The following is a 143,460-nucleotide window of genomic DNA, read 5'->3' as shown; positions in this document are numbered from 1 at the left end:
GAGGAACCTGTCCAAGTCTCCACCTCCCCCCTCCCCAGCACATGCTACCACAAAAATACCAGAAAATGCACAAAAGAAGAGAGCCCTCCTGAGGGCAGGAGATGATGCAGCCGCTTCCCTTCAGCCTCCTTGGTTCTTCTGAAGTCTGTGTGCTACCATGGCTGTGATGGTCGGAGCCTGAAGGTGAGCAGCTCCAAGCCCTGGCAGGGGACCACCACGCACTCTGCCCACCAGGACAGGGTCCTGCAAATTGGCTGAACTCAACTGTGGGTTGACCAAGAAGAACATTTTTCTACACAGCTTCTGGAACTTGAAACAGTGCTATATTTGGCTACCGTACAATTAGTATTTCCTCTAACTCACTGCCTCTTTCAGTTCTCTTTCTTTCTTTTCCCTGCAAGATAGATATCTAAAAAATTAATCAAACAGCTAAATTTGAAGTAAGGGAGAAATGCGAGAAGGCAAAAATAACCTTCTGTGCACATGACATGCTGCTGCCTGTGAACCTCAAAACTGATGAGACGTTTCCATTTATAATTTATTAAAAATTTGCTGGATTTTTGTCTTTGGAAAAGGGGAGGGGGAAAAAAAGAGAATCTATTAAACAGGAAAGAAAGAATAGCATGGCTGCATTTAAAAACAAGTTAAACCAGAACGTGTGTCTTGATTTTCAAAGCAGCTCATGAATAATTCAGACTTCTAGGGCCCTCCCCACAGACTTAGGGTCTGTCTTACTTCTTGACTCCTCCACCCTTCCTTCCTCAGAACTGATGCAAAAAGAAAAATGGAGCCAAAAAAAGTGAAAAGAAGAAAACAAAATGAAAAAAAAAAAGAACCTTCTTTGTTTTGAGTAGAATTTTAATCTGTGGCCAAATTTCTGAAACCAGTTCTACTGGAATACCAGACCTGATGGCAAAGGTTTTCACCTGGTGAAAGTAAAAGCAAAATCTGGCACCTTGTACCTTCCTGGAAAGCCACCAATCCATTATTAAAGTTCTTTAGAAGCCAGGACAGCCTGAAATTACATTTCAGAGGGCTGGAACCATGGATATAAAGATTCCTTAGGGAGGATGCTTTCTGACCAGAGCTTCCTGGCACTGCATGGCAAATTAAAGCAGAGGAAGTCCCCATCCTCACAACATCTCCTTAGCCTCAGCCGGAGAAGCACAAATCCAGCTCCATGCTGTGATAGCTCAAAACCACTTTAAATATGAAGGGAGTTGCAGTGCTTATAGCAAAAATCCATGCAAATAGCCCCGAAACAGGGCCTGTGATTGCCCTTTTGCTGCAGTTGATGGAGTAGGGACTTTAAGGCACTGGATAGCTGAAAAAAACAAATGAGAGTTTGATGGAGGAAACTGTCTCATGGCCTTAATTATTAACAGGAGCGAGCCTCAGAGAATTAGTTCCATTATTTACTAATACTCGACTTTGATTTCAGCCTACACAAACATATTGGGTCAATAGAAATACTGAGACAAGCACCGAAGTTAAACGAACAACTTCATTCTGTCAGAATTACTTGGAGCAAGTTATCAAAGTAATCGATGGCATGTAATAACCATAAGACAAGCGGTCAATACATTATAGCAGTCTAAGGCAGGGGATAGTTTTAGCAGAGAGTGATCAATGGCACCCCAGGAGTGCCAAAGCACTTGGTGATGAAGTGATGCCCATCATGAAATCATCAGAGGGCCCTGGTATGGTTCATGTGGGTGCAGCATCACTCTCTGCAAAGGGCACCAAGACAAGCAAGGTTTTCTCTTCCCTATAAAAACTCCAGGATCCTACACATGGGGTTTAAAAAGGAGATCCCATGCCTCCATGGATTGACCGGTGTTGGCACAGCCACCCCGGGGGCTGCGGTCAACCCTGGTCTATCGGAGACCCCCATCCTTCTCTCCATTGGGAAGAAGCCCCTCTCCCTAGTGCAGTGACTGCCACAGTGATACCACATCCTCCCATCAGTGGTTCCTGCATCCGCCAACTCACATTGCAGCATCACTTCCACTCCAGCACATCATTTGTTCCCAAGGAGCCCAATGTGTACTTTTCATCTGATACTCAAAATCACTTGCTTTTAAATACAGCTTGTCATTTTTAGATGACTAAAGTGTCAAAAACATTTGAGATCTAAATGAAATTTTTCCCTTTTCAGGATGAGAAAAACAGATTCCTTCAGCTTTAAGTTTTCCCATCTTTTTGCTTTCAGATTCACCAAAAGCTTTGCTTCTGGTTTATCCTGAAATTGCTACCTCCTGCCTTTTCTTTTTCTTAAATAACCAAAGAAACATGGTTATTCACTCAGCTCTACTGAGCCCTGTCTACCCACACAGCCGGCAAATTCAGGCTGCAGAGATGTGGCACTGACAACATGGACATAAGCCAGGTGTGGGGAGTGGAGTGGATCCCACCACCCACTCTGTCTCAATTTCCAGCTTCAGGCTCTTGAACACAAGCAGCAGTGCCCGTACCCAGGCATTGTTCACCTTGAAATGGAGCAGCTCGTCCTCAGGGTGCAGTGACTGGCAGGTCACTGTCTTTTATTAAATTCCCAACTCTCTCTCCTCCGTGTCCCCCACCGTGACAGGGACACGTGGTAAGATCATTGCTCCACAGACAGATATCTCGGGAACCAGCTTTTATCTCCGGGTGAATGTGTCACAAAAGTGGAGCTAATTAACTGGGGCTCTGTTTTTGAAAAAGGTTAATATTTTATCACATGTCTTCTGTCTTGAGGAATAATTAGCCCTGGCAGTACTAGCTGTGCCATTTCCCAAGGGACTGAGCAAGAGACTGGAGGCTGGAGAGAGACACGTGGTATTGACGGATAGGCAGCGGCTCAACTCTGGGCTAACAGTACATCTAACCAGCGGTCACTTCTCAACACAAACCAACCTGTCACAGAATATTAACAGAAGCAAAATCCTGTTCCTGTACATATTCTGCTTGTCCATTCCATGCCCTCGGGTGGAGGGGATACTTTAAACCAAGGCACTGCGACGCAGCCAAGAGTTTCACGCACTGACACTGGAGCACCAGTCCAAGTCCCTTCTCCCCAGGAAGTGCTGCTATTGCCAGCTCTGAGGCAGTCTCTTCCCTCATTGCTCCAGCACCCCAGTCTGCATAACAAAAGAGAAATCCCAAAGGCCTTCCTAACTCTTCCATCCCCAAAACAAACCTGTTCTTATGGGAGGAACCAACTGCTGAAGCAAATTCCCATAGGGATTGCACAGAAGGTGGTTGCCGCAGTAAGTCCTCATCAAAGGTACATTGCACAACATCTCTCCATGAGGCTGCTAAGAACAGGGCTGGCATACAAGTAGGGTAAATGAAGGAACTGAAAAAGGATGAGGGAAGGGTCATTTCAGATCGACCCAGAACTATTTTGTGCATGCATTTTTCTTGGCAAAATGCAGGGGATGGGTGGGTGGGGAATTTCCAAAATGAAATCAAAACTGTCTCATAGGGAAACAAAGCCAAAATAACTTAGGGGAAAGAAATCTGTCGCTTGGAGAGGGGGGAGAAACTGTTCTCTCCTTTCTTCTCTCTGAAACAGCAACTTTTGGCAAGGAAAATGTAAGCCCACAAAATAAAGGTATTCTCCAGGGAAGGGACAGCTGGGATGGAAGCTGTGCCTGCTCCCAGGTGAGGTCCTCAGATTCTTTCTAGGAGGGTGCCTGTCCCATGCAGATGCTCTTCCTACCCAGTAAGACACTGAGTGGCTGGGAGAAGGGACAACTTGGATAAACAAAACAGAGCAATGAGAAGTTTAGTATAATACCATGATGTCTGCTGCAACGGTCCAGTCACACCCACTGCCAGCAGCCAGGTTCTGAGACACGGAGTCTGAGACACCCACAGACTCCTTCAGTACCCACACTGCCGATCCCCTTTGCCCTGCAGACACCTTCTAGACAAGAACACAACTCAGGAATCATTTCTGCTCACTGTGCAGACAGGTGCCACAACTCACACTCCTAGCACAGCCCTCTCAGAGATAACTAGTTTTACCCTCCAGAAAAAGAAATGAGTAACAGCCACTTAACTGACACATCCTCCTGCATCTACAACACCCGCCTATACACTTCCATCAGCTCCTCATACAGTCTAGCTCACTCCTCAGCTTGTTCTCAAGAGTTCCCCTCATTCTCCTCATATAAGAAAAGGAAAAGGAGAGGGGAGGAATAGCACTGCAGAATAAGCACCATCACATTTGCCATCGCCCTACAGCATCCATAATCGAGACGCAACCAACTCTGCTCCTGGAGAAACACCAGCCTACCCCTACTCCAGCACCCCTTCCCAGCACCATTTTTAATGAAAGCCCCTCAGCCTGCCTTTTCTCTAGGCAGCCCCTCAAGATACAAAACTGCACCATCTCATGGCACTTCAGCTCCTGCCCCCTTGGTGACTGCGAACACCCACAGTCAGAGCCCAGGACTCCAGGGCATGATTCGCAACCTGGGATCAGTTGAGCTGTGGTCCAAAATCGTGAGTGGAACCACTGCACTGCCAGGGTGAGGAAGACATAGCATCTCTGAAACCAAAAAGTTGGCAAAAGGTCCTTTTGCTGCGGTGCAGTTAGACTGGCAGTGACAATGACCCTCTCTCTGTGCCAAGAAGGCAGTGTTGACTGACCTGACCCACCACCTCTAGCTCCAGGGAGTGCTTAGGTAGGGCTTGGAGGGCAGGGCAGCACCACAGGCTGTCTCAGACATCAAAGCAAAATCTGGGATTGGGTTGGGATCTCAATGCTTGGAAGCCTCTCTCCTGCCCAGGGTGATCTGTGCAAGTCACACAGGGTGGTTTGGATGTCCATCATGTCCAGGGAACACACTAACTCCTGATAAAAGCATGGGCAGAGCCAACATGGGCAATGTCAGAAGCCCTGTCACATCTGAGGAGGGAAGAAGAGGCTCTTCAGGACAAGTGAATGTTGGGATGATGGTCCAGGAGCACTGGCCAAGGATAGCTCTCAGTTCAGGCATGGGCAACCATCTCAGCGGAGATGTAACTTCTCTCAGTGTTCAAACCCACTATAACCCCATTACATGCAGATCCTTCTCATCAAGTCTTTCTTCCCCCATCACAGTTGGTGAGTTCCCAGACAGACCCATCATACTTCTCGTATATGCTCTCCAGGAGCAGTAGGTGCAACTGTTGGAAAGAGGCACCTTGATGCAGGTGTTCCCCCATCTATGCCAGACACTAACTCCAGCAGAAGCAGGTGAACACGAAACACTAGATTTTTGCAGTGCCAAAATGGTCCAGTGAATATTTCCCTCCACTTTCAAGCAACCTAATGGAGTGGAGACTCCATGAGATTTTTGTCCTTGACCAAGTTTTCTCAAGCTTTTCTCAACACCACCATTGGCAAAGCCTTGTAATGTTAAGCCAGAGAGCGCAGTACACGAGTGCGGTAATGAAGTGCATCACTCTTAAGTGATGAACCCCAAAAGAGGAGACAACAGAATTCCCCTCACTGCTGTCCCACAAAGAATGAGCTGAGGCCACCAAACATATCAACATCACCCAAGCAGCAGCACAGGCTCCTGTGCTTGGTAATCACACGGATGAAGGTCTCCAGTCACCTCGGCAGTCCTTCGGGACGACCACACAGCGATGCACAGATTTGATACACAGATTTTCTACTGACATAACGATCAATCCTGGGAAAGCCGACAGGCAGTGAGGACAGGAAGCTTTATCAGGCACGGTTCGATGTGCACCTACCCCTCCTCTCATTGAAATGTTCTTGCTATGAGTGACTGGACAAGATACAGTTAACACAAGCACTGCAAGGACAGCAACTCCAGCAACTTCAAAGCTTATTACCCAACCACAGGGAGCTGGGGGAAAAGAACTACAAATTCCATGTGCTGCAACCAAGGTTTTTACATTACATACAGCTTTTACAAAATGCTGGGGGCAAGCCTGAGGGGCAGGAGTCCCAGTGGGCTCATTGGTTTCTGCATTGAGACAAACCTGGGCTGATTACATAGCTGACCCAGCTTTGAGCAGGAGGCTGGATTAGAGACCTCCTGTGGTCTCTTCCAGCCTCAATTACTTTATGATCTTATGAAGTGCCTGATTCTGATTAATAGCTCTCTTGCTTTCCTTGCTTAGCTGACAAGAATTGCAAATCTCAGTACTCCTTGTTCTCTGTGCTACCTGAAAACAATCTCTCCGTGTTTTGATCACATACCTGTTCCTTAAACCCCCTTGGAGTTTCAAGTTCAAATTCACCCAGAAAACCAAGTGCAAAATGCCACTATGTGTGATAAGCACTCCAGATGGACTGAATCTACAGTGTGCAGAACTGAGCTCTTTTGAGTGAAACACTCAGATTTTGGGCCACCTATACTCTTAGGTTGGTCAGGTTTAGCCAACAGACACACAAAAAACCAGTGTCAGCACAGGAACTTTGGGCAACAAACTGGTCATCACAACCATGAGATGCTGGTACAGCTCCCTGACAGGGGCTAGGAGGCCAAAATAACTATTGCATGGTAGTTTGGGGGATGCATTGCAGTCCCTTAGTCAAACTATGCCTCATCCTTACGTCTTTGGCCAGATAGGACCTTCCCAGTTTGCATCCCCTAATTGTACTTTGGGTTTCATGCTTCAGTTCAGCCAAAAGTCTCAGCTCTCCAGTAACACGAGTCCAAACTGTAAGTGGCAGTCAGTGTAAACTCTAGCACAAAGCTATAGATAGTGGGGTTTGATAAGGGGAGCTCCATACTGGGTATTCTGTTAGCAGACTGAAAATTTTCCCAGCTAGGGGAACTGACTGCTAGTAACCAACGTGTTTAAGAAAGATCTGAATTCCTGGAGTGCTGAAGAGCTTGAAAACAGGGTAACTATAATACAAAGAGGTAATAACGACAATTTTCTAAAAAATAAAATAAATCCCAGCATCACATGACAATCCACTCTTACATAGACAGTGCAGCTGGATCTCAAATAGTTGGTCGGTGGTTGGCAATAGTGTGTGGAGAGCGAGCTGGCTGCCCAAAGCTGTGTCTCTCACAGACTTTCACCTGCCCAACTGCATTAATAAAAGCTACACAACATACTAAGATACATCTCCAATTTGTGCTAGCTATTTCTACCATCACCAAAGGGTTATCAGGTTGCACACAAGAGGTGTGAGCAATACTCTCTCTGCCCAGCCTGTGAAAGTTTCAAACTGAGGCCACAAAAGCCATCTCACCAATGGCAGAAACAAAACCTTGGCCAATACAGGCAGTTCTAGCTTATCCCCAAAACATAAGCCAGCCTCTGCTCTACTTAATGGACTGTTCTCATATCTTCATCCCAAGAGATCTCAGTCTAAGGAGGTGATGAAAAAAACACAGTGTAGAGTGCTAACCTCTTGGAGTCTGGTGTCCAAGAGATGAAAGCAATCATGCTGTTTCCTAATGGAGATATTTTCATCTCAAATGCATTTTCCACCATAGATTTGTGTAACTGCTCACCTGCAGGATCATGCTGTGCTCTTGCTGTCACTAGAAAGAAGGAGACCAAGACCAAAGACAGGGGTATCCCAGATCTTCTCTTACCCAGCTATTTCAGCCTTAAAGTGCTTTGCATCTTTGGAGAGATCCAGGGACAGCCCTCATGCATACACGACTTTGCCCAAATGTGATAAATTTTATTTTGTAATGAAATGACAAATATCCTGGCCCTACCCAGAGAACAGTGTAAAAGCTGTAATAACAGATCAAGGGACAGAAAAACTCCTGAGGATATTGCTGGCAGCCACACAGCAGCTAATAATGAACACCAAAAGCAAGAAGAGACCTGTACCCCCTTACATCCAGCCACTCTAAGCCCTAATAAGGTACTGCCACCCTTCTCCCCTCAGGATATCACACATTTCTCATGGGGGAGCACTGACACAGGGACCCCGAGCGCACACAAGAGGGTGCAGGGCAGAGCAAAGACAGCAGAATGCACACATGGTCACACAGGGTCACCTTTTCCAGCTTTCAACAATGCCAGGTTCAGAGATGTGGCGGCATTTGAGCACTCCCTCTCCCCCATCCTCCTCACCTGGCTCTCTCCTTCCCATCTTAGACTGCACAGCTCCGTCCATCCTCACGGACAGGTGTCCATCCACCTGCACTGCACTCAAGGCTCCTCTGCTCAGACCTGCCCCACTCCCTGCTGCCCCACCACCCCTCTGCCCCGAGCAGATGCACCCAGAAGCATCAGGCACAGGGAGACCACACGCGCATGCACCCGTACCCACACCACTTCTTGCCCTGGTCTACCACACAGCTCATCTCAAGTCAGCAACTCACAAGGCATTGCTTCAGTAAGCAAATTTTAAAAATAATAATCCCTTGGGACTTAGTCTGCACTACGCAGGAAAGTGGATTAGCTCAGCTACAGTCCAGAGGCAAAAGTGAAAAAATGTATGGAGTCAGCAGAGGGAAAGGCAACAGTAGACCAGAAAAACCTCTAGGTTTGGTTCTGCTCTCAATTGTTCAAGGTCCACCTGGGTAACATCCCTGCAAGCCTTCCCTCGAATTCAAAGTGGGTTTGGCCACATGCTAGGTATTTACCTGCTTCTGCAGGTCTAATGTTCAGGTAGAACTGAGGACAACAGAGCAGAGCAGAGCCTTCGATGCACCCTCTCTGGGCTTTTCCACATATGCCATTCTCCAGACACTTGGTTCTGTTGGGGACTCTCAAGAAACCAGGCAAGAAAGGTAAGATGCTTAAACTCCTATGTGAGGTACAAAATGCATTTCTAGATGCTGAGACCCAGTGACCATCTCCAGTGACCTCAAAGTGGTTTTGGTCTAGCAGGAAAGGAAGTTGAAAGAAGACACAGCAATGTGAGAAGTCCAACGGCATCATAAACATGCTAACCCAAAGGCAATGCTGTCAAAAACTACTTTTCTCCTCTTCGACTCTTCACTTCCAAGAAGACGTTACAGTATTTTCAGTGCACTTGACTACTTGCCACTCCTGGGATGCAGTCATCAACTCATCCAAAAATGGAGCCACTTCAAGCTCTGCACGCGACACAGCTGCCCCCTTGCAATTGGCAGGTGGATGTCGACACACGTTCTCATGTGCTGTGTGCCAAATGTGCTCACATGGGACACAGGGATGCAGGGAAGGTGTTCAGTGGCAGAGATGCACACTCAGCCCCACATGCCCATGTACACAGGTATGACACCCAGCAGAGGTGACCCTCAGGACCATGTGCTCTTCCCAGCCGTTCCCATGCACAGCACAGTCATGTATTTTTGACCACCCCAACAACAGCTGCTCCATCGTAATGCTGAATGTGCAAGCTCTGCACCCTTGGGATGCATGCTGAAATTAATGGGTCAAAACAACACTGCAGTGTGTAATGCTTCTGCTTGAGGACTGAAATCCTGACATTTCTGGACCTTGAAAATGCCAGACAGCAGCTCTCTGCTCCAGGGGAACATCACAGGCATCGCGTACCTCTTCCCATCCCTCCATGAACAGTCCATATGAGCAGAGCAACCAGCCCTGGGCAGCTCTCCTACCCAATGGACACTCTCCAGCTGGCACTGCAAAGGGATTTGAGCGAAGAAACTTGGAGGAAATCTTATGGTGTGTGTTGTTCCCTGCAAAGGGAATAGGACAGACTAAAAGGGCAGAGCTTTTCCAGGGGGCACAAGCTGGCATGATCTGGCTTCTGGGCTGCCAGGATGCTCTCAACTTCATCAGACAGTGCAACACATGATCTTCCTATCTGCAGTATTCCTGCCAGCCTCGTGTTTCAATTGCAACTTGATTTTAGCAGCTGCTTTCTCTCTTGGAGACACACACATACTCACACAAACACACCTCTTAAGCAGTTGTAAAATTAAATTTCAGCCAGGTAGGTAGGACCTCTTGTAAAGCACTTGGGACTCAGGGAGGGAGGGAACTTCAAAAATCCAGTCTTTTGCTGGAATTTGAGAGGTTTCTATCCCTGGCCTCCTTGCTTTATCAGCTCTTGAGACAGCACTGCTAAACGCGTATCGGCAGTGTGGAGGTAAAAAGTAAGGCAAATAGAAGAAAACAGAGAGTGGGAGACACTTGAAGCTGTCTGACATGATTTGCAATAGCTAGAGAAGTCTGCTGGAGGCTCTCACCTCTCCTCCAGCCTCTCCTCTACTCTCCTTGTCCCTGAATTCACCTCTCTGCTTCACTGCCATCAGTCAGCACAAACCCCCGCTCAGGCTGGTGCTGGCCATGACTTGTGGTCCCAGCCCAGCCTGGCAGCCACAACTGTGGCATCTGCACATCTTTCAAACCCACTGGAGCATTTGGGAGGCAGAGGTCAGCCTAAGCAGCATATGGAGCGATTGCACGGTGAATACCGGCCTCCTCAGGAGCTGTCTGCCACAGATGGAAAAAGCCCAGGAGCCATCACGACAAAATCTTATGGCTGGGGGCGACGCATCCTCCCTGTCAGCTTTCCAAGCCAGTGAGCAATATTGGAAACCTCAGCTCCTCTCCCACTAGTGCACACGCCCGTCACTGACTCATTCACTGCCGTTTCAGTCCTGCGGTTTGCCAGTGGGAGTTGTAGAAAGTGGGATGTGGAGATGAGGTAATCCCAATGGCATGTGGCTACCACGATGGAGGGGGACTAGCCACCCACTCCAGCGGTATGAGCTGGCTGTGCACAGCGTGGACGTGCCACTAAGATCCAGGTCCAATCTGCTGATGCAGCCACAGGGATTTTTTAACCTTAACTCTGAGTGGGGATGGGATATCCCACCACAGGACCATAGGAGGTCCTCTCCTGGAGAAAGGCATCCCTTTATGTGGTCCCAGAGCTTAGTCAATGTGCAACCAGGAATGGAGTTAATGGCACCGAAATGCAAGAGGGTCACCAGGAGCAATGCTCCAGCTGTGAGATCTCACAGGCCAAGTGACACAAGGCATTGCACAGAAGGCATGACATTTCCCCGGCTGAAATCACCCTCAAACCAAGCACAAGGTCACAGCCCCACACTAGCTAGAGACAAGCAAAGAGAGCCACCACAGTTTCTCCAGCTATGATTCCTTGGAGCACTGAAATTCCTCTCCATCTGAAACTATTCCACTGGCTGTAATTTAAAAACAAAATCAATCCAGCAAACATTGCTAAGCAACTGGCTGTCAGTGCCACATCCCATCCCATCGAAAGCATTTGCCCTCTCCATGGCCTTCTGGCAAGGAGCTTGCTGCTCAGCCTTTGCCAGATTTTGCAGCTATTGTTGGCAAGTCCAGGTGCCTGGCCGGATTACCAAAGAAAACTCCAGGAAATCTTCTGCAACCATCCTAATGAAAAATAGCCCACAGAGAAGCTGCAAGGAGCAACATTCCCACATCCCAGTCCCTAGGATCAGGACTACAGGCTGTGGGTCTCGAGACATTACCATGGTCTGCAGGCCTGTGTACCTCAGTGCTGCCACGTGTCATACAAAGGGGATAAAGGATTGGGAGTCAACACACTGGAAACCTGGTCACAGAGCAGAGCAATCTGCTTTAAGCAACAACATCTGACTGAGAGGCTGAAGGAGAACCTGCTTGCCCATGGGTATGAGCTGAAGAGATGGGTGAGACCCTCTCAGAAGCCTCCTAACCCCTCACGTGAGCCAGGCAGGAGCCCCTTGACATGGCAGTGCCCCTTAGTGTAGGATCTGTGACAGGATGTATCTTCCCCCAGTCAGCTGGAGCAAAAACAAGGTCCAAATCCTTGGGTTCACTCTCAAACAAGGAAGCCCAAACACTTCCAGTCTGGCTCAAATGAAGCAGCCTAATCTAGGTTTTCCATTGAAACCAAGCCCCTAAACACAGCCTCCAGTAGGTCATGCAGCATGAGCCCTGGGGGTGTCCCTTCTCCCTGGTTCACAGAATTCTACTCTTCCCTTTGCAGGAGGGACATCTCCTAGCCAACACCATGCTCGACTCTCTTTGTATATTTCCATGTATATTCTTGCATAGCCATCAGCAATTCGTCCCTGCTTCAAGAGCAGGCCACACTTATCCATGCTTCCCCACACAGTTGTACTGGACAACGCAAGACCAGCTTCTAGGTCACATGGTAGTGCCTGAGCATCACCTGCAGCAGCTCCCGGGATACCTGTGCTGTAAACAAGGATTATCTTTCCTGAGAGGGCTTAGCTATGCACTTTCCTCCCTCAACCAACCAACAATCCCAGATTCTTTTCCCTCCTCCATACTCCCCATCAGCGCCTGCCTCCCCCAGATCTCCCGGCAGCCCCATTTCCTCTGTGGCCGCTCTAATGCTCGGCTAATGGCGCATCATCCACAGCATTCTCCAGACATATTCAATAAATCAGAATCCAATTACCGGGTTAAGGAAATTGGAAACAAATTAAATTATCCCCAGCCCCTCCCAGGTGCTGTGCCCTCACTTCCTCCTTAATGAGAACTTTTCTTTCACAGGAGCACTCAGCGCCACATCTGCCCACCCAGGAACAAGGTGGCTGCCACCGCACAGCACGGGTATGGCAAAGGGGCAGCCGAGTCGATCTTCCCTTTTAATAGGGCAGATGGTTAATATCCCTGGCATTAATTCTCTCCAGGAATAGCACACTCGCTCTCTGCTCAGCTATAACAGGCGTCTGTCAGGGCTGACAGCTCCTCTACAGAGAAAAGAGCATCTGGTCCTTACTACAAAAAGAAGCTAAATAAATAAATAAGCACATTGCTTGTTATAGGGCAGGAGAACTGGTGCTGTTTCAGCATTTCAGCCTAAATGCTGCCTTTGAACTGGAATAGGGGAAATTCAGAGTTGGGTCAGATGCCGGGAGTGGAGTTGCTCTGATCTGGGAATAAGGTGCAGCACGGGCCATGACCAGGTCCAGCACAGAGCTCCCACCGAAGCAGGACTTCCCGCAAAGGGCTCCCAGGAGAAGATTGTAGAGAATGGCTGCTGCCAGCAAGCTGGGACATGATGCCAGGCAGAGCTCCTTGGAAAGGGCTTGCACGGCTGTGGGCTGGCGACTGACAGCAGGGGCCAGGCATATGCTGTGCCCTCAGAAGACAATGAGGAAAACTGCGTTAAGGGAACCTTGGGAGTTTTTTCTTCACCAGTGGGACACCTCTGCATCACTCCATCCAGCAAACTAACAATTAACCCCACTGACCTTCAATAACCTGCACCCATAAAGGGCAGCTCTTCCCTGATGAGTCTGGAGAGGCAACGACAGGAGGCTACAGCTGCGCTCTCAGCAAGCAAGGGTGCACCAAAACTCCCATCCCACCCTTCTCGTGCTGACAAGGAACCAGGGCTCTGTCTACAACACAACCCTTGCTGCAATCCTCCCTGCCTCTCCCAAGGGGTCCTCTGGGTGCCAGAGGATATTTTTTACCTCAGTGGTTCTGGAGCAGCCAGTAATCAGCAAGTTCTTACCCCTCTCTCCCTCTCACTCAGCCATTGTCTCTCATTCCCCACTCCTCTCTCTGCAGAGCCAAATCAATGTTCAACAGTTATTTTATCCGCCTTGCACCACTTCACTGCATTGTCTGCAGACCAAGAGCTCCCAGCAGCAGTGAAAACTTTTACCATCATGGAGACGTGTTCTTGCACACCCATTACTTTTCTGAAGCTAAAAAAAAGGCTTTTCCTCTCTTTCCTTATAGTCCCAGGAAAATTTATATAGGTTTTAATTACTAGGTTTAAGACTTCCGGACATGCTAAGAAATCAAGCAAAGTGAGTCAATCCTAAAAATATAACTCAGGCAGAAGCAATCCCAAGAACACCCACGGGGTGTGGGCCAAGGGCCCAGACCCACCTAGCACCCCAAAACCATGGTCCTGAGGAGAAACGGAACTATCCACCCATATAATGAAGTTTTATGAGATCAGGAGAAACCAAGGGGGAGGTAGAACCTGTGATGGCGGGTGTCACGGACAGCACGGTCACTGGGGATCCTCTCGCTCTCCCGCTGGTTAAAGGCATGGAGCCGGTACGGGTCCTCGCCGCCCTTCCACCTCCGGGCACTCAGGTACCTCCGCTCTTCAAACTGATCCCAAAGGTCGTCCCAGTCCACATCCGATTCCTGCGCGCACAAAGTCAGCCCCGTTAGAGAGAGGAGAGACCAGAGGACACCTGACCCCACTCCGGAGATCCTCCCAAGTCCCACCAGAGGTCAGTTAGCCCTGCAACATGGGCAAGCATTGCAAGAGCAGGCCAAGAAGGAATCCCATTAAGTCTTCAGGGTTTATTTTTTTTTCCTTAGGTCCCAAAACACCATGTCAAAGAGAGCCTGCCAATTTGAATTTAAAATTACTAATCTGAAAACAAATTCAGGTCTCTGGGGGATCCCCCTCTCAAGCAGCATGGTCTCAAGAAATATAAAAGTGCAAAGGTTTTGTAAGGGTTTTAATTTCTCTCCAGCCAAAAACCAAAGGTATTTTACATCACTTGACCCATCACCCCTGTAACCCTTCAGGCAGGAAAGGGCTACCAACAGGAGCCGTTTCATCAAGCACAGTCCCACATTTCCGCAGTCACTCCCTAGGCTGAGGGCTGACTCCAGCAACAGGACTCTAGAAGAAGGGGGCCACCATCCTCCCAGCCCAATTTCAGCCCATCTTTGCCACAACAAGTCTCCCACTAAGGTCTTCAGCCCTACCACAGAGAGAAGAGCAGGCAAGCAGTGCTTGTGTGGTCCCCCCTCCAGAAGGATGGAGGAGCTGCACTTTGGGGTTACCCAACAGCTCTGACAACCATCAGGGGTTTAAGCATCTCTTGGTGGCTTGGCGCTGGCGGGGGGGTTTAAGCATCCCTCCACAGCATGATGCTGTCAGGGGGTTTAAGCACCCTTTGGCAGTGTCTGAGCCAGCCAGCACAATACCATGCTGATAACATCTCATCGTTACAGCAGCACAACCTCTTTGATCTCAGCCTACCTGTAACATGGAGAGATGCAAACGTTTACAGACATCTCAGCCCTAAAGAAAATTGTGATCTTATCCAAAAATTGATCTTTTCTTCTTCTTTTCTTCTTTTTCCCCCTCCTCAGTTCACACCATCTCAAAGCCGATTTTGCCTGCTAATAGCACAAAATGAAGCTTTTGAAATGGTTGATTTTTATCCTGTAATTGATTTTACTCGCATCTGGCAGCGCATTTTCTGTAGTCATAGGAAGGGGAGAAGGGAGCACTGGCTCCTGCAAGTGAACCACTGAGGGACCAAGCCAGGCACCTCCAAACACAGGATGCCCCACATTGCTCTGGGTTACAGCAACGTGAGCACTTCCAAATAGGCAGCAAAGCCCAGGGATGTAGGGGCTTCCAGACATGGGGTTGTATTCATCCTCCCCTGGTGCGAACCCATGGCCTTCTCAGGAGCTCCTCCAGCATTTACCCCAGTGGGGGAATATCAGAAGAAGCCACCATACTGGGAGAAAGTTAATCAAGACCAAGGGAAAGTTAACCAAGGCTGTGAGAAAGTTATGAAACCAGTAAGGTCACTGCAGGAGGTTTACGAGGAGGATGTACAGAACCCGCCTGCGGACTTTTGGGAGGACCGACGTGCTCAGGGTGATAAAAACTGTTTATGCTTTTTTTCTAAGGCATCTTGCAAAACGTGATTTACTGCCACAGTAAAAGATCAGGGAAAAGAGAGGCGATTGCATCGCGGAGCCACCGACAGCCTGATGTTTATAAGATTTCACGATGACCCCGGGAGGCCTAGTGCCGCTAAAACAACCGCCACGGAGTTGCAGTCTCTAAATTTTAATGCTGTGAAGAAAAATAAAACTTGGTTTTATCAAACTTAATAAGAAAAACGGCTTTCAAAAGTGGCCACGTAGCACTTGAGGCTGTAAGATGTGTGAATATATATGTTTGTTTGTTTTTTTGGTTTTTAACGTTAGTTAAACCCAAAAGCCTTGGATCAGCTAGAAGGGCACAGGTGGGAAAGAATCTGATGGCTCAGGTGGGAGGACTGGTGGATTTCTGCAAGAAACCGTGGCTCCAGGAAAACTGGAGCTTCTGCACCTGCTGCAAGGGCAGTGATGCTCTGGCCAGGCAGCAGAAGCAGGGGTTCAACACACAACAGGGTCCTGGCCTGTGCTTCAGGGTCTGGGATGGCATTTTCCCAGCATCCATCTAACCCCAGTAATGTTCTGTTGCTGGGGAATCCCAGCAGTAAATCAATACAAGGACAAATACCACTGGCTTATCCCATGATATTTGCTTCTCCTACTGCCATAGATATACCTTGCACCCCAGGGTTGCATTCTTGGTTTGCTCTGCAGTGAGTAACTAATACTCCTATGAAATCTCCACCTGAAAGACATCAGCCCCCACCTTGATTCATCGAGGCTCTCCTTTTTGGGTTGAGGAAAGATATCAGTAGGATGGTTACTAAATACTGGGTAATTAAATACACACCTGAGATCAAGAGCAAATAGATGCCAGAGATTAAAGAGTTATTTTAATCCCTATCTGGCCACAAAACAAACCCAGAGATGGGGTTAACTTTCTCAGCCAGAAGTAGATACCTGGGAGGGTCGTTCACTTTCAATCCACATCACCTGTCCAAATCTTCTGGGTGCTCTTTCTACCCCAAGCCTCCCTACCAAAATTGGAACAGGATGCTCAGACACACATGCACACCAACCTCTGCAAAAAAACCCCTGCACAAAGCAGAGAAGGAAAGCAAGGCAGCATCCTCGGATGAAAAGCTGCCAGCTATGCAAATCATGGGAGGCAGGAGACCTCACCAATGCAGGGATTCACCTGTTTCTTGGCGCCTGATCAGGGACAGGGAATGAGAGTTAAAGCATCAGGAGAAATCCCCTTTACTCATCCAGGGACAGCACATCGGTTACAGGTTACCAGATAAGGTCTTCATCATAATATTTCCACCATGTATTATCACCTCTTCCTCACACCAGAATTCTGTCTTGGGAGTTATTTAACTGATATGCAGAAATCTACATTTAATTTATTATGATCTAACTCACTTTAGAGGCCAAATTACCGTGCACTAGAAAAGGATCAAGTCAATACTCCACTTGCCTTTCTATTTATCTTCTACAGGGTTCGTCTCTCCAAGTTTCATATTCATTTTCTCTCATGTACAAATAATAAATTTTCTTTTTTTTGTTGGAATTAGGTAATTTCTCTTTCAACATTGCAGTTTAATGGCTGGTATTAATTATAGGAAACACAGTCAATGCTTAAAAAGAGTTTGAAAGACTCAATGAGTCTGAAGGAAAGAAATGAAAAATATATCCAAGGGGCAGCTGTCTGCTCTTGGCGAAGAAGTGTTGCCCCTTCTGACACCGCACTGGGGGGATCCCCAGGGCATGGACAAAACTCATTGTGGAGAGGAGCTCCCTTCTCACACCAGCATCCAGCCACGAGAAAGGCTCACCAAGAGCTTTCTCTGCTATCTCACTTAAAGAACCCCCCCCCAAAAAGACCCACTAAAGGCACCCCCCCCAAAACTGCCCGCCCCCTTGCTGGCAAAGGGTAAATGGCCCAGAGCCAGCACGGAGGCAGCTTTTCACCATAACTGCACATTAAAGATTAAAAGCCTCTCAGTGCAAAGATGTCGTTCGTCATCTGCCTCCTAAATCACGGCTCAGAAACAAAACAAAAAAAAAAAGGGGGGGGGGGAAAAAAAATTAAAAAAAAAAAAGGAGTGGTGCTGCAGGGGGAAAGTGGGTCATTAGCAGTAAAACTACAATTTTCTGGCAACTGCTAATGCCTTGTTTATGTGGATTTCTGCGAATATGACATTTTAATGGCATAATAATTGTGTGATTACAGTACAGCAGGGATTGCTGGAGCGGGAAGGAGGAACAAGCAACTCAGCCGGCTGCTAATGCAGGCCCACAGCGTCCCCATGGGAAGCTCTGCTCCTGCAGGCAGCCCCCAGCACCCCTCACTGGCATGGGAGGCCAGAGCAGGCTGGACACTGGGCAGGGAGCAGGCATGTTGTGGCAGCACTTTGGCTGCTGTGAGGCAGCCCAGCAATGAAAGGGTATTTCAGGTGAAAAGCCTGGCCCAAGCACAGCCAGCGGTGACTGGGGACAGGCAGATCACACCGGAACCCAGGACCAGCCTCCAGCTGCCCAGGAAGACAAGGAGTGGGTGGTGCAACCCAAAAGCAGATTCTGATTCACTTTCTTCTTTCATGGCACTGTTTTAAAATAGAGAACTTAAACCTTTGCTAAAATAAAAGCCATTTTCCTTTTAGGGATGCTGAGTTTTGCCTTTAGACCAGAGTGAATTGGACTGGCACCATGAGCATCCTTGCAGGAGGCAGCAAACCCAAGCCAGCCCAGTGGGCTGACAGAGCTGACAGGGTTTGACAGGAAGCCCCATCTTTGGCCAGAAAAGACGTTCTGCCTGTGCAGGTGCAATGATGATCCCAAAGGGGTCTGGCAGCAGCCAAACATGCCTCTACCTCCATTTGCCTCACACCCAGCTTTCCCTGGAAAATCTCATCCCTACATAATCTCTGACCGAGCACTGAGCCTTCCCTGGGACTCAGGCATTAAAAAATAGGAGGGGAGGGGGAAATAAAAAATTACATCTGGCTATCAAAAGTTCCAATAAACAAGTGAAAGCTCTAGAAACTCAGAAGCCGTGTGGCATGTTGTTCCCTGGCCATGCTCTGTCACTCCTCTGCCTGCTAGGACATCTTTGTGTTCAGCACAGCTCAGGGGCACTGGAGGCAGAGGGCAATCTTCCAGCAGGAATTGCAACCAGGCATTATACAAATGAGATTTAAATGTCCCACTGAAGCGTGGGGCCTCTGCAAGCAGGAGGTTCAGTTATAAAGCTGTTACTGGCCGAGGCACAAATGCCATCTGAAAGGATTATAATACTTCAAACAGGATAGGGCTCATCCCTTCTTGTCCCCCGGTGCCAGGACATGCACTAAGAGGGTCAGCAGCACCAGAGGGAAAAGAAGTGGGACAGGATCACACTGCCTTCATCCTCATCCTTGAATAACCCAGATGGAGCACTGAGGTACAAGATCCTTCAGTCAAGCTTTGGTATAGTTTTCTTGACACCAGAGCCCAGTGCCTTGGCTTAGCCCTGTGTAAGCAGTGCTGTGCACCCCCCCAAGATACAAGGGGGAGACAGACAGAGCACCATGGCCTTACTCTTTGCCCCATCCAAACTGCATGTGCTGGTGCCAAAATCAGGCTGTGGCTCTCTGGAGAACATGCTTCACATGCTCCAGTACATCAGGTACCGTTCAGCGGCAAATCAGTAAGGACCCTGGAAGCATCACAACACCTCCTTCTTCTTACACTCCTTCCCCAAACTGCACACTTAAGCCAATCAAGCACTTAAATACAAACTGAAGCGGCTACAGACATTTGAAGGAATCCATAGAAATCCCTGTTTAAATGAAGTTAAGCACTTGTTAAAGTGCTTCAATGGCTCAGTGCTGCCTTCTGCTTTGTGCTGACCCAAATCATGCACTAGAAACAGAGGTAGCTCTGGGCCCTGGCCATCATCCACCCTAATTGGTCTTCTGACCCATGGAGATTTTAGCTCCAGATTGAGGCCCATGAAACTCCTCTTCCTCTTGCACTGGTACCTGGGCACAACATTCACGTGTACCTTGGTGGCAGCTTCTCTGGGACCCCAGGGGGACACACAGCAACTCCAGGATCCCACTCTGCTCCAAGGAGGACCAGCATCTCCCTCTGCTTGGAAGTGATTTATTGTCTCTCAAGGAAAACCTGCAGATCTAAGTCTGCTCTGACCCCACTTTGGGGGATGAAAGAACAGAACAAAAAAAAAATCAAACAAAATTTTAATACAGATACCTAATTAAAGCAAAGTACTTCTCCAGCAAAGCCTATCCTGTAGCTCAGGTCCCTGGAGAAGCTTTGAGCATTCACCACTAAGCTTCTCGTTGCCACTGACCCTTCCCTGCTCATGCACATCCACAGGCACACTGCTCCATCTTCAAAGGATGGAGCATCATCTCGTCTGCCAGCTCAGCAGGGAACACAAGTCCCTGAGGACTTTTCAGTACGTGCCCCACTTTCTCACTTGGCCCTGGGGCCAAGACCATACTATCACTACCTTTTCTGCCCTTCCTGCCCACCACCCTTCTATTATTCTCTCCTGTGGTAGCACAAAAACATTTATGCAATCAAGACACCTTCTACATCAGGCAACAGGAATTATAAAGGCTGGAGAGGGGCTATGGAAGAAGACTTGATCTTCAGGAACTACAGCTGCAACTTCAGCCTGGATGGAAACATCCCCATTCCAGTGTAGCAGGATGCTCTGCCTGGAATGGGGTAAAACAACTCAAACAACACCCTATTTTGCAAAGCTATCTGTGGTGAACCGAGGAGGGGGTGTCACGCTGGTTTTGGTGTTGAGTCATGCTAAAACCAGTCTGACTTACCAACCCCAAAGTTAAAAATCCTGATAGTGAGGTGAAGATGTGGCAGATATGGTAAAGTATCCTTATCTAAAAATGCTTAGCTGACACAGCTGACCTGGGGACACATGAATGACAATCAATCACTTTAGACTGAAAAAGTCCAGTCCCACTTTCAAACGGCAGGTTCTTCTAACATACCCCTTCTTGTAGTGTATGTGGGGATTCCTCTCTTGGCTGGGGATGCCCCACAAGGTCACTCCTCGAGGCTGAGTGAAAGAGATTTGCCCATGGTCATTGGTATGGGTGAATAACATCAATCTCTACTTAATAATTTTTTCTTTTTTGCTAGCTTTAATATATTTGCTTTAATAGAATTGTTTTGATACAGTACACTATACTATACTACACTATCCTAGTAGTTTTAGCTTCTCTACTGTGTAGTTAAGATATTTTTGCCTAATCATTTATCATAATAAATCACTCATTTTTATATAAATATATCTGGTTTGCCATCCTTAACCCTACAGAACAAAGTTGTACAAAGGTTCAATCACACCTCTATAATTCCTTAGACTTAAACGGTTGACAAAGTCTAGGAATCAGATTGGAACCAGCCACACCCAGGCTCCACTCTGAGAAGGAGTTTAGAAAGCAAGGGGGTCCTTTCTGCACCTTGTGACTCAGCGGGAGGGCTTCTCACATAAACGTTGTCTGAAGGAGTGTCCCCACTCCACTCGTGACATCAGGCTCTGGAGAAGGCTTTGCAGTGTCTTCCTCTTATTGTCCCCACACTCAACTGGCATCAGCTCAGGTGGTTGGCCACTGATTCAGTGCAAGGAGCTGACCCAGGGCTAGAGAAACTGGGCCACCATTGAGTCGATCACAGCTAGAACCATCAATTTGTGTATCTGTGGTAAACAATATACGTGGTCTGAAACACCCTCCAGAGGCTTAAATCTGCTAAAGTCTCCAGCCAAATACAACAGCCTGAAAAGCCACTGGAGAATTACTGATGCTTTTTCCAATAAGGGCACCAAAGCTTTAATTTTAAAATGGATGCCCGGGGCAGCCACCAAAATGGGGAATTTATTTGCAAATCAGGAGCAGGGGACTCCATGTTGCATGGAGGGAAAGATGACAGATTGATTGCCTTGATGAAAAGCCGAATTTTGTTTCCAGGGCTTCCCTTAGGAGAAAGCAAGTCAGCTCAGAGTTCACATCACACTTATCAACAAGTAACTGCCACACTGGTAGCAGCGTCAGGTTAAAATATACCCACATCTCCCACAGGCAGCCTGGGCCACAGCTTCACGTGTGGACAATGCTTCTATTTACTGGCTGTAGCATCAGGCCACCATCCTGCCTCTACAGAGGGAGAGGCAATGCATGCTACCAGCCAGCATCACATTCCCTAGCCAGATGCCAAGGAATTCCCGTGGTGACCCTCATCAACTCCAATATACTGAAGAACCTCCCACCTCTCTGTGACAATGAAGAGGAGGGCAGGATCCATGCCACTGACTTTTAGAAACAACATCCAGCAACAAAATTCCCTGCGTTCCCACTTAGAAAGGTGGTCCTCCTTCTTGGACCCCCAAAATCAGGTGTGTATGTAAGTGTCTCACTGTGTAAAAAAAAATTTTATTTTAAATTCTTTAAAATAAAAAATTAGCCCATAGAATAGTCTGACATATGGAGACAAATCCTGTATAATTAAAAAGGAAAGGAAGCCGATTATATCCTCCTGGAGAATATTCCTGCCTGCTTCTGTTTTATTTATACGTTACAGTGTATAATGAGCTGAATATTTAGGAGGTCAGCACAAACGAAGCTGCTGACTGGACAAAAGAGAAGATCCAGCTCTGTCTGTGCTGGGAGCCAAGCAGAAGGATAGCAAGGATTTTTGGTCATCTCCTCCTCCTCCTACCCACAGCTCTCCTGAGATGCTGCACGACTGTTCAGTTCAACTGCTTGTGCTTGGGCTGCATCGGTCTTCCTGATGCCTCTTCCCAAGTCTCCACCAAAAAAGGTATTCTGGGTTTTCCCACAGCCCCCTGGAAAGGATGAGTGATGCCAGTGCAAGTCCATTGGCCCCTGTGAAGTCTTCTAATGGGGCTGCAAATGGTAATTCTGGATGGCAAACAAAACCATTTAGGTTTTAAGAGTCTATAATAGAGTCTCTGCTTCCACTGAGATTTTTTTTTTTATGTCAGTTTAAAAAAATCTAAAAAGGTGGAAAACCTCTGGACAGGCAGCAGCTCTGCTCCACAACGAGTTGAGCACCAATTCCCAACCCAGCTCCCACGAGCTGATGGGAATGGTCCCCCACCAATGCCCCCACTGCCGCTCCCATCAGCAGTGGGACACCTGCAGCTCCCTTTGTCTCCCTCCATCTTTCTCCACCTGCTAGCTCCCACAAGTGCCTTTGCCCCCTGCCAGAGGGGATTCCCTCAGCAACCCTCTCCAGGCTCACCAGGGTGCCAGGAGACTCCAAAGAGCATCTTTGCAGCCATGGTGCTGCGTTAACTGGAGCACCACAGGCAGACCCTCCAGAGCCTGCTGCCACCACTCAGTGCCATCGTCTGCTGGCTGCATGACCGTGGGTGGGTGAGCGCAAAACACGGTCCCCAAAGGTCATCAGCAAGTACAAAGGGCGCTAATTGGGAAAGAAATGAAGGCAACATCCCGTGTCCCCTCCACACCAGCCAGGTTCAGCTCATTCCAAGGATCATCAGAGGTCAAACACATTGGGAAGAGCCCAGACGCATGGTGGGTAAATAGAGTGGCAAAAGGGAGCTCCAAAATGGACAAACAGTGATTTGTTTTCCTTCTGTGCCTTTTAGGACAGACATGAGCTGCTTTCCAGCCATGAAGGTCAAACTGGCCTTCTCAGGCTTCAGCAGGAGCCGCAGATGATTTAGTACTTAGGAGCCCATAGCTGTACTCGGTCTCCAGCTGAGCTTTGCTCCTCCTTTTGCATGAAAGCCAAAACTCCTACCAAACAACAGAGCTTGAGCATCTCAGAGGTCAGGGAAGGTCTTCCCCTTCCCCATGGAGCTGTGGATTCCCACATGCTGGGGGACAGCCCGGGATGGGGCACATCAGGGGGAAAAGAAAGGGGAAAGAGGAACAGGGAGGGAAGAATAAAGGAGCCAGCAGATGAATCCCTTCTCTCAACGTCCTGCTTTGAACCCAGCCCTTTAAAAAGCAGGCAGCTAATCTGGACAACACGTCCCAAGAAGGAAGGGATCGTACTGTTAATACAGTCAGCATCCTCGACCCACCATGGCCTTTACACAGCAGCAAAGCCAGGGGTAATCCATCTGGTAATTGCTTCCATGAGGATCTTTACACAGCTTTAGGAACTAATGCTACTATCCTTTCCTGAGCAGCCACCCTTCCAAAACCAAGCAGCAATGAGGGGCAACGGTTAACAGCAGCATATTAATGTGAAGTGCCTCCAAGGGAGGAAAAGGTTATAAAAAACACATATGCTAGAAAAATAGATATTCAAGGAAAATGAAATAATTGCAAATACACAGGACAGCTACCTGCATGGCTTTAACTGCCTTCAGGAAGCCACCAGTTCACCTTTTACTCTCCCTCTGTCAGCTAACTGCTTTGGGGAGCAGAGATTTACCAGGAGGGCACCAAGGCACAACTCCTCAGCAAGGACAAGAAATGCCATCAGCCAAAACTCCTCACTACTGCACTTTATTTCCAGTTCTGGGAAAGCCCTGGACTCCCCCAAGCCAAGCCTCAGTTTTCCTGCTCCTACAATTAACTCATAAGGCTCCCACTGGGTGGGAGGCTCTCCAGGGAGCATCACCTCTGCTGAGCAGCTCCAGCACAAGGGTTTTTTCTCCCCTCTTCCCATCTCTCATTCTTTACAGAGTGGCAAGAGCAGAGGAAAACCCTTGCTGGTGACTAACCAAAATGCTCTATCCCTCCCAGTTTTCCTGGCATATGCAGTGATGTGCTGCAGCCCAGCCCAAACGATGCCAAGCAGCTATCCTGATAGCAGTGGAGATGTTCCTGGTCAGAGCATGATTCCCCCAACACACTTAAAAGCATCACCAGGGCTGCCCTAACCCCCATGATGCAGGAAGATGCAGGATACAGCAGCAGGTTCTCTCCAGCTGTCAGGGCACAGCTGGAGCTCAGGACCTGCCAGTGTCTGCCTGTCAGACACCATTCCACCATCAAGAAGTGCTGGTGATCTGCATCCTTGTCTCACACAGACACATTTTGCAGAGGGACAGGCGTTTTTGTAACCCAGAGCTGGTCCTCAACACACAGGTGGAATAAGATGAAGCTCAGGTCAAAGCAACGATGCTCCAGGGTGCATGTACTACCCAGCTACCAGCCCATCCTCCCCTCAACTCCCCTCAAGGAGAAATTATATATAAAACATTTGTGACAGCAAGAAACCTTTGATCCTTAGGTACCTGCTGCTGGAGCGTCTGCAAGATCCCAGGCCTGGGCGCATCATGACTGACAGCACTGGAGATACAGCAGCGTAATTTAGAGCCTGTGTGTCAGCCCAAGCTGCCCCTATCTCAGCTCAGTAACAGGAATAAAAAAATCAACCCTGGCTAGCAAGAAATGCATCGTAGCAAGGTATGGTAAGTTTGAAAATAAATAAGCCTTTTGGGGAAGGACTGTGGGTCGTGGCCAGCCACAAGCACAGGTGCTGTGGAAGCCTCAAGGAGATGCTGTGCCTTGGGATAATGCAGGCTTGGCTGGGGATGGGGGAAAACAGAGGCAGGACATGGCTGGTGTGGCCTGGCTGGGCAGATCACAGGCAGATCTCCAGGCTCTGGCCACCTTCCAGCAGCACAGCGCTGCTGCTCGCATGAGCAAACCCTGAGCAGAGCTGTGGCTGGGCACAGGAGCCATGGCTTGGGACATGCCAGGTCCATGCCAGGCAAACAAACATGGAGACGAATGTCATTCACTCTCTCCTGCTGTGCTCATGCCCCCCCCCATTGCAAGGAAGATACGAGATGCAAAAGGAAAACAGAAAGAGGGAAGGAGGGCAGAGGAAATATTAAAAAAAAAAAAAAAGAACAACAAAAGCTGTAACTGGGCTTGTAGCAAACAACACCTGTAATTTGGAGGACAGGTGTGTTACCATCAAAGGCTCATTACCAGAGCTCTCACACTTAAGAGGATTCTGGTCCAAGAAGTATGGCAATGCCACAGCCTGGAGGCACAGAACAACTTTCCTTTTCCCCTTTCCCTAACAAATTGGCAATATCTGATCGATAAAGAAGATAAAAAATAATTTTTTAAACATCCACTCAAAATAAAAACAAAAACCAAACCCATGCTAAGTCACCTGATTAAGCAAACTCAAAACAGCTCCTGAGAGCACGGGGATCTGGATGGAAACCAGCAACCAGGCACTGAGCTTTGTTGTTATTATCAGAAAAAAAATAGAATCTGCATTTGGCACTGATTCTCACACATACCCAAGCATTTTACTGCAAAGAGGAAAAGAGCATTTTTGGAGTCCTCAGTTATGGAAACATTGCATGGAAGACTTAATGGGCAGCTCCTGCTTGGGCATATACCAACTCCCTTGGCTTATGCAGGAAGATGTTTTCTCCACCAAAGTATTACGGCTCATGGCATGCTGCTGCTCAGATCCACAATTCCACACACTGGGGCTAACCCATGTCTGGAGGCAGCAAGCCCTGCCATGTATCTCAATGTATCAAACCCCAAAACCTCACCCTCTTCAATGCAGACACCAAGGCGTTCCTGTAGATGGCATTTTGTATTATCGCACGATGAGAAGAGGCATGTGGGCAAGCAGAGCAAGCACGATACAAGCCAGTAGCAGGGCTCAAATCTGGGCAGAAATAAGCCACCCTGAATCTGTCGGGTCTTTATCCTTTGGAAGCATCAGGCTTGGAAGGTGGCAGTAGCTGTGGGCATGATACAGCTTCTTACAGCACGGTTGGGTGGCAAGTCAACACACACTCCATTCATTGGCCTTACCAGCACAGAGCTGTCACCACACAAGGCTTGTCCACCCACCTACCAGGAACAAGTTGATAGGCAACACCTCCAGCACCTCAAACTCAAAGAGCCAGCACCAAAACAGCCCAGTGGTTGCTTCCACAGAGAGCATTTCGTGCCAGGCGGACACAGCAGCACCACAGCAGAAGCTGTGCGGTATCTACTGAAGGCAAAGGTTCCTGCCCTCAGAAAGCCACAGAGGGAGAGGAGAAGTCCCTCACATGATGCAAGGAGTGGAGAGCAGAGGCTGGACCCACTTTCAGTTAGCCCCCTCACCCATCTGGGCTATGTACCATCCTGCATGCCTTTGATCCCTCTTGCTCCCGCAGCGACACGCACCCCTTGCTGGCAGAGCTGCATTAAGGATTAGGTGGGATCAGACATGGGATAATACAAATGAGGTCGTGTTTGCTGCTGGCAGTAGCTGCAAGGAAATGAGGAGCCAGTCTTTCTAGCTGGAGAGAAACGAGATGCTCCTAAACTCTGGAAAGGAGGGGTATGGCTGAGACCAGGCTAATGCAGCTTCTCTGCCCCCAGGCTTGGATATACAACTATAGCACCTGACAGCCTTCAGTTACAGAGGAAGGGACTCTCCTTGCTCAGGAGCTATGCCTCCAGCTGGGCCTCCTGGTAGGAACCAAGGGAGCAGAAGCAGTGCCGCTGTGCTGCTGGAGGGAAGTCCCTTACATTACTCCTGCAGGGTCTGTGTAACTGGAAATGAAACACAACCTTTTGTTGTCTGGATGGTCCTGAAAGCACAAGTCAAGCCCCAAATTGGTGATGCTGCTCCCCTTAACGTTGGGCATCCACTGGCTTGTTTCTCCTCATGGATCTTTTTCCATCCTTACCCTCTCCAGCTCCAGGCATGCCTCTATCTCCCCTTGCTCCCCTGACCCTTGGCACCAGCCACAGTGTGCCTACAAACATAAGGGAGAAGATGCCCAGAGGTACATTCAGGCTTTGACAAGCATGCTGGCATGCTGGAGCAAGTAAAAGCTGCAACACCTCATAGAAGAGCAGAAACCCAGTGGATAGAGAAGACCTGCTAAGGAACAGACATACTACTCCATGGACTCTTCCCAAAAACACAGCAGCCAGTGCAGAGGTCCTACCAGCTGTGTATGAGGCAGGCAGGCTTAAGCATCTCAACCAGCACTGGTCCTGATGGCTCTTAAGAAAAAAAACCAACACCTGACTGCTTTTATATTTGATTTACTGCTTGTAAAGGCATCTCCAGAGCACAAGCTCCAGCTGGGCGTTTTCATACTCTTTCTACCTCCACTGGTGCCCAAAGGAAAAAAATCTCCCATGAGATGTGAACAGCTCTGGACACACCACAGCAGGCTCTCAGCTCTGAGCTGGATGACCTGCCACCAGGCTCGTGCACGGCCCTGGGAAAGGCAGGGACACAGAGCCCCAGCAGCAACACTTTCCACAGCCCCAGCAAGCCTGCGCGCAGATGGCGACAAGACTGGTCCCTGTGCAGCCGGCAGCATATGCTGCTGCTGCCGCCCACATCAACGCAGATGCCTGGAGAGATGCACCAGAAATAACTGGTTACACAAGCCAAGACTTTTTATCCTGTGCAGTCAAAGAGAGTTTTAGTCCCAAACTACTAGGTACAGCTGAGCATCTGAACACACCCCCACTTTTTGCAGTGGAAGGAACAACATCTCAAGGGCAACAAAATGGACCTAAAAATGAGCTGAGACAAAAGAAGGCCAGTGGGAAGTAACCAGTGGCTAGAGATAGCTGGGCTGGTGAACATCTGTATGGCAAAGAGTTTCTGCTCTTGGTCTGCCAGCGACCTTTATGTCTGCTCTGAAATGGGGCAATAATGTTCACTTAAGAGTCTCATGCTGAATTAATCATTGCAAAGTGCTCTACAGTTCAGCTAGGAGAGATAGGAAGGCAGCGCTAAGTACGATCATAGCTGTACTCAGCAAGACTAATGGTCTGTGCTGTGCTATGGCCCTGGTAAGCTGTGTTTAACACTGCTTAAAGCTTCGGAGCAGGATGCAGAGCAGCCCCTGCCCCGGCGGGAGGGATGCACCTTCCTCCCTGCCCAGCTTCCTGCACTGGCAGGGGGCTTGTCCTGGCCAGGCACAGCCACTGTGGTGATACCAGGTTGTACCGCCCGGCTCTTAAACTGCTGAGCTGAGGAACAGGGTGTTCAGAGCAGCAGGGAAAAAGGAAGACCTTCTCATTAAATACCTGCACGGACCTTTTTCCCATGTGTCTCTCTGGTCACCATCAAATCCAGGCAAGCTTTCAGCACCCAGAAGATGCTGCTGCAGGGGGCTACACAAGCAGCTGGCATCCAAATTAACTGAACCTGCCCCTGCCACCTTTCTTCGATGATCCCAGATTTTGTCCAGGAAGAGATGAGAGCTATTTCCTATCCACCGTTTGTCTGCCATTAATGATTTTCCAGATCTCCAACACAATTCCCCTCCTCCATCCCAGGCTAAGCAGACCAAGCCTGCTTCTTGTGGAGAAGGCATCACCTTCTGTCCCCTCTCTGCACCATTTCCACCCCTCTGAGATGGCAGGAGCAAAAGCAGGCCGAATTTGCTGGCAATTCACGTGGCAGCATCCTGCTTGTCCTCACAAGGAGAACCCAAGCACAAGTCACCCAGGAAAGGCTGTTCAACAGTCCTGTCCTCTGCCTCACTACTTAAATGTGACTACAAAAAGACCAGCAGCAAAGGCCTTATTATTCTAAAATACGAATCCAGGCTGCTAAAAGGCACCAGGATCCTGGTACACCAGGACAAGATGTTTTTCCCCTCCAGAGGGCATTTGGCAGGGGCTCTGCTATTTCCAACACCACAGCTGAGCTCCAGCAGGCTCGCTGTGGCTTATCCCTCACTCCTGTCCAGCATCAGCGATGCCAAACAAGAATGGGCAGCCAGCACTACCGGAGCAGGGCTCTGCTGCCAGCACCAGGCTAAGCCCACCAGCCCTTTCCTTCCTGAGACACGAGTGGTGAAGGTGAGGAACAAAATTAAAATTCTTCTCTGTGCTTTGATTTAACATTTTATCTGTACTGGAAGCACCAGGGAAAACACGTGGGAAATGTGAAGCAAGTAACTACCCTGTCTCAATAGCGGGAGAAGCCAGAAAAAACACTAGGGCATCTAGGGCAAGTTCTGAGAGGCTCATTTTAAAATGTTCCCTCCGCCAACACAGATAAATATTTGAGAAAAAAAAAAGTTACATGAAAATTCAGTTGACTCATGAAGAGCAAGCATGTTAAATATAGAAAATAAATTAAATAATTAAAGGGCAAAAGAAATTGGATTTTAGCCCTGCTTTGAGCACAATTTTCATTACAGCCTTACACAGGGAGCTACCAAGCTGCTTTTAAGCGTCAAAGTGGGTGAAGTAAGTGGCAAAGTGAGCTTTTGCCATGCTCCCAGGCCACATTTTCCCCCGTGGGAAAGCACAGAGCAGTGGAATTAGTGTAGGAAGCTCCCTCAGCCATTGCCCTGTGCCTCCAGGTCACAGCACAGCTTCACCCAGTGCTCCCCATCCCTTCCCCATGTCTTGATGGGGCAGCTAAAGTGTGGAGACAGTGACTGCTTTGCTCATAGAAGCCCAGAAATTCTCCAGGGGATGTAAACCCACTGGGAATGTGCTATAAGCTGTTAGCCCAGCTGCTGGGTTCTCCCACAGCTGTGGGTATATGTGGCAGCTCTTTGAATACAGTCCAATTCAAGTTTAAAAAAAATTAAAATTAAAAAAAAAAATCCAGCTCCAACTAGGCTCAGAAGCCTTGGGACAGGATGAAATTTAGGCTACAGATGTCACAGCCAAATCGTGTTATTGCCAGGAGCCCAGCCCTGCAATTCAAAGGTGCCCCGGCACAAACTCACTCCAAACACAGCTCCCAGCCTCTGCTGAACTCAGAAATTACACATGGCAAAAAGGGCAAGCTCAAAGCATCTGCACCACTTTTGGGAGCTCAGCACTGAGCTGGCTTACCTAGTTTTACCAGTTCCCAGGCAGAGCAGCAAAGCTCCTTGCTCAGACCAGTGGCGAAGCCCGAGGCTGCCCAGGGATAAAAGCCTTGTGGTCTTTAAACCCAAGAAACTATTCCCCAACAGTGAGGCAGGAAAACACTCGTGGCAAGGCTGTGTTGGCAGGTGCCTGCCAGTGACGGGAACAGCAGGGATTTTGGGCACCAATGTTCACCTCAACAGCTTTCTACTTTCACAGCCTGCAAGATACAGCGGGCAAAAGATGTGAGTAGTATTGTAACAGCCAGGGAGAGAATAGGCTCAGAGTCAGGCTCTTTTATTAACATTCCTCTCTTTTCTTCTGACCCTCAAAAAGGTCCTTTTCTTTTCCCGAGTTGACATCCTCAGAGTCTCCACTGCAACAACAGTGACAACGCAGAGGTGACCTGGTCAGCCCACAGAGGTAAAACATGAGAAACAACTTTAAAACACATTTTTGTGTCTTTTTTTGTGTGTGTGATCAGATGGCTGGAAACCAGCAGCATCAACTCCCTAAATAACGTGGCATCTGATGCTACCCTGCTGATCTTGGCAACAACCCCTTCCCTCTCAGCTACAGAAAACCTATATATAGGAAAACATACATATCTATATATATACATATGTATATGACTTTCATATTACTTTGCCTTTCCTAAACAGTCCGGTAAGGCATCACATATTTGCTTTTCCCAAGCAGGAGACTGGCACGACCATGGCTAAGCAATGTCCCCCACTTGCTGTGCCACACTGAAAGTGTCAGCCTGTTGCTTTTCCTGCCTCACTTCAACGTGTGTGGCTTAGTTTTGGTTTTAATTGTAAAGCCCCCACATTCTGCAAACCAAATGCAGCTGGAATTGAAATTGAAAAGTAAAACCACCCATCAACGAAAATCAAAGCACTGCACTGCCAAAATTGAGTGGGATGCACAAAGCAGGGAGCTTAAACAGGGGGGGAAAAAATGGAAATTACATTAATAGCATGTTTTCATTTGTAATAATCTGAGAGCCTGGTAATGACACTGGAAGGTAAGCTACCCTCAGCCCAAGGAGAGGTAGCTGTTTATGAAACCATCTGGGCTGTCAGCAGCTCAAACACCATGAGAAGGAAAAGTGTAAAATGGGCAGGTAGAGCCAGGCTGTCAGCAGCCCTCTGGGCAGGGAGGGGATGATCTGTCCTCCACCTGGCAGAGGGGGAAGAGAAAAAAATCCAGAAATTGTCTGCATTATGGGGAAGAGTAGCAGTCTGTGGTTTAAGGGTTTGGTTGGGGTTTTTTTCATTGTATGTAACTTGTTTATTTAGGAAGAGGTTTATAAATCATTGCTTTCTCAAAAGCCGGCACCAAGGAATGACTCCAGCAGAGTATTTCTTTGCTTTTAAGGAAGCCTTGTACAAAAATGATCAGACCTATTTAATGGGCTGTTGAAACAGTGTAATGCCAGCCTCCTACGTTATCATGGTTCCTAATGATTTTACTAACAAAGAGCTGGAAGGAGATCGACCTGACATTCCTGGCCCCTGCCATCACATGCTGCTCAGACATGAGCAGTATAGCTGAACAGCAACAGGTAGGATGATATTTAATGCCCACCTCTATATCTTGACATTGTCTGGCTTGAAATAGAGTCCTCATGCCACTTACTGGCAGTGAAACTAATAGGATTCTGTAAAGATCAATCCATAAATGCACAGACGTTAAAATGAATGGTTTCCTTTCTGTTCCATTTATGGGAGGGCTCTTTTATGGATATCTATACGCTGGCATAAAAATTGCAGGAACAACTTTCTAAGTCTTCATTAAATTCAAGGGGACTTTTGTAGAGAAGATTGCTTCAAAAGAAACTGCTATTTCCCACAGCAGTTCACTACTACCCTCAAACCCAAAAGAGCTACACTTGCTTGTGAGAGCTGCCCCAGCCACACCATATTCTTGATGGGCACACAGGAGCCACAGGAGGAAAAACAAGGTCAGGGTTAAGATGTTACAGCAAGCCCCCTGCCCAACACAGGTGCTACTGTTCACCCACATCCTAAATGCTGCCCAACACTGCCCTGCCCTGCTGGCACAGGGACTGCTGTCACTGGAAGGCTTCCAGAGTAGAGAAAAAGAATCATTAATAAAAACTGAGTGCTTCTGGGTAGGCCAAGGTGAATGTTTGTTGATAGCATATTTAATGAAAGCGAATGAAAAAAAAACAATGTATTTCTTCCTCGCCCTACCCACTGTGTCAATGATGGGGATGTGTTTGGGGGCTGGGTCTTTTTGCAGGAAGCACAAAAACTGCTTGACCTGTGTCTTGCATCTGAAAACAACAGTTTATCAGAGCTGTCTGCAAACTGAGAGATTATTCAGATTTCTGCCTCCACAGAAATATTTCTTCCAAGACCACTTTCCTGAAAACCTCACAAGAATTTCTGGCCCAGAAGCAAGGTGGGGATGCTGGGCAAACCCCTGCATTGCTCACTGAACCAGTTCTGCATCCCCTTCTCACCTCCCAGTTGTGCAGGCTCTAGGGTTAGCCTTAAGTTCTACTTTGGGGTCCCCAGCTCTGCTGCTGCAGGCAGGGATGCTGCCACATGGCTTCCCCTGGCATCTGCCCTCCTGACTCTGTACCACTCAGATGAAACAACTCTGACAGCTCCAAGGGCTGAAAATAGCGGATAAGAGCCAGGTCAGGCATGTACAGTCCACAAAACCACATCTCCAGTCCCTCCTGATCCTCAGGGAACATAAACTTCCCAGCTAATGGAGGAGGAGGTGGTGACTCCATGGACTGGCTTCACCACAGGTGGTCAGTAACACTGCCACCCCTTGGTTAGTCCACCAGAATTACCTCCGGAAAAAGCCAAAAGACAGAAAGCCACTAGCACATCACCAGATCCTCTACCAGGAAAAATATTCCATGGGGCTTACAACTATCTTGAACATAAATTGGGATAAAAGGAAAAACGTACATCCAAGCCCTTTGTATTTCTGCAACAATCCATCTTGTCTCTTCAACTTAACATCTGCAGAAAGATGTAGCTCTGTTGTAGGAGAAATAGCTCCTAAGTGCTCCCGGTCATGATAGATCCCAAGGCACACAGCAGAAGTTCACCACATCTTCCTGGCCAACAGCCAGGCTCACAGAATTGAATTTCATCTTACCCTCTTTCACCTCCTCCTTCAGCCACAGAGGCTTTTCTTCATCTCTCCTTTCTCTTTCTTCATTCTCCATTTCATTTCCAAGGGTGTGGGACTACAGCAGCACTATTTTTTCTCCATACTCAACCTCAGAAAATGAATCATTCCCAAACCATCCAACCAGACACCTTGCCTCCAACACCAGGCAGGAAGATGCCCTGGCAGCTACACACAATTCCCCCAGGAGTGATGCTTTTCCCCAATTTTTTTGCCAGCAAGACACCCTCCTGAGTCACAAGACTTTATTTTTTTTTCCCATCTCTTTTTCCTCCTCTTACAAAAGCTGTGGCTGAGGATGGCCACGCAGATGTCAAATCCTACTGCTGCCAGCCATCAAGTGCTTGATGCCACAGCAGCCTGGCAGCAGTAAGGCCCACAAGTGAAATTCTCCTCTTTCTCTGCAGATAACTTTCCAGCATCCACCTTAATTTCTTCCAACTCAGGACCCATCCCAGTGAGATGCCCAAAACTCAGCAGCATACTCAAGGCAGGGGCACACTCCTGAACTACTGAGCGGTGTTACAACTTCAGCAGCATTACTAACTCTTCACCTGCCCTTAAAATTTCTCCTTTTCCCCCCATCAAGAATTCTCCAATGATTTCAGCTGAATTTAGCTAATTTTCAGTTAATTTGGCTAAGATTTTGCTAAAGTTAGCTAAGCAGCTAATTTTACAAAGCGTCTCCCATTAAATCTTCCCATGCCTCGAAGTCCCTGTCTATAAAAAGAGACTCATTACCACCGATTTGTCTCTAAATGACAGAGACTTTAAATCACTGCCATACAACATCTGGTTTGCGGCCCATAGGGAGCCAGCAGGCTCAGTTCAGCTGGATAACTACCCACCGGTGGAGATGCCACTGACCCAGCTCCGAACTTCTACCTCCCCAAAGCACGGGCCAGGGCTGAGGGACACCGTATGGGCAGCTCAGGGACCTAGAAACTGCTGAAATCAGTGGAAGGCTTAAGCCTTGGGGGCTCTCAGCCTTTCACCAGCAGGAAAGTGCTTAAAAATTCTAAAAAAAGGGAAACCCTGCTAAGGCAGGCAGCAAACAGGGAGGCTGCAACCTTAAGAGCTACAAAGACATTTGAACAATAGTATCTCCGCTCAAACCTTCCCCGCATCTGTAGGCAGCAAGACTATAAATTGGCCTATGATTTAGCTCCATTTGGTGCCCTCTATTCAGTCCTGTACCTCGTCCCACATGGCGGATACCAGCTTCCATCCTTACCTCCACTATCCATTAGCTGCTGTCAGCAAGCAGGGAGGGAAGGCGGGGTGCCAGCGCAGCTCTGCACACGTGGGAACCCCCTTTTCCTTCCCCATCAGGTCCCATTGGAGCACCTTATGCCATCTTTAGGACCATGCTGCTGCGCTGAGGGGCCTTGGTCAAGGTAGGTATTTCAACTCATAGGCCATTCATTGTTCAGTACACTATATTCTTCCCAATTTTTCCTTTTGTTTCCCCCTGTTTTTTTCTCTGCTCCCCTTTGGTTCACATTACATTCATCATTTATATCCACAGCACCAGCAACCTGATTTACTGCCTCGATCAATGCAGCTCCAGCATGATCAACATGCTCAGCAAGCTCAACACACAACAGGGACCAAGCCGTGGGAACCTGGCAGGACAAGAGGGAGGGACAGGGAACAAAATCATCCCACGAACCAAACAGCACAACTTTCTGCGCTCCTTCTCAGTGTAGCAAGTCTGCAAGAACAGGGCAGTGTCAGGGCAGATGGACAGATGTCCTGCCGGGGCACCCCTCGAAGATGGGAGATTTGAGGCTGAGTGCTCTAGGAGCAGAGGAGACTTGGGCAAGAATGTTTTTTTTCCTTCTTAACCAGGCAGTGGAGAAACCTGCACTCCATCAGAATCGACTCAGAGCACTTCTCCTAAGCACCTAGTTTGCTCTCCCACTCCTAATGAACAGCGTGACAAGCTCAAAAATCAATGGAGGCTCGGCAAACCTTGAGCACAGCCTCCTGCCGGCGCCCAGCCAGGCGTCCCCTCCACGCTGCTCCCTCTAACTGAAACCGACGGGAGCGATTAACCAACAGGTTCGTTAATGGCCACCCCATCAGGACTCTCCTCAGCGAGACCCCGTGAGAGCAAGCCATGGAAACAAGTCGATGGTGGAGGTGCCAGCCTTCTCCCCAGCAATACCTGCACAGAAAAGAGGGGCTGCCGAAGCCACTGCGGTGCCACCAGGAACTGGCCTCAGAAAAGTCCCCAGCATTTCCCTGCAGACAAGGATGCTCGGCTCAGCACCTCTCTCCCAGACACCCCCAGGGGTTTCAAAGCCCCAGGCCCCACGAGCTAAATCCAAGTCTTTGTGGCCAGATGGACACTGCACATTTTTGAGCCAAATGGGAAATGCAGGGGCACTTCCAAGACAAGGCACCTGCTTGTGATACCTGCGGTCGAGCACAGAAGCACACAAGAAAGTGAGAACACAGACTTGTGGGAGAGAGGGATGGGGGCAGTCCAACAAGTGAAACAGGGTGCCAAGAATCTGCTTCTGGCTCTTTTCCCTAAAATACCTGGCAGGCTGAAGACCCTCTCAGGCACCTGAGACTGCATACAAGGGACAAGGCTTTGTTGGGGAAACAGCTGCATCCCAGCACCAGATAAGGAAACCTAGGAGCTGAGGCAACAGCACAGGCATGGAGGTGAATGAACACTCCCCAAACCCAACACCAACTGGGAGCAGCTCCCCTGAACACCCAGAAGAGGTTAGGATGGAACAGGGCTCTCTCATGATAAGCAGCTGCTGGCTTCAGCTCCAAAAGCTGCCCCATACCACCATCAGAGCACCCCCTGCCATCCCCCCATCTGCTGCCCCACCAAGTCTATATACACACATATATATATTACTCGCTTTGCTGCTTTTCCCATCTATTCCTGAAAAGAAGACAAGGAGAAGCAGCGTGCACAGCAGTGCTGCATCACGCATGTGCTGCCCTGAGCCCTCCAGCTCCTTTCCCTCGCAGCGCCTGTGCCCTGTTCTCTTAACCTCTCTGCAAGAGGCTCATTTCCCGTCTCATTTCATGGCTCCAAACTGTTCCTCTGTGCTTTGTTTGTTTAAAAAATGTTGTTAAGATACAGCAAAAAAAAGAAAAGAAGTGGGCAAACAGGAAGGATTTAACTCTGCCTTTGCATCTCCTGGCTGGAGGGGCTTCACACGCTCCTCACTGCAGCATTGGTGATTTAATCATCGATGCAATGCTATTGCAAACAGCAGCAGACAGCAGAACCGGCAGGAGTAATGCTCTCTCCAACAGCGTGAATATTAAGGGCATTTAACAGCCCTTGTAATCACACTGTGGTTCCTTGCAAGAACACAGCCAGGCAGCACGAGGGAAAGCACTGAACCATGCTGCTGGGTTATCAAACTCTGCCGTGCTCCTTACGGCACTGAAATCAGCCCTGCTTACAGAAAAGCAAGCGCTGGCTTCCCCGCACTTTCTCTCAAAACCAAATCCCATGTGGCAAAAGCCTTTAAGCACGTGCTGGGATGAACTCGGTGGCTTGAAAATCTCCTTCAATGAAAGCCAGCCTCTTGTGGAATTTGGGTCTCTGTAACACGGAGCAAACATTAAGAGCTTGAGCAAATCGATCTGCTGTACCTGTTTGATGCACTGGGAAAGGATTACAGGGGGAGGAAAAGAAATCCTGAGCATGGCATGAGTTTAGCTGTGCCTCAGGACTAGAGATATATCATACTTTTCAGGTCAAGCATTAGTTCATTCTCAAAGGAGAAATGTCCCCAGCTTTTACACTTTGAAAGTTTTAACTCTTTTATTGGATTAATATAATTCTGAAGAGTTCTCTGCGATTTTGACACAGAAACAGCCAGTTATCTATTGCATCCTACTGTGATGAAACACCGGTGAAACACAGCCAGTCCTGGCCTGTGGACCTGAAACACAGCTTCTGGAAATAAGGAAAAACAGTGAGAATTCATCTCCTTTACCTTTCAGATACAGCAATGGCTGCTGATTCTGCATGAAGATGGGGAGAACATCTTGAGACCCAAGCCTGCATTCAGAGAAATGTTGGCTTGCCCAAAGCCACATACACAGCTGGTGCCAATGCCCAAACTGATGTCAATACCAGGAGATCTGCATCAAAACTTAGCTGATCCCAGTTGGTATTTACATATGGAAACTCAAAACTGTTTGGCTGTTTCAGCTGGACTAACGCCCACATTGCCAAGAGCTCCCAGCCCCCGAGTTATCTTAGTGCAGCCTGTGCACCAGAGGGAAGGGAATTAGCTACCTGGCCTTTCATTCACACCTTTAATTAGTCAGCTTATATTGATATAAAATTAATTGAAGCAGAATAAGCTTTTATCCTAAATACAGGTGCCCACATGCAGGAATCACTGAGATTAAAAGGTGCAAATTACACTTTATTTAATTAGTTAAAATCCCCATGCTGGACCTGCCTCTGTTGCTGCACGTACAGCGAGGGCCTTTCTACCAGGTCTGCCCCAGTGCTGCGACTGCCATCTCAGCACCACACTCTGGTTAAGCAGAAAATATGCAAGGGTTTAGCTACAGAGCAGAGATGTTCTTCACTGCTGGGCAGCGTTTCATATACGGGGTCAGGATTTGGCAGTGGGATCCGATCTCCCAAGGATGCAATAACGCACCAAGAGCAAAGGAGGCCTGTTTTACAGAACACTGCCTGTGCCTGCTGGGGAAGGTTGACCGCCCTTCACCTCCCAGCTGCTGGTGCCCTCAAGTGCCAATGCATTTTCCTCCTGCTCCCCGCACACAAGCGGAGCTTCTGCCTGCGAAGTTCAAATTGGAACTGATTTTCCTTTGCCGACGTTGCCTTCAGAAGGGAAGGTGTCCTCCCCTTCCTGAGTCCTGCCGTGCCTCAGGTGAAGAACAACATCTGAATGACCTTCCCTGGCATTCAAATGCCTGCTGGAGCTCACCTGGCAAGGTAGATTGTGTTTGTATTTTATGTTTCATTTTGGAAATGTTGTGCTTCCTCAGTGTGCAGGTATATCCAGGAGGTCCCTGCTGAGAAGACACATTCATACCTATGCACAGTAATAAAGGCCACGTCACCAGGCATCGTAACACTTTTCTCATCATCTGATTCCCTTTTTTGCCACTTGCAAGTCTAACTTCAAATTTCAGATTACTTCACCTGGTGACCTCTGTTTTGAGGTGCTATTCCTTCTCCAAGATGTGGGGCTGGAACTTCAGATTGGGCAGATGACCATCTCCCTAATGGGCTCAGATAGTTCACTTTCCCCCTGAGAATGCCACCAAACCAGGTAAAGTGAGAAGCCTTTGCAAAGCCTAATTTTGCACGAATGCCTGACGCTTCCTAAGACTGCAGCAGCTGAAGTCTCAACAGATTTCAGGCTCTTTGCAGGCTTGATCTTCTCATCTGACCAAACCCTTCACACATCACCTCTGCAAGGGGGACGTTTATCGTTATTTATTCATAGCTCTGTAAATACAATTACTACTGCTTGTGAAGCCCTCGACTGCATGAGAACAACAGCAAAGTCTGCATAGAAATATGCAACATTATGCTTCATCTATGGGCTCCAGGGTCTGCAGGAAAGGAAATAGTCACATGAAAAGAGAGCAGAAGCTATCCAGCGTGCTGAGTGGGTGCTCTCGTACATCATCGCAACAGAGACGATTCCATCTTCAACCATTTCCAATGGCTAAATTAAAATGGTGATGGGTATACAACAGCATGCTCCACTTTAAAATCTCAGTCCTGGTTTTCTAGAACAATATTTTTTGTGGGAAGTTAATTATATGGTAAAAAGTGTCAAAACTTAAGAAAAAAAACAAAGGCAAATTGATATTCTTTATATTTTTGCTTCCCAAAACTGCAACTTCACAGCAGTGAACCACCACTAACAGCTTCCCCAGATGTGTGCCATCCCTCTGCCGCAGCAAGCTGTCCATAGAATCATAGAATCAACCAGGTTGGAAAAGACCTCTGAGATCATCAAGTCTGACCCTTCATCCAACACCATCCCTCCGTCCATCTATCCAACTCTCCCTCACTCCATGTCATGGCAGTGGGGCGGGGAGACCTGGTGCTAGCTGGCCCAGTAAATACTTTTTGTCTCCTCCACCCCAAAATCAGCTCCTCTCGTGCCACACCCAGCAGACAGAGCTGCTGGTGCACCGCTGCGCTGAGGGCCCATCCCCAAGGGCTGCACGATGGTTGCTCTTTTTTCTCTGAAGATACCCAAAGCAGAGATCTTCCTCTGGGATGGGAAGGCAGAACAGGAGGGCTCTTCACAAATCATTCCACAGTACCACCAGGAGCAAACCATATGCAGCCTACACGCCGTATGAGGTTTAATGCTGAGCGTTATAGGGATATTCATCCATTTGGATCCCAGTCACAGCAGCAGATGGCTGGTTAACGCATGTTTGAATCTGTCTCTCTCCAGATTACACTGCATTATGGCGCCAGGAAAATGCAACGGGCATTATAAACACCACGACTCTTCCCTGCTCCTTCTCCATCCAGCTCCACTCTTGTCAAAGGCAGGACCATGCTACATAACAGCTTCCCTCCCTGCTTGGCTCCCACACCAGCTCCAGCAGCCTCCCTGTGTCTTCCTGCTGTCTGCCCCGCTGGAAAACCACCTGCCTTCCCCAACAAGACCCTGAGTTTTGCATTTCGTCTGGGCAAGGTCAAAGTGCAAAGGGGCTGCATACCAAACATCCCCGAAGGCAAATCCCAAAGGATATTATTCCATCCTGAAGGACTCTGAATCAACCCACTGGGTAAAGCAGATTACCCTGACCTAGATGAAGAAACCAGTTTTAAACAAAAATATTTTAAAAAATAAATTAAAAAGTATTAAAAATATTTTTTAAAAAAATCAGTGTTTAATAAGAAGAACTGAGCCAACCATTGAAAATTAGTCTGCTCACACCTGTGACTCTTCCCTCTCATCTTTTCTCCATCTCACAACAAGCAACTAAAAATTCAATGCACAAGAAAGAAGAGATGTGCATGAACTCCCCCAGCCCAGGGGGGCTGCAACCAAGGCCCGCGTTGCTGAACACATTCATGTCTTATTTGCGCGCCGTGTGTCTCCATAATGTGTTATGAGGTGTGTTTGTAACCGGCGGATGCCAACAGTGGTCCTTGAGGAGGAAATGGTGTGTGTCTAAATGCAGGCAAAGCTATTTGGAAAGGCAGGACAAAGCAGCCTTGCTTTCCTGGCTTGGGCCAAATTACATCCTTTGGACTTATTCCTCCAGTAGCTTCAAAAGAAAAAGAATCATCCGTCTCAATTTTCTTGGCTCTGTGAATAATGTTTGGAGAATAGAAGGTGATTTCATAGCTCGTTTGTTTTTGCACTGCATGAACCCTGCTCTCCTCGCATCACTTTCCAATCAGGTTTATTACTGGTGTTTCCACTAGAAAACCGAAGAGGGAAAGCTACGAGTCGTACTTGAGATGGAGGAGAAAAATAAAATTTAAAAAAGTAAAAAGAAAAAAAAAGGAAGAAGAATCTCTCTTTCCCTTGTCTTTCAGCCTGATCTGAAAAATGAACCTGTTTTGCTTCTGAATCAATTTTCTTTTGGCACTGCACTTCCCGCAGTACTTTCTGAGACGAGATGCAATCATTAGCTCACTTGCTACTCCAAATAATATAACAAAGCTGGAGCTTGAGATGCTTTGCAGTAAATCATCACTAATTTCTGCCTATGTGTGGTAAGGCAGGGTTTGGTGGGGGACACAAGCCCCACCCTATCCCCCCAGTGCCACCAGCAATGCATCTGCACACGTGCTGGCTGGGGACAGTCCTCCTTCCACCATGTAATCTCCTCCCCCCACGGAGGAGTGGCACTGGCACATTGTCCCTTCCCAAACAAACGACCACCACACCTCTCACTCCCTCAGGGCTGCAGTAAGGGTTAACTCCGAGTCACACGGGGCTTTCAAACAGTGGGACTGAAGGCAAACTATTAGTATTACTAATGCTGCCTCCATAAACAAAGGGGTGAACTCCTGCTGAACCTGTCACCACTGATCATTTTCTGAAGGCACGTGTTAACAATGAAAAATCATCCTCCTCCTCCTCCCAGCACTCCTCTGCCACTGGCACCCAGAGCACCAGCCCTCCAGTTCCCATCCCACAGTGGGAGGCTTCCCAGGTACCCTATAGACTAATCCAGCCTGACCTAGGGCTGCCCTTCCCACCACAGCAGCAGCTACACGGGAAAAACCTTTATCTAGGCAGCCCCCTTTTTGTGGCTTCTTTGGAAATGCATATGAAGAGTGGAGCAATACTGATTTAGAGGAGCAGAAGACAGGGCTCAAGATCTCTTCCTTGTCTCACTCCTCCCATAAAGCTGACCCCTGCTGAGATTTTGGAACCAAAAAGGCGAAAAAGGATGGGAAATCAATTTAATTGCAGCTTAGTAAGCAACTGCACTAAGTGTCGCTGGCAAAATCTGAACATTTCACTGTGAGACAAAGGGGGAGAAATGGCTTTTTCATTGCACGGGAAAGTGGATTGAGAGCAAACTCCCCCCATCATCTGCTCCTCACCCCTTCCTTCTTTAAGCAGGAGGAAGCCAGCAAGAAACACACAGCTAATGCCAGCAATCTCCTGCTCGCGCTACTCCAATTAATAGTCAATCCGCTGCACCCTTTGTCGTTAGGCTACACGTAATTACTCCTCCATGCAAACATCTTCCTGAAACAGATCCTGCTTCTGCGTTCTCCACAGATACATTTCCCGTACTTGGTTTTATTGCACCAAATGCTGGGCTGCCCTCATAGATGAGACTTTCCCAGACAAAGTACGTTGTATTTGCATTTCCACAACTTCTCCCAAGCTCGCTCTTCCCACTGGCAAGGAGACTAGAGCAGAGACAAAAATGCCCAAAGTGCCAAACCAGCTTCCTGTGAGCTGTGTGCGCAGAGCACACACATCCATGGACCCAAGAAAGACACTCATCTCACAACACCCCCATATTCAGCTTCCCAGGGATTTGTCAGCCTTGGACAATAATGCTGCACCTGCACTTATACAGGATTATAAAGCGGTGTCATTCGCAGGGCTGCCTCTCCCTGCACTGCCCTTCCAGTGCCAGAGCTCGCCCAGCTCACACCTGTGGAACCACTGCAGCTAGGCAGAGCGTGCCCTGCGTGCTCTGCCCTGGTCTCTACACCTACAACCAACCTTTCAGCTTCAGGAGGGACAGAAAAATTGTAGTCACAGCACCATAAATGTTCCTTGGACCTGCCCTCCCCAGGCACAGCATTGCCATTTATAGCTCTCACCCTGCAGCCATCCCATGTGCCGAGTCCCCTGCCCGTAGGGAGGCACAGATCACATTGCAGAGCCAGGGACAAGGGATGTCTCAGCAGAACAAGAAGCAAACGCAGACAAGGCAGGCCCTGAGCCATGAGCCCATCAAAATAAATCAGGATGATGTTTTCTTATCAAGAAAAGGAAGAGCAAGGAGAAAACAGACAGGTTTTTTGAGTAAATAATCCACCTCTGTGCGTACCTGAGGTGGCGCGAGGATAAACCGGAAAAAACATCTTCCCTGATAGTCAACATGTTTCTCAAGCGTGGAGATGCTTCACAACATACGTGCTGTGTCTGCGAAGCCTCGGCATCCAGACACAGAGCTGGAGACCTCCCTGCTCAAAAAGCAGGAGTTGCTTTTGTCAAGCTCACCCCTAAAGCTCACCAAGGGCTCTGGGCCATGAGCCAGAGCTGCATCCTCCTAAAAACCCAAGGGCAAGGGCTTGAACCCTTCCCTGTTACCTACAAGAGGAAGACACCGAACAATGTCACACCAGCTGCTGAGGGATGCTGCAGCCCAGAGTGATTCCACATGCAGGGCGCTCCATAGGGACCTTGATAGGAAAAACAGATTACAAGAGAGACTATGACACTCCTGAACCCAGCTCAGCCTGGGAGCATCACCACCTCCAACACCCCTTCAGACTGAAGCATCAGGACGTCTTCAACTCATTTTATCCTTCTAGAGCACAATAAGAAGTATTTTTCTTCTTCTGGTGCTCAACACCTCTTGTCAACAAAACACATACCACCTGCACAGAAATTTATTTATATTCTTACCATCAAAGAAGCAGAATTCTTGCCTCATATCCCTCCTTCTCTGATACTTTTTTTAAAAGCACCAAGCTAGGACAGGCACCTGTATATCCCGATGCTCGCTGTTTTGCAAAGCAAACAAGTCTTGTTCAATCAATATTTATGCCCCCATCAGTCACAGCTACAACACGGAGCTCTGCCAGAATGTAACAGGGGCAAAATTCATTCATTGCAATTACCAGTGAAAAATTAAGAGGGTTTTCATTGACTGGTTATTGTTTCACAGGTTTCTCAGAGAGTGCCTTGATGCGCAGTGGGCAGGTTAATTAAACGAGATGCACAAGGCAGGCTGCTCACCATTTGTCCGCAGCCGGTTTAGTCACCGAGGTAACTGGGTGCTGACTTTTGCAAGACTTTCTACCCCCAGTCCTCCTCCACAAGGGCACAGGTATTTGTACAAGGAGGTTTGCCATGCTGGAAAACCTCTCTCCCAATCCCACCAGAAGGAAACAAAGTGCTTGAGAAATGGCACTCATTGATGTCCTGTCTGGCCCCACAGATGAGGACAGCTTGGGCACAGTTTTCTGTTTTATCCATCACTAAATACACAAGCAGGAGAGAGGAACTGGATTCCACCCCACCTCCTGCACCACCAAAGCTTTACACATCCTAGAAAGCCTCAGTTTGCTCTTGAAGATTTCAGAGTGGGATTTCAGCAGCAAAGCATGACAGAAGTTTCCCCTTCTCTCACATCCTGGACCTATCCATGCCTCCAGCCAAGTCCCAAGTCCCAGTCAACACAAGCTTCCCAGGTACTTAACACTGCCTTTTTTCCTTGTTCCCAACAGCTTTGCCACTTCAATCCCTTAATTGTCAAGATCTGAATTTTTGCAGGATACACAGTTATTTTAATCTGTTAAGTGGCTCTGCTGCTATAAAACTGACAGGAATTTAATATCTAGAGACTGTCAACTGAATTCCAGGTGCTGAGGCTTTCTAGATGGCGATGATGCAGAAGGAAATGCAGGCTGGTGCAAGACACACAAGCACAAAGCTGGCAAGGGTTCCTTTGCATTGAGGTCTGACCCTGCAGGATGCTGAGCACCCCAGAGCACTTGGAGTAGGCAGCAAGGGTGCTGAGCCTCTCATCATCTCCCAGGAGCCATCCCCCAGCTGCACTTGAGCACAATCAGAAAGGAGTTGCTCCATTGCAAACACTACTACAAGTCAAGCATAACAGGTCACTTTTTTTAATAAAGGAAACTTTTCCTCCGTAGCTTTTCTCTTGCAATCAAGCCCGTGACAGACTCACTTTCCCTCCAGAGGCTGTCAGCTGTGCTTTAGCCATCCATCAGAGGGAGCAAACTAGCATGCAGGAGAGAATGAAGAAAAATAAAAACCCCAAACCCAACAAAAACTATCTTCCTGCCCCCCCCACACACACTGGTGGCCCTGAGCAAGGGAGCCCAGTTCCCTGCCAACCCCTCCCCACTGCAGGGCTCTGCTATACAGCCAGTGTCCCACTGTGGTCTGATACAGATTCACGAGGTGGAGGAGATGAGATGACCAAGGGGTTGTCAGACACCTACTCCTCTCCTGCTCCCTTATTACCATCCCCTGGGGCCACCCAGCCACAGCCTGGCACAGGGCACGGGAGCAGCACACCAGCAAAACCGCTGCAGAGCCAGCTACACGTACTCCTCACGACTAATTTAGGATTTTGCTTGTAATTAATCCCTCGTATCAGTTCCCTTCATTATTCCTTAATGTAATTAAGTTATTAGCCTGCATGTTCCCTCACCCCCCCCCCCCCCCCCAAAGCAGAGCAGTGGGACTTATCAGAGGGAGGCAGGGGAGATGCCAGGCAGCAGCCAAGATTACCAGAGCACATGCCAAGCCACACCACCTCCTCCCTGTGTGACTTCAGGGGGCTCACTGGCTGCCTGATTTTCCAAGAGGGTTGAACGATTCCAATTCCTCTGGAGTCAATAAGACCCACAAGGATACAAAGTTCAATTAGCCTCTCTGGGTCCTGGTTTATCCAGCCGGAAAACTGCTGGGACAAGGAGACAGGCTGGAACTAATTAAAGCTTGAAAAGTATTTCGAAATCCTCCGCCAAAAGGCAGGGAAGGCAGAAGGCATCAACAGGTCCCAGCTGATCCATGACCCCAACCAGCCCCATGTCCTTACACTCATCCATCAGACTGCTTCCCTGCAGGCTGAGTCCATGGCTGCTAACCAGGCACCCGGCCGGGCCATGCGGGTAATGGTCCCTTGGCAGAGGCAGGCACACTCCTATGGCTCCTCTTCCCAGCCAAGTCACAGGACTTTACAGCACTAATAGGGCTTGATCTGCCCTTTGGAAAAGCAAAAAAAACCAACAATCCCCAAACCTCAAGCAACAGCAGTAAAAACAGCATTGGAGGGACTGGGGAAGTTGACCCAGGAACAATTTCATGGTCCCAAACACTGTGAGTGATTCTCTTCCATACCCTACCAGTCCTGCAAGGTTACTAAACTCCACAGACATGAGGGAGTCCCACACCCTAAAATCCAGCCTCAACCTGCTCCCACCGCTCTGGCACATACCACCAGCAGCTGCAGGCAGCAGGAAGGAGGAGGAGGGAAAGGAAGTGACAGGAATTGAGGGGAGCAAGGGCTGCCAAAAAGGGGAGCCCTCTAAGCCTGCCTGCCACCGGGCAGCAGCAAGAGATCCACAGGGATGGATTACAGGGGAATACAGAAAAAAAAGCAAACACAACTGGGGAGGTGAAGCCAAGTTAATTACAAGGGCTGTGCCTACCTCTTCAGGCACAAGCAGCTTGGGAAAGCTCCCAAAGCGCTGTTAGACCTGCCCCAAATGCCTGCTTCCACTGCGACCACGAAATGACAAGCCAGCAGCATGTTTCTGGTGCAGGAAGGACTGAAAAACTGCATCAGACCCCTCACACCAAGGTCCTGGTCCTTGGAGACTTTGCCTACCCCAATATTGGGTTCTCCAGCTATAAGAAAAGCATCACAAGCCTTCCTTCGGGAAGCTGAGGCCTGGATCTTGCACAGGATTTGGAATAAAGGAAGGGAGGGAAAAGAACCACAAATAACAGTGATGGATGGGCACCCAAACAGCCAAGGGCAGCAGCTCTGCTGTTGGCCCTTGGCAAGGCACCAACATGCCACAGCCAGCCAGGAGCTTGGGCACTCCAGCCTCCCAGCACTGGATGTGTGCCATGAGCCCTGCCAGGAGACAGGCATGGGCAGGAGGCAGCATTACCAGTTGGAGCCTAAGTAAGAAGGGTCTAAAGGTTAAATCTACATGAGGCATGATATATAGTGTGCATATGTTCACAGAAATACAGCTCAACTGAGAGAGAAGGCAATAGTGGGGAGGTGGGGGGGAAACACGTTGGAAAACACTGCCAGGAAAGTTTATGTGGATTTGCTCAGTGGCAATGTTACAATGTTCGCACTACTGTTAGCAACTTCCACCTCCTCTTGTTTCTCTAGGAATTTAGGAGGACAGCTCTTAACTGCTCAAGTTTTCATCTCTGGGAGCCAGTCCCGCCGGCCAGGGCAAGGGGACACACCACCAGGCTCCCCTCCGGACTGCAGCATCCCTGTCTGTTGTACCCAAATCAGCTCTGCAGCCTTTCAGAGGTGTTAACTGGAGTGACACCACATCCCCATGCTCATAAGCAACTTACAAGTCATGTGCTCAAAAGCAGTTTTCAAAGCCAAAAAATGCAATGCATTAAAAAACAAAAAAGAATCTGCACTCTATGGATCTCAAGGGGATGCAACTGTTTTGACAGAAAATTCAGAAGAAATGAAGGAGAGGCAATTTAAGCAGTCAAATTGCTGGAGTTATGGCAACTTGGCAGTTGCAACTTCGAAACTCAGGGCCTGATCCTGTCTGATGGGAGAATTTCACTTCACCTACTGCAGGAGCCAAGACCAGCCCCTAAGAGCATAAGCAACCTGCACCCTGAGGTTGGGGGAGCTTTGAGTGGGAGCAGAGTCAAACGGGCTGCAAAATGGCAGCAATTCAGCTGCAGCTGGTACTAACTAAGAAGCAAGGTTCATTTCAAGGAGAATACAGGAGCCCCCCATCATATAGGGGAGGTCTTCTTTTGCAATTTTTAAGAATGCAGTTCTGATAGAAACCTATTGATGCCAAAGCCTAGTTATGGTTAAGAAAGCACTTGTCCTCTAGCTCTGCTTTCAGTGACTTATTGCCTTTCTCCTGCTTAAATAAATAAATAAATGTATATATTATTATTTATTTTTGGGGCCTGAAATTGCATAGATTCATTCCCTTCTGCTAGGATTGAAAGATTTCCGAAAGGCTGAAAAAAACCCTCTTCAATCATTTTTATTTAAAAAACATGGAAAACCAATAATTCCTCAGGATGAAAAATCAAAGTAAGCTTTATGAGTTCTGACTTTTTTTTCCAATCAGGTCGTTAATTCAGTTGCAGAGGTGACAGACACACATATAGGAGACTCTACAAAGATGTGGCAAACACTTATAGCTGTCACAAGTCACGGGCCAAACGCTGTTGGGTGTCACTGGTGCAAAAAGGGGGCTGAGGGCTCGCACTCTTCCTCTGCCACAGTAACCCTAATCTCAGAGTATTTTCAGGATCTGGGCTCTAACCCAGATTAACTAATTCAAGATTTACACAGTACAACTAAGAGCAGCATTTAATCCTTGTCCTTTGGAAAGTTAACCCTCGGCTAAGCCCCAGCAGCTCTCAGCCGCTGGGAGAGGACACAGGACCTGCAGAGGACACGGGACCTCGTTCAGCCGAAGCTGCTCGCAGATCTCGCTTTTCGCAGCGTTTGGGCAGCGAAACTCCTCTGATGCACTCGCTGTGTCGAATGAGATGCTCTTCGCATCTCTCCCGTGCTGTCACTCCGGTGCACTCCAGGGACTCAAACATGACATAGAAAGGCGCGATTGCAAACGCACCCTCCTTCCACCCAGGCTGGGACTCACAGGGCAGCATCCTGCCCGTCTCTAGTCTTCCATCACAACCAGCCACGAAAAGCCGCAGCGGTTTAACCGGACTCGGCCAGCCCGTGTACCCCAACCACGGACCACCTGAGTGCTCGCCGTCTGCTCCCCTCTCGTTTCAGCCCGGGGACAGGATCGAGCCCTTCGTCTTTGGGGCAGAGCTCGGAAACACGGCATAACCCACAGGGTAGAGGAGTCGCCGGTTCCCCACCCGCGACACAAACCACGCGTTTCGTTTTCTTGGGGCGCGCCGGTGTCCCCGCTCCCCAGGGTCCGGAGCGAGGGATGCTCGAAGTTGGCGGCGGGGCAGAGGGTCGGCACCGCCGGCGGCACCCGCGGCCGGGGGAGCCCCGACAGCCCCCGGTGGAGCGGGGGGGGAGGGCGGCGGGGGCTGCCGCTGTCCGGGACCGTGGGCAGGCGGGGGGCGGGGGGCCCGACCAGGAATGTATGGAAAGGGCCAGACCGCCCCCCCCCACCGCACAGGCACAGAGCCGGCACCAAACTTTAAGGGGAGCGTGATGGGGTCCCGAAAACCGCTGGGAACTTCTTCCCCGGGCAGCGGCGGCGTCGCGCCCAAGTCCCGCCGGAGCACTCCGGGCCCCGCCGCCCTTTCCTTTCTTACCTCCGGCGTGTGTCCCTCGGGCTCCGCCGCCTCCAACTTCCTCCGCGCCCCGAAGAAGAAGAGGAGGAGGGCGGCGAGCCAGAGCACCCCCATCAGAGACAGCGCCAGCCGCCGCGTCGGCCGCCTCATCCTCGGAGAAGGGAAAAGTCCGGCAGGGGGACAGGGAGGAGGCGAGGGGGAGCCGCGGGCAGCTCCGGGGGCAGCAGGAGCAGGGCTAGTCGGGGAGGAGGGTCTCGCCCGCCCGCCTCGAAGCCGACGATGCGAGTCCCGGGCTGTGCATGCTCTGCAGGGGAGGGGAGGGGAGGAGGAACAGGAGGAGGAGGTGCCGGGAGGAGGGGGGCTGGAGCCGGAGCCGCTCGCCGGGGAAAGGTGCGGCGGGCAGACCGGCGGGCTGGTACCGCAGGGGAATCGCAGGGCAGCCGCTGCCCTGTCTGCTCCCTGTCCGGGAGGCAGCTCCCGGGGACGGAGACACAGAGCCGGGGGGGGGGAGGGGCAGGGGGGGGGGGGGGGAGATGTGTGTGTATAATCGGGGACGGCCATCTCTCTCCCACGCACCGTGAGTGGGTCCGGGCCACTTCCACGCGAAAGGATGCGCGGGGCTGGGCTGCGCCGCTGCGAAGTTCGCCCAGGTCGGTCGGGGTCCCCGTCCCGGTCGTCGTCCGGCTCCGGGGCGAGGGGAGGCCACCGTTCAACAACACACAGAGGAGGCTCAGACATGATGGGAAGATTAATTTAACCAATTGAAACAGCAGGGGGATTTCAGGTAGGTGGAATTTAATTACTGGATTTGGAAGAGACGATGTGAGTCTCTGGAGCTGTCAAGAACACTTAAAAAATAAAATCATAATCATCAGCTATTGGTATGCCAGCAGCAGCTTAGTGCCAGGCCGTGGTCTCCTTCAGGAATGGCCCTCAGCTGTCATCCCTGTCCCATGGGATGTTCCTTGCTGGCTCCATACATAGCCCCAGCACAGCAGGCCTGTCCACACAGGGCAGCCAAAGTGGGAATTACAGACCTTGCTAAGGGGGAAAAAAAACTCACCACCACAACAGAGTAGGACTTCAGAAACAAGCTGCCTCATGTAGCTATCCCTGCTCACCTACCTGACACTGCTCTTCGGATCTTACCACTGACAAGTATTGCACAAGCTGAGCAAAGCCTTGCAGAAGACATTAGAGAATAAATTAAGTATTGGAGCAGATGTGAGTCATTCATGTTAGTACAAATACTATAGAACAAACACCATAAAAACAGGAAACCATGCATAAAGTAACATATGGAATGAAATGGAGATAAGATGTCAAATGCTGGAAAGTCCGATGCACATGTTGTAAACAACCTCTCCTATGCATTTCTCACACACTCCTCCTGGTTTTATTATTTTCTGCAGTTGTTTTCTGTCACTTGCTAATTTATCATTTGTGATCTTCATCCTCTGTCCTCCTCTGATTTATTTCCAGGGCTCCGTAAGCCCTTCTCCCCTAACATAATCCATGCCTCTCAGGCCCAACGTTCACAGAAAGATGCCCAGATAAAAATTTCATTAGCATCCACAAGAAGGGACATTTCTCTTTCTTTGTTTTAAAGCTGTGTGACTTTGAAACACCTTTACCAGAATGAGGAAATCCAGGTCTAGCAGACAGGCTTAGGCTGAACTTTGTTTTACAACACCGGCAGTGGTGCAGCCAGGCAGGAACAGAATTAAGCAGGTGGGAAGAGAGCAGAAAACCCTCATGCCCTGCTGAGCCACCAGCCTGATGCCACATGGGAAGCCCACACCAGCCTGAAAATGCAACCTGTTCCCATGGTTCACTTGTTGTGCTGATTAATGTTCCTCAGCCCCACGTTCAGGGTAGCTGGACCATCGCACTCTGCCACCATGAGACATCTCTGCTCAACCTAATGAGGACCTACAGGGGCTGCTCTCTTTCCCAAACTGTTGCCTTACACTTTTTCCTAACAGCTAAGGTGGAACACCTGAGAAGCTTTCAGCAGCTGAGGCACATCAGTGGTGGTTTTCACGTGGTTTGTAGTTGTCTTCTTACCTTGTGCCCACCCCAGCTATTGGTCAGACTGGTTGTTGCCTCTCATGCATCTCCTTTGGCTCAGGAATGGCTTTCTGACCAAAAAGATCATCTTGCCACAAGTAGAAAATAGCCACTGGTGTTTTCCTGGCCTGCGACGAAGCGACCTTGGCTGCTGTTACTCAGTGTTCCCCCAACACGTTTGCAGAGGGTGCTGAGCTTTTCCTAGCAGACCTCCCTCTGTGCTAAGAGAGCTTTTCCGGATAAAGGCACCTGGAGGGTGTTATCATTCAAAGCTGGATTAAAAACCTTGTCTTTTTTGTAGGTCAGACTTTCAGTGGAAGTTATGAAAAAATATAGGGGGGAAGTATAGAAAATATCAGGGAAATACATTACAAATTAGATTACAGGTAAGGTAATAAATAGGACATACCTGACAAAAATGCAATCAGATAATGGTTTCTTATTACCTTGAGAAACAACTCCCTCTGCTGAGGGAAAGCTTCACTGGCAGGGTTTGGTGCCATGATGGATAGCCTGCTGTGCCCGGCAGAGAACGGGAAAAGGCCTGACGCTTCCCTGCCGGCACTGTTGCCACTCCAGCAAGGAGAGGGATACTGAACAAATCCCCACTCCATACAGGTGTCCCATGATGAGGCAAGAGATTCGAGGAGCTCTAGTAATACATACTGTCTCCAAGGAAGTATATTCCTCCTGACTGTGTGCCTGTGTTCTGAGACAGACAGTATATCAAGCAGATGATGGTAACAGCTATTTAACCAAGAATAAGGCAAGAATACAAATCTGTAGGTTCAGAGTTGTTTGAAGTCATAGACTTTCAGAGACTCATGTTAAAATCCTACTGTAATTCCATTAAAAACATGGTAATAAAAAAATCTTCTGTTGTATTATTGACCCATATCTTTCCCATTTTTCTAATTTTTCATCTGGCAATCTCAGATGTTCCACAAGTGAGGTCCATAACATATTACCTGTTTTCAACAGAGAAGAATTTAAGGGCAATACAGCCAGAGGCAGAAAAAAAACCAGTCTAAGAAATGAGTGGTTAGCATTTGTTGGTATCAGCATTGAAAAGCTGATGAAAGTGATTGTTTCATAAAAGCAAAAATAGTAAATAATTTCTAAATGGAAAGGGGACTCTTCACAATCACAGCTTCAGGTGATGGCCCTTTGGGGTCCTCTGAGGAAAGGGTGGTAAGGGAAAGTAGCTCTCCTTGCTATTTGAAGGGCAACTGTAAAGCACATTTCAAGGGAATCTAATCTCACCAAGTCTACAAACCAGCTTGGCAGTGCTTCAGTGCAGTTTTTACCAGAAATACTCCTGGATTTGAGTTCGGTTCACATCTGATATGTCATCCATGGAGAAAAAACATGCTTCTTTTTCAAGAGGATCACAAATACTTCTGTGGTTTGTTCTGGGAAAATTGAAACGGGCTTAAACATATACATTCAGGAAATGGTCAGAGAAAAGGATCAAAATCTACCCGGAGTTGGGATGCTGAGGAGTCTCAACTGAAGGTGGAGCACGCTCGCTGAGTTCTGGCTGAAAAGGGGCTTATAGGACACGGAGCTCCACTGCCAGGGGAGGATCTGGTGTAGTCAGTGATTTGGGGCAGCCCACCTCTCACTGCTGTTCTTGGCAGTGCACCTTCCCCAAGAAGAGGTGCTGCTTGCAGTAGCAGATATATCAGAAAGAATATGTTTGTTTGCAAAAAAAGAGAGATCGGCTTTTGAAAGGGTCAGGGTGGTAATATGTGGTTATACAGGGTGATGGATTTCATTAAGTGGTCAATGTGGTTTGTGCTCCAGGCTTAGGGAAAGAAGCTCATTCAGAAGTTTCTCCCCCACCCCTGGAAGAGGGTGTGCTACCCTCACTGAATTTAACCATGCTGCAGACAGGTCCAGGAGAGGAGGGAGAGCACATCAAGCTGCTCCCAAATAGCTATTTTGGCAAGTTCTGAGCTTTGGCATGTTTCAGAAGGAGCCCAGCTGTCCCTTGTCACCCAGCAGCTGAGGTGGCAGTGTGGGTACGGAGCCTCCAGGAGAGCAGGCCAGCACATGTCCCTGGCCCAGGCACCACCCCAACAGCCCCAACCTGCTCCCAGAGATGACTCAGAAACCATTTGATACTCTTCTAGGGGTGGAGCTGTGCTTCGAATGTGAACAGTCATGTCAGTGACTTTTCCAGGTGTATATTTAATACTGGAACAAAATTTCCTTTTTGGATCTGTCGCTGTTTAAAAAGCCTCTGGGTCACTTGATCTGTTCCTAATCCAGTCAACGTGGGGAGAAGAAGGGGAGAAGCCAGCAAGTCCTTTGCACAGGAGCAAGGACAGATTGCTGCTTTGCCATGGGGGTCCTCCACCTCTGCACCACTTGACACTGCCATGCCTTGGCCCTGTGGCAAGTTGCTGCAAGGGTGCAAGTGTGTACTGAACCGGTGGTTCCCTGCCACAGCTACCATCACACACAGCCCTCAGGGTTGTGAAGAGCAGCAAGGGCTCTCTGCCACCTCAAAGAGAGGCATCCATGAAGGTTGTTGAAGATACCATGAACTGTATTCTATATTTTTGTTCCAGGTAAGCTCTGCCTTTGCTTTTGTGCTGTAATGGGAGCCAAAAAAAACCAGACCAGTGCTTATGTGAAGTTCTCCCTGTGTACCCTTAGAGAAGACTAGAAATGTTAGAGACAGCTCTGGCCTAATACCAAGAGAATTGTAAGTTAGAGTTCTTTTTAAAAAAGCAAAAACTTTATAGTTGGCTGTCTCCTTTCCCTTGCTGAGGTAACAGAACTGTAGTTTGTCCTACATCTGCAGCTAAAACTGGAGGGTCAAACATGAAGCTGTGAAGCACTCACGTTCTCCTCTTGGGTGATGATATTGCTCTGCACCTCCTCACCTACTGCTGCAGTCAGAAAGGGAAATGAGAGAGTTCCTGCAGGCTTTTTACCACTATTAAAGACATAAGCAGATCTCTTCCAGTACCTATAAAGGATTTTTTTTCTTTTTAATTAAACCACAAGCATTCTTCTCTAGCAAACTTTCCACGATGGCATCTCCAGTTAATTAAAGGTTTAAGCTGTCAGGAAATGCTATGCATTAAAAAAAAATAAAATAAAGAGGAGAGCTACTTTAATAGCATTTGTTAATTGAAGCCCTCATCGAGTCAGCTGCAGGAACACAAGCTGTTCCCCAAGTAGACGGGCACCAGCACCATCCAGACATTCGCCTGCAGTTCCTACAAGTCAGATTCCCGCCTCCAGGATAGCTTGTGTGGCACTGATGGATGAGGCAGCACTAAGCTCCCTCACCACTGGGACAAACACAAAGACTTCTCCATAGTAGACTAGAGAGGGTTGGGGGGAATTCTTGCCTACCACGAGGTATTGCATCTTGCATCTTTAGCAACTGCAGTCAAGTGGGCACCCACTTGCACTTGTGTTTAATTCACATGCTCCCCAGTCCTTGTCTCCTCCATTTGCTGGAGCACAGGTTTTTTGGCATTAAATGCAGTCTATTCACTAGCTCACAGCATTTCCAGGTGCCCAATGACACTAATACGAGCAGGTATGGTAACAAGGGCCAAAGCAACGGGAGATTTGAAGGGAGACACAATGGCTTCAGCATGTGGCTGGAGAACATATTAGGGAGCACAAGAACAGATCCCTTGGACAGTGCTCTTCACTGTGACCACCTTCAGTACTGTTCATTGGTTGCTTTTGACCAGCCCTGATTCTGTGTAGCTTATTGCTGTAATAGAGTTGAGTTTTCTGGATCCTGTCTGTCTCCAGATATCTCTGGTGGTTGTTAGTTTCTTTCTCTCTCTCTCTCTGATGCTCCCTTTTTCTGGGAAAAGCCTGTAGATAAGTGATGGCTCTTGATCCCACAGCCTGTTTTTTTCAGTGTTTTGGCTGGGGGAAGCTGTCTAGCTCCAGGTCACTGCATCAGCTACCCATGACAGCTGCTGCAAATGGCCACAAAGGGGCTTTTGAGACCAAAGGCAGCAGAGGGCTTTATGGGCCAAGTTGCAGCAAACAATCAATAAGCAAACATAGCACAAGGCAAGTGAATCTTTACCAGCAGAACCTGAGCCTGTAAGGTCCTGGGCACCCTGCACTTCTCAGCCCAGCTCTGGCAGGACAAAGGTTCCATGAGGACCCCAGTGCTGCTGTGACTCTACATGGGAAGAAAAGCTGCTCAGGTGCCTCCCAAGGATATGTGCTCCTTTGTGCATGCACACGTGTGCACGCCCCCCCTCATCCATCTCTGAAAGCGGAGGACCCTGCCAGCATTCAGACCAAACCTTTTTGTTATTTTGAATATGCTAAATCAGTCCCATTAGCCAGCTGCAGGACTATGTTCCTTAGACACATTGAAGCCCATAATTGTGGTTTGGACAGGTGACACTCAAATGAATAAAGAACAAGTCAGGTGATGGGTGAGAGAGCATATTTGCTAAAATAAAGCTTTGTCTTTAAACACCTTTAATGCCTCTGTCCTTTTGTGTGCAGGTGTTAAGCAGATTTCAGAATTAAATCTCTGTTTCTGTGATATGTAAGTGTGGCCCAATGCCAACTGGGATCGAAGCATTTATTAACACAGCTGGCAGTATGTAATATTGCACCAGGCGCTTTTTGGGAAGGAGGGTTTTCACAGCTGGATGGAAAGTTTTAGCATCATCTTCCTCCTATAAAATTCTTCATATAAAAAATTCTTGACTGTTTATCCCTCCTCTCTCCTGAGGGATACAGAAACTGAAGATGGCGAGCCACATTCCACCTGACTTCTTAGGCTTTTAATCCCATTATTCAGGTGAAGTGTCTAGGAATATACATTGCTTAATATACAATCCAATGCTTCAAGTATAAAGACAGAGTGATTTTTATTTGATCAGGCAACCTCCTGCTCTCAGTGCAAAAGCTCCAAGGGGCTAAAAACTAACCCCACAACTCCTCCCATCACCAAATCATTGCTGTTGGTTAGAAAGCTAAGCAGCAGCTTGATTTCCCCACTTGCAGGACAAAATTTCAAGGCTGCCGTTTAGAAAACAAAGTAATGTTTAATTGCACACATTTGTTTTGCTGTTATTGAGCAAGAACAAGTTAGAAGCCCAACAGCATTATTTTTCCTTCCCCGCATAACACCTCATGAATACATTCAAACCTGTTGGATTTTGTTAGTCCCAGAGGGTCTTGTTGAACTAGAACGATCAATAGATGCAAACAGAGCAGGTAAAGAGGCAATCAGGGTCCTAGAAACTTGAAATATTTTCCATTAGGACACCGTAATAACTTCCCCTGAACAAGTATTTCAATAGCTGGTGCTACAAGCAAGGAGACATCCCAGGTAGGAGCAGCCCAGGCGAGGGATGAAACACATCTTGATTTAACTGCCCACAGCAAAATGTGCTCTGGACAGCTAGATGTTCTTCAAACAGCTTGGGCTATCCCATGCAGGAGAGGTACTTCACAGGAAATTCTGCATATGGAAGATAATTGGAGGGAACTGCTCCAACGTTTCGGGTTCTGATCTCCTCACAGTAATGAGTGCACAAGCAGAGGATGCATATGCATGAGAACATAATTAAGAGTGGTAAAACCTGGAAGATTTTCAAACTCTATGGCAATTACCAACTTAAACACACAAAAAATTAAGATAGCCTTATACCCAAAGGAAAGTTATTATTCAAAGTGCCTTGCCTCATTATTGTTAGCTGGAGCTCGAACAGCAGGCTAGTGAGCAGGGGAGAGTTGCCTTCCATTAGCAGCAGGTGCTCTCCCTGGGATGGAAGCAGGATGCTGACATCCTTCTGCTCTTTCCAAGACATCTCAAACAGTCCCAAAATGCTTTATCGGATCAAAAATAGAAAGCTGAGGGCACACATGACTGGCAGCTTGGGCTCCCCTGTTGCTCTCTGGGCCTCTCTGGTGAAGAGCATTCATGGACAGAGAGCTACCCTGTGTAAATAGATTCACTAAATAAATGTGGTAATTATACTGAATATTATTCTCAGTAGAAATAGCAGCAGGGAAATGATTTGCATAAGAAATGTGGATTATTCATGTAAATGACTGTGTTATTTGTTTATAGAAAAGATTAAGTCTTGTCTAAAGACCTAGAACTCAGCTATACATGAAAGCGAACACTTAACCAGCATCTCATGCCTTCACTGTGCTCTGCCCACCTTTATCAAATTCATCTTTACTGTACCAGCTATGTTTTTCTCATCAGTCCATTTTGCTAAAGCTCAAACTCCCCTCAGCCCAGGGGATAGTTAATCTTCTCTAGGGAGCCTGTTTGGGTTGCCACTGAAATATCTTTACAGGAATCCAGGCTTTTAATCTTTGTTTTAGCAAGCTGAGCCTAGTGTCAGGAGAAGAAAGGAGTGGTTTCTAGGTTTGAAGAGCCAAAAAGCCTGACTTGGGAGGATGGCTCCTTTAATTTCTCTCCTTCATTGCTGAGTGCAAGGAGGGGCTCAGGTCCCAGGCTGGCTGTCCCTGCACAGTCCAGAAGCAGCCAGGAGTAGCCTCAGTTTTGGGGGCAATAGAGGCTAGCATATCCTTGGCAGCCCCCAAGAGCTGGCCTACTGATGGAGACACTGTGTGCCCACCTCCCACGCTCTGTGTCACCCCATGGCTTGCTCACCCTTGGAGTAATTTCACCCCGTTACCCAAGCAATGCAGAAGGGGTTGAAACCATTGCAACCACCTCCTATTAACATCAAGACAGCCTCATCCCTCACCACAGCAATCCCAAGTCCGGGGGTATTCACTAAAGGAAAAACACTGACTTAACAAAAAGAGCAGAAAGGCAGCCTCAGCTGATGTTGCAAGACCTTCACCCTGCCATTCACCCCTGCAAAACAGCCAGCTCAGCTCCTGGACCCATCCTAGGAAGAGCATAAGCATCCAGCACAGCCTCTTAGGAAAGCAGCTTTACTGACCATCAGGACACCTTCTCACTGGGCTTTGCCCTCAGGAACCTGCTAATTAGAGGCAGCTCTTCTATTGCCAGCAGCATCCTGTGTCAAAAGAAGCACAGCCAGCAAGTCGAGGGAGGTGGTTCTCTCCCTCTACTCATGAGACTCTGCTCTCATGAGACCCCACCTGGAGTATTGCACCCAGCTCTGGGACCCCCAACATAAGAAAGTTGTGAATCTGTTGGAGCAAGTCCGGAGGAGGCCATGAAGATGCTCAGAGAGCTGGAGCATCTCCTTCAAAGACAGAAAGTTGGAGTTGTTCAGCCTGGAGAAGAGAAGGCTTTGTGGAGACCTTATAGCACCCTCCAATACCTAAAGGGAGCTACAAGAAAGCTGGAGGGGAACTTTTTACATGGGCAGGTAGTGATAGGACAAGGGGGAATGGATTTAAACCGAAAGAGGGTAGATTTAGACTAGATATAAGGAAGAAAATTTTTCCAATGAGGATGTTGAACCACTGGAACCTGTTGCCCAGATGACCTGTCCCTGGAAACATTCAAAACCAGGTTGGATGAGGCTCTGAGTAACCTGGTCTAGTTGAAGATATGCCTGCTCATTGCAGGGGGTTTGGACTGGATGACCTTTAAAAGTCCCTTCCAACCCAAAGTATTCTATGATTCTATATGGCAAGTAATTGAGGAGAAACGCTCTCAGCGGATCCTATCTTTCATGCCTATGCAATAGCATGGGCTACCTGAGGATCTGTTGCCTCTGGTTCCTTTAAAAAATTTGAGAGAGGAAGAATGTCTGCCTCACAGCGGGAAGGGCTTATTTCCTGTCATAGTAAGTTCTCCAGTGACAGCTGTGTCTAGCTCAGGTTCTGGCACCTTAATTCAGCAAGGCAATGTGGACTTCTCAGCTTACTTCAGCTGCTTCAGCTAGTCAGAGTTGATAGAAATTTTTTTATGGTCTTCAAACCTATTGCAACATTTTCATAATTTAAAGAGTAGAGTTGAGGAATGGCACCCCCACATGGCCTTTCTCTTGCCATTTTGTATTTCCAAGTACTTGTAAACCATAAAAATAAAAAACAAAAATTAAGAATAAATTGCAGTTCCTTCTACTAGACTCAGCAGTTTATTCTTGCAGCATATGAATTATTTTCTGTTAATTTATCCCCTAAATTCTTTATGTGCTTAGTTATGTGTTAGTTTGATAGAGTATCCCTTTCTTTTTTGCATTTGATACAATTAAAGTTCTGCAAAACTCAGCGCTTTAAACTCTTGGAAACTTGTGCACATTGGAAAATATTGATCCAGACGGTAGAGGCTGTGAAGTGCCCAAGCCTTGCTCCCACACTCTGCCCTGCACAAGCAGAAAAGCAAGCTGAAATGGAAATTGAGTTCTCAGTAATGCTCAACTCAGCTGTTCAAAAATAATGAGCCCTTCAAATCAAACCCCTTTGGAGATGCTCATGGCTATTTATTGTCTGTATTGGCCCGGTGAGTGTTGGGAGGCCGGGAGTCATGGCTTGTCAGAGTCCCTGAGGACGAGCATCTCAACGTCAGGCTGACGTTTCTCCAGCATCGCCGAAAGGCAGGGAGCGCAATGCCGATGGTTGTCCACAAGGGATGCACTCAGCGTGGGCATCACCTGGGCTCGGAAAAGGGCTCTGTGACAAGCACGGCTCCAAGTTAAAATAGAACCTCCAGTGGTCTGTCCCAGCAGTCTCATGGATGCAGTCAGACCCCGGTGCTGGGACACATGGTACAACATGAGTCAGTTCCTGTATTACTTCAGACATTAGTTTGCCAAGCTGGAGCTAATGAACAACTGGAACTAATGGCAGTTGGGGGATCAGGGAGAATGCCTCAGCCCTACAGTTCTAATTTTTTGGTAATGTGTATATGCCCTGAGAGTAGGAGACAGTTCTTAAGACAGCGGTTATGACTCTTTTGAGATTAAGGTGCAGGTAGGAGGAGGGTGTGATGTTGAGATTGTTTTCTTTTTCCTTTTAAAGGGAAACACAATAAATGGCAATAAGCACCCAAGTTGCATTGAAGAGGCAACATGAAATCTCATACCCAAAGGTGTGCAGCCCTTCAAGATATTCACTGTATCCAAAATTGGCTCATGGCCATTTTCCACAATCTTTTCTCTGGAAGGGGCATGCTCATTATGTGCTCCAAAGCTCTGCATCATCTGCTCCATTTTTAGGGTAAACAGGCCAATGGGGGGCTGTATCTAGAGACTTATAGAGCAGGCATGGCCCCAGTTTCTGGAGCAGTATTCCTAGCTAACACTTTGGTTTTGAAGAGGGCAGTGGAAAGGGAGAGGCTATGGTAATGAGGCTATCACAGACATAATCCCACTTCTGGCATTCTCTGGAAGCTCAGAGTTTAGCTGCAGAGGCAGGACCCTCCAGCAGCCCCAGCCCCAGATAAAAGCAGCATTGCTGCTACCAGCAGACTGAAAGCACCCAGTCAGGGTTGCTTGAGACCAAATTTCTCACTCATGAGCTCCTACTCTTCAGCAGTGCAGAGCTGCTTTCAAGCAATAAGTCATTTATGTCTAGCTTCAGCGTATTTATGAGAAGGAAATCCTGCTTTTACCTGAGGAAAAAAAGCTACTTTACAGCAACTACCTCTTTCGTTTTGCCTCGCCTAATGAGCACCAGCTGAAGACATCCTTCTTGTAGCCACATTTGCTGGAGTGTGAGGATCTCCCCATGTTTCTGCAGGGTGCTCACTCTTAACCCTTCCCTCCACATTAGATGTGAGTAAATGACAAGTTAGGAGAAAAAAAAAGAGTCTTTTAAAATTATAACACTTCATAGCAATCCACATTTTGGGTCTCTTGAATCTGAAAATTCAATTCCCACATTTGTATGTGGTTCACTGTAAATATTCCATCAAAATGGGCTTCAAGAGAAAACTGAATTTATAATTGCCTGCTCTCTTACCAGAGATCCCCTGTGCTAGATTATGAGTAAAAATTTTCCTCCTCAACAGCAGTAGCAAAGTCCATTTTTCTTGTCTCACAAAACAGCTGAAAATCTGTACAAAACCCAAGTTTGTTTTCAACCTGACTCTTATTGTGGATTTGAGTTCCAAGGATCAACATGATGGTCTGGCTATAACATTAATAGTGATAAAGCAGACATGTAATTCACCCAACAGTAATTTTGTATGGCACTTTTTACCACTTATTCAACAACAAAAAAGTAGCAGATAAGCCCACGCAGAGAGCACTTCTGCTTGGTATCTGCAGCCACCACAACGCCAAGCGTGTCCTTTGCAAGTGGCATCAGTCTCTGGCACTGCCAGGCTGGGTAGAATTAGTCAGGATTTTGTAGGTTTTTTCCTTTATCTGTGGAACGTCAGCTTCCTACATTACATGGCTGATCTGAGCAAAACAAAGGTCTGCCTGCACTGGAAGGGAGCACGATGGAGACATTCATTTCCCCAGAATAGGTAGTGTAACAAATCAATCCTGACTGCACTGATAAATTGAACTTCAAGCTTGGCGATACTGCTTTTCAGGTCTAATTCAGTGTAAGACATAGCAGGAAGGAAAGGCAAAGGCACTCGTTAGCATTTCATTCTGCAAGGAGCTGCTCCCTGAGCAGGGGAGAGAAAAAAATAAGAAGATCTTTTTCAGCTTCTATTTCAGTGCAGCATTGCAACAATTTTTAAGGAAGGCTACGAGGGGTGCACAGGTATGTGGGGCAGTTTGCGTGGAGATAGAGGGGTGCAGAAGAACTACCCAGCAATTGCTGGCTTCCTACCAAGCCCCAAACCTTGGCATGGCATCCTAACCTGAGCTCCTGGGTGCCAGTGAGAAAGAAGTGTTGCTTATGGGAAAAATCTGGCTCACAGCAGTATGGGGATTCCAGAGCAGCAATGGTCTGGCACGCAAAGGGAAGAGGAGCTGGTGGGCTGGACTTCAGGAGACTGAGGTCCAGGTCAAGTCTTAACAGAGCTCCAGGCTGAACACAGACAGATCACTCCCCCGGGCAACTGCAGAAGTACTTCTTTTTCTAAGTAGACAGCAAATGCTGCTCCTCTTGTCACATAGCAGCCATCACCCTGGGGACCTGATCTTCCTCCTCTCAGCACTATGGCACTATATATAATATCAAAAGGGATTTCTGCCCTTCACTTTTCTGAATCTGGATAAAAATATCAGCCTGTGTATCACAGTACAGATTTTCATCCCTCTTCCACACTGGAGCACAGGGTTACAATCAGCTAGAGTCTAGCAGGACTGATTATGGGAGAAACGTCTCCACAGCCCTCAGTGTTTGGGCAGAAAGCTTGAAACACTGGCCTTAACAGCTCACAAAGGAAACAAAAAAAGACTTCAAGGTTACAATCTCATGGTGGGGTTGCAGGACTGGAGAGAGGGTGAGCGAGGACTGGTGGACACCTGGATTTAGCAATGGCTTTGGCTCCATGTTGTCAGGTTGTCTCTGCATTCCCATCACTTCCCCATGCAAAGGCCTGCACTACTGGGACACTTTGTACCCACTCTGCTCAGTGACTAGTTTTCAGGCACCAAATGCCCCTGGAAACAAGTTTTTCCTTTCAAAAGCTTCAAATTTTTATGGCTTGGGTACAATGACAACTTGCCCTTTAGAGGTCCACTTCTGGATTGTGGAGTTAGGATTACATGTAGTGCTTAATAATTAAAAACAAACCAACATTATTCATTCTACACAGAGCATCTTCGTGGTATGATCAAAATTCACTGGCATAGCTTGGCCAACCACGATGGTGGTTTGTGCAGTAGCCACTTACATGAATATAACACCTCCCAGCAAAGGATTGCAATATGCTTTTAGGTTAGGCAGGAATCTTGTTGATCCCACTGTAAAACTGGTGAAAAGGAGAGATGTGATCTCAGGCACAGAATTACACTGCAGTGTCTCAACAGCATGTAGACCTTCAAATTTTAATTGATTGCTCAGAAAGAAATACACAGATATACTCAATCTCAAACCTAGACCACGTTGGTATCTCTCCAAAGGTGGTCATGTCTAGCTATCTAAAGGGAAAGAGCCCCATGTTGCCCCCAGAACAGCTCTTCCCCTTTTGCCTGAAGCCAGATATTGTCTTCTGCACAGCTCTTCACTGAAGCCATGACCTCTCCAGCTATGCCTGTCATTCCATTAAGTCATAGCTCCTTTTTGAATCCTGTTAGGCTTGAGAGTAGAGCCTGTCCTGTTGCCATCTCTTCAGAAGCCCTGAGCATGCAGAGTGCACACAGAGAGGCTGACAGGTGCCTGCTGTACCCCAACTGCACACTGAACATGTGCACCAACTATATCCAGGAAACATGAAATACTTCCAGCTGTGTGTGTGTATCTTGCAGCAATAAGCTCTAGCTGAATATTTTGTTTGCAAAGTGTAGATTAGTTCCTTTCAATTTCATCTCAGTCTTATTGTTACAGTATACCTCACCATCCAGCTCCTCTTACCAATTCAGGTATTATTTGCTATTCTTGCACCTGCCTTCTCAAAAAAGAACTTTTATTAACAATGCTAGTCTCAAGCCACAGCCTCACTTTTCTTTCATTTCTGCTAGAGCAATACCACCCTCTGCAAAGCTCAGCATCTCCACAAATGCTCTGGTTACAAACGAATGCATCCTTCAGCAGCATTTTAGACCATTTTTCCACAATGCACATTGTAAATGAGGAGTAATATATCTTCAGAATTGCCCAGAAAACATTATTCTGTTAGCAATATAAAAGCCTCACAGTGTCCGAGTAGGTGCCCTTGCCAAAAACATTTTATTGTGAGCCAGATAATTCAGTTTGAATTGTACACGGTTTGGTATAATCATTCCAGTAAAGCATTCTTTACAATTCTGTAACAGCAAGTCACATGGCTCAATAAAGTTTATTGCTGCAAATGCTTAGTGATTCATGGCATGGATGAATTCTGTTTCTTTCCTGGATCAAGTAATCAATAGCAAAATAATCTCCCTGCAATTACATTGCTCTGCATTAAAGAGATGTGAAGTAAATAAGTACAAAATCTGATAGAAAAAACAATGTGTACATTAAAATGAACTGCAGTTTGAGACTGGGTGTCCTGCACCACAGTTTTGCGCACAGCCCATGGCAGAGCTACGTCCAGCCTTAAATGATTCTTGGTCAGCTGATTACACACATTGTGCAACAAACCCAGTCGGGGCCGACAGATTCCCATCCCATCATGTCCAACAGAGCCCTGCTGAGAACACTCTGCACTCACACAGACCTCCCTGCCCATCCCCGTGGGTGCCAGGGATCATCTTTTTCAGAGCGCGCTGGAAAAGCGGGACCTACGCTCTCCTAATCAACCTTTTCGGCTGTTCCAGTGCTACTCCTGCACACAGTAAATCAGTGTTTATAACATCCCCTGCTGAGTTGAGTGCAAATTAAATCAGGGTAATTTAGTTTGTACCATCATGTTCAGCTGCAAGTCACAAAAGGAAGCAGAGGCATGGCATTTGGGAAAGGGCACGTGCTTTGTCAGGGGAGCTGCTGACGGAGCCTCTTCGGGAGCCCAGCAGGACAGCAGCCCTGTGACACTGCTGCTTCTTCAGCAGCCCAGCAGGACAGCAGCCCTGTGACGCTGCTGCCTCCTCAGGAGCCCAGCAGGATGGCAGCCCTGTGACACTGCTGCTCGAGGGGCCCTGGATATCCCTGCTCCCTCTAACCTGCTCTGCTTCACAGATCTGAACCCTGTGGCTCCAGTGACACCGCAGCAGGTCACTCACAATAGATGATAGATATATCATCTGTAATAAACAAGTACCAACACAGCTCCCTATTTATCTGGTATGAACAGTTTTCTCATAAAAACAGTACGAAAATGATACTGTTTAGAAACAGACTGTTCTGGGGAATAAAGTGCACGCTGTTGTTTTTACTGTTTAATGCTTCCTGACTGGGAACACTTAAACGTGGTGGGGTTCCTCTCTAAATATGCTCATGCTATTGCACAGGCTTCAATGCAGCGGTAAGCACACACCTGAACTCAGTCTTTTGCTCATGTTTACTTTCTTATCCACAGTCCACCTCATTCTTGAATCTCACACGCACTCTAAAAGGATGTTTATGAGATGAAGTCACAGAAAAGTCACAAAAAGCCAGAGGGAAGGCTGCCTATACAAGCTTAATATAACTCCTTCCTACAAAGGCATTAGAGTATGGTCTTTCATTATATGTTCATTCCCATTGGAGCTCGGTTTCATTTGGTGCCCTGACTAGGCTGTGCACTGGAAAAGAGTCACAAATGTGCTGTCTGCAGGAATGGGAAAAAAAACATTAAAAAAAAAAAAAAATCAAAGAAGTAACCTGTAACAGGCACTTAGCTTGGAAATTTCCAGCCCAAATAAATGAGTGGCAAGAAGGTGAAAAAGGATCCTACAGATAGATGCATCAAGTAACTCTCTCATGGATTTTGACGTGAACAGTCTCACTTATAACATGTTCTCTAATGCTGTTCACAGCTACGCACCAAGTTTTCACTAATTAGCTACAACCTACATTTGCCTACATCATTTAAAAGTACGTACACATACACACTCTCGTCTTTTATAAAAAGTAACTGACAAATATCCAAATTTTTTACCAGACAGCTCCTGTATCATGCTACTGAGAACATCCATTCCCTGCCAATCTCCAGTGACTTAAAAACAATATGGGATCAGTTTACTTTTCACTGCACCGTACTTTTCAATCTGCAGAGAAAACCCACTGCCTTTCTGAAATAAATATGCTATCATCACACAACAAACAGCTTGAGGCCCAGCTCATCTCTTGGTCAAATCAACTTAGGTTCACTTCAATATGTCTATGTTGGCTTATAAAAGCAAAAGAGATGGCTTGAACATTTGCAAATCACCTTTTCGAGTCAGGGCTAGGGCAGAGTGCTCATTCAGAGTCCCGCATCCCTTCTTTCCCACAAGCACGCAGACTCCTGTCCTCTACCTTGGGCAGCAGCTACAGAACTGGGATTCCCTCTACTAGGTGACAAACTACTCAGGGTTGGGGGCTATTTCTCTCCCAGGCTCAAGAGCCCCATTCCCAAGCACAGCCTCTGGGCACTGCCACAATGTATACCTATAACAACAGCAGCACAACATCAGCATGAAGTAGGTGACCCCAACAACTCAGCCACCGAGCTCCATGGTGTGACACTGTGCGCTTGTAGTGGTTGGCATCCAGCAGTCTCTTCTCAGAAGGGTTGTCTGAAGTGAAATAGGACTTAAAATAAATCCATTTAGTAGTAAAACTTCAGTTCACCAAGTCTGTGGTTATTAGGTCAAGTCTGCTTGAGGAGAAGGCTTTTCATATGAGGTAAATCAAAGGGCTGAACCCAAAGAGTCCAGTGTGCACAGAAAGTTGAAACAAGGCAGACTTCCACATCCTGCTGCAGGTCTGGTTGTCCTGTTCTCTACAGCACTGCTTCAGGAATAAAGTGTCATCATCATCCACTGTAAAATAATGTGGAAAGTGAGTTGAAATAACCCATCCCTCTGAGAGCTCTGCCATATTCACACCTGGACTGGACTTTGGGGCACTGGAGATTTTTTGCTTCCAGAAGGAGCAGAAGTCATAACAATGCAGAAGACTTAGAAGCCTGAAGCTCCTTGCTGTTTCTAACCTACACTGTAAGTGGTCAGTTAAGGATACCTTTTCTAATGCTACACAACAAAACATGCAGTGCCCTGTGCAACAAAGGAGCCTGCATTTGACAGTCAGGGAATGGGCTTTACCTCAGATTCCCGGAGATATATCCCTTTGCCATCTTGTGTTAAGTTGCGAAATGCCTCTGCAAAAGAAGCAAAGGAGGAGCATTGACTTTATAGCCAGGAGATTACCACCAGCCAAGACACCGTCTCAAGAAAAACCTCAAAGGCAGAGTATGTAGGCTATTCACAAGTGCATGTGAGCTTCTCTGTTCTGTCACTGGAATATCCTTGAAGGCTGGAACACTGGGAGCAGCTGAATAAAGTCAGGCACATTACTGTCTGCCCACCCATCTGTGAAACCTCAAAATACAGGGGGTCCCAACATCACCCACTACAATTTTGGGACGTGCAAAATGTCTACAGCATGAGCTCGCAGACTAAGTATCTGTGAGCTGTCTCATCATCACCACTGCAGTCCATCAAAGATATATTTCAAGGCTCTCTTCTTCCTGAAAAGGGTATATTTCAAAGCTGTCTTCTTCATGGAAGATGAGTAGTCTTCATCTGTAATTTGCCTACCTCCTCCTACAGAAGGTTGGTGCAAACCTGCAGGGAGCTTAATCACTCTTTTATGTACAGCCTGGATGTCTGTAAAAAGTGATTGGTGGAAAGGTAAAGAGAGAAAACTTGATTTTGTCCATATCTGTCCCTTGCTTTAAATTGATTATTCTTGGTTTATTCAGAAATCCAGTCCTACTAATTTTGACCTTGCCACTGCCAGCTGGAGCAGCGTCAGAGGGGTCAGGGCTTAGCTGGCAACCCAGCTTGCCTGGCCAGAAACATAACACCAGCCTTACCTCCCATGATCTCCACTCGAAGCATGAAGCAAACAAAGCTCTCAAAGCTGATCTGTAAGTCAGGGTCACCATATCTGATTGCCATCAAATTACAGACTTCATTGCTGAGTGAAATGCCTTCATAAAATGGAAAAGAAAAAAAAAAGGGAAAATAGAATGAGATGGCAACTCCCAGGTGTACACAGCTGAATATGCACAGTTATGGGTGCACACACAGCTGTGACCATGCACAACAGTGTCCTTCAGCCCTTCTCCAACAGCCTGGTTTTTCAAGCCTCCTCTAAGATAATCTCAAACATTAGCCAGCCCAAACGAGACCACTATATAAAGATACCTCCCCCAAATTTAAAAGGGTCCAGATCTGATCCCCTATAATCACAGTCCTGCCAGAGCTGGAATAAAATACACATGGGCCTCCTTTGCTCACGGGATATGAGGGTAATAGCAGTAGCTGGGTTTAAGAGCAATACTCCCCAAGAGGGTAGGAAAAGAGATGAGAAAGAAAATCCAGAGGAAGCTCATAGAGCTTCAGTCCCAATGTCAAGCAGCAGCAGCATTTGCAAGGAATAAAAGCATTTTCTATTCATGGCCTGGGATTTTAGTTTGCTTTAGCAGAGGTATGCCTGGGTTTCTCACTGTGCTTTCACTGACTCAGATGAACTGGGTGAACATGCAGTAAAAAGAGGAATGATATTTAAGCTGTAAACACGCAAAGGAAGCTACAAGATTGAGCAACAGCCCCCACGCAATGCCCAGTAATAGTAACAGAGCTTGGTCCAGTACTTGGACCCATATGTATCGTCTTCCATTTCTAGGTCAAGCTTCAGACATTGCATTAGTGAAGTCTGGCACCACTATTGACTCTGTGCAAGTCCCACACTTCCAGGTTTGGTACCTGAGCTGTTGTCTTCAGCAGAGGTAGCAAATTAATATGACCTAGATCTGGCCTCTTGCATGCATTCACACAACCCCACATAGCCTTTTAAAATTCAATTAGCAACAAAGAGGAAGGGATTTAAAAACTGGGTCTAAAATAAGCAGACACTTCCGTTTCAGACAACTATCAGTAGGAGACCACACTGGGGCAAAGACTGAGTAGCCCGTTCCATGACAAAATAATTTTTAGATGTGTTTATCCAGCTAAAGAAGAAGGAAGAGATGCCAAGATCATACAGCCTATGATGTTTTCCACTTTTCCCAGGCCCTACCTACAACTATCAAGATGTTCCCCAGCCCTAGGCTTTTTCCACTTTTGTGAGGAAGAGGATGAGACTTGTCAAAATGCGCCGTGGGCTCACCTGTCTCCTGTACAGCTGCATGCAGTTCCACAAGGCCAAGCTTTCCTGATCTGCTTGTGTCTCCTTTCTGGAAAACTTCCTGGGGGGTGAAGGGAGTATTTTTAAACATAACAAGCCACCCAAAAAAACAACAGATGACACCAAAGGAATTGTGAGCAGGGAGATATTGCAAGGGGGCACAGAAATTATTGTTATACCAAATAGAAAAGCAGCCTTTTCCACAGGACTCTGAATTCCTGGATACTCAGTGTGCCAGTGGCATTCAGCTTAGTGGGAGAATTAAAGTCAAAACATCTCAATTAAACTTTAGGTAGCACTCATTACATATTAAAAACAAACAAACGAAACCACAAAACAAAACACACAAACAACCACAAAAACAAACAAACAAAAACACAAAAAACCCCCAAACAAATGAAAAACTTATAGTCACTCTAACATTCCCACAATTATAATATGAGGATAATGATTTCTTAGCCCACATGCCTATCTATAGGCTTGATCCTCCTCCCACCAAAGTCAATGGAAACCTGGCTGCTGATTTCAGAAGCAGCAGGAATCAACCCTTTCCCAAACCAACTCCATTCTGTCACAGCTGAACTGTTATTATGGAGGGTAAGATGTTCAATAAGCAGGGGCATGTCCTAGTGGTAAAGAAATCACAGTAACACCCAGTCTGCCCCATGAAATAATGCTCCAATGCAGTATTATATGAGTCAGAAGTATCACTCATGACAAGGATACATCCAGGAGTGCCAAGATACCCTGGCAGGAATCCAAACTGAAATTCAGGCGAAAACTCTGGAAGTCTGGGGAGAGGGAAAAAAAAAATAATTGTTTTGAGGAGTCATTGAATATCTCTCAGAAAAATGGACTCTCACAAAATTCCCCCTCACTTGAGAGGGCTCAGGTTCCCAAACCTTTGTGAAACTTTACACCCACTTGAGAAGAAGTATCATTTATGATGATAAAAATATGAGGCAACAGGATGGATTCTACTAGTCTCAGAAAATCCAATATGAGCTCCCTGCAGGCATGTAATACAGAATGAAATATGGTGCACTATCTCCAGCTATTAGAGAAAATGGAAGGAAAAGGACATCCAAAGCTCTAATCCCAAACAGAATTTACTGCATGACCTTGAGCAAAGTCACTTGACCTGAAGAGCTTTGGGGAACAGCATTGCAGATTAATTGAAACTCTTGTACTAAGCATCTCTCTCTCTCCCTCCCTTTCACAGACACAGTGCCAGCTCTGTTAATATAATTAAAAGTACAGGCATTGCTGGAAACATGATGCTGCATCAAAGCTTAGAATTCCTGCTTCATACATAAGTTACATGAAGAGTAACAAAAATAGGTCTAATCTCGCTGCAAATCATGATTATAGATGATCTGTAGCCTCACACAGAGTAAGGGACAGAATCATAACTCACCAATCTCTTCTCTGCAGAAAGTCAAGTTGCTTTAATAATTTTAATCCTGTAATAGCCCTGTTTAGTAAATATGAATCAAGTACTGTAAAGTTTTTAAAATCACTGTCTTAAAATCGATCACTCATGAAAAATAAAGATTCCCTTTTCCACATAGTCCTCTCACAGATAAGACAGTGCCTGGTGGGTCACTGCAAAAAGACTGAAGAGCTATCCTTGTCTACCTTTGTAGAAAAGAGAGCACTGTCAAATTCAGCTTAAGTGAAAAAGACATCACATCAGTCTTTTGATTGTATTCTTTGTTGCCTGTAATGGCTGGATGGAGTATTTTCTATGTCGCCCATTGGTTGTTCCCAGTGAAGAAACTGCAAAGGAAATCTGGATTCAACATTATGTCTGTAATTTCATTGTCATTGTTCAGAGAAAACAGTCATTGCAGTACCTTGCTGTTGTCTAGGTGGTGTTATTTATAAATAGGAACCAAATTACGAGGTTGTGGAGTGCCCTGGGCTGCCCCTGGCAGAGTGGATGTCACAGTCCTCATAAGAGAGACAAGCTCGGGGCTCACCTGAGTCTCACCAGCATAGGTTACACAGACCACCTGCACCTCATCCTGTCTCCCAAACACACACAGAGCAAGGAACAGCCTTGTGCATGCATAGCAGGGAAGAGTAAACAGGAATAGCAGGCATGAACCAGGCACATGAAGGCAAAGACAAGACCCTCTTCCACCACATAAATGCCTACAGACCAGGCTTTCCACACCTCTGAGTAGTGGTGCTGCCAAGACTGGCAGCGGCACAGGGTGGAACGAGATTTCAGTTTCAGAATCAAGGCTGAGGTCAAGCTGGGTTTGAAGGTCAAACTAAGAGTCTGCATCCACACTTGTTCTTCCCCATTCTTCCAGCTGTTGAAATTCAAACTAGATTAGCCTCACTTCTAAAATTTCTGCCATGTTGATTCATACCCCAGCAAATCCTTTTGCTCTGGAAATCTAACATGGCATCAGAAGAGTCAGTTCAATCAGATTCAAGCCAGTTTCTCTTCCCAGAATGCAAGTAATAGATATAGGAGCTGAGGCTTTTCTCTGAGAGGGTTTATTTTACAGAAACATTGTTTTTCAGTACTTACTTCTCCAAGATATATTATTCAAGATCTTCTGGAGCTGAACAGCATTTATTTCAGGATTCTGTGATATGGAAGAGAATTTTAATTCTTTTTTTTATTTTTTTTTAAGTACTAAATCACTTTTCTCCTACTTTTGTTTTCCCAGCATGTCCCATCTTCATTCTTTGCTTTTCTGGCCCCACTCCAGCCGCTGTGAAAATCAATAGAAAAGGCTCCCTTTGAATATGACAAGATTCTCAGCCTGCAAGAGCTGCAGTCTGCTCTGGGCTAAGTTCTCAGGGCTCCACACCGATCAATGCAGCAGTGCAGATTTACACCGAGTGAGGATCCAGACCATTAACCTTTTGGCCTTGGTGCCATCTGTCCCATCAAGCACACTGTCAAGAGACTTGCTTCAAATATTTCCCTTTTATCACTTACAGACAAAAAAGATGGAAACTTTGGAATACTTCTCCCCAAACTTTTCAAAGCAAAGGTTCCCCTTCATCCTTGTCATATTAAAGTTTACAGGTTTTTTAGAAGCTGTGACAATCGTTTGTTTGGAGGGCTTTTTAAAATGTCACTCTTCAAAAATAAAAGGCTATTTTCAAATCATTGAGCCATACCAGGGTAGTGCCTTCAGAAATGGCAGTACTGCCTGCCTCTGTGTGTCCTTGGACCTTCTGACAGCAAAGGACCGACATCTCACAGTATGTGGCAATTTCTAGCACATCTGAAAGCCACACCATTCTCAAAACCAAAATCTTAAACCAGGGGCATAAAGTAAAAGCATTGCTTATTTTCAGTAACAGCTTCCTTCAAATTATTCCTATTAGAAGTCCAAATTTGTTTTTGTAAAATTGTGTTTGCCAAATATAGGGTAAGATGCTAAATAAATGCAGTGACCTTTTCTGAAAGGTGAAACTCTTGCATCTCTCACCATAGTTAGTGGGATCCCTGATGGTCAATTCTATCTCAAATCTGGCCAGAGAGATCCTTAAAAAGAATCTTTCACAGTAAAGATCATATTTCACCAGGAAAATTAGGGAAAAGGGAGGTGACGGGACATCTGATACCTACTTCACCTCTCAAAGCAAGTTAGTTGCCATCCAACTTGTGATGAACTATGTATGAGATGAGTGTCAATGTTTCAGGGGGTGTTATCTAACAGGTAACTTTCCCCAATGAATGTAAGAACACCCTAAAGGATAGGATGGATTCACACAGCCCATCACTTTGTCCCCAATACGGGCAATAGTAATTAATGTTTAGGGAGAGCACATGAGGCTGGTCAGCTTCTGCAGTCCATTCTGCTGTTTCCCTGGCACCCACATCTGTTGGAAAAGGGATCTGATAGTATATATCCCTGCCCAGTCCTTTAATACCTGTTTATGGACTTTCTGCCCATCAGTTTGCTAATACCTCTTGAGCCTCTTGATATTGTCACATCCACAATGTCCTGTGGCATTAAGTTCCAGGCATTCCCACCCTCTTGTGTGGAGAAGTCTGCCTATCTCAACATTATCATATTGCTAAGCTTCACAGTCAAATTTGCTGCACTGTACACACAGCCCTATCTGCTCTCTGTGGCCCCTCTCTGTTCCCCACACTTCCACATCCAGACCTCCCTTGAGCACCCACACGCTTTTACTTTCAGAGCTACATAATAGCTCTGGAGGAGTTTATTCTGGCAGCTCATGCAAGCACCTACCTGTTCAAAATGCCTTGTGAAGAAATCCTCCCAAATCTTGCCTTCATACCTATCAACAATTTCCTTTAAGGTATTTAAAAAAATATTAATCATTAACTTGCAGAAGAAAAATATTGTCATCCAAGTTATTAAAGATGATTTCCCAGAACTGCACTCCATCCCCTGCCCTTCCACTTTCTCCCCACCACTGCAATCAATGCTACATCACTGACACAGCCCACTGCTAAGATAGGTTCCCACACCACAGAAATGCTATTTCTTGGAAAGAAATACTCAGATAACACTCAGTGGGGAGAAATGTTCCCCCCACCCTGCCCCAAGCTATACAACAACAAAGGATGTGGCTCACTCTTTGTCAAGAAGAGAGAGAAGGGCCTCTGTCTTCCTGTATACAGCACAACAGAGGAGATGAAAGCAGGAAAGGCCTTTTTATGCCAGGGGAACAGACCATGCTATAAACTCCCTGGCACAAGGTGCAGACATGCATGCACTGCCACTGAGCTCAGCTATTTCAAAAATAACAGGCTGCTGCATGGGAATAGTACTGCTCAGGTCCCATGATGCCTTCAAAACTTTCAAGGCATGAAAGGAACAGGGACAAGTGCAAGAATGGACCTTGAGCATCCAAAAACCATGAACAGGAAAGACTGCAGAGCCAGTAAGATGGTGTCACTAAAAGGTGTTTGCAAAAAGGCAACCAACTAAGGTGCTTAGCCTGTCCTCCACATTTGACTGCATCTGTCTGCATGGCCCAAAGGACTCTGGCTGTAAACCCAAGCCACACTTTCAAAAGTGCTGAAACACAAGCCTGTCCCTACAGCAGAGCAACAGTAAAAACCCAACATTCAGAGCTGAAGACTGAACCACAGACCTCCCGCTCCTCTTATATCCACTCACCTTAGAGAGGATGAAACTTGTGTTCCCGCCCATTTCCCTGGAGATGCAAAAAAGCAGATCTGTTAAGAAGGTATCTCAGAGTTGTGTGTCTCACCACAGGTGGCATCCCCCATCCCCAGATGGGGCCCCAACCTGCTATTGCAGGTTGTTTTATTCTCTGGTGTTACAACTGCAGTAAGGGAAGGCCTCATGTCCATACAACTTCCAAGGGCTGCCAGCATTTGAAGTATTCAAAGCACTATTATGCACAAGCAACTGTCCTAGCACTACCAGAAGGGTCTCCTGACACATTAATTGTGCATTAAAAGCTCTTGTCCTTCTCACAGTCTCAAACATGTCCATGCTGCAAGAATTTTGTGGGCCTAGCTCAACACCTCTCAAAAGGATAAGGCCAAAAGCAGTGCTTCAGCCACTGAGAATCCTAAGGTGGGAGAAACCCACAACCAGAGTCTCTAAAAGAAATTATGCTGCTTTTTGTAGAGTAAAGTCTCTATGGTGCTCCCATTAGACTAGAAAGACCAGACTATTCCAGAGAATTAGGTGCTGGCAGAGGGGCAGCAGCATCTCACCGAAGAACATGTTTCCTGGAGAAGACCCGCAGGATGAATTCAGACTCTTGCTGAGGCTCCAGGGTGGATGGGACAATCACATAGACACCAGGCTCCAGATGGAAGTCATGAGTCACTTCCCGCTCATCAAGGAAAACCTGGTGCTTGTTCACAGGCTGATGACGGGTGAAGAAAGCTGGGGGCAGTTTTCTGTTGCTTTCCTGGTACTGTTCAGGGAAGAAAGATAAGAGACATGTCTTCTGCACCAGCTGAACAAATGCACAGAAGGCACGTAGAGGATTCACAGGCATGGCACAGACAGCTTGCCCTCACACCTCAAATTGTTTTGCAGCACAGGCAGGTAACAGAGCCCGAAGGACTCAGTCTCCTCCCAGGACATGGTGATTCTCACTTATGCAACACTCCTGCTCAATACTACTATGACAAAGAACTGGGCTTCCTGCAACTTATCAACCATATAAGAGTACTTGTACAGGACAGCAGTGAGGACTGGAGAGGAGAAGCTATTCCTATCAAAGTGGCTACTGCAAAAGTCTTTTCCACACTGACAGAAGTAACTGCAGGCAGGAACTGCTCTAGACACTGCTCTTCACTAGCCAGAACACCCATCCTATCCCATAAGGACCACACACTTTGTCCCAGCTTGTCCTTAGTGCTAGGGATCTGGTGGCACAGGATTTTGGAGTACCTGTGAATCTTAGGCACAACCTAAGCCCTAACCCTGACTTAATGCAAGAGTTCTTGATCTGCCTGACACTCTTTGCTCTGCAGGCACTTTTCAGCAACAGGAGGATAGATAAAGTGTTGATCCAGGCAACACAGAGCTCATTTTTAATGCCACGGAGTGCCCAGTACACAAACAAAATAAATAATCCTGCTAGCTAAAACCACTGTCACCTTCTGATCTTGGCTGTTCCTCAAAACATTTAGTCATTTTACTCTGCAGCCTCATGGGGAGAGGCTATGCCTCTTCCTTTGCCAGTATTTTTCTTACTAATAGAGCAATCTTTCTTCTGAAAGGTTCAGGGTTACTCCTCCTCATGCCCCTTATGTTAAATTCAAAGTTTTTATATTCCAGTCAATACTTGGTTGACAGTAGTTCCAATACCTTAGATGCTCTCAGCTTGCCATCTCTCTGTATTGATCTTGGCAATCACTACAAACCTGAAATTAAAGTCCTGGCTGCCACCATTCCCACTCAGGTGTGACAGAGGAGTGTGCTAGGGCCGCACCCAGACCCACCCCCTCTGCCAGCAAGTTTACCTTACTTGTAACCTTGATAGTGCACAAAATATTTAAGTCAGGAAGGCATGGCATCTTACCTCATAGTTACCATGCTGGAAATACAGTAAGTAGGAACACAATTGTGCTGCCCTAACCATACACCTAAATTAGTTCTTTGCCAGCCCAAATTTTCATTTAAGAGGTGTTCTGAGCAGTAATGGAGTGGAAGATAAACCCTTAGAAGACAAGAGGAGCTAAACCTTTCCCTGTTAACACTGATACCACTTCTAATACCTTTGAAGACCTGTTACAGGAGCTGAACAATCAATGTCCCCTTTTAAGGCCCCTGAGCCCTCCCGATATGGCAACTTTTCAGAAGAGTCAGTGGATAGCTCTGTATCAGTAGTGCCTTGCTGTGGTGCCTCACTGAACTCAAACACTCACTGTCAGCCAAGGAACAAAGGCAAACACACCACCTTCAGTGTTGTCTTAATTGCTGCACCAGCTCAGGTGCCCCAGCAAACAGTCAGTAGTGGTGACAAGAGACTCACCTGTAGGTCCACCTGCGGGAAGAAAAGAAACAGAGCAACTATCAGACAAGTTTGCTCACATAACATAGCCATGTCATTCCTGGGAAGCAAAGCAGATACATACGTCCAGCTGGGGTCTTTGCCTTCAGTCCCTCTACCCAAAACCCCTTCCCCACAGTCACCTCACAGTAGCTGTGCAAACTCACAGCAGCAACAAGAGCTGTGGCTCTGTTCAAGGGAGAAGAGTGGCTCTCAAGGCAGTAGGATAAGCAGAGACCTGAAGGGATACCCACTTATCCCCGGATACACAGGGAACTAGCAGTATGCACACATGAACAGCTGCTACATCATACTAGGAACACTTCTCAAGCACAATTTACCATGGTTGGAAATAACCTGAGGGCAGAGCTCTTCCTGCCTCAAAGTAAGGGCACTCCTGGCACCTTCTCCCAGCTGTTACACATACTCTCAGAGAAAGGAAAATAAAAAAAGTGTACTTTGAAGGAAAAGGCACTTCTCACTGCTCTGCAGGGTAACATGCAGCATGCTGGAGAGGCAGCAAGTGGGACGCAGAGCTGTGCTGTGATGTGTGAGGAGAGTGGGCGCAGGCAGAAGGAAAGAGCACAGATCACCCTGGGCACAACAAAACTCTTCATCTGCAAAGCGCTACAATTTACAGGGCCTGGAAGTTTTCCTATGTGGTGAAAGCAAGAAAAGTAAAGCAATTCTTCACACCTTGTAGAGTAAAAATCCAATGAAAAGGTGAGGAGCTCGGTTCCGGTGTTTGCTGCTGTGTTTCTGCATCAGGGATATAACCACATTGCATGAATTCAGGCTTTTCTTACTGTCTTCAACTGGTAAAACATTCAGCCAGTACTGAGGGTTCATCCAAAAGTTGCCTAAGCAAAACAAGAAAAGAATTTTGATGTCATTTTCCCTCACAAAATTGATTGCCAGCTTCCCACATGATGCCTGGCATTGGACTGAATTGGTCACAAGTAGTCTGTGCCTCCAGATGCCACAGGAACTTGATTTTAGGATGCAGTTCACAAGTTTAGCAGTGTAACTATTATCTAAAACAGTAAAACGACTCAGGAACAAGGAACTTGCTTACATGCAACTAAAGCTCATTTTGTTTATAAATGTATCACTGTTCCTGTATCACCTGTGGTATATGGGCTAGCTGACTTCAGACCCCACCAGCTCTGCTTCCAGAAGAGCTGAGCTTCTGCATTTCCCATTCACTTTACTTAAAATACCACTCCCTGGAGGTGCTGAGGATGCAAATTTTAACAGACAAGTTTAATGCCCTAAAGCAGAACAGTGTTGGCAATTGATCCTGTGATTCTGCAGCTCATTTCATGCTATAATCAACCCACTGCCCTATGTTTGCAAGTGATGCATTTTCTGTGATAGCAGAAGGCAATCAAAGTCCTTCAGCTGCTTATTTTTGATGTTGGTGTGGAGGCTTAAGCAGGAAGCACATATTTCTGTTGTCAGTTTTATGCTAAGAGGTATAAAGTGCTGGTAACTGAGTCAGCAGAGCATCCAAATGTCAGAGTCATCCAAAAGAGCACCCCTCACCATTACAGAATCCCAGACTTCCTCCTGCTGTACTTCCTTTAACCCATCTCCCACTCTTCAGGGAATACATCCACTTTTTCCCATCTTCCTGGCTCATCAGGTCTGGAGTTAGTTTACAGATCATCAGATCTACAAAATGAATCTTAAAATCTCGCAGAGACATCCTGGGAAAAGAGTGCCAAGAGACATCTTGTCAGCAGTTTAGTTTAGTCCATATGGCTCATAAAAAGAAAAGGAAAGGGAGCAGGGAACTTCGAAGCCGCACCATTCTGCGTTACATATGGTAATGCTCATATTTTATTAGGTAGTAAAGAAGAGAGTGTCTGCTTCAACAGCAGCATCTAGAAGTAGCAAATGGACGACTAAAACTTCAGCAAAGGATAGCAGCACAGAGAATAAAATAATATTGCCATCAAAGGGAATGCAGTGAAATTACGGGGCTGCAACATTGCCACCTCGTGGCAGAAGCTATGGAGAAATCACGGACAAACACCAGGCAAGCAAGAGCTTCCCAGAGCTATGTTAAAAATAAAAGGCAGGACAACAGCTCCTGAAAGCTGCCCTTTTTCTCCAGCAGCCCCAGGAGACCTGACAATGTCCTGCTTCTCCCTCACTCCTGCCACTGAAAAACCGTGCATCCATGCTACTGCTTCTCACGTCATCAGGCAAGGGGAACAGGAGAGCAAGCATGAGCTGGTATGAAGCAGATCACCTATGCCTCAGCCTAAGTGCCAAGGTGCTGCTTCATCTCCAGGTGCAGCCCCAGAGCTACTGGCAGAGAGGAGAGAGACAGGACTGTGCCATTACCAGAATTCTCCATCCTCCTTCTTTTTCCTCAGCAAAATCTTCTCCTTCGGGCTCAGCAGCTCCCACTTGTAAGAGCTAAGGGGAATAACATGAGATGACTTACCAAATGTGGCCTGAAATTCAAGGCAGAGTACATTGCTCTCCTCTATCAAAAGAAGCCAAATACCTGTCCCCACATATCACCATGTTTATCTCCCACTAAAGAGAGGCTCCTATGCCTTCAGCCATATGAGACTCTCCATGACCACTCTGGGTCCCATGAGATGCAGCTAAACGGCTCCAGTTTTCTCCAGCAGAAGCCAGAAATGCTCCATTTCCATCAGCCAGTCCACTCACTTGAACATGCAGCTTCCAAGTACTTAAAATATAAAAATTTAGACCTGCTTTGTTGGTTAATTTTCTATCAAAGGGGACATAATAGGAAGAGTGTTTGGCATAATGAATGAATGACTAGGACAGCACAAGAGGCAGCTGGGAGTCGTTTCAAAGGCAGGCCTACAGTATGTTGCTCATTATGCTCTTCAACAGGAACAGCTGGTGTGTTGTCATTATGTGACAGACGCATCAGAGAAGTTACAGCTCCGCAGACAAGGTGAAAGTCACTCACATTCCAAATAACCTCTGTACTCTTCTTTCCTTTCTACTCACATGAGCCTCATCAAACAGAACCTGCACAGGGAATGAAGTGAAGCTTGGAAGAAAGAAACATGCTCCACTTTAAAGAGGAACTGGACACAAGTTTACAGTTGCCAGTGGTCTAGAATGCAAACCACTGTCTTTCGTGGATCCCAATTAAAAAAAAAAATCAGGTAGCTGCAAATACAGGGCCCATTTGCCTCACTGGTTGCTTCTTCTTAACTCATACCCAATTGTATTCCTGAAACAGCCAGAACAGAGGAATCCTTTGCAGCCAGCCAATTCCTGCACTTTGTAGCCTGTGGAGGACTTTGCACAGGCCCTCCCGTGATAAATGACTGTGTGTCCTGAAACATGCTGTTTGTTTAGAGCCTCCTGCCCAGCTATCTGTCACTTTACATGCCATCCAGATCACAGCAACGTGGTCAGTGTCTGATGTTCATATTATGTTTCCTCTGGTATTCAGTGAATGGAAAACGAGAACTGATCTTGTTGAAGTTGTGTGTGTGAAGTGAGCCCAGCTACGTAAGCACTATTTGTTGGAGACACACAAATCTATTGAGTCATTGCTTTGACACCAGAAGGTCTTTGCAAGCAACTGTTAGCTATCTGAATGCTGCCCTCAGCATTCACGTCTGAAGATGGCAGCATCTTCCCTCCAATAAACTTTTCCTCCCCCTCAGCATCATACTTTTCCTTCTTTAAACTCACCTGTCACTCCAGTCTCCTTTCCATTCAATTTTCCCCCATGGGTTTCTCAGTCTCACTAGGTTTTCTGGTCCATATTGACAGGTCACCTGCAGAAAACAGTAACACTGTGCTTACCAAGGTCTCAGCAGTTCTCATCTGGTTTAAGTCATTGTTCTATGTCAGATATTAACAATTATTTTGTTTGTTCTCATAGATGCCAGCAAGTATGATGATAAAAATCTATGAATATGCAACTCAGAATGCCGGCAACAAAGAGATTCAGATGCTTCATCTTACATTCTAAAGTGATACCAGAGACATCACAGATTCCTAATGTAGAGGTTTGACTGTAAATTCCTCTTCCTTTCCAACATCTGCTCATTTTGCACTTATTTGGGGGCAAGACTGTACTACTGACTGTGAAAGCCAAGTCCTGCCACAGTGCAATGGCACAGCACAGTGCAGTCCCCCACGGGTCACCACATAGGTCAGTGCCCCCTGAACTGGGATGCCATGGTGGGAGGAGAGGGAGCCAGGCCAACTAGGGACTTTGTTGTCAGCACATAGCAGAACAGCTGCCTTCACACTGGTTCCAGATGCTGGGTCAGTCCCTTAATGCTGCCTGGCTCTTCATCCCATCAGAGGAGACAGAATGGCAGACATGTCACTGATAAACCCCATACCTAAAACCTTTCTGCTCCCCCTGTGGGAGACACAGATGTACATCACCCAGCTCACAGTATTTCTTCCAACTTTCCTAGTATCTCTTGCTAGAGGTACTGAACATACTTTCACCAACATGTCCAAAGCCCCACAAAGTCCTTCACCATCCTTGTCAACCTGCCTCTAAGGTTGGACAAGATAGTCATCCACCAACCCAGGAGGAGAAAGCTTGAGTTTTCTCACAGTCTTTGGGATCTATTATTTCCCTGTCCTTTACCTTTAGACAAATATCTTAGGGGGACTCTCAATGATACTTCTGCAGATCAGTGGGGTCCACCTGCACTCTGCACAGGGGCCCAGTTTGGTTCCCTTACTCCACCATTGACTCACATTTCCATTTGCAGTCTTTCATAGTTCGGCCCTTGCATCTTTACTTCTCTGTGGCCTCTCCTTTGCCTTCAGAGGAAGGCTTTTTATTCCAAGTAAAAAGCACATCCCAAGTTTCAGCACATTCTCCCAGTAGCCTCAAAGTCCAGTCCTTTCATCCTTAGCAGCTAAGATGCATTTGTAGGTGATGGTCTCAGCAGAGCCCTATGAATCATTCCCACCCTTAGAGATATGTTGATCCATAACCATTGTCCTTTATGCCAAGACCTTGATAAAAATGAACACACTCAAAAGTGAATCTTAACAAAGCACACAGTCTCTTTTAGCCTTAGAAAAGAGCACTGGGGAGGAGATACCATAGTTGCTCTGATTAATGGTTGAACCTATGACTGCAATAAAAATTGCTGATATCCAAATAAACCTGGACCCAGGACATTAGGGCTAGTCTTACCTTTCTAATACCAGTTACTGTGTAGGCATGGCCAGCAACAAGCCCATTCTTCAGGACCTTTGTTGTCTGTATAAAAGGAAGAGAAACAGAAGGAAAATAAACCTTCTACTCTACCTATACTTACATGGCAGACTCATACCTGTACCTGTGTCAGCAATGACTCTCAAAGCAAATGGAGAATGGTTTGAACTGAAAGTTAAATGAATAAATAAATTGAAGCTCTTAACAGCCATATTTCGCCGTATGCTTGGAATTGAAAGATTGATTGGGAAGGTCCTTTCCTAAATTGTGGATCTTTAGCTAGAGACCATCTCACTTTCAAAACGTGCAGGAGGTTAGGTTTTAATTTTCAGAATATTAGAGTTTCCCAACAGCTGAAGTGTTAGCATAAGGCTTGGAAGCCAAGATTTGAGCTTATGTTCTGAACCACACACCTCTCTGCCTTAGCTGTAAGTTTATTCCATGTGTGTCTGTGCCTCACTGGACAATCTGTAAAAATGGAAAATTTATTTAGCAAAAATGGGAAAATACAGTAGGACCTCATTTAAATAGAGGTTCTGTGATAGATATTCCTGAAGATAACAACAGGGATCCGAGAGCAGCAGGGTATCAAGCCGTGTAGAAAGTTTAACATTAAGAATGTGACTTCTATAGAAAGTCACGTGTGGCAGCTTTGATACTTTTTGAGTCACAATGACTAGCTGAGCAGCAGTAAAGAGGTCTGGAAAGGCTTTTAGCTGTAAAGCCATTTGACATCACTCCGAGTCTCACCCCTAAGTGTGTTTGACAGCCCATGAGAGATCTGCTGTAGGTGGCTCTTGTCAAGGTATCCCACAGATCAGGAGGAGCTTCTGCAAGCTTGATCCTTGTATTAACACCTCCTGTAAAATCCACCAAGGCTTCTGAAACTTGCCCAATCTGCAGATCTTCATAGGAGCCATAAAGTCTAGCAAAAATGACATCAATATATTCTTTGGATTATAGTCACAGATGACAGGTTGAGGATAGTGTGACAATGAAAACATACAAAAACAGTGTGCAAAAAGCAAAAGGAAGGCTGTAACTCATGTTTAATTTTAGGGGAACCTTTGCATTTAGGAAGAGGAGAATCTAGAAAATTACCTCCAAGACTGGCCATAGTCTGAAAGGTACTCTTCACTCATTGTCATCCCTCACTGCTCTGTAATGAGAACATGCCTATCACAACATCTTTGATAATTCTGCCTTAGCAAATGTTGCCTGAATTTATCACCACACAGTGTGCTGTATCTAAAATACAGTCTTGAGAGGCACGCTGTCTTGAGAGCTCAGTCTCCAATCCGATTGTCTTTACCATTACAGTGCAACTTTCTCCAATCTTTTTGTTCTAAAGCTAACACCAAATGAAAATCACTGAACTTTCTCACCTTTACTGTGATCTTTCTCTGAACGTTAACTACAATTTTTTCCCTGCTCTGCAGAGATTACTTCAGCCCAATATCAACAAACTCCATCAGTTATGCCTTATTGCTTTCTCCTTAGTCCTATACTACCACTAGAGTTTAGCATTGTAGACAAAACACTCTGGAGAGAAGCCACTGTTCTCACTGTGACATATGACTTGTTACATGCCTCAGCTTTAGGGGACCTGAGAGCACGAGCTTCTACCAAAACAAAGTGCAATGCTTCAGCAGACCTCCAAAATGAAAATCCTTGGAGGTTTCTCACACTGATAATACATCAAAGGAGGCATCAGAAATCATTCACCTTTAAAAATTCTTATCGGTGGCCTTCGGCTTCTCTACGGTGTTTACAAAGAAGGCACCAGCACAGACAATACACTGCAAACAGTGATAACACTCAGAGGACAACCCCCAACAACAGGTCTGTTTTCACACCTAAACCCTGGGATTTAAACTCAGGGGCCTGGATTGGTAACAGCTACTGCAATGGCAGCTTTTACTGTTTAGTAATAGAAAGATGAGAACCATTTACTACACTCCAAATATAGCAAGGCCTACAAAATGCATTTGTAAACAAGAACAAACTGTGTAGGCACCAACCAACATATTTTAGAGACTATTTGCATAACTTGGAATGAGTCACTTACTTAGCATATGCCTTCTCCAGAAGGGCTCCCCAGAACACGTTCTTATAGACTGAGGAAACAAAGACCAGCTCCCCCGCCTCGTTCACCGGCAGGAGATCATCAACCACCACGTCAACCCATTCTCCGAAGTGCCAGAACTGTCAGGAGAAAGGAATGAGCTGATGTTTCCCTTAGAAGGGACCTCCCCTTGAAACAACAGGAAAGGCAAGATAGCCTAGCTGTGGGCACAGAACAAGCTGCTGTGGGTCAGTGGGATGTGGGACAGAGCCAATTCCTCAGCTCCATCCGGCCAGAGGAGCAAACAAAGCATATATCAGGTGTACAAGGAATAAGCAGGGGAATAAGCAGGGAAATAAGCCACAGTTGGACTTCTGGGGAGGGAATTCCTAACTGCAGGGTAGCACAGTTGCATCAAGAGTGGGCAAAAGGGTAGAAGACTGGAGCAGATGTGCTCAGGTCTGCTGACTGTTGCCACTCTGAATAAAGGGTTTTGTCTGTGTTAAAATATGGGTAGGGCATAGCTGGAGAAAACAGACAAGTGGAGGGGTATCCTCAGAGCAACTTGCAGGTGATTCACTGCCTGCACTGCTTTGTGGGAGGGGTGATGGTCCGCTCTCCAGGCTGAGATACCCTCCAGCCACTTGCCCCTGGCCAAGGGGAAGCACATACATCTAAGGGTGTGACACAAAACATAGCAGAGGATTTCTGAAGATCCCCTGCAATCTGGGGGAGCAGCTGTACCCGGAAGTGGAAAATGCCAGCATATTTCCTCTCAAAGCTCTGGTTTTGTGGCACGACTGCAGCCAAGATGTCCTGGTGGAACGTCAGGGCTTCCAGGGCCGCCAGGAACCAGCAGTTCTCTGCGCCAAGACAAATGGACACATGAGTTGGCTGAAAGGCGAGAGCTGTCAGCCAAGTTCAGGAACACCACCAAGATCCTAGCAGAAGAGCTGTTGTGCTGATGTCTTTACAGTTATAACAAATCATATACAGAAAATTAGACAATCCAGACGTGTGCTTTACTTAACCAAACCATGATTGGATTATTATTGTTCTCTCGTGATGTTTTCATTTGGATACTGTTTGGTTAAATAAGAAATTTAGCAAGCAATAACTGTCAGTGGAAACATTCTGGTTTTTACTGACATTGTGTCAGGTTTTTTCTGTTCTCTCTAAAGGCACACTATTAAAAAAACTTTTCCATTATTCTTTGAAAACATTTGCTTTTCAGAAAAGAAAAATAATTTCCAATGGATCTCACATGCAAAACTGCACTTGTCAAACTTTGTTTTTAAGGACTTAAAGCACATAAAAAATAATTTAGTCCCACCTCTACCTCTTTTGCAGGTGACAATATATCCTTTTACTTTAGGCAGCACGGGCATAAAATTATTTTTCTAACTTCAAGGCTGCGAAGAGAACACACTCATACTAAGTATTAGGTACAAAGACAGCAAAAGTCCTGCTTCTGTGGTCCCTGTTCAATTGTCAAGCAGCAACACCACAGACCAGTAAAAGCACAGGATCACTTCCTATTAGCATGCACAGCAGCAACATAGAGTGGTGAGTTCAGCTTGTGGAGACACCTCTCATGCCTCAAATCCCACCTCCAAGCTTGCCAGTTTTTTTATTGAGGCTATCCCATCTTAATTGCTTCATCCGCACCATGCCAAGTGAAGGGAGGAGAAAGACACCTTCTATTTCTATGCCAAGTTTTATACAATCAAACTTCCATGCAAAATGTTATCTTCTATAAGAATACTTAGATATTCATACAAAGGAGTTTCCTTACCCACCAATCCTTGGCAGAGATCAAGTTGCTTTCTGTTTGCAGCATAAAATACTGGACTTTTGTGCAAAGCCTGGAAAGCACACACACACACAAAAAAAGGTAGAGAGTCAAGTAAGTAACATCAGCTGGTTTAGCTTGAAAGTCAAGGATTTTCTGTGTGCAGAGCTGCAATCTCATAAGATGGGAAATCCAGTGAGTTCCTAGCCTAGGACGTAAAAACCTCATGGACATGTGACACAAAACATTCCCTCTGCCTTTTCGAAGCTTTCAAAATATTTACGGGGCCTTTGTCCCAGCAGACACTGTTCTGGTTCAGGTATTAATCTAGTGTGATGTGCTCTGGCTAACTTGACACCAGCCTGGGCACACACTTGGGCTTGGTCTACATTGAATTTGGTCTCCAGCATAAGTCACCGGTGCTCACCAGTTGCATCACTGTGGGTTTCTGTGAACACCACACTGAGAAGCAAACCTCTCAAATATGCCAGTCCTGCTCCTCCATACAAGTTTCAGCCAAAAGAGGTTATGATGGCAGAGCAAAACTTTTCAAACTTTCAACTAACCTGACTGACATCTCCTTGATTTGATTGACACTTGGGCTACAGATCGATGGCTGCTACAGAAATTCCTGTTTCTGTGACAAGAGCAGGTTCAGAGAGAAATAATGTTACTTTTTTCCGTTCACAAGGTGCCTCTGGGGTTAAATTAATAACCTAAGTGTCAAACTTACATTTCACTCGAATGACCCAGAAATTGCTCAAGCTAAGTTTCACACTGTTGGCTTCCCCTACAGGCAGTAGCAAAGAAATGGCAAACCCTCAGAAGGCAGTTACAGTAATTAGACACCAAGCCCTGTTCTTGGTGAATTTGGGTGTTCAGTTTGCAGGCCATCAGTCATAGACGCAGCAAGCTACAAGCCTGCAGGGTGAACAGAAGAATCTCAGCATCTTCTCTGCAGCACAGGGACTGAAGGATGCAGAGCATCCATCCTCAGAGAGCCTTTGCTCTGCTAAGTTCAGCATACAGAGCAAATGGCAGCCTTCTTCACAGGGCAGTTTTAGAATCACAGAGTCATAGAATATGCTGAGTTGGAAGGTACCCATCAGGATCATCAAGTTCAACTCCTGACCCTACACAGGACACCCCAAGAATCACAGCAGAGCAGCAGAACAGTGCATTGAGAGACAGAGGTTTCAAGTCCATTCCAATATCTGTGGGGTGGAGGGACACCTGAAGGGCTTTGTAGAGGCTAGGACTCATGCTGACTTTACTCCCTTAAATCACTCTATGCTGATATAGCTGCCTGAGCCACAGTGCCCAGCACAACCCAGCTCAAGCTCCTGAGGACTACACTCTGCCTCCACCTGCAGATCCTGACTTAATACAAACCATCTGAAAGACTGAATTATGCACGAAACTCTAAGAATGAGGGCTGCTCTTTCCAAGCTCCTCTGCTTGCTTTGCAAAGATGCCTCTACCTTCCTGGTGAGTTTAATGAGTTTTGCAGAAACTCAGCTCTTGTGAGAAATTGTTTAAGTCTGACAAAGTATGACAGCTAGAAAATAACTTAGCTTGGAGATGCTATCTGCTATTACCTGGCAGCATTCCCTTACAGGGACAGTAATACATGGGTTCTGAAATGCTCATGTAATTTTTACACTGCTTTCAGGAAGATCTGATTTGCAATACTCTGCGCAGTGCCTCAGAAAGAACAGAACTGCCACTGCCAGTAACAGGCCTTATCTAACTGTGCCAGGACCCCGTCTTGGCCTCTTGGACTTGTTATCTACCCATTTGTTATGAGAACTTGCTCTGTGACTTTGCAACCAGGTGTCTCTTGCTATGATGTTCAGTTTAAGCACAGGATACCAGCAAAGGCCTTGGAAATGTCAGCACAGGTAGAAAACAAAGCCCCAAAACTAAAACCAACTCACTGACTCATGGTCAGTTACTGGTTGTGGTAGAAGCTCAACCTTGAGAGCTGGAAAAACACTGCTCTAAGTACAATAGACTAAACAGTTTAGCAGGGGGAAAAAACGGCCCAGCAAAAGGATAAGGCACCTGCTGCTGGCTGGGAAAGTAGCAGCCTCCAGCGTCAAAACAATATGTGCTCCATAGGAGAGAGGGGTCAAAGGCTAAGAACTATCTAGAATCTCAAAGGCTAAGAACTATCTAGAATCTCAGATATCTTCTAAAAGGTCAGGATCTTGAATTTTGGAGAGAGGAACCACTGCCATGAGTACTGTCATCACAGAATCATGGTGGGATCACCATAGCTGTGAGCTCCAAGGAAACCAGCTCCACCTGCTCCCTTTGCCTGCTCTCCCTGCCTGCTCCAAGCGTCACTGGATATAAACTGAATGAGGCTGGTTATGATTTTGGCCAACAAATGCTTCAAAGGGAATTATGAAACCGTGTACCCCAGCTTCCAAAATTACACCTGATACAATAGATGTAATCTCTGGAGAAATTAAAGTACACCTAAATTAAAGTCTAAGGGTAGTCTGTTCAATGCTAAAACTATTTGCTGGCTATCAGCTGTAATCATCCTCTTACACTAAAGTACTCACTGAAAGTCACTTACGTGTGGCCTCTTCCACTGTAAATTTCGGGGTAGTTTTTTTAGCAGTGGTCCTGTTCCAATAGAGCTGATATGAGCAGGGAAGTTGTCATCTGTGAACAGGCATTTGTTCTTCAAGCACGACTCCAGCAAAGCCTGGTAGTTCTGCTGGATGGGAGGTGTGTGTTTTTGAAAGATACTCCTGCCTAAAGGCACAGGTGACTTATTTTTTTTCAAGCAGAGCAGAAAAGGCATGGTGATGTCCCCAGTAACACCAGGATAATTGGTTTCCACTGAGGATTCTGCAGGGATCTCACACTGTACAGTTCTGCTAGAAACACTCAGTTTTCTGGGATAAGGTGTGTCTTCTTCAGAAGAATTCCTGATAATTAAAATAAGTATAAAAAGTTATTTTAATTGTGGCTTTTAAAATTTTCTCCTTAGCCAGCAGGGGTGAGTAGGGATAGTAGCACTCTCAGAAGAAGTGGGGACCCACCCAATTCTAATCTAGCACCTATCACTGCATCTTCAAGGCTTTACATTGCTGTGGATCTCAGGGAAATAAAAATGAGTGACCCCATTGACTTTTACTAGGGCTTTGAAGCCATACACATGGCTATTCTCAGTCTCTCTCCGGACTATTTTAGGCTCTCCAGGATATTTTCACAACATGTTGCAACATGAATGATAGCCTTTATTCAATCACATTCTGGCATGAAGATATTTCCCCTCCCAAAAAAAAAAAAAAAAGGTGCTAGATAAACCGAAGACTAACAGAAAAATGGAATACATTAGGTGTTACAAAGCCATTACTCACACGCCCTCGATAGTTATTTTGCCCTTTTTGCCTCATTTTGGAGAATGATATGATCTCCCTCAAGAGATCACATTCCATCTTGCTGAATACCACAGATTCACACATGAAATGGCATGCTGAGGTATTTTTTTCCTTGTAACATTCAAGACAGATGTTTCTCATCCCCCCACTAAAAACAACAAAGAGTGATGTCCTAGCCCTTTTTTTAATATTGGCAGCTATGTTAAACATTAGCATCACCCTTTGCTGCAAGTGGTGGGCTCCCAAGAGAAATCATGACTAAAATCTCATCAGGCAAATCACTCCCAGCAGTGGTAATAAGGTGATCATAATCATATTTATTACAGTGTTTTCAGTTATTACTATTACATAGTTATTACTGTTTTCAGGACTGAAAAAATTAATTGGGATGCAAAGTTTAATAAATGGTTCACATGGCATAATGATACAGTATTTGGATGGCTTCCCTGCAGAGGATGCTCTTTGAGACCCAAAATCACTGCCCCAGGCACCTGGGAGGATGCTGGTCTCAGTTAGGAACCAGTTGATTGTTACTCCCATCGAAGCTGAAGGTCACAGGCACTCCTTGTGAGAAACCAAACAACTCCAGATTGAGCTGTCCTCCCACACAGAGCTCTCATTTGTTATAAAACTACCCTACAACTGATCTACAAGGCTTGACCCTCAGAGGCAACCAGGAAAAAATCTTCAAAATATAGCCCTGGAAACAAAAATTCAATTTTCTATTGTACAGTAGACATTTCAGACCTGAAAAAGTAGTTAAGTGCCTAACAACTTGCTTACTTTTTCTCCGGATGAAAAATACTGTCTCCACCTCCAAATCCTCCCTTTTTACAACCATTGGCCTTCACGGCTGCAAAAACATGAGCAACAGACAGAGGTAGATTTAAGAGAAAAACAAGAGGAAGAAAACAGCCCGGAGAACAGCTGCATTTTATATAGACAGACAAAACATGTATGAAAAAGAATTTCTCATTTTGCTGCTTTCCAGGAAAAGAAGTGGAGACCAATTGGCATCCTTTGAGCTACACTGAAGAGCAAATATTTGAGACTTGATTTTTGGGTGTGCAGAGCATGCACAAAGCCTGATAAAATCATTTTAACCTTTCACCAGTTCTCACTTCACTCTGGCATTTACTTGAAAAAGAATTGAACTTCATATATAGGCTTTGAAACACAGAGATAGTATGAAAAAACCAATGCTTTCAAAAACGGAGGTTTAAATCACCTGAATATATAGCCATATTTCCAATATATTCATCCAGCACCCCTGATTGTAACGGGGTGTGATGAGAGTTAATGATGCAGCTATTCTGTATGTTTTGAAAACCTCCCAGCTGAACCTGCCTGTAGGTGTGTTGTTTTAAACTCTTTTCCAAATTACCTGGAAATCTTTGAACAAAAGAGGCAACGAAGCATTTTATGTGTGTCATGAACAGTGACTTCTTAGACACCTACGAGGTGTTGCACTTGTGTTTGGCTGCAGTCATGTGTAGGAGCAGCCACCAGGTACAGTTGTATACGACTAGCCAGGCTATACCTGGAAATCACCGGTACTGCACTCAGCAATGGTGCCGACCCAGAATGAATCAGTGCCCTTCTGTGTCCTCCCTCACAGGTGGAGCAGAGAGTGTGCATGTCTCTTCCAGCAATTAAAATTTCTGAGGGAAAGCAGCCAAGTGTGGCAGACAGTGTAGCTTCCATTTAAAGCTTTAGATGGAAGCCATGAGCCAGTAGGTTAAATGGATTTGATTCTGTATTCCTTGCACATTTCCCTAGTTAGCATGTTTGCCATCTGATGTAAGTCCTTGCACTACATTAGCATCCTATGATCTCCCCTGATCTTTCCCAAGATCTTAAATGCCCCATCCCTAAGTCTTAAGTTGAGAATCTGAAGTAGCCATGGAAAATCCTGCACTTTTAGTAAAAGTAACTGGACTGTGAGTGAATTCTCTCAGAGACTCTTACTCACTCTATGAGAGGATTTATCTCAGGCAACACTGGGGCAGTGGGCAATTTGAGGGCTAAACCTGGAGCTGACAGAGCTCAGCCCAGCTTTTCAGATTTAATAAAGACAATCCAAATCTGGGCTGAGAAGCTGCTCCTGATTGCATGGAACAGAGTACATGTTTGCATGCAAAATAATAAATTTTAGGGTGAGCAGAACAAATTATGCAGGGCCATCTTTTACAACCATTCTTGTAATACAGCAGAACATTAGCTGCAGAAATTAGTAGTCATTAGTCAAAATGAAAATGTGAGTGTATTAGGCTTTGTTAATCTTTATTAGTCTCTAAACAATAGTAGTCTCTATACAATGGTATAAAAACAGCACTTGCAGGTACAACCTCAAGACTTTGATTAAACATAGTGGTACATTTCAGAAACAAACAAAACCAAACCAAACCAAAACAAAAAGAAACAAACAAAAAACCTCACAAAAACAAAACCCAACAAAACAAACAAACAAAAAACAAACAAACAAACCAAACACCTCAAAGCTGACTCCTGCCATTCCTGTGAGCTTTTAAAGCAAATAGAAATATCCTGAAAAGAAGCACTGAACTATGTTTTCTCACAAAACGAATGAATAAACAGACAGGTGGATGACCTTGCCCTGAATTTTCTGTGCTTGGATTATTGGCCCAAAAGTTGATGAACACCTTCTGGTGCTGAGACTTTCAAGGCCAAGCAGCGAACCTGAGCCTCCCATTGATCTTAAGAAAAAGTCTATAGCAAAAATGCCTGGATGGCTTTCAGAACTTCAAACAATACCTCTCTGACCAAGGATCGCTTTTAACAACTCTGGTTGAGAATTTAAAACACATATTCTTTGCTGCACTAATTGTCCAAGCTACATCGAAACCAGTGGAAATATGAAAATCCTATTTAGTCAAGATCTGTCCTTTAGCACTTAAGGTTACAACCTATTCATAAGGATCCCAATCATAAGAGATTCTGACTACTTACAACTCCCATTAGAAACAGACGGAATTTTTGATCTCTGCAGAATACTTACTGATCAAGTATCAGCTGAATTGACTCTAAACAGCAAAAGTGAGGAAACAAGGGTGCACAAAATCTGGGATAGCTAAAACACCAGCCTCTGTTCCCAACCATTTGGCAGACAGAAGTGTTGGAACTGTGACATGCAGGGCAGCTGATGTGGCTCATCCAGCTGCTTTAAATCACACCAATTCTTCTCATGTTTGCTGATAAAAATTCTTTGCCTTTCTCTTCAACACTTCCAAAGAAAAGTACAGCAGCAGCTGCTGCATTCAGCATGGCAAGCAGCATCGTGTAACTAATACCCCCATCTGATCCCAGAGGACAGCTTCATCTTAACACCATGCCATGGTGACAGAGTTATACTCCTTTCAAACCCCTGGAGAATCCTAACTCTGTACTAGCCTGAGATGCCTGCTGAATGCCAGCACCAGATCCCTCTTACATAGCATTTGGTGTTTGATGTCCTACCTTCTCCAGATGTCTCCTCACAGCAAAGGATAATTGTTCCACTGGTAGTGATGCCTGTTGCTTATAAATAGTATATATGTTATCTCTAGCTATGTGTGTATTTATGCTTCCGCGTGTGTGCATGTTTATATATGTCTCGCATACGTAACTCCAAGAGCTTGTCCTAACCTATCAAACACTGTGGTAGAAGCAGGAGGCGGGGGAAAAAAGCATATTGAGTAATGACAGAAAATTCCTAAATAGTTTATACAAACTGTTCCACAGAAGACATGAAAGAACAGGTCAGTCCATCACGCAGACTACCATTTGACTCATCCATCGCTTCAGTGGGCAGCAGTTTCCTTGTCTGACTATTCAAAGCACAATACTCCAAATCTGTCCATATATGACTGAAAAGGTAGAACAGGAAGATATGTTTAACTGTGTCTTAACATATTTTAACAGGATTTCTGTTTTCAGGTAAGTAAAAGTTCAGAGGAATACCCTCAAAAACCCATTTCTACTCAGAACAGATGGGGATATGACACTTTGTCAATCAGTAAATCATAACAATATCTGCAAAGAACATTGATGTAAGATTGAGGGAGGAGTATGTCCTATAAAAAAGACAGACAAAACCATTCAAGAGTTATAGGAGAAACTGCCAAGTTTCTGCACTGCAAGGATGGTGAAGGGCTCAGAGGATTTTTCTTTCCAGCACTATTACAGACTTCACATCAGTCAGGTCCCCTATGTGTTTTCTTTGCTGTACAGTTTCAAGGAATGAATTTTTTGGAAGCAAGCATGCTTCCCACCCACTGTAAGTACATCATCCAAACCCACATTCTCCACTTGTGGAGGCACATCTGGGTACCAGCACCTTGTTCCATTCCAGGCAATGAGGAGGTAAGAGCATCATGGAGAGAGCAGGGAAAAGTACAGTGTGTGTGTACCAAGGCACCTGGAAGAATGGTGGGAGAAAGATAATGAGAAGTATTTCAGAGGAATATGAAGAAGCAGTGAGGGCAGGAGGGAAAGGCAGCAGCTTTCTGAGTTGTAAAGGCAAAGCAATGAGTGAGGAAAGGGATGGATTTTGCTGGAGATAATTTTATGTCTCTATATAGGCCATATGTCTATATAGGCCATATGTCTCTATATAGGCCATATGGCAGGCAGTTGAGAATTTTGATCTAGCTGAACCAGAGGAAACTCTCCTTCCCTTACTTATCAAATTAGTCTATTTGGTTTAATTCTGGGGGCCCGCTGCACCTTCCTCTCCCCTCTTTCCTTTCCCACACCCCTGGTTATTCCCTGTTGAACCCATCGCCACCTGAACTTTTGACACTATCTACTCAGGTTTCATACTCGGTAATGAACAAACAGTGGCAGTAACTGCACTGGCAGGAAGTTAATATTACTGAACTACACTGCTCCCACAAGCTTCTTGAAACTGTTGAAGTGTTATGGACTGAGTCACCGCCTCTTTTCAAATTCAGTGACTTGCTAATGTCTCCATCTTCAGATGTTTTTTTTTGTAGGAAGTAAACCTGTCCAACCTAAGGCAGCAGATAAGCAAACACACACGTCACCATTTCACGTGAAATGAGTTTCAGTTATACAACATTGTGTTTCACCCCAAAAAACAAAGTTTCATTCTGAGTGCAAATACTACGTGACTTAGGCCAGCCTCACTGACTTTCAGCAAAGTGGAAGTGAATCTTTTCCAGCAAGCCACTCTCTCCTGGTCAAGGCAAGCATCCAGCTAAGTGACTGCCAGCCCTGTTACCAACAGCAGGGACATGACTCAGAAACTACAGAACTAAAAGTTTAATCCATCACAGGTTTAAAGATAAAATACAAATTCAATAGTAGATGACAGTTGCAGACCCCCATTGGTATCAGATACAGGTATGCCCTGAGCACTGTATTAGAGTGACTTCTGTGCAGGGGAGTCGAGAGAGAGTCTTTACATTTGAATGGCTAAAAAACATGCAAGAAAAACAACTGTTCTTCCAGCAGTGACTTCAAATGAAAAATCATCATTTGGAAAAAAATATTTAATTGGTTTTGTTCTTTTTCTACTTGCAAAATTTAAAAAATGTAAATTGTTTAAAAAGAAAACTTACTAAAGATTGCACTGTAAGACCAACCTGTCAAACAGAAAACCATCCATTAAAACACCCCTGTTTAAGAAATTAAAAGGAATAAAAACTGAAAATGGATTAAAACTTTCAGTTTGATTCTGGCAGAAAGAAAACCCTAATTATAATCTAAACTTCCTTTCCTAATTTTACTTCCCTTTGTTTTTGGCAAGCTCTATACTTCAAGGTAAAGAGCATTCTTGAGGAAGTCAGTCTCAAATGGCTACGAAAACAGAATGAAAAATAAATAAAATTGTGCAATATTTGTGAGACACCTAAAGAAAATCTATAAAGACTGTCAAGTTTTGTTGTGATCTGCCCCGATGATAACGAATCCAAAGGAATGGGACTCTATTCAGACAAGGTAAGGAAACAGTTTTTTGGCCATTGAGTACACATGTTTATGCTTAGTGCAATTTAATGATTAATATCCTCATCTTGTAAATGGGGAACAAGCGTGCTCATACCATACCTGTAGCAGTCGGCTCCCACAGCCTGTACAACAGAAACCTTGCCTTGCTCCCCCATTCATTGCATTCAGGAAGGGCATCAAGGTGGCCTGGGGAGATTTACAATCAAAGGCTTCCTGGCCTGACCTTTACTTGGCTCCGAGGATAACACAAGCAAGCACCAAAGAGACTCCATATATAGCTGTAGAAATGCCAGAGTGGCACTGGAGGAGCACAGTCCTTAAATGGCAGAATTATCTAGAAGATGAAAGCGATTTTTTTTTTCCTACAAAATGAGCAATTCTTGCCAAAACACGTTGAATTCTATGGGGCCTTTCATTTTCAGGAGTTTTCACTGGAAAGGAGTCATCAAATTCTTAAGGGCAAAAGTCTCTATTTATAAAACTAAATAAATGAGGGAAATTAGTCTTAAGGAGGTTTTAAAACATCAGTTCCACTTTCAGATTAGCTCTAGGCATTGGCAGGAAAGCAGAAAAGCCCTGACCTTCAGAAAATACAGTCAGTTTGCTATGTTCTTCCAGAAAAAGAAAACTGGTCCCTGGAGTCATCCCTTGCACCTCATGGGTCAGGCCATGCCACAGAGTATAAAACTGCCTGGGATCAGCCAGGAGGAGCGGCTGGGAACAGCCAGGGAAGTGTCTGCTCCTGCAACCAGAGGCACAGAAATGGACCTGGATTGTTTTCCAGGCCCAGGGCTGCATGCACCTCCATGTGTCCCCCTACCCATAAAAAAAAAAAGCTTGAAAAAATGCCACGAAAAAAATGCACCACTGCCTCTGCTTGCACAAGCTCTGGGCTCCTCCCAGCCATAAATGGCTGGGAAAGGGCAGGAGTCTGCCACATGAAGGGACAGCTTCCAAAACTGCCTCTTGCCACATTTCTCAGACCCATGGGATGGACTCAAGTGAAAAAGCCATTAGGAAATATTCTAAGAAAAAACCCTGCTCTGCGCAGTGGTGATGAGGAGAGCCTGGCAGCAGGGCGTTGTGGCTGACAGCTGGCCCTGGGGACATGCGGAGCCACAGGCTGCTGCTGGTGGCTGTCCTGTCAGCTCTCATTGCTGGAGGAATAAAGGAGAGGGGACAGCAGATAATCTGCCCGTCTCATGTGCTTAAATGGTGAACTCCTCCAGGCACGGCCAGAGTCGCAAGCACCCGGGAAGCGAGGGGCAGCAGCAGTGCAGCCAAATCATGGGGTTGGGGAAGGAAGAGTTGAAGAGATGACTCAAAGGGGACCTTATCAATGTGTATAAATATCTACGGGGGGAGTGCCAAGAGGATGGAGCCAGGCTCTTCTCAGCAGTGCCAAGCAACAGGACAAGAGACAATGGGCAGAAACTAATGCACAGGAAATTCCACCCGAATATGAGGAAGAACTTTGGGTGACCGCACACTGGGACAGATTGCCCAGAGAGGTTGTGGAGTTTCCCTCACTGGGGATATTCCAGAACCGTCTGGACACAATCCTGTCCCGTGTGCTCTGGGATGGCCCTGCTTCAGCAGGGAGGGGGCACCAGGTGATCCGCTGTGGTCCCTTTCAACCTGACCCCTTCTGTGATTCTGTGAAAGGCTGGGGGTGGCAGCTCTCAGAAACAGCCGACTCTGTCTCAGATCTGCACTCGCAGATCTGGTTAATTTTAGTGGATTTTTAAGGTTTATTTTAAAGTGAGTTTGAGAAAGGGAATAAAATGGCGGCCGGGCCGCATAGCCCCGAGGCGGCCCCCAGGGGGCGCTGTGGGAGCCGGCCCTTCCCCGCAGTCCAACATGGCGCCGCCCGGCGCGGCTTCACCCGCCGGGGAGAACGGGCGGCGCCTGCCAGGAGCCGCCGACTTCCGGCGCCGGCCCCTTTCCTGGCGGGCCGCCCCTCCGCGCTATGCCCACGCCGGGAGCCGGCGGCGTGAAGGGAGGCGGCGCCCGCCGGTGCCGCTCGGCCGGGGCTGCGCGGAGAAGCCGCTCCTTCAGCCTCCCGCGGGGACTGTTTTCTGGCTGAAACCGCCGGCGCAGGTGGCGTGAGGGCGGGCGGCCCTCGCGTGTGGGCGCTGGAGGGGAGCGAGGCCCGCCCGGCCTGAGGGGGATGCGCGGGTAGCCCGCGCCCGCAGCCAGCCCAGCCCTGCCCGCCGCCCCCCGCCCAGCCCCGGTGGTCGCTGCGGAGCTGGCGTCAGGCGGCCCCAAGATGTTCAGCTGGCTGGGGACCGACGACCGCCGGAGGAAGGACCCCGAGGTGTTCCAGACGGTCAGCGACGGCCTGAAGAAGCTCTACAAGACAAAGCTGCTGCCGCTGGAAGAGCACTACAAGTTCCACGAGTTCCATTCGCCCGCCCTGGAAGATGCCGACTTCGACAACAAGCCCATGGTGCTCCTCGTGGGGCAGTACTCCACCGGGAAGACCACCTTCATCAGGTAAAATCCAGCTGCCCGCTGCCTTCCCGCACGGGCGTGCCCGCACCCTCGAGGTCCGCGGGCTGTGGTGGGGCAGGACGTGTCTCTGATACCTGTGCTATGCCTTGATCCCCCTTCTGTCACCCCCTTCGTGTCCCTGGTGCTCATCGACAGGTTTTCATTGAAAAGTCCCCTTCACTCAAACGCGGAGCGTTCCTTTGCAAGCACCAGTGCTCTAAGATGTCCCATAAAACACCGACGTGGCAAAAAGTAGCCCGGGGCAGGGCTGAGGAGTGCAGGCAGGGCATGAGTGTGGACATGTGAGTCACTTGGGGCCCTCTTGGCCGTTCAAAGTGCAGAGGCTTGGGCAAGGCTCGCGCGGGGTATTCCCGTGGCCGCTCGGGCCGGGTTGGCCCTGCTAATAGCCATTCTTTTCAACCTGACGTAGCTTTTGGGTGGTGGGGCAAGCTAGGGAATCCTAAAGTGGGTGTTTCGGTTTGCAGTGGCCTCTGTCTCGCGCCTGGGTCTGTCTGTCTCTGCCCTGTGCCCAAAGGCAGTGCTCAGAGCCCAGTTAGAGAAGCATGTGTGCCTGTGCACAGGGGAGACCTGCCCATCGTCCAGGCTCCAGAAATAAAGTCCTGCTTTAACTGTGTCCTGCTCTGCTGAGGTGCTGGGAGCAGCAAGTTCCTTTCTAACTGTAAAGAAACAGCAGCTGACAGCAGCTCTTTCATTTCACTGATAGAAAACTGCCACCAAGAGGGTTAAATTTTTCCAGCTGGACTTTGTTGCAGGGATCTCTTTTCAGCCATGCTGCTTGTTCAACTTGCAGCAAGCCTTTCTCTTGGGATCATAGCTGAAGCTGCGCTGTCTGTGTTTCCTATGTGATTCATAAGCTAAGCGTTAAATTCCAGCCTTTTTCTGGTGTGGCTGTGTTGAAATCTGTGGAATTACCCCAGTGTAAATCTGGACACAAGCCACAGGCAGCCAGCCCTTTGTTCTACCAGTATTTCTTGGTGGAGGAGGGAGCTGTAGAGAGAGGTGAATCAAATTGACTGTACCTCTTAAGGACTGACCTTGAGAAATGCAGAGTTGTTTGGGTTTTTTTTACGTACTGTAATATTCTTGCCACTAAATGTCCTGGCCAGGAGCCAAGGACAAAATGCATTTCTGCTACATTGGAGTGTACCTGGCAAACAAAGTGTAAGAGTAAAAAGGCCTTTCTCATTTGAGTGGGTCAGATAGATGGTGAAGGGGTACGGATGACCCAAAGAAGCATTTGGCACATGTTTGGAAAGAGAGTTAGTTACTCTTCTGAAAATTAGGCTAGTTGGATAGCACAGCTGTCTGGTTCCACCCTAAATCTCTGTTCTGTGACTTGGTACCAAACCTGTTTGAAAAGCTTTTTCTGTCCTTTGGGTTACTGATGCTCAGAGCCTGAACATGAGGAGGTTGCTGAGTACTTGATATGGCTGCCTAACTAAAGCATCTCTTCCTAATTCCTCTCTCTGAATTGCCAGCATCACTGTTACCCTGCAGTCTCACCTGCATGCTGCTGTTAGCAGAGATTTCCTGGATTTGCTTCTCTCTGTTCAGTCAAGTCCTTTTTCTGTAAGTCTCGGCTGCTTTTGCAAGTTCAGGTGCCTAAAGCATGTTCTAGGCAAAAGGAGAAGATAGGGTTTTTGCTCTGCTGTCAGCAAGTGGATCTGAGCCTCTCTGACCACTGCATTTCATTCATACATGTATCCTCTTCTCCCAGCCTTCTCTGGACACAGAGCTGGGATGAGCCTACCCAGAGTCAAGCAGAAGTGACTGGGAACTTCTGCCAAATGGACCTGAGAAGGCTTTCCAGGAAGGCAGAGTCTTCTTGTTTAAAATAGTGCGTAAGAAGGTGAAAGTTGAGAACTCTTGGAGAAGCCCGGGGCCTTCTAATAGTAGGAGGAGTGTGAGGGTCTGTCACTCCAATATGTTGCAAATCAAAGGCAGGAGGTACCAGAAAACCACGTGTTACTCGTGATAGGCTTCCAGCATGAGCTTGCAGGCACTGGTCATTAAAGAGCTGGGATAAGCACCAGATTAGCACCAGGGTTATTGTGGGAAGGCAAGTGGGAGCTAAAGCTGAGAGCAGGGAGGAGTTAAAGGGGACTGAGGGAGGAAGTGGGAGAGGGGACAACCATTATGTCTTAGCAGTAGAGTGAAGCAAGAAACAGCCTCTAGACATTCCTTCCATAATCTCATCAGGATGGGGGTAATTAGTGTTATCCTTATGTGTAATTCCACTCTTAAATTGCATCCTGCTTGTACTGCCATGCAATTTAGGGAGATGACTTAGTGCCACTAAACACTCCTGTCGAATGAACTCAGTCCCAGTTCACCTGGATCCCAGGACACCATTTAAAAAACAGAGATAAAGAACCTTAGTCACCTAGCTAAGGGAGGTCTATCTTCCGTACATCTTCACTTGTTTTGGGGAATCTGAGTTGAAACAAGGAGGGAATTCAAGGCTCTGAAGCACCTAAGCTGCAGCATCTTGCAGCAAGGCTGTTCCCTTGTCAGGAGCTGACGGCAGAAAGAAGGCAGTCAAGGTTAGCAGTGAGAAACATTCCTAGAGGCTGAGCCAGGGAACAGGGAGGTGTGTTGTGTGGGTCAAAGCCAGTGAAGCGAGACCAGAGCACTGGCTTGTTTTCAGTGGAACCAGGCAGTTCTCTCTTCTGCTTACACCGACACAGAACTGAGTCTTATTCTGCAATGTGAAAGATGTAGCGTTGCTAACTGCAGCTTTTCCATTCCTTCTTCTTGCTATATCATCTCTTTTTGTACTCACTCCCATTTCTCTCCTCGGGATACACTTAGCTGAGGCTTTTCCACAGAGCTGTGGTCTGAAAGGCTGTCCTGGTTAGGGCAAGGCAACACCTCTACCTGGGAATATGTGACAGCTACAGCAGGATGTCACTGGAGCCTGCCTTTATAACGTTATTGGTTTTTATGTTTCCTGTAAGAGGTGGGAGTGCAGGACAGAACATTACTCCTCTAATTAACTTAGATTCTGTGGTCTTTTCTAAAAATAATTCTGGCTCTACTCCAGCCATCCTGCTAATAAAATAAACAAGCCTGCCAGAGCCATACTAACTGTCAACATGGCTTGCTTTTCTGGTGTTGCCACCCCTTCCTCCTGGAGCTAATCATTTACACGTCCCGGCCTCTCCACGCTGTTTGTCACAGGCTGCACGCAGAGCTCTGGTGTGACCTGCCTGTGTGGCCCTGAGCCTTTCATCTCTGCTTGCAGCAGGCAGTTGTCACCATTTCCTCCTGCTCTGCCCTTCTTCCCTTTCCCGCTCGGCATCACCTCTGCTGCCACACACAGCAGCATCCTGCAGGGCTCCTGCATGACTCATCACGGGCAAGCAGCCCCTTCCCCCACATCCTGCGGCATTCCTGTCCAGGGAGCCCGGCACCTCCTTGCCTGTCTCCTATGCTGCTCCAAACCTTCCTGGGAAAGGGTGTCCCAAACCAGGCTGACTCTAATGCAACTTTCGTGCCCTTGTCCCTCATCAGGAACAGGCGTGAAATGGGCAAACAGCACGATGCTTCCAGCACATAGCATGTCCAGACACTTCTCTAAAAGCAGATTGGTCATAAAATAAACCATTCACACCTTGCCTGGGGCTGCAGGCTTCCCTAACCTGGCTGGAGGTTATTCCCCCAGGCCTTTGAAGGTGTTCAGCAGCTTAGCGTAAGACATGCAGCACTGGCAGGGGAAATTGCTTGCTGTTGGTTGGTGTTTTCCACAGCATTGTTTGCTCTTCTGTGCCAGAAATCCCCACAAATGTGACAATTGCATGTGTTCTCTAGCTTGCCTCTGGTAGCAGAGGCAGCCTGTGTCGCTGCTGAGCAGAAATGCCTTCCCCCCCCATCAGGCAGTGTCAATAAATCCCCTTGTATTTGTCCTATGTACAATGAGATTCTTGTGCTGCCAACACCCTGCTGCACAATGTACCCGAGTCTCCCAGAGAGGCCTCACTTAAAATAGATACTGTGATACTGGGCAGTGCAAATCTTCATCTCTCTGATTTCATACCACTTGTTGCACATTAAGTCAACTAACCCTGGCTTGTAGCTACTTCTGTATGAGAGTGCTTTTGTTGGGATTTTTTGCTTCGTATTGTTTTAAGTCTTATACAGGAAATAAATGCAGAAATGCTTTGAAACATTAGCAGAGTGGAGCTGTGATGAAATTCTTTCAAGCAGCCTGTTTGAAGGAGTGTTGCTGTTATATGCAGCACTTTTGGTTAGACTTTCTCGGAAGCTTTGTCTATAAATAACAAACAAACCCCCCACCCCCGGCTATTTTCTACTACTGCTCAAAACTTGTCATATTACATGTGCATCTCAAACCTGTAAAAAACAAGCAGGTGGTTGTTACGGCAAGGCTGCAACCTGACATTGGGAGTAAGGGGCGTTTCTCAAAAGCACTTCACTCGTTGCATTTGGCAGTTGTTGTCACTACCTGTTACTTTTCTTTATAATGTTTGCAAGGGGAGAACACAAAGATTATATCTATGGATTTAGTAAATTCCCATCTGTATATCGTTATTACTGTATTTGGCTCATAAAAGAAGTGACGTACAAAGCGGGAGCAGAGGAAAGCCACTGGCAGCGACTGGCATGGCAGCCATGTCCACTGGGCTCAAGTGTTTGAATTGCCATCCAGGAGGCACAAGTTTAGTTTCCAGAGTCTGGCCATGTGGCTTCTAACCTAGGAAATGTTTGTTCCAGTGTAAAAGAGCTTTCCAGGGAATGGAGCCAAGAACAACATATTATAGTCTACGCAGCCCTTGGTGGGAGAGGAGTTGTGGGGTGGTTCAAGCTAGAGAGAAGTTACTGTAGCTGCCAGGAAGGTTGTACTGTGATCACCAGCCAGGGAGATGACACATACCAGCACTACCTGCAGTCTGCTTTTCTTAGGTAATGACTCACTTTTATAGGGAAGTTTGAGAAACCCCTGCATAGGGTTTAAATAGATAGGATGTACCCACCCTACTATAGGAGGTCAGAGGGCTGTTCCCTTCCTGGAATCCTTCCTGGATTATTTCAATTTTGTTGGGAACTGCTAAACAGCTGCTGTTGCATCTCAGAGTTGCTGCAATTAAGAGGAATCACTTCTGGTGGCATTCTAATGAGCATGGGACTTGGAAATCACTTTGGATAAAAGGTACAAGAAAATACATGATAACACACCAATAAAGGAGGTCATTGACTCCTAAGGGAATTATGGATATCATTGCTGGAGTTACTCTAGCTGCAGCAATTCTCTTCATTGACATGTACCAAGCCAGATAAGGATGTGACTTGCAGTATGTCCTGGGTGTACATTTGCTTGTTTTACCTCTAGATCCAGTGATTTGGCCTTGCCCATTGGGAAACTGAAATATTTGCTGACATGGTGTCAATAAATAGCCTGTCTGAACTAGCGCAATTTTTTTGTTGTTCCTTACACACTGGATTGTGATTACCTATGTTAAAATGATGGTAAAAGCAGGAATCCCAAAAAGTTATCACAAGCCTTCATAGCAATGGTCCTATAGTCACTCACACAGGGACTTCCCTCTCTGATAAGACTCACCTGAGTGAACCAGTGCTGGTTGTTAAACACACCGGCCTCAATCATGAAGAATTTTCAGCCCTTCTCCCACTTCCTTTTCCACATCCCCATAATCTACGTCTAACATCACAGCAATTCTGTATTTATCTTTCTACCTACTAAAGCTTAGGTCAAAGCAATGGAAGAGGAAGTGCTGTCTACCTTCTGGCAACAAGCAACACAGTATTGTACTAACTTCTGTAATCTGGTAGTCATTTTATTCTTCATGTAACTATCCAGAGCTTATCACCAGCTCAGGTGCTCTGACACCATCCTGTACCAAGGGCTAGACCAGTTCTAGCTATCTTTTGCAAGCCACATGGACTCAATGTTCAGGATCAGCAGGTGGGATGTTTTCTGTGTACAGACCTGACCTCAGCAATGGCATTTGGCTCCTTCATGAGCCAGAGGGAACTATCCCATGTACATACCGTTGACCCACCCTGAATTTGGCTGGGTAAGTCAGGATGTGCTGCCAGAGTCTTATTCAAAGTCCTCCAGCCCCATGGGTAACTATCTTTCCCTGATATTTGGCAAACTGTACCTTCAGGTAGGCTGCCAGAGGCTTAGGAAATAATAAGGGATGTTGTGCTTACTGTGCTATTTAGCTTGATGACAAATATCAGAATACACTCCGCCACCCACGTGCATAATGCTCAATCTGCTTGAGCAGTTTGTAAGTGCAGACCTGTAGCTGCATTGCAGAAGTGCACAAGGAGGGAGGCTTGAGACTTTAACAGTCAAGTACAAGGGAAGCTGGCATTTGAGTGGACTTGGGGCTAAGCACATTAGTTGGATGAGTGTGCTGAAATGAGCAGCAGTGAAGTAATTGATATTGGCACCAAAGGCCGGTGAGGTTTCAGGATTAAGTCTGTGATTGCAGTGAACTGCTGTTTTTACTTTGCTGTGCTAGGGCTGTTCCAAATGTCTTGAGGATTGAAGTACACAAAATGATGCAATGTGATGAGTCTCTTCCCAGCAGCTATAATCATCTCAATTTCTTAATCCACGTTAAATAAGCTTTAAATGTGGAGATCCTAAGTAGAAAAGCTACCACGACATTTATCAAACAATTCACTGACAGTGCTAAAAATAGTCTCAGCAGGATCCATGCTCTTGAGCTTCATAATTACCCTGCAATCTTCAGTACAACTCATTTAGGACTCAGGCAGCTCATGTCTCATGCCCACACCCTATTTTTTTGCCTACAGGTACCTGCTGGAGCAGGATTTCCCAGGGATGAGGATTGGACCAGAGCCTACAACTGACTCCTTTATAGCAGTTATGCAAGGAGATGTGGAAGGAATCGTTCCTGGAAACGCTTTGGTGGTGGATCCCAAAAAACCGTTCAGGAAACTCAACGCCTTTGGCAATGCCTTTTTGAACAGGTCAGTACTCAAGAACTTACTTGTTCTGGAGAGTAAAGCTAGAACTTATTGAACAGCATAGCTAGTAATTTAAAGGGATAAGGCATTGCACTTCTTTTCCTCCCATCCACATGGCTGATGCAAAGCCATTCCAGTCCTACCAGGTTCACAGAAGTCACTTACTGAAGGGCTGATTAACAAATTCAAGTGAGGTAAAACTTTATTTCACTTGAACAAACAAAACAAAAATGACATCACAGCCTGTTAAGCTTATCCTATAGGAGTCTAACTTCATTACACTTGCTCTCCCTTGCTTCAGTATTGCTAACTTCTTCCATTCGGCAATCAGTTTGGTCCCTGAAACCAAATAGTCCAACCATAGTCCCTGAAGTCCATACAGGAGTAGAACTGGCACACAGTAACTACATCTTTGCTTTCTTGCATTGTTAAACGTTGCTTGAATGTCCTTCTTGAAACAAAACCAGGCTCTCTTCATTTCTGTGCCTTATACATATAACCTCAGGTGCAAACTAATGACAGCTCTAGTGTCTTTCCCGTAAAAAAAAGTAGCAGGGGCTTTGGACAGTGGCTCTGTGACATAAGGAATGTAACCTTTCTATCCCCTAGACCCAGCCCAACCTGGGATATAGGCCCTGCAGGAAGCCAGCAGCACACACCCATATCCTAGATGAGCACAAACTGTGCTACAGCAGGCAGATGGGAACAAACTGACTACACCCATCATCAACGCCTTCCCTGCTAACACAGTGTGGGAGACATTGGAAACATGGAAACATGGCAGCTGCTCAGCCAAACAGCCAGGAAAGCTGGGCTGGGCTCTGGCTCCTTTTTTAACTTCCAAGCTTAAGAGAGTGTCTGTCCAGGGGGCGCAGCATCTCCTACCAGCACTGTCCACAGGAGTGCTGCCGTAGGCTGCAGCCAGATAGGGAAGGGACCTGCAGAGAAGATGAGAAGAAGCTTGATGAGAGAAGAGGGACTGAGCTGGAGTCGCTGCTGTGCAGAGAACCTCCCAGTGCCTCAGGGGGACTCTGGAAGCAGCATCTGATCACTGCACAGGGCCATCAATCAAATACACCAACATGGTCCTGCACCAGAGAGACTTTGAGAAGTTTTGAATGTTTTATTGGGCCCAGAACATCTGTGTCTGACCGACAGTTAGGACAGGTGACTAGCCACTCCCTACACCAGGGGAGAAGGGTGATTTGCCCTAAGAAAATAACAGGCCTCCTGCATGGAGTGCAGAGATAGTAAATGAAGAGGGCATAATTGAGAGCAGCTCTGCTGAGAGCCAAGAACAGCAGTACAGAGAAGCAACATCAGGCCAGGCATGGGGGGCAAAAAAGCAAACGCTTCTGAACTGGACTGATTGATGTGTCCTGAATGCAATTTGCTCCTAATACAGCAAGGGATCTCTGCATCCATTAACCTAGTTCACTGTATCATGCTGTGTTCTTGTTACTCTTCTGCTGCTCTTCCTTCTCTTGAGGAAGGAGTCAAGCATGTGCCTGTGAGGACAGCAGGGCAGAGGGACACAGCAGTGATTCAGCACCAGACTAAGTGCAGTCCTTTTAGCAATGCAGGGAGTATCCAGCTAACGACAGTAGCAGCTAACGACACCTTTTTGTTGCTGACATTAAAAGCAAGGGAGTAACGATTTCTAAACAGACAGAAATGGACAGTGTGAGCATCGCAGTGCTGAAAATGCAGATGGTAATGCCCAGCTAACGAGGAAATTAAACACATGCAAGAATTGACTCGGAGGGTCAGAAATTTAGCAGATGCAAGTCCTGGTGCACCCACTGGATCGGATCAAGCCGCCCACACGTACTGGGGCTGGCTTCTTGGCTGGAAACAAGCAGAGCTATCTCTGCCTTGCACGTATCTTGCTGCTGCTATGTGTATGCCAAGGTCCTGCCCTCAGCTAGGAGGCTATGAGCAGGGAATTTGGAGAAGGGAACTTATCTCCAGGAGCCACCCCTCCAAGCTGAGATAAGAGTGGCTGTGGGCAAGTCCATCTGCTTTACCCGTGGGAGGTTAAAGGTAATGCTTGACTGCACCAGTGGCAGGGAGCAGAGCAGCACAAGGCAGTAGCATTCACACAGGCCCAGCTGGTGTTGGCTGAGAGGTGGCAGCCCACTGTGTCCTGTGGGATGCAGAGCCTGCTGCTCCAGGAGTGAGCATCTACCCTTAGTTGGAAGCCCTGCCCACCTCCACCAGAGACTGGGATCTGCTGCTTTCCAGGAAACAAGGGAAAAGTGATAGAGTCAGGATTTGGCTGGGAGACAGCAAGCAAATGGTGCTGCTCAGAGCCTGTCTCTTCCCTCCCTTCATTCCCAGGACATGGAGTGCCTGCCCATACTTGGGAGATAGGGCCAAGGTACGGCTGACAAGCTGCCCGGGGCTGAAAGGAGGATAGCAGGTCTGCAGAATCCTGTCTCTTGTCTGCCTCTCCTTGCCCCAGGTGGTTCCTGGGTATTGAGAGGAGGGCTTGTTTTCCTTACTCCAACTCTGCTGGCCAAACATCAGCTCTGGAGAGATCCCAGCAGAGAGATTACAGGTTGCACCTTGTTATCAGGTGCCTTGTTTGGCACCAAGGGCCTGGAGCAAAATGAGGAATCTCAGCCATTACTTTTGTATCATATTGTCGGGATTGGAGAGTGTCCCATCCCCAGAGTCTGTCTGGGGAAGCTAAGGTGGTGTCACTCCTGCTTTTGTGTTGTCAACAGCAGGAGACATCATGGATAACAGGTTCCCCCTTCAGCCCTGTGCTCTGCCTGTGGAGGTAGTGAAAGTCTGGTTTGGCACCACGTTCTACCCTTCATATGGCCCCAGACAGAATTAGGTCATGCTCCCTGAGGTCCTGCAGTTCTGCTGGGACAGCAGGAAGGCAGCAGCCTTAACAACCTTGCCAACAGAGCCAGAATGCACTCACTCATGCTGGCCTCTGACCTTATATCTGAAATCTCCTGTGGAGTACTTTTCCTAGAGAAACTGGTGGAAAATCCCCTTGCCCAAGCCATTTAATATTACAGCATGAGGAATAGTCAGGGCTGTAGCAATGGAGAGCAGACCAGGGTTGGCAGGACAGGGGAATAACATGACCTCCTGAGCCTTTTGTTCTCTGCTGCTGTGCCTGGCACTCAACAGGATAATCAAGCCAGTACCTCTCTTCGATATGAGGTGTTACACATTCCGAAATGCACTCTGTTGCCACCTGCCAAGCTGTAGATGTGAGAGAGAGAGGCTGTAATATGTGGTCTGAAATAGGTGACAGTTTAGGAGAGGAGACACTCTTCTAACCCATGAGGATTCACTCTTGTCAGAATCCTTTGGAGTCATACAAGTAGAAGAATTGGGGGGAGGTTGTAGCACAGCCTAGAGGAGTTCAGAAGTGCAGGGGCTTCAGCAGAACCAGCTACTCATCAGAGCACTGCAGGGCCCTGTCTACCATGTCTGATAGAGTGGTCATTGTCCCAGCCCCCATCCTTTATGTGTTTATGCTTCTTCCCACAGTAAAGTGTTTTTTATGCCTTGGATGTCACACCACCCTATTAATATGCATACACACACACATTTATAGCTGCCTGGAATGCCAGCTCAAAAAGGCTGTCCGTGAAATGCTACTGGGAGCCACATAAGGGGATAGGCTTTTACTGTCCTTTGCTGTTACTGGCAACTGAAATAGATGAGCTGCAACCCACTAAGCACAAAGTGCCTCTTCTTAGCCAGTGATTTGCATAGATACAGGATGGGGAGCAACTAACTAAAGAGCTATTACACAGAAACGGACCTGCAGAGGGGGGAGCAGTAGATTACAAACTGAATGTTAAGTTAACATTGTCATACTGCTGTTAAAAAAGCAAACATTTTACTGAGATACATAAACAGGACTGTCATATGTAAGAGATAAGGAGCAATCCATCTACTCTGCTCACCACTGGCAAGGTCACAGCTGGAGTATGTCAGCTTCTGGCATAATGCCTGAAGAAATATGTGGAACAGTTTGAGAGGACCCAAAGGAAGGCTGCTAGGGTCTTCAGGGATTTAGAGATGAGCTACAAAGGCAGCTAGAGAGAACTGGAAGAGATAGGAGATAGAGAAAAAACAACCACCAAACTGTTTTCTACAGAGGAAAGGCTGAGGGGAGGCAGGATGACAATAGTATACATTGTGACAAGAGGGGAAAAATAAATCATTTTCCACATCTGCTGAGTTTGTGACTGAGTGGCATTGTAGCATGGTAATTGTAGAGTAGACATTAAAAAAAAGAGGGTTTGCTGTAAAGATTATTAGGTAATGGAATAGACTCCCAGCAAGTGTTGGTCAGTCTGTGTTGTTACAGATTTGAAGAACACTTCAGACAAATACCTGATTGATCCTACCTTGAGGTAGACTAAGCAGCCTCTTCAAGCTGCCTATGCTTTAGTATTTCAGTGGTACAAGAATAGCACACTTTTTGTCTGTTTAAGACCAGATTTGAAAGAGAACAGAAGTCCTACAAGATTGCTGATTTTTCTTTTCAAAACCAAGTTATTTCAGTTCACTTGGGTTCAAGACTCTACAGGGAAATGCTTAAGTGAAGAAAAACAAATACCACTTCTTGCTAAAATCAAAACAGCACATTAACGAAAACCCAAATATTTTCATAATTCACAATTTGGGGGCCCTCGTAAAAAAACCTGCCATAGGTCACGTCTGAGCCCCATGTTCCAGAAGCAACAAAGTAATCAGAGAAAAATGCTTAGTTCTACCTTCTTTTTCATTTCTTTAAGTAACGGTAGCTCCAAGCTTAACTGAAGACTTGCAAGATCAAAGTCTGGCTTGTCCTGTGCTGCCTGTGATGTTCAGCACATCATAAGTACCTTTTGCCTTTTCTTTTTTTTTTTTAAACACATTTATTTTCCACACAGGTTCGTTTGTGCCCAGCTACCTAATCCTGTATTAGAGAGCATCAGCGTCATTGATACACCAGGAATTCTTTCTGGAGAGAAGCAGAGAATTAGCAGAGGTAAGTCCCAAGTTCAGTTCTCTTCCAAATGTTAGTAGTGAACACCAAAGGAACTCTTCAAACTACACAAGCTGTAGACAGAAGCAGTAGTAGGAGCCTCTAAGAGATGGAACATGACTTTGCAAATGGAGTCCAAAGAGACATTGTTAATCTCCTGCAGAGAATTTAAATGTGTTCAGGGAAGGTTACTGAGAAGGTCAGCAGTACCTGTGTCACAGTCCAGTATTTCCCCGTGGAAGAGATTTCCATGAGAGTCAATTAATACCTCTCTGCTTTGCAGAAACACTTGCTTTCGGTGACTCACTGATGATTCATAGCCAAGGCTCCCTTTGTAATCAGCCTGGTTTCTTTCCAGCTGACCTCACAGGTTTCTTGAACTGTCCAGGCTTCCTAAGTCTGGTGCTGGGCTGGATTGGGTTTAAGAGCCATTGGCATCCAGGTTCCCCATTGCAATGGGGAATCTGGAAATCCTGGGGACACTAAATCGTGGAATGGTTTGGGCTCAAAAGGACCTTAAAGATCCTCTGGTTCCAACCCCATGCCATGGGCAGGGCACCTTCCATGAGACCAGATGCTCAAAGCCCCATCCAACCTGGCCTTGAACACTTCCAGAGATGGGGTGTTTACAACTTCTCTGGGCAACTTGTTCCAGTGTCTCACCACCCTCACAGTAAAGAATTTCTTCCCAATATCTAATGTAAACCTGCTATCTTCTGGTTCAAAGCCATTCCCCCTTGTCCTGTCACTACATAACCTTGTAAAAGTTGCTGATGAATAGTGCAGTCTGTTAGTGAATTCCTGAGGTCGGTCTCAGACTCACCCTCTGAAATGAGCAACATCTTTAAAATCCGTGATCAGTTTCTTACTCTGTAAGGTAATAGTGGCATAGCTCACATTTCTGGAAGGTTCCTTATATAAAGCTGGTAGCTATGCATTGAAAGAAAGCCAAGAGTACTAATCTCAGTGTTCGGGTTTGAGAAGATCAGTTCTCATTCACACTCCCTGTTAACAATGCACAATTAAGTTTCAGCAGCACAGGCTCTACCCAAAACTGCTGAGGCCTTTCCCATATTTCTATGTTCTGTCCCCTAAGATTTCAGATGACTCATGACTTTCCCAGTTTTATAACACTCTTTTGCATTGAAATTGTTCTTGGAAATTTCCTTTTCTCTTTTAATTGAGCAGCCACCTTATGCAGGTCTTGTTTGTTTTGCTGGGATCTTATACCACAGGGACCTTAGCTAAGGAAGCATCAAGAAAGCACAGCTACAGTTAGTTGAAAACTCACATTAACCTCTTTCAGCATAGGTCTCTGCACTTTTAGGGGATCATAAATTCCAAGGTGCACCAGCCTTCATCAGAAGGTTGGAAAATATGCTGTGGAAGCATTCCTCCCTTCAGCAGAAAGTGTTATAGAGATAAACAAAAATTTATATTACATGGTGTAAACATTTTCCAGTTTAAAAATGCCACTGAAAGCAATCAGTTCTCTTGTAGAACTATCACAGTGAAGCAGATTTGCTTAGAAGGAAATATTTTGGTTATTTAAAAAAAAAAAAAAAAGAAGAAATTGAAGATGAGTCAGAATAAACCCATTTCAAGCCCCTTTCCCACGTCTCCTCACTAATTCAAACCCTGACATATATTGCAAGATTTTCCTACTTTTCAGCTATTTACAGAACTAAAAATATCCTTCTGCAAAGTACACTGGCACTTCTTGCTCCTCCTTTTGCAAAAATTTCTGTCAGCTTTCCAGTGGGTCTTGGTGTCCCATTCTGCAGCCTCTCTGCCTGACCTTGGTGCTGGGCAACAGTCATGGAGCTGATCATTGTGAGAGCAATCACACGGCACAGCAGGACAAGCAGGGGATCAGACCCAACCATCACAGGTTTATGAAAGGCAGATCCTGCTTGACCAACCTGATCTCCTGTGACAAGGTGGCACACTTACTGGATGAGGGAAAGGCTGAGGATATTGCTTAGCTAAACTTTAGGAAAGTCTTTGACACTGTTTCCCACAGCATTTTCCTAGAGAAACTGGCTGCCCATGGCTTGGATGGGTGTGCTCTTCCCTGGGTAAAAAACTGTTTGGATGGCCAGGCCAAGGGTTGGTGGTGAATGGAGTTAAATCCAGTTGGCAGCCAGTTACAAGTGGGGTTCCCCAGGGCTCAGCACTGGGACAAGCCAATAATGCCTCTCCAAACATCTGAGAACAGCTGAGGAGGCTAAAGGGGAGTCCCAGTTCTGTAAACTTTTGCACACTATACCTGTTTGTAGAGCTGCAGACCTGTCTTAACATGTGAAACAGGTTCTTCCTGGACAACTTTTCTGTACCTAGTGCAATTAAGTGCACTAGGGGCAAAAAATTGGCACATTGCACATTGGCCCTGTGACTACAGTGTGTGGTCATTCAACCCTTTTGCCAGGAGGCAAGAACTCCAGATGGAGCACAGCCATCTCCTGGTCATTCTGCCATCCCAGGAATTTTCTCTGCCACATCTCCAGCGAGACAAAGGGGCTGTCACAACTTGTCAACTGACCTAATTGCAACAGTTAAAAGTACAGTGTAGATGGGGGTCTCGCTTTGTCACCATTTGCATCCAGGACAGACTGAAACTGGTCATGTGGGCCAGGTTGGATGACCTTTCAATAGCTACAGGGCAAGATCCTCACGTGGTTTAGATCAACACAGCTCTGTTGAAGCTGGGACAACTCCAGCAATTTCTGTCTGCAGGGAGCAGAAAGAGTCAAAAGAGTGTTGAGGTGCTTGTGTTTAGGAAGGGCTGCTGCCAGGCATTGCCTTGAGCTTATCTCAAGGAAGCTGGTGTTTGAAAGGGAGTACTCATCTCCTAGCTCCTATGGAAGAGGAATAGAAAGAAGTGGTGAGGCTGGCACCTTTGCCACCAAGCTTACAAGCCAGCTGCCCTTGGTAGCAAGTTGATTTTGGAGGCAACTAGAGCAATAACGTCGTTTTTAGGCAGAAAATAAGACAGTGCTAAGAACTGCTGACACAACAAAGTGCACCTGCTCTTCTATACCTTCCCAGCCTGCTCAGATTTCACTTAGGAATGAAGCAAGACCTGAGAGAGTCTTACAGAGATTTCCCAAGAGACTTTGAAATTTCTTAACAGCTGGAAACAGGAGAGCTCCTCTTACCTACATTGCTAGTAGGTTTTAACACCCTCAGACTGGGGTACCTGTGAAGCAAGATCAGGGAAGGGAGTAGGCAGTGAAGCAGCTTTCTGTCACACATTTGAGGGGAAAAGTAAAGATTCAAAAGATGTGGCAGGCTTTCCCAGCCTGCCCATCCCATGAGAACCAGCAACATTTCTAAAAATAGGAAATTCCTCTCAGTGGGAACATCACAAGTCGTCTCCTTTCCCTTTAGACGTCAGGAGCATTAGCTAATCTATACGGTGCCAGCTTAGCAGAATACCATGCTATCAAATCTTAGCAATCCTTGAAGGCCACCTTATACTCCTGAATTTCAAAGCAGTAGCTGTTCCTGTTATTGGATCCACATTTCAAGGAGCAGGAGCATGGAAGCTGAGTTTAAAGGATTGATTCAGGGGCCACGTCCAGGTTCTGAAGCTTTGCATTTATCTGAACTGAACTCTGAATTAAATTCACTGCCTCATTGGTGTTAAAAGAGTAACATGAAACATAGTCCCTTCCCCGTTGGACAGACAGGATGTGCACCAGCACCTGGTGTTAGTGCTGGCAGCTCTCAGCCTCAGACAGCCAGCAGCAGGGTAGCAAGCTTTCCTCCAAGGAATGCTGTATAATCCCAAGAAACAGCTCTGCACTGGCTCTTTTCCAGAACTGTATGACCATAAGAGCTCCCATCCCCCCACAGAGCAGCCAATGAAGTTTCCCAGTAGCAGACCTGCAGGTTTAGGCCTATCAAGTGATTGAGGATGATGCAGTCTGTCATAGCTCAAGTCCACATCCCTCTGGCATGCAGTGAGATCACCAGCATTGACACAGCTGTTGCTCTCAGGCTCTGGTAAAAAGTGTAGCCAAGGAGCTGCCTGCGCTGATTTGTCCTACTGAACTCCCCTGACTCATGCACTGCTTTGTGGTGGGCACCCCTGGTGTCACAGGTGTGGTAGTTACACTCCCTAGGATATACTGGTTTCATTTACAGGCCTGGTGGGATGTGTTTCCAGGATGTCATGGCCCAGAGTATCTTGCCCTTCACTGCTTCTGTATTATCCTTACCTGGAAGTCAGCTGTTTCTCTTCTGGTCTTTTTTACATACTGGGGCATGGATCTGTGGCAGCGTGTAAAGAGCCAGTCATTGCCTTGTCTCTTGCTCTGTGTCCTTCTCCTTTTTTTTATTGTTTCTGGGGAGCATGAGGCAGCAGTAGGCTGCAGCGATGGCCGTAAGGGAGGTGTTTGTACCAAAGCACCACAGTCCTGTCTGCTTTGACAATTTGATAATAATATGGATACTATCCATTTGCAAAACACTGTTCTGGTGTCACATAAGGAGCCCAGGCCATCCTGCTGGGAGAGAAGATGAGAAGGGGATGACTGTGCTGAAATAAATGAGGACAGAGGGGTGGACCACAGATCAGGTCATGCAGTACAGCAGAGCCAGGGCAGGAGTTAGGGACTTCCTCATAATTCATCACCTTGTGCAGTCTGCCATGCTAATTGAGCCACCTGGCAACAGGAACTCATGTGCTTCAGTGGCAGTGCCATCCCCGGGGGCTGAGCCTTAACACGCTGCTGACCATCCGTCTCGACCTACACGTGCCCAGAGCTGGGCAGATCCAAGTCTGCCAAGTTCAGTGACACCCTGGCCAAGTTGTATTTGATCCCTGTTTTGGGGTAGTACTTCCTGAATATATCCTGAACACTTACTTCATCTTCACCCTCTATATGTCACCTCCTCCTTTTCCTGCATTAGCAGTGAGCACAAGGTCCTAGCCAGGAGGTAAGGACTGGCAGTGTCATTCCCCATCTGCTTGCTTTCCAGTATGCGCTATTCCAGTGTTTTTCCAGCCTTCTACCCATTCTGCTGGCTGCAGTACAGCCTAGGCATCCCATAGCCAAGGGAAAAAGCCCGTTCACACTAGCCTCGCTGTGTCTCCCGGGAAGGAAGAATTCCCAAATGAGCAGCAGCTTCAGCACCAGGGATGCTTAGTGACTCACCAGCCTGACAGCAAAAAGAAAAATGCTAATAGCAAGTCTTGGGTAGGGCAGAGCTCTCAGACTGGCTGTGTCTCAAATAGCCATGATTGGAAGGGAAAAGCAAACACCAGGGGAATTGATGTTCTCCCACTTCATGCAATGCTGTTTAGGGTACATTGGCAACAAGAAAATATTTTTTCCAAAGAGTTTCATCACATGTGCTAGCAACAGGGTGATACACAACTAAGGCATCCACCCTGATAGCCTCTAAAAGGGAAGTATTTCAAATATTTGCTATACTGCTCCCCACCAGTGATGTTTGCTTATATTTTGTATTTCATTCTGCCTGGGAGGGTAAAAGTGCACTGGTTAGTTTTGACTTCCCAGTTCACCTCTATTACTGCAGTGCAGTAGCTGCTCTTCCAACTTGCCTGATTTTATCACAGTCTCACTAACACATACTGTTCCACTGGAAGGCTCAGCTCCTATAGCCACACAGTTCTGCACTTCCTCTTAAGAGCAGCATAAAAATGAGCAGAAAATCTACACTTTTCATAATTTTTATTTGTAGAAATACATGAAGCCATGAGCCTAACTCTTCTGATCTGAAAGCAAGATTAAAAAAAAAAGTCAAGATTATTTTTGGGTTTTGAGAAAACCATTATTTTGTCTGGGGAGAGGGTCCATCTCCATGATTTCAGTTGGAGGTGCAGTTCCAGAACTGGAAGAAAAAAAAGTAACACAAAACAGCAGATTAAATGGCTGCAAAGATAGAAAGGGCTGTGCTGTTTTGTTGGGGTGTTTTAAATTCTTACTAACATACAGCAAATACTTAATTTGTGTTACTAAACAAGACTAATTTTTAGAACAGCTGTTCAGCTTGTCTGTGCGTTGTCCACTGTGCACTCCAGAAATATCCCAAGTATCTATTTCAGCAAGGAAAGATAGTCATGCCCATCAGCATCTCATCAATTTGCATTATTTATGCCCGTCATGAATTCTTTCAGCTTCCCAAGTAACAATGGAGAAGGAATGTGTTTCCTGGTCACTGGTAGCTGTCAGTTCCTGGTGGCCATTTCAGGCCTTGTTTTCAAACATGATTTCACCCAAAATTAAAATGTGTGTACTGGGAGAATTCAGTTTGTGTTTGAAAGCTATAGTAAAAAAAATTCCTTGGAATCCCAGCTATACACATTAATGCTGCTCTGCACTGACCTCTCTGGAATATGTGGCCTATATTCAAATGCCTTCTGAGGTCTCAAAATCTGGCTAGGAACTGTCTTCAGAATTGGCTCAAATACCAGGAGACGCTCAATCCATCTGTCACAAATGGCAAAGCTGTAAACTTGTAGAGGGGACAACTTCTGCTGTGTGTACATAGAAGCTAAACAGGCTGTTATAAGGAAACTTAGCTCTGAACAACACTCTCATCAGTTTTACTTCACCTGATTTGAATATGCTTACTGAGGATTGGTTCAGTTTCCACTGACATAAAGCAAGAGGCTTGTCAGGCTCCCAGTCTCTTCCCAACCCTGAAGCTGTTGCAGTAAACAACATGAAAGCAAAAGGCCACACAGTCTGCCACTCCAGGTACTGGTTAATGTAAATGTTAGCATTGTTCCTGGCTGAGAGCATAGACAGATCTGCTGTGCTTTGAGTCCTTTTGCCTTTGCTTTGGAAACCCTAAAGTCTCCAAAACGTATTTAATGTTTCCACTAGTTCTTGGTACAGAGGAGGAAGAAATGCAGAGCACTGGCTAGATGATGTAGCTCCCAGTGCTCTGAATCAGCAGCTCTGGGACAGATTATTTCTTTGAGTATAAGTAAAGGCAGAGGTGATCAACAAGCCGAGGCCTGCTCTGAAATTATGACATGTAATGTTCAAAGAAATCTTTTCATCCCAAAGGACTTCTGTCTACTTCGCAACACACCCACAGATATACATTAGAGGAATCTCTTTATATTCCCTTGGAAGGCGGCCACCGCCAGAGAGGAGTATGGCAGCTTTTTACAAAGATGTTTTGGGATGAGCTGCAGCGAGGTGTATCCAATACCCATCCTTTGCTTTTCATCATCCCTTCTGTCCTCTCCTTGCTGGCACTACCAGCTCCTCACTGTCAGAGAAATTTGCTCAAATCACTGTTGTTCCACCCAGTCCCAGCACCCTTCTCTCTCCATGACACCATCCCTCTTTGGGTCTCACAAGAGCCATCCACCCAGCTTCCCACTCACTTCATGTGTCCTCAAAGGATATGTCACTTCCCCCTCCCCCGCTCCCCTCCTTTTCTTCTTCTGACCATCGTGTGACCTTCCTTCTCCTTTGCTTACAGCCATCTGTCACATTTGGGTAACACCTGCCCCTCCTGGCACGTTCTCCCCCGCCACTGTGGGCTGCCCGCATGTTTTGCCATGACATAAGTCCTCTTCCCTGGACTTGGAAGGGCTTTCAGGCAGGCCATCACTGTGAGCAGTTAGACTAAGCCTCAAAACCCTCTTATTCAATTATAAAAATTCAAATCAAGACATTAGTTCCCTGGAATCAGCATTCATTTCATCTCTGAAGAGCTGTTCCCTCTCGAGGATAGTCAGTGTTTACTGTGTCAACTATCCCATCTTCTGATGTTGTCCTCAGATGCACAGAGCCAGTCTGTCAGTTGACAGATAGGGACACAGCTATAAAACTCTGCCCTATAGAGTGGCACAGTCTGGTAAATCTTCAATCCCTGGATAATATCAGCTTTAGAAAGATGAAAAGGAAGCTCCCAGTGACTCAAATTAGCAGGAAAGAGGTGAATTGCTAAAAGCAACAGCACAATTTACAGCAGGAGTGACAGCAAGCTGTGAGATATCTGGTGCAAAGCAGCAGCTTTGTGTTTTTCAGCATTTCTTGATCTTGCTGTTCCCATGTGATCCCACCTGAACTCCACTACCACAGAGTCTGTGGCCATGGTTTCACAAAACAGGAAAAGCAATAGTGTGCATGCTACCAGACAAAAAACCAGCACAAACAAACAAAACAAACCTAAACCAATAAGCAGTGTAGCTACATGGTGAGAAATGCTGAACCAATGCATGCCCACTCGGTGGTGGTTTAAATTGGCTTTAAAATGTTACAGCCAGGCAGATTTTGTGCTAGGTCAGGTATCATCCATCTTCCCACAGTCAGCATAAAGACTGTATCATGCCAGGGTCTGACTTGACAGAAGTATAATTGCATAATCCTATCAGATCTTGGTGAAATGCGTGCTGTCAGGTATTCCAGTGGTGCACGAATTCAGTAAGCCAGCCTGCCTTATGGAGTCTGGGTGGCAGGGTGTCTGCAAGATCATTTTTTCTGTAGGCTGAACTCACTGGCAGTCCTGCTGACTCGTCAGCTTTGTGTTAAATCTGTTGAGTCCTTTTCATGCTGTCAGAAGGAAACCTGTCCCATGAAAAAAAGTCTGATGGAAATAAATCTGTTATCGTGTTCATCTTGTCCTCCTAGTACTGTATGGTTGGGATTAATTTTCTATTCGTGTTCACCTTGTTTGGAGGTTGTGAAAGCAGCTGCATCAGTGATGTTAGGGAATGTTTAAGTATGCATCGTATTTTTCAACAGGAATGTGAGTACAACAAACAGACAGGAATTACTGAACAGAAAATTCTTCCCTTAACAGTTCTATCTGACACATCCCCGTAATAATAGTTTTGCATTTATGCAGCTTTGGCAAGCAGATGGCTTCCCAAATGCCCTGTAACTTCACAATTAAACTGTGCTGTGTGTGTGGACAGCTTCACCCATCACTGAAACACTGCCAAGTCAGAGATAGTAACTCGCTGCTTTTGTGAGAGGCCTTAGCAACACCCTACAACACTGAGAGAGGCGTAAAGAGACATAACGCATTTGCAGTGGAATGAGCAAGGGACACTATGAAAACTCCTAATTTGACTGTAGATGAAGATCAGCTCATAAACTGATAAACACACTAATAAACTGCCAGAAGGAAGAGTCAGGCTCTGTGCATCTGTGAAATCAAAAAGGGGCAGGGGGAGTAAACTAAAGCGAGGATATAATGCTTAGATTTAGTTACAGAATGAGCCTCCTGTGTTTTCAGGTGTTGAGCACCTCCAGCTTGCCCTTAGAATTTTACATTGTCACTCTGCTACCCAAATGCTTTAGTAATAATCTACACTTTTTATACACTGAAAGCAAAACTAAAGAATCAACCTTGCTGTTGTATCATGTATGTAGCAATTCTCTAGGCACTTGTCTGTGTGAGAAAACACCACCAGTCAGTGACTCCAAGTAGGTACTTGTAAACAAAGGTCTTGTCCCACCTGCCCTTTCCACACGTCATGCTACATGTTAAGGAACAATACAACACTCATGATAATTTTCCTGTCTTTTCCTCTGAAGTGTTCTGTTGCTTAAGAACAAAATACATACACTTACACTTTGGTTTTCCTGCCAAGTACCTCCATACAGGAGAATGCAGCTGTGATTATTAGAAGTGCACGCAAAGACACGTTTCTTACTCTGCTGGGCACCAACAGGAAAGCAGTCTCACTCGTTCCCTGAGTGCCAAGGCAAGTGGGACATACAAGGGGAGTGTGTGGGCTGGGCTTTTGTCCCAGCATGGGATGCAGATGAGTCCATGCTGTTGACTGCTCTGAAACATCACCAAGTGTTACTCCCCAGGGCTTTGTTCTCTCATTAATGGAGATATGCAGGACAGCTGTCGGGAGAATATTTCTGAACAAGGAAAGAAGCTCAGAAAGTAAGTCTGCTAATCAATCTAGACATTTAATGAAGTCCACAGGGACATTCAAGACTCACTTTATGTTACTGTAGCATCTGGGAATACACAAAAGGTCTGAGCAGATATTAATTTCCTTTTCTTGCTGCATAGAAAAATATTTTTTTTTTGTTAATAGGAAAGAGAGGCTCACAGAATAGATACCTTCTAAGTGTTACTGTGGATGCAGGCTTGATACAAGATAAAAATCATCAGAGCTAAATACCTAAAGCTACTTTTGGAAAAACCTTGAGACCCGGCAGATCAAAGGGCTAAGATCAATCTCCCAAGTCCTCAGTTAATACCAAAACTACCGTACCACTCTTTCTACAGCCTCCTCTTCTTTTAAATAATGAGTTCCCACTTTTACTGAATCACTAAAAGGTGGGCTGAATGTCAGTTGCAGACAGTTTCCCTGCCTCATCCCAGCCCCTAAGTGAGCCTAATAGAGACTGTTCCTCTACTGTCAGAGGGAAAACATTTACGTGATCTGACAGGACATCACTAGCATTCCAAGGTATCCTAGAGAGCATGATTCTCTTTCCCCTCTTGGTTCTCCCAAGAAAGTAGCCGAGGTACAATTCAAACGTGTGCCAGTTTGACAAGAAAACATCCCAGTCAGTGAGATTTGACAAGATTATATGCAGAAACATCTCCAAACAAAGTCACCCTGACTCATTGCTTTCATGATAAAAAAGCAAGCTGTGTTGCTCTGTGTATGAGGAATAAACTGTCTTGCCATGCCAGATGACTTCCAGTACAGCCCCAGCAGACCTGAGCATTAAGTGTGTGTTTAGCAAAGTTTGAGGGGGCGTGGGAGGTCCTTGTTTGCAAATTCATTGATCTGCTTGCAGAGGGACAGCTTACAGTCTGAACCCCATCCAAGTGAAATGAGGCATCTTCATCCTGCTGCCAGTCCCTCCTAGCACAGGTTGGGAAGGAGTCAGCACGCTTAGCTTTGCAGCAGATATGCAAATGGTGAGGTGGAGGTCAGCTCCCTACAGCAAGAACACCTAAGGTTAAAAAGCTGAGGTTAACCCAAGTGTTAAAAAAGGCTGTTAATATCTGAAAGCAAACAGGACCAAGTTTATTTCAGTTTAAGAGTCTGACTCGTGACTGTTATTGAGGTCAGACACGTGGACTGGACAAGATACAGAGCTATCAATATAATATATTGAATGCTCAGCAGGTCTTTGTCAAAGGTAATGCTAATTTTGAATCCTCTGAAGCTCTCAGCATCAAACGTAACTGAGCAAAGAGCCAGGGCCCAGCACTGCTTACTGCTGCTAGAGAAGGCACTGGTGTCTTAAATGAGCAGAGGACACTGGTGGGACAAACATCTATCTCTTCCATCTATGATTTCTGTAGATCCTCTGGAAGACAGCAGGGCACACACCCACACCCCACTACCCTTTTCTTGTAAGGAACAAACAGTAATTGACCAAAGCAGAACACTGCCAGAAATAATCTTTGCATTTGTTCTCAGTGGCAAAAGTTAATATCAGCCAAAGAGAAAGTTCACACAGGCTTTACTCTTGACTTGGCAGCCAGGATTGCACCTCAGTTTGCTTAGTCAGAAGGGAGAAAAGGCCAGTGGCAAAAAGCAAGATCAGAGCTCAGCTGTCCTCCCTTCTGTAGTTCCAATCTAATGACTGGGATGCGCTGGTTGCCCTCTAGGTTTTGGAGGGGACAGAAAGAAAAATGAAGGAAAAAGAAAGGGTAGGGGGAGGAAAAAGCACTGAACTAATTATCATACATTTATTCATGAAAGCCAAGATTAAAATAGTTATTTTAAAGGATTCAAATGCAAGTAGCATTTGCTCTGTCCTGATTTTCCTTAACAGAGTGCAGCACTCTGGCAACAGAGATAACCCCAAATGTTGCACAGCATAGGAGAGCCTGACAGAGCAGAGGGAGAGAATGAGCCAGTCTCTCACCGAGGCTTTAAAGAAGGTGAAAAAAACACCACAGAACTAGGAAAGAAGGTCGTTTGGTTGCTGTCATTACTACTGTTTTAAGGACACATCTCCACACACTCTATTTATCATGCCCTCTATTGCCTAGAGAATGGACACTGTACATCCATTATCCTTAGTCTTGAGGCATGTGAAATTTGAACCCACTGTTCCTGTCTTTAGTCCACCTCTCATGTTCTGCTAAGCTTCAAGCACTTTGCTAAGTGAACACAAATCATTTGGGTTTGTGCACATGCAGCAGGTATGACAGGATGATTATTCTGGTAAGGCAGGTTATTTGCATCCCGGGTTTTGAATTGGATGCAACAACGTTAGTCTCACACAACTAGACAAGAGCTGAGAATTATTCAGTGGTAGAGATACGCATCTCAAACCAGTCTGGGTGCAAGTATTGCAATTATCCAGCTTTCTACAGCCCTCGTAGGCCATGCTGGTGGCCAGTCACACACAAAGCAGACCTTTCTTGTTGCCACATAGAAGACTTCTGCAATAGCTCTTTGATGTAGCAGTTGCCTCATGATATGCATTTGAATGAAAGATCTGGAGCACAAGTTCAAGACTTCTTCAGGTGATCTCTTAAAAGATGAGAGCTACCCTTAGCTGTGCGCTTCATGAGTGTTTCAGTGTGAAGGACAGGGCCTCATCTCCACCTTCTTTGGGACAGGAAACAATGTTTCGTGTTCCTGTTATCAAGCTGGTCTACTGGGAAAACTTCCTCTTCAAGCTTACCCTCTGTTAGGCACAGGTATAATTCAGGTACAGCAAGTAGGCTTCTCTAGTCCCGTGTATGTTGCATCTCTTCTCTTCCTCCACCCCTTGCAGGTTACGACTTCGCTGCTGTACTGGAGTGGTTTGCAGAGCGGGTTGACCGCATCATTCTCCTTTTTGATGCGCACAAGCTGGACATCTCTGATGAATTCTCTGAGGTCATCAAGGCCCTAAAGAACCATGAGGACAAGATGAGAGTTGTTCTCAACAAGGCCGACCAGATAGAGACTCAGCAGCTGATGCGGGTGTACGGTGCCCTCATGTGGTCCCTGGGAAAGATCGTCAACACTCCCGAGGTCATCAGGGTCTACATTGGCTCCTTCTGGTCCCATCCATTGCTCATCCCTGACAACCGCAAGTTGTTTGAGGCAGAGGAGCAGGACCTGTTTAGGGACATCCAGAGCCTGCCCCGCAATGCAGCCCTGCGGAAGCTGAATGATCTCATCAAGCGAGCACGGCTGGCCAAGGTGGGTGTTGGCATGGAACCCCCAAGCACTCAATTTGGGCTGTCTGGAGCACGCAGGCTATGGGGAAGTGGTTTTGGCCAGTTCAGCCTGCAGAGCTGGTGGATCCTACTCTTTTTCCATCCCATTTGACTTGGGTCCAGCATATTAGCCCTGTGCACTTCAAGGAAGAAAGCACCTCCGTTGCTTGGTGCATCAATCATGGCAGGCCAGAGCAAGGAAGGTGACCACAAATCAAAGCAGGTAGCACTGGAAGGGATCTAGAAAGAGTTGCTCTGTGGTAACAACCTGAGAATTAGAACCAATTCAGTATATCAGAATCATACACCAAGGGAATTGTTAAGCTCTGGGTCTTTTGCTTTAAACTTTCTTACCCAAGAGAGATGCCTGGCTTAGATGGATGCAGGAGGTAGAGACTCACACAAATGATAAATAATCCTGCAGTATGTCTGAAAATTTGAAATGAGCAGAATGAAGCCCCTAAAAATACAGGGAAGAGCCCTACACCAATTGAGAAAAGATATCAAAAGATCCCTATAAAGCTTTCTGTTCAAGGGTCTTCATTTCTAAGAGGAAATGATTGATTCACCATTCAAAAAAAAAACAAAACAATGTTTTATAAGTTAGGGACTGGTATTCATACTAAAACATTAAACAAAGTCTAGAGAGCTCCAAAACCTGTATGTTTGGTTTGGACTGGAAAGGAACTATTCCCTGGAAGGCCCTGCCCAGTGGAAGACGAAAAATTAAAGCACCACCACGCACCACCACTTCTTCCAGGAAGTGCATTTGAATGTTACTGTCTGTATGCCCAGGACTCACAGCGTTTGCACCTTGTCTCAGCACAGCCAGAGTGCACAGCTGAGCAGCACTTAGCATTGGAGCAACAATCCATAGGCACAGGCAAGCTGAGGAGGTGAGCTTGCTCTTCAGGGTGGGACAAGATGGACTTGAGTCCTGGGCACAGATACTCTGCTGAGAAGAATTTTTCTGATATGCTGTTTTACACTTGTCTTCATTCCATATAATTTAACTCCCTTCAGGTCCATGCCTACATCATCAGTTCCCTGAAGAAGGAAATGCCCTCAATGTTTGGGAAAGACAATAAAAAGAAAGAGCTTGTTAACAACTTGGGAGATATTTATGCCCGAATTGAACGGGAGCATCAGATCTCACCAGGAGACTTCCCTAATCTGAAAAAGATGCAGGTAAGCAGGGGCATCTTGGCCAAACATCCAAGGAAAAAGCATTAGAGTAACCACAGGGAATACAACAGAGCCACGTAGACGCTGATTGTTGCCACCTGTAAGGAAAGGCCTGCTGTAATGTTGAAATGGGCTTTGAAATATGTGTAGGCTGTATTTGGGCATGAGCACTTCTCACACACAGAGCTCATGTGAAGCTGCAGCTGCCTTCATTTCTCAAATTTTTGCCTGTATAGCACTTTACAGCAAATGGTTTCTTCTATTTTTCTTTAATTCCAGGTCAATTTGAAGAATTTTCAGGCCAAAGAATACTGTTAATTTATGTTAAAAGGAAAGCTGTGCCCTGAAAAGCCTACATATACCCCTCTCGCCAAGAACTATACTTTTTTTTGTATTCTACTTCACGCTTTGTTTCTAGAAAGAGAGAAATGAAGGTGTGAAAACTTAAAGCCCCTTTTCTATTTTAAACAGAGAGGCAGGCTTTCTGTTCTGCAGACCTGAGACCTGACCCAGTGTTCATGCAAGTCAGAAACTTCAAAGGACCTTGGATTAGAGCCTTGTATTGTATATTCAAACAATGCTGAACAGTGCTGCATTGCTGCGTGGCTTCAGTCCAAGCAGAAACCTGTTCTGAGTTGCCAGCTGTCGAGGTTGCTACTAGTTACCTATGAAAAACACAGCATTTGCCTTTTTTGTCTTTTTTAAAGTATATTTTTCATAAATTGTTGGGAATGGGATCTATGGAGTGTATCCAACAGGAGATATCATTCACTGCTTGTTAAAATGTGGGCTTAAGCGTATAAATACTGTACCGATCCATTAGAAGCGAATAATGTGGATTAAATGAGTAGAGGGTGAAGGATAAAGCTGTAGGTCATTTTGCAGTTAGAAGAGAGTTCTCTGAAGGCCCTACTCAAAGCACATTTGCTTAGCTGTGAAAATTACAGAATCTGAGTCATGTAAAGATGTGCTCATCTCTTACAGACATGCTACTGTCTTTGTGACATCTGAAAGATGCACTGTATGATGATGAGTATAATAGCCTTTTTCCAGAGTGGCATCTCCTTCCCAGGGTGCAGAAGTGGGAAGGAGTGCAGAACACTGGCTGGAGGATGTAGCAAGAGCTGCGCAACCAGTTTGCCTTCAACAATTTGGTCTTCAAGGAGGTTGTTTCTGTGTGGCGTGGAAAGGAGGAGTCTTATTTGCATATGTCCATCATTTGGGCTTTTGAGCAAACTGCTTCCCCTCTCTGTATCACATCAGCCCCCCTTTGTAAGAAGAGAAGGTCATTTTCAGTAGGACTTAAAAAAGGATGTAAGTAAGAGCAAGGCCAGTCAGGGAGACCCCATCGCATGCTGAGGAACGGGGCTGTCAGAGAGGGAATGCCAAGCTCCCCACTCCTCTGCAATAGCACTTTTTTTGAGCCAAGCAGCAGGCAGGCATCCCACTCTACGCCATTACTCCACAGTGCACAGCCATGTCGCTCATCTCTTGCTATGTTGTCCTATTTTAAGGATCAGTTGCAAGCCCAGGATTTTAGCAAGTTCCAGCCTCTGAAGAGCAAGCTGCTGGAGACCGTGGAAGACATGCTGGCCAACGACATCGCCCAGCTCATGGTGCTCGTACGCCAGGAGGAGTCACAGCGGCCAACCCAGATGGTGAAGGGAGGAGCCTTTGAGGGCACCTTGCACGGTCCCTTCGGCCATGGCTACGGCGAAGGCGCCGGTGAAGGCATTGACGATGCCGAGTGGGTGGTGGCCAGGGACAAGCCCATGTATGACGAGATCTTCTACACACTCTCACCTGTCGATGGTAAAATAACTGGTGCCAATGCAAAGAAGGAGATGGTAAGGTCTAAGCTGCCCAACACGGTGCTGGGCAAGATATGGAAACTGGCTGACATCGACAAAGATGGCATGCTGGATGATGAGGAGTTTGCCTTGGCGAATCATCTCATTAAAGTCAAGTTGGAGGGTCATGAGCTGCCAAATGAGCTCCCTTCCCATCTCCTCCCTCCATCCAAAAGGAAAATAACAGAGTGAAAGCAATGTTACAGGGGAGAGGGAAAGGGAAGGGGGAAAAAAAGATCTAGAAAAACATGTTTACTTAAATTATACCTTTAGATGTGAGATCACGTTTGGATTTATACCTACTTTGCTGTATGAAGAACAAAATCTAAAGCAGAACAAAAAAGTCCAATCCTTCATGATAATATGCAATTAACTCTTCCAGTGTACTGTCCCTGCTTTCTAATGTGTAGTCTGTAAATATGAAGGTAAAGAAAGGACATTGCGAGTAGGAGACTCTCTTAAGCAGGAGTAGAAGAAAACCTGAAGTGGGCTGCATTTTATGAGAGTGGAATAGGCACTAATAGAAATCTGCTACATGCCAGTATCACTCCTGAGCTTTGGCTGCACCTGCTGCCTTTTAATGGGTTGCGCAAACTTCAGGAGACTGAAATCTTGAAGAGAAACCACAAGGTCTTTGAGCTATTGGCCAAACTAAAGAGCGCTTCCTAATTAATGTAAGCCCACACTAAAATACTAGATACTAAACCCCAGAGTTAAGAATTTTAAGAACCTTGATTCACTGTTAGATGCAAATTTTCCAACATTCCCCTGTCCTTAAAGAAAAATATATAAATAAAATCTGAAAGAGCTCTAAACTGGGTAGCTGGAGTTCCTCATTGTTCACTGTGGGACAGGCACTCAGAGTTCCCAATCGTCACTACCTCCCATTCCATCCCCAGGGGAGATTTGTTCTGCAGGCATGGCCAAGAGAACCAACCTCCAAGGGAAACAGGGATGGGGCACTAGGGGTGGAGATCAGGTGGGTTGGAAGGGAGGAACACTGCTCCCAGGCTCACTGAACATTTCACAACCAGTGGATAGTGTTTCCTCTTTGAACAACGGTGGTGTCTGTTATCCCTGTGAAGTGACGTGTTTACTCTCATTGTGCACACTGAAAGCTACCAGGCCCCATTCCTACTGTAAAGATACAAACCCCGCACTGTCAGGTGGATGGGCCATCACAAGAGCAGAGAACACAGAGGGGCAGTGGGCAGAGCTTGCTCTGCTGCCTGTGCCTCCACAAATCTAGCCAAGATGTCAGCCTTCACACATTCTCCTCACCACGCAGTAACACTTGATCCCCTCCAGAACCTCTACCCTGAGCCATGAGAACTTCCCTGCTTCTTTCATGCTCTATGAAATTTTTGTTTTCAAGACCCAATTTTAGCAGAAATCCCTCAATTTCCTATTTCATTTCCTAAACACACACACGCGCGCACACTCTTCTGGTTTTTGTTGTTGCTTTGGAGCAGTGTGTTGTTACAATTCCTATTGTCACTTTATATAAGCTGAGCTCCTACTGTGATGAAATACCAAGATAAGTATAACTTATTTTATATCTCTTGTGTTCATATTATATAGAGAAATATATTCTGTGTATGTAGGATGTGCTTATTGCAGTACATTTATCACTTGTCTTAAAAATTAATGCATTAACCTTTTTTGTACCCTGGTCCTAAAACATTATTAAAAAAGAAAGGCCAGATCTGTCTATTTCTTTACATAGCAAAAGGAAATGCAGCTGAAAAGAAAAAAACTTGTTTCCATGTGCAACAGAATGAGGAAATTATCCTTAACACATTCCCAAATGTACATGCACAGATCAGCCCAGCTGGACACGGGTGTGCACTGCTGAGTGCCTGGTTGACAACTGCAACATCTTCCTTCCCTTTTGGCATCACACCACAATCTCCATACGTGCCAAAGCAAGTGGAATTTATCCACAGTCCACCTTGTTCAATGTAGGGGAGAGATAACAGCCAAATTTCAGCAGAAAAGGTATATATTGAAAGAGTTTCTTCCTGCCACTTACAGATGAGAATGCTACAGATTTATCAAGATCTGGAAAGGACACAAAAAACCTTAATCTTACATCTTGCTGGCTCTAATTTTACTTCTGTCTTCATTGCCCTTTCTTTACACGTTCATTACAATGATAGCTATCCCCAGAGTGGGATAGTGAGAGGCACTAAGACAGTGAGAGAAGTTAGGATATTACTGGGGAAGGATTGGAAAGAGGGCGTGAGCTGTAGTGGTTGGCGGAGTTTCCATTTAGCAGCTGTACAGGATGAGAGAGGGGTGAGAGGAAATCGTAGGGTGGAGAGCAAAGGCAGTAAATGGAAATTGAAGGAAAAGTCAGCAAACTCGATGTCACTCCAGTTCGACTACCCAGTAACCTCCAGTTTAACTGTCATTACAGTGCACACGTCGGCAAATGCTGTCCAGGTCTTTGTGTGGAATTTGCATCCCTCTGACTCCAGTAGAGGCACAAGGTTGAGGCTGAACAGAGCACCCTGAATCAGCCTTATCTCTATTGGGCGTGACTTTCTGATGGCCACAGCACAATGCTTGTGCCAATCATGTCACGCTGAAATTGAACAGCTTCTTAAAAAGCAGAAGATTACTGTTGCTCTCAAAGGGCATGAGAGAAGGCGAGGTCTGTTAGTCTTTCTTCCAGGATAGGAAGATGCTCACATAGGCCAAATATTGTAAGAGGAATCAAACAGCTTTCAGGGCACAAAGCCTTTTGTCCCTGATTGTGCATATGAGTTCAGAACCCAAACCACTAGCCTGTTGTTAAAGCACATGCAGTAGATGAGTTTTCAGTGCGTTGACTGCCGTTGTGTTTTACCCTAATCTCAAAAAAGGGCTCACTGTTACACAGGAAACAGATTTTCTGTGTTGCTGGTAGCAGCAGTTACCCCCACACACTGGTGAAGGTGTGCCAGCACGTGCCACAGCTCCTGCCTCTGCTCTGCACATCATGCAGAGGTTCCTGCTCTTCATCCCTGTGCCAGCCTCTCCAGGATGTTTCAGCAGGATTCGCTCAGAAGTGCCAGCAGGACAGTGGCACGAAGAGCTCTGCCAGCACAGGTCAAGTGCACAAAGCACCACTGCGGCACTGCAGCGTGGGAGTTTGCTTTCAACACTCGCTCGGAAACCACTTGGCACTGTCAGTGCAGCTTCCCCACTCATGTTGGAGGGGAAAAAACAACACAAGCGTTTTACTGACAAACACGCAGTTACTTAACACGATTGCACTGGGGTTTAGCAACAAGGCAGGAGGCGAAGTAACCCTGTTACAGAGGGAACAGGACAGCAACTAGAGAGGCTGTGATTCCAGTGAGGCGGTTTATGAATAGTCCTCTTTAGTCGGGTAAATTCATCCAGCACGTTTTACTTTCGCTAAGCTCTTCAGAAAATCAAAACACACAAAAAAAAAACAAAAAAAACAAAAAAAACCAAAAAAAAAAAACCACACAAAAACAAGCACCGAAAAATCCACGCCAAACCTCAAGCGCCCTAAGGTTCTCTATACAAAAATACATGGAATCCTGTCTCTCCACTAGGGCTGTGAGAAGGTGTCTATTTCTCCATCCCCTTCCCAGAAAGCAGCTGCCTATGCATACACCTCTTTTTTTCCCTCTTCCCGTCACAGTTATGACTCTATGGGCAATCCCAGCCACCTGCATTGTTTCTCACATCTGTGACAAGGACACGCTTTTCCAAGCCCACCAGAACCTGGGGCGCTGCACACAGCCCTACAGCCGGTGTATGTCCTTGCCAGTTCACAGAGCCACACTCCCAAAGGCCGTTATCTGTGTCCAACAGTGCTTCCTTTTTCCAAGAGCAGTTCTCAATTACTGAACAAGGTTTCCCCAGGAGGTTATACAGAGGAATCTATTCATTTGCCCATGTCTGTGGGTGGGGGATTTTGTCATGTGAACATACCACTATCACTCACTTCTCTGATCCTCTCATGTCCCTCCCTACCCATCCTCACACAGAAGAACTTCCACAAGGCCAGAAGAACAAAAAGACCTTTTTTTTTCCCCCCCTCCAAGTAGGAACTTCGTTTGGTCTTCTCTCTTTCTGGGAAGGATCTAGAGAATAAAAGTCTGTACCTCCATGCTATATGAGCTAATATATGAGTTTTTTTGAAAATTAAATTCTCTCTACTGTGGAGCATGACAGGCAGATTGGATCAACAGTGCTATACAACCATTTATTTGAAGGGAAGGATAGTAATTACACTAAGTTCCCTGAATAAGATTTCACAGGAGGTGTGTAACTTAGCAAAAGGCAATTAATTCTGGGAGCTGGAATTTAGCCAGTATGCTGGAGTTCAGAGGGATTTTTAATCAAACAGAAAAGGTTAGAATCAGTTTTTCCATCATCTTAAATTCCAACACAAACTTCATACAACAATGAAATTCAGATTTAGATCTGGAAACTGTTCTTTTAACTTGCTGTCCTTATTATGCCTTAATGCTTTGTCCATATGAAGGCAACCTTTGTTTGGGGAACAAGAGTTATGGGCCATTTAACCATACATAGAGTGACACTGTTCCTACAAGCCTGGCTGGAAATGTGGAGAAGCTTCTCCAGAATTCACCTCAGAACATGCTACACCTCTTGTGTCATTCATAGCTTCCACCTCTGCTATTGTTTATTTCATGTCTCTCTTATTATAGGGACAAGCTATGGCTCCACATTTAGGCTTTGTTAAAATCAAGGGACATTGTAGACTATTTAAGCTCTTTCTAGGCTCGAAAGTCCTTAAGTCCTTCAAAGCTTGACAGATGGGTGGGAACACTCATGGAGAACAGCACTGAATTACTGCAGAGGAGCAGCTTGGCTATAGCATCCAAGTTATTTTTGTGGAGTTTTCATAACATAGCATTTCTTATTTTTTGGTCTTTCCCTTTCCTTCCTTGTGCTTATGAGCCTTTCCCTCCTCTTGCCAGTCTATCCAAGAGGGGGGGAATACAAGGCTTGGTTTGAAACTTGAGGTGCTATGAAGTTCAAGACTAGTGCAGGCAACTCAGTCACTGTGTAGCTTTCCAACTCCTTCAGGCACTGCAGATAGAGTAACGAAGCCAGTATTTAAAGCAGGACTTTTAAACAATTCCTCCTTGCCTGAAGGGAGAGAAATCCCTGATGAGTACAGCACACGTTCTCCACGGCATGCCCATTCCACTGATCCCTTTGCTGTCAAACACTATACAAGTTGCTAGGTTTGAAATGGGCTCTTCTCCAGCCAGTTACGTGTCATGTAAACAGCCGTCAGCAAGGGCTCCATTAATGTCTTCTGAAGATGTGAACATGGAAGATATTTATAGGCCTTGGATTATATTGTCCTCCTTGCCTGTGCCATTGCGCAAACCAAGGGCGTGTTAGTGGAATTCCTCTCCTTACACCACGCAAGATCACTGCAAGCAAATGCCAAGTAAAAACTCTCTCTAAATAGCTTTTACCCACCGTTCAGTCTACCACCCTACACTTTTATTAGCAAGATGAGGATCAGAGAAGCTCCTTATAAGGTGATGGCAGCACAGAGGCCAGTAGGAAGCACAGGGAAAGCACTCTGGCCTCTTCTCTGACCTCCTTCAACCATTAGTTTTCAAGGCAGTGTTTCAGCAGCTTTTTTCCTAAAGACAGTGGAAAGGTATCAAAATGAAGAGCTTGCTGCTTCTCTGCCTACCATATTTAAGCCATTTACAAAACAGTCTAGTGGGAATTACCTGCATCCAGCCACCTTGAAAGCTTGCATGTCCCACAGCACAGGCATCTCCAGTGGTACTGCAACTGCATAGCTGGAGTCCATGCTGGCAGCTAATAGGGTATGTTAAATCTTCAGAAGCAGAATTACTTCCCAATTGGGATGTAAGGATCCAATACCTCAGTAAAGAGTTACTTCGTATGCCCAGTTAATTTCTCTGCACGCACAGAAATATCATAAGCAGCTTAGCCATCCATAACAACTAACTAGCACCCATCAATCCAGCCTAGCATGGAACAAACCCTTGGCAAACTGGGGAACTTGCACCATTTGCCACCAAGGGAGATTAGTTATCTAATTAATATAATCATTTTTGATGACTCATCATGCCAGAGAGATAAAAACAGACTGATGGCCATCCTCTCTGCCAAGAAATTATAGCCTGCAAACTAAACTATAAAAAGAACTGGTGGCAAGATTTTCAGGTCCCACCAGCAGTCACCACCATACAATAGCAAAACACACATAAAGCCCTTCTACCTTCTGAGCTCTGCAGGGCCTGACTCTTCCTTCTGAAATTGAGCAGCCTTGGAAGGGGAAAGAATGAAAGGAGGTAATCTAGTGGTTGCCATTTAATGCTAGTCTGGAGCTTTAGAGGCTGCTCGAGGGCAGTAGATAATCCAGTGACTGGAAGAACAATTAAGCAAGAAGTTTTACTGCCCAGAGGTGTCTTGCATGCACAGGGACAGACAGAGATCTTTACAGAACTAGAGTTATGCAAGCAGTAAATGTCAACCCCAGGTCTCACGGGGAGCCTTAATCAAAAAACCTGTATGGGTCAAGTACTGATGATACATTGGGACCTAGTTTTTAAGCTCTAGTTCAAACCTGTTTCAGCCTGAGGCAGGCAGTATGTGGTGTAACCAGCATTAGCTCTCGACAGAGCTACACGTATACTTTGCCTTACCAGCTCTAGCCATCAAGTATAGTAATGCTATGTAACACAAGTGGTTGAATGCCTCATAAACATCCAGGCTCACAGCAAACAAACCATAGTCCATGGATCACTCACAGTTTCAAAGCTGTCTGTGCAACTATGCGGTTTCCATGGCGTTGGGTTTTTTTGGTGGCTTCATTTTTTTCCCCCTGTAAATACTTCACAGGAATGGTGACTAATGAGGAGGCAGTGAGGTTTGGCAGCAATGCTTTTTCTTTAAGTTCTGCTGATTGAATTGCTCCAACACTTTGCCTGCCATACTTTCCCAGCCTTGAAAACTATGATCCCCATATCTATAAAGAGAAGTGATGCTGGAGGGAGGACTCTGCCAAGCTTCAGGCACAGTGCTTCAACAGAAGAGCACAGAGAATAGATCACATGCTGCCTATGAAGTGGCAAAGTTTAGGCTTGAACAGCTTTTCCCTCCCCCTCTATCCTCTACACAGCTCAGTCAAACCCCAGAAGCACAACATCATCTCAGGCTTGGCAGCATTTCAGTACAGACCCAAGGTCAGAGTTTCACATCTCTCATGAGAACCTGGAAGGAGCAGTCTTGGGTTTTCTTTGTGGTTGTTCATAGAAATTCCTCTTCTCAAGGCCACTCTTTGTCCTTCCTCTCCCACTAGGCCTTTGGGGAAGTACAGCTCTTCATCCAACCTGTGAGAGGGGGGAAGAAAAGTGCTTATGCTAACATTCCAAATACCTTCTGAGATGGGCAAGAGCAACATCCCTTGCTCTGTAGCCCTCCGGAAAAAAACGGTCCATGTAAGATCCCAACAACACAGCAGAGGTGACTTCCCAGCATAGCCATCTATAGAAGCTGGCAAAGACACAAAGGGGGTCCCAGTGGTTGAGAGGTGGGACTGGGAAACATGGGAAAGCTGCTGAAAGTTGGCCAAGGTGCCATGTCCCTGCAGCCAGGGCAGGCTGGTGCAAGTAGAGCTTGTTGAAACCAGGTTGCACCTCCATGGGGGAGCGCCTGTCCAGCCATCTTGTAGCGGCTACACTCCACACAGCAGGAAGCATGGATGCCTCCTTCACAAGGGAGAGAAATAAGCCCTGCAGAGCAGCAGATGATAAACTGCTAACGTGACAAACAAGGACACGTTGTCCTTTCCGCCTGCTTCTATCCCAGCCCTGCAGAGATCACTTAAGGTCACGAATATTTCTAATGATCTGCTTCCGATGGGTCACCTCACTCATTTCACTCCATTTCACAGAAATAAAGGCGGATTGGCGGCCTTTCACCACTTCCTTTCAGGAGGACAGTTGGGAACAAAAGCTGGCGCAGTCCTGCGGGGAGCTGTGGGCCATCATTACAGCCCAAGAGGCACGCGCCGGCTGCAGCCCTTTCCCTTTTCCCAAAAGGGAATTTACTTATCCAGCTTCTCACTGCAGACGTGAATGTCAGAACTGTGATTTACATTGAAAGGCTGCCAAAACTGGGACAATACAGGGCTGGCAGGCTCACTTAGCCACTGGGAGACCCACTGGGAGAGAAAGATGCTCAGACTATTTTCTCACCTGACTACCCACCATCTCCAGTGGTGGTCAGACCTGTTTACAGCCCATTTTTCCCTCTCTAGCTAAGAAAATGTCTTTCAAGAACCCTACCACCCTGGTTGGAGGCTTGCAACTCTGCCAGCAAACATGTCAATGAGCTTACAGCATTTATTCTTGAGGCACCTCAAAGCATCAGGTGCAACCTCATCTCCTGCCCCAAAGTCCTTGGCTGGAGGGGCAAGGGTGGCGAGCACCTCCTGGCCCCACAAGGAACTGCTGACTCCAGCAAGAGTGAGCAGTCAAGAGGCTGTTTCCAGAAAGGCAGGCTGCTGTTATCAGCTCCCCAGAGATGAGTGTGCAAAATACCTGGCATATCATACCCCTTGGATCACTTGAATTCAATTGTATATCCAAGAGGGAAGGAGCAGGGGGAAAGAGGCTCTTGACTTCTGTCCAGGAAGATGAGATAAGGTACAAGGAGAGGAAGAGTGATTTTTTACAGTCCCAGCAAATAGCTATTTACTTCCTAATGAAGTGCTAATGCAAACACTGAATGTAGTCCAATGGGTAAAAAAGGCCAATGTTTACTGGGTTTCAGACAACTGTTTTCAAATGCTCTATTAGAAAGGTAAGTGCAAATTAAAACAAAAAAAAAGGGTTCACAGCCAGTGCAGTCATTACACTGTATCTCTGTGTATCAACAATGCTTGGCCGAAGACTTCAAGTAATCGTAGAGCAACCTCATTCCCAGAAGTGTGGGACAGTGGTGTGCTGAACCATTTTGGCACAGAGTGCTCTGGGTTTAAAACAATCAGTTAAAAGCTGAAGGGTGAAAAAAGGTTGATCTTCATATTTAAAGATCTCTTTCAGAAAGGGATGTCACCCCAGGAGGCAATAAGCACAACCAGATTTCAAGTACACTCGTCTGTGATGAGATGGAAGGATGGAGGTGATTAATCTCTCTGATGCTGATTTCACAGGGACTCCTCCAGCCAAGGGGGACCTCCAAGACATGCCAAGAAATGATTTGCTCCCTAAAAAACCCATCAGTCCCCATATTCCCAAAGCCTGGTCACACCATGACATATTTCTAAATGCCAGGCCAGAGCCCAGGAGCCCATGGAAACATGCTCTGCATTGCTGGCGGTGCACAGTGAGCTCAACTGGGACATCACCCCAGCTCCTCTGCATCGCCCTGCTGCCAAACTGCCTTTAAGAATTTGGTCATGGGTTACATGCTCAGAAATTACCTTTTCTCTTAGTGGTCCAGAAATCCAGCTTTCCAGACAAAAGTTTAATTCTTATTTTTAAGCAAAAGAGATTTGCCAGCACAAATTAGGAGATAAACAAGCACTTTAGTCAGCAGTCAATGTGACAAACATGATAACCTGGCAGCAGCATTGCACTTCCTTCTTTGCGTCGTGCTTGTCCAATACAGCTGTTAAGGCAAAAAATAGCTCTGTTGAAAGGATCACCATAATGTTGGGTGACTACAGGGGTGACAGCAATCCACAAAGCACTAGAACAGACACACCAGGGCACAGAAAGGCAAAATAAAAAGAAACACTAGGCAAGGAGCCAGTGCTGTTCAACACAACTACCTGGCATATTTGAAATGTAATCTCCTGATCTATATACATAAAGTGCACGTGCACACAGAGTTTTCAGATACATTTTACTACATTGCATAACACTATTTTCTTTATTTTTAAATCCAAAGACACTTTGGAGGAACACTGTTTTTAAAGAAATTACTTCTGGACACAAACAAGATCTCTGCGCTGCAGATGGGCACATCAAAACTGGGACATGAAAAAGAAACAGACAACCCACTGTGACAGGTTTGAATAGCTTTTGTGTATATTCATATATATATACATGTGTAATTTTACACAAAGACACCTGCACACATTTGGCATGCAGGCACACAGAATTCCGTAAAACAATAATTTAGAAATTCCTTTGCCAACAAGTTACGTATCATCCCAAATCCCTGGATTACTTCTGCTGAACAACAGTCACTGAATACTAAGCCTGTGCATTTTTTGAAGACATAGGTTTTCTGTTTCCTGATCCAAATACAGAACAAAAACAGGATCATAATTTACCATGGAAGACAATGAAAATCTTATCGTTGTAAATATATGTAGTGAGATAATACAAATCCTGTTCCTTGGTATTTCCCCTCCACCCTCCACTCCTACCACTACTCCTTCCAGCTTTAGGGCCTCTCCCCTGCTTGCATGGAAGATTGACGCCCATCTTAAAGCCATAAATTACTCACAAACAGCTACTGAAAGTAGCAATGACCGTAGGGTAACACTTCCACAAAGCAATAGAGCTTCCTGGCAAGCTGATAAGAGTTTCCTGTTTTGAGTTTTGGGTTGGGTTTTTTTTTCCTCTGATAAAAATTTGACTCTCAAAACATCTCAGAAAGGAAGGACCAGCAGATTTTTTTTCCCCTCCTCCCCTGAACATGTTGTGTTGCGAAATTTGTTCTGTTTTGCTGAATGTGAAATGGGGAGCAGGTCCAAGAAACCTGAGCACACCAGCTGAGACAGCAGGTGAGAGAAACACATCAAGCCCTTCACCACTTAGGGATGATGGACTGGCTTCAGTGCACACCTTTAGTCCTACCCTGAATTCTCGCCTCTCAAGTTCTGCATTTTGCACTCTGGCAACACTTGCCAGAGCAAGAAAAGCTGAAATCTTCAGGGACATGAGCTCTGCGCATGTGTCACCTGTGCTTGAGGAGAGCCACTAGATGGGTGGCTATTTCTGCTTACAGCCGGTCTGCTCTGTGTTACGTGGGGGACCTCAGACACAGGTTTTCATCTGAAGCCCCAAGGTCACCGGTGAGCACTCCCACACACACTGTGTTTGTAGCAGCCTGTGGTTGCAGCAGCCCAGGGATTCCCAATGGCCTCCACGGGAAGTCCACTCCTTTCCTCACCTCAGTGCACCTCCTGGACCTGCTGTTCCCGATTACCCCAGTCAGACCATAGGTCCTATACCTGGGCCAAAGAGACTGTGTCAAATACAGGAGTGCCTCTCCTTTACCCCTTCCCTGTAAGTGCTACCCTGCCCAAGGGGCTTCTGGCAGAGGATTCACACACATACCCCTCCCAATCCCTACCCAAAGGTGTTCACATGTACCTCTGTTTTCACTGGCCCCACATGCCTCCATTCTTCAGAGGTAAGAGCAAAATTATTGCACGGGCTTTACTCAACATCAAGTCTGGATATATGATACCCCCCAGAAGCATCAGATTCTCACACAGGATTTTAACATCCCCAGAATCACCTCTCACTGAAAGAGAAATAGCCAGCTAGAAATTTAGTCCACTCCAGAAAGTGAAGTAAAAATAACTTGAAATGCTCCATTTGTCCTGGGGTGTGTAGCCCCTACCCCTGGGAAGGACAAAGGCAGGTCAGAGCCCCCCAGCTTCTCTGGCAGAGGAACAGCCTGGACAGTCGTGACAGGGATTGCAAGGGGGCAACACAGCAAGGTGATGCTTTACAAAGCAAAACCTTTTAAGCATAAGCAAGATAATTTTACAAAGTGAAGTTCAAAATAGATTGCACCCTGTGGACAAAGAGCAGCAGATCAGTGTTTTTTTCCAAATCAGACGGGGCACTGTTTCACATCACTTCTCCTTTGAGCCGTATTTCACCACTTCATCTTACAGTAAATGGTAGAAGTGAGAAGTACTTACACAACACAGCAGAGATCACAGACTTGAATTTTTGTGGGCTTTCAGGCATTCAATTTTCACTACATGCGAGCCACATGCAATCATTCACACACAGAGCTGCCCAAAAAATTTAATTGCTTGCCCATATTCGCTAGCAAGGCTGACACTGGCTCTTCACACACACCTACTTCAGTGCACGAGAAGAAAAGCAAAGCAAACAATGCTACAACCTCAAATTTCAAGACATGCAGCTGTCCAGGCCAGCCACAAACAGGACAGCAACGGATGCTGCAAGTCTACCTTCTCCCAAAATCAAAAAGCCATATTCTAAAAATGCCACTGCAGTTGAGACAACAGCCCAGGCAGCTCCCTCCAGCCCTTGACATTCAAGAGTATGCAAAATCATGACCAAATGCTTTCTCATCATTCCCCCTCCCTCTCCTTCCCCAGTTTTCCTACCTGTTTGCAAAGGCTGTTCCCTCTAGACAACTTGGCTCTCAGCAGCAACCCAACACTGTCATTATCCATCCTTTCTAACCTTCCTGTAATTTTGCTATGTAGGAGAAGATCAGCTCAGGTGAAAGAAATTCTGCTCTCAAACCCCTGTGTATCTGGCAAGCCAACCCCCTGCTAACCATCTTAAGGAGTCTGGCTAACTCAGGCTGCTCTGCTCAATTTTTCTAGGATTCCCTCTCCTGATGAAGGCTGTAAATGCCCTCAAGCACTTCTTCCAAACAAAAAACCTTTCAAAATATGTTTTGCAGCTGAAGGCTGAGTGAAACGTTGCTGCAAAAAAAAACCCAAACAAACACTTGAGCCCTTGCATGTTTTTGCTTTATCACCTCTCAGAAAAAGCAAATTAGAAGAGTTACTGACTAACATTTGTCTGATCACCCTGGGCAGTGCTGGTGGTCGTACCCTCCAGGCATGTGACCCTCCCAGACTCAGCACATTTATTCCATTTCTCCTGGTTGAGCGTCAAAACATTCCACTTTCACATTTGGTTTGTAATCTCTGACTGACATTAAATTCTTCTCACCACCTTTTGGAAACTTGCTGCTTTCCTGGGCTGTGTCAGCATTAACGGGCAGTGTTCCCACACTGCTCATCCTCTGAGCCCTAAAACATCCATCCCTAGCCTGGAATCAGCAGAGTGAGCTGTGGGAGTTCCTTTGCCTCTGCAAGACCCAAGGAGCTGGCTGTAGCTGTGCACAGGGTCTGGACATCTCTCACCCAGCTTGAAACCCTGTAGTGGTGCAAAGAACCCCCACTTGAGCTCAAAAGCCCTCCTGCTTTCCATGGACTTTTGAAAGGTACTCTTCCCAGACAGGAGGTAGATTGAACCTATATGTACATATACACACATAGAAAATGTCAATGTGGTCAGCCAAGAGATATGCATCTCATGATTCGTTTTACCCAGTGGCTTTTCTGGATACAGTTTAATTGCTTTTTACGAGCCAAGCAAAAATCTTTTTCGTCCAGGGTTCAACACAGATAAGCCTGAAACGAGCTGCCTGACAGAAATGCTGACAAGGTGCCACAAGGGCCACCTCGATAGTCCCTGCAGGACTTGTCTCAGTGCCACCCTGCCCACAGAGCTGGAAAAGCTGGTGCAGCTCAGAGGAAAGCCCTGAGTGTGGCTTCAGCTGGCAAAGACCTGAAATGTCGAAGAACAAAAGTGTGGCTGCAAATGGGCTGCATTTGTCATACAAATCACAGTGGTAATAAAAATACTCAGCCACAGCATTGTTTTGGCAGTAACTTTTCAGTGTTGGAAGGCAGGAAAGGAAGAGGTTTGGGGATTGTGGCTTAGGGCTTGTTTCTTTACTACGGATCCCAGGGAGCTTTGTAAAGCTATGCTTGAAATCGAGATCCGATGTCCCGGCCCATCCCTTGGCAGACCCAAAGCTGATCCTCACAATGCATCAGTACATCATGTTGTACCACCTGGATGCAGAAATTTTGGACAGAGAAAGGTCTGACCTGAATGTACATCAGGGCAGCTGACAGGATAGTCAGAAACTGAAGCCTTTGGCTCAGAAATATGTTAAAAAGCCACATGAAGAAGATAGAGAGGAATCTCTTCCTGCTTGCCCAGGACACAGACCTTGGCCACAGCACTGATCCAAGGCAATTTATTTAGGCCACACTCATAAAATCTACTGGGAGGAAAAAAGCCCCACAGCAGAGCAAATCCCACCAAGAGCAGCTGGTGACAGCAGGCTCCTTCTTGGCGTTCACCATTGGTTTCTCAATCCAGTGAACGGTAGGAGCCAGCCATCAGGAGAGAAGCTCGAGGTTTAATTTTAGCCTGCACCCGCAGTGCATATATTTCCCTTTTATTTTTAATCTGAACTTCATGTAAAAATAGAATTTCCTGCTGCTCGATAAGGGATTCCTGTTTTTGCGGCAGGTCTGCCTTCTTGGGAGGCCGGTGCCTACGGGGTTATTGATGGGCGCTTCAAAGCACAGCAGCCCAGCTGAGGGGGTAGGATGGACAGCGTTTGGGATTTACATTGTTCCTGCTCGTCTTAGGGGAAAAAAAATAAAGCATCTGTGCCCCCCTCCTTCAATGAATCACCACCAAATTTAGCATTTACGGAACTCTGTTTTGGAAAATCTCTATTTGCCTGAATATTTTTAGTAGGGGGGTTTGGGTTTGCATCCTTCCCAGGTAGATCTTTGTCAGTTTGCCGGGCTCCAGGGCGGCGTATCCTGCCTTTTGAGCCTGGTCATCAACCGGGAGATAAATATAAGTGCAGAACAGTCATTCCTCCCACCCTTCCCACTCTCCCATGACACAGCTCCCACATTCCCCCGCACATGTGTACCCACCCTCCCCAACACTGTTCCTGGAGCTCCAGGGAGGAGCAGTGCCCATGGCCTGCATTGAGGGGCTGCTCCCCACCTCTGCCTGTGCTCTGCAGGACACAGGAGTGTCACAATTTCAGAACAGACTGTTTGGGCTTAAATGCCAATGATTTTCAGTCTCCTGTAATGCAAAAGCATCACTGTTCTTATCTATGTCTGCCCTGAGTGGGTACTCACACACCAAAATGTCATTCCAGAGACCCCCAGGGTCACTAGCATCATTTATGAAAAGAAAAATGCTAGCAAAGGCTCTGCTGCCCACCAGCTCCTACTTTCTTCTTGCCTGCCTTTCTCTGTGACCAGGGAAAAAGTCCCCAAGTGCTAAAAGGAGATGAGCCAAGAGGAACATGAAAACGAATTCATACATTTGATGGATGCCAAACAGAAGCTTCCCTTAACCCCCAGCAAACAATTCCTCCTGACAAGCAAGCAAAAGGGAGTGAGAGTTTTCCTTGAAAAGAGGAAAAGTGCATATTTTTTCCTTTTAAGAGTAAGTCTCAGTTCTCTCACTGAAGCTCTGGATATCAAAAATGTGGCTCTCAGGACTGAAAGCACCTCTGGCTGCAGCCCATTTCTGAGACACCCTTCAACATTGCAGGGAGCTGTCAGAGAGGTGCAAGATGGAGAGGCTTCCCTCCTCCTCACACGGGTTTGGATCCAATGGGGCTATTCCCAGGGACTTGACCTCACCGTGTGAAGACTTAGGAAGTAAATATGGGCAAGGACGGTGCAAAGAAATGTCTCTTTAGGGTCAGCCTGAGAAATACCACTGCTGCTATTGCCCGGAGTGGTGAGAGCAAGGGGGGCAAGAGCTGTCTTCAGCCTGCACCGCTGGGGAAACTCAAGCCTTCAAAATGGAAGAGCATGTCCTCTAACTGTGAGAAGCTTCATGCTGACACCTCTATGAAACGGCGGAAGAACAACCCGCAGGTCTGACCCAACGCACAGACATCTCACCCCAGCTCCCAGGCTCATTGCCACAGAGCCTGCAGTGCTTTGGCATGCACACGGGCCTTGGTTTCTTCCTAAAAACAATTTGTCCTGGTACAAAAGTTAAAATATTTGACTTATATAAGACCAAGGGAATGGAAATGTTGCAGTACCAGAGAGCCACCACTGCATCATTTTTATTAATCAATTAAAAAAGGAAAAGTAAGCCTTCTAAAAAGGCTTTAATAGCTGTTTCTCTTGTGGCAGTGCTCTAGCCTGTGAGTTTGCAGCCCAGCACCCTCAATGCTGTGATTTGAGGCAAGACTGTGCCTGCCAGGGACCAAGCTCTCTGAATTTATACCAGGAGTATTTATAGAGGCAGCTGGCACTGGCAGCTCTCCGGGGACACCAGAATGGTCTTCCGCAAAGGGGCTGACAGAGAAGCAGTAAGGGAGTGGGAATGTGCTGGAGCAACACCAAACCACCAGCCAAGACTCTAAAAAAGCCTCAGGAGGACCCAAGAGCCAGGTCTCTGGGGCATTTCAGTGCTCTGCTCCAGTTAAACTGCATGGGCTGGGGCAGCACTCCCACGTTGATCCCAGCACTCGGGAGCTGCTGTTGTTTTAGAATCATAGAATCATCCTGTTGAAAAAGACCTCTAAGACCATTGAGTTCAACAATTAATCTAACGCTGCCAAGCCCACCACTAAACCATGTCCCTAAGTATAACATCTACACAGCATGGATTCTACAGCACCTTTTCACCCCTTCCCTGCTGTCTTGCCTTCCTTGAGAGGCTGAAGCAAGCAATGGATGCCTGCTTGAGAGTGTTTTTCCCAAGGGAGACACCTCTCTATCACTCATCTTCCATGACTCCTTCTTCATCTTCACCTGGAGAATCAAGTGAGGATGCATAACCAGGGTGCAACAACCAATTGGGGTCACATGCTCGCAGAGGCAAAACTTGTTGCAGGGTCTTATGTAAGAGTTATCAGTGGTGCATCCGAAATCTATTTCCAAAGAGCTCCCAAAATGCAATTTGTTCCCACACACCACATTCAGAGGAAATAGGTGTAGGGGAAGATGAAGGCTCATAGAATCAGGAGACTGTTGGGGTGAAAGGGTTATGCACCCCTCCTGAACCTTTCTTTGAGGCACAGAAGTCTCTGGTCCTCCATTTAATGCCTTTCCTGGCCTGTTAGTTCAGAGTTTCATTGCCTGCTTTTGAATTCAGCACACAGGGCAGGTGGAGCACCAGAGCGTGACTTTTAACTGCTGCCGCATTTTACGCCTTGCATGAGGGAGCAGAGCTAAAATCCTTTGGGCTTTTTCAGACCAAAACTGCCTCGACTCCAGATCTGCTGCTTCTTTAATTGTGTCCGTGTGTGAAATGACGGTGATTTGCTCATTGGTAAAATTTTTCTCCTGAAGTGATTTTTCAGTGTTTCCAGGCCTTTTCTTTCACAACATCATGTGTTTGTTCTGCAGAAACGTGGTGCTGCAGGCCACAAGAAGCTGCTTCCCCCGTCTCCAAGCAGAGATTTCCCTTGGAAATATTTATATCAAATGCACCTCAGCACCTGCAGGGAGACAAACACGATCCTGCTGAACAATATGGTGGCACTTGTTTGAGAACAACCATTTATACTTTATGTTGCTGTGCTGCAATTGCCACACCCAAAAATGGAGGGGGCAGCACCAAGGAGGAGGTTATGGGCTGGTCACCAAAACCAATGTCCTCCAGGGAGCTGTGGAGGTGGCCAGGAAGGTGGTAGGCAGGGAGGTGATGGGAGATTTTACTATGAGGCAACTCTTCTTGTCAACCAAGATGTACAGATGAAGATATGGATAAACAGAAGTGACAGAAGTGCAGGGCTCTTACATTCCCATCTCCTTATGTACCCCTAGATGGGTCCATCAAAGCCCTGAGCTCATGGAGAGCAGTTCCCTTGAACTGTATCTGCCATGTAGGCTCCTCAGAGAGAAAGGCAGGG

The 143,460-nt window shown here is 46.4% G+C and overlaps 3 protein-coding genes across 4 annotated transcripts in view; 1 reads left to right on the top strand and 2 right to left on the bottom strand.

Annotated features, from left to right (window-relative positions):
- Positions 1–49,504, bottom strand: part of GALNT14 (polypeptide N-acetylgalactosaminyltransferase 14) — an 86,874-nt gene extending 37,370 nt beyond the window's left edge. The window contains exons 1-2 of the mRNA XM_027696536.1: positions 49,319–49,504; positions 13,889–14,058 (exon numbers count right to left, since the gene is read on the bottom strand). Of these exons, the coding sequence (XP_027552337.1) occupies positions 13,889–14,058; positions 49,319–49,447 (299 nt within the window). The 5' untranslated portion in view covers positions 49,448–49,504. The remainder of the gene's footprint in view (positions 1–13,888; positions 14,059–49,318) is intronic.
- A 14,559-nt stretch (positions 49,505–64,063) lies between these two features.
- On the bottom strand, positions 64,064–96,449 carry CAPN14 (calpain 14). 2 transcript variants are annotated; one of them, XM_027696655.1, is made up of 22 exons: positions 95,161–96,449; positions 88,278–88,635; positions 85,694–85,763; positions 84,643–84,761; positions 83,902–84,038; positions 82,584–82,758; positions 81,813–81,878; positions 80,333–80,418; positions 78,986–79,060; positions 78,179–78,342; positions 77,330–77,493; positions 76,616–76,627; positions 74,841–75,046; positions 74,272–74,308; positions 73,375–73,437; positions 71,688–71,745; positions 69,869–69,933; positions 69,322–69,390; positions 69,125–69,203; positions 67,827–67,943; positions 67,054–67,109; positions 64,064–66,771 (listed from the first exon to the last, which is right to left on the bottom strand). In XM_027696655.1, the coding sequence occupies exons 1-22, from the start codon at positions 95,214–95,216 to the stop codon at positions 66,745–66,747; spliced, it is 2,259 nt and encodes a 752-aa protein (XP_027552456.1). In that variant the 5' UTR covers positions 95,217–96,449; the 3' UTR covers positions 64,064–66,744. The 2 variants fall into 2 exon arrangements, with proteins under 2 accessions (XP_027552456.1, XP_027552457.1); XM_027696656.1 differs by lacking the exons at positions 84,643–84,761; positions 85,694–85,763; positions 88,278–88,635; positions 95,161–96,449 and adding an exon at positions 82,935–82,992 and having other exon boundaries at positions 83,902–84,014.
- A 540-nt stretch (positions 96,450–96,989) lies between these two features.
- EHD3 (EH domain containing 3) lies at positions 96,990–127,448 on the top strand. Its single transcript, XM_027696555.1, has 6 exons — positions 96,990–97,557; positions 104,386–104,562; positions 109,473–109,570; positions 122,281–122,693; positions 123,734–123,898; positions 125,410–127,448. The coding sequence occupies exons 1-6, from the start codon at positions 97,331–97,333 to the stop codon at positions 125,935–125,937; spliced, it is 1,608 nt and encodes a 535-aa protein (XP_027552356.1). The 5' UTR covers positions 96,990–97,330; the 3' UTR covers positions 125,938–127,448.
- Positions 127,449–143,460: the final 16,012 nt, after the last annotated feature.

Source organism: Neopelma chrysocephalum, unplaced genomic scaffold, assembly GCF_003984885.1.
Source record: "Neopelma chrysocephalum unplaced genomic scaffold, ASM398488v2 Primary Assembly neopelma1_108, whole genome shotgun sequence".
Lineage (NCBI taxonomy): Eukaryota > Metazoa > Chordata > Aves > Passeriformes > Pipridae > Neopelma > Neopelma chrysocephalum.
The sequence above is the reverse complement of the archived record's forward strand: the minus strand, read 5'-3'. Positions and strand labels throughout refer to the sequence as shown.

Excerpts from the sequence above, each read along its gene's own strand:
- CAPN14 (XM_027696655.1), bottom strand. The coding sequence starts at position 95,216 with ATGGGGGAGCAAGGCAAGGTTTCTGTTGTACAGGCTGTGGGAGCCGAC. Across the intron at positions 74,309-74,840 it reads TCCAGGAAACATGTTCTTCG|GGAAATGGGCGGGAACACAA; the intron begins GTGAGATGCTGC and ends TTGCATCTCCAG. Across the intron at positions 66,772-67,053 it reads TATATCTCCGGGAATCTGAG|TGGATGATGATGACACTTTA; the intron begins GTAAAGCCCATT and ends ATTATTTTACAG.
- EHD3 (XM_027696555.1), top strand. The coding sequence starts at position 97,331 with ATGTTCAGCTGGCTGGGGACCGACGACCGCCGGAGGAAGGACCCCGAG. Across the intron at positions 97,558-104,385 it reads GGGAAGACCACCTTCATCAG|GTACCTGCTGGAGCAGGATT; the intron begins GTAAAATCCAGC and ends TTTTGCCTACAG. Across the intron at positions 109,571-122,280 it reads GAAGCAGAGAATTAGCAGAG|GTTACGACTTCGCTGCTGTA; the intron begins GTAAGTCCCAAG and ends CACCCCTTGCAG.